This window comes from Lissotriton vulgaris, chromosome 2_1 (assembly GCF_964263255.1).
Source record: "Lissotriton vulgaris chromosome 2_1, aLisVul1.2, whole genome shotgun sequence".
NCBI classification, from domain to species: domain Eukaryota; kingdom Metazoa; phylum Chordata; class Amphibia; order Caudata; family Salamandridae; genus Lissotriton; species Lissotriton vulgaris.
Genome location: NC_141687.1, coordinates 1,105,057,501 through 1,105,201,679, shown reverse-complemented (window position 1 = coordinate 1,105,201,679; position 144,179 = coordinate 1,105,057,501). Strand labels below are relative to the sequence as shown.

Here is a 144,179-nt window from a genome sequence, read left to right as displayed (position 1 = left end):
GTAAAAGTAGGCCCAAATACCCCCTTACCCACCGTGGATTGTATTCAAACTACTTGCAAGCAAGCAAAAGTATCCATAGCCGGCATCGCTCCAAGACTCGAAAACCCCCCCACCCAAACACATGCAATAGAAATACTGCTAACCCTAACGAGCCCTAAGTTAAGAATAGTGGCAGAGGCTTTCTTTAACTATGCCAAATCCCCCCTTTCCTACCATGGATTTTCTTCAAATGACTTGCAACCAAAATTACACATTCTCACGAGTGCTCTAAGACCCCAGAACTCAGTTGCAAAAATATAGAACACCCCAAAACACATGCAATCCTGCTGCTAGTGCTAACCCTAACGAACCCTAAGTTACAAAAAGTGCCAAAAGGCTTTTCCTTATGGATTTTGTCCCAACCACCTCTATCCGGTATTAGACCTTCCCAGGAATGCCCCAAGACCCGCCAACCCACCCGCCAAAAAGCACAACACCCCCAAACAGCCCAAAAGCAAAATCTCATACTTACAATATTTCTCGGCCTTCGGTCCAAACGCGCTGTGTAGCTAGGCCATAACTCCAGTTTACCACCACGGATTTCCTGAAAACCAAATGCAATCAAGATTAGAGTGTCCCAGCAGTGCTCCCAGACCCTGAAACCCACCCACAAACACCAGGAAACCCCCCAAACAGGCCCCCGAAAACGCTACATTGAGCAAAATGTCAGTAATAGCAAAAAAAAAACAGCATGGATTTTGTCCCAACCACTTCTATCCGGTATTAGACCTTCCCAGGAATGCCCCAAGACCCGCCAACCAACCCGCCAAAAAGCACAACACCCCTAAACAGCCCAAAAGCAAAATCTCATACTTACAATATTTCTCGGCCTTCGGTCAAAACGCGCTGTGTAGCTAGGCCATAACTCCGGTTTACCACCACGGATTTCCTGAAAAGCAAATGCAATCAAGATTAGAGTGTCCCAGCAGTGCTCCCAAACCCCGAAACTCACCCACAAACAGCCAGAACCCCCCCAAAGAGCTCCTCAAAGGCAAGCAAGTCAGCAAAAACACAAAATAATTTCCGCCTCCGATTTGGTCCAAACCACTTTTATCCGGTATTAGAGCTTCCCAGCAATGGCCCCAGAGCCGTCAACCCAGGAGAAAACGAGTAGAAGACCCCCAAACAGCCAAAGAGCAAAAGTACAAAAATCGGGACTTAGTCATTTTTTTGCCAATTTCCCAAATTACTCCTCGCGCGCTCTGCAGCTAGGCCCTAACTCACCTCTGCCACCAAGGATTTGCTTCAAACCTCTTGCAAAGTAAAGTATCCATAGCCAGCAGTGCTCCCAGACCCCGAAACCCACCCACAAACACCAGGAAGCCCCCAAACAGGCCCCCGAAAACGCTACATTGAGCAAAATGTCAGAAATAGCAACAAAAAAAATCCTCGTGGATTTTGTCCCAACCACTTCTATCCGGTATTAGACCTTCCCAGGAATGCCGCAAGACCCGCCAACCCACCCGCCAAAAAGCACAACACCCCCAAACAGCCCAAAAGCAAAATCTCATACTTACAATATTTCTCGGCCTTCGGTCCAAACGCGCTGTGTAGCTAGGCCATAACTCTGGTTTACCACAACGGATTTCCTGAAAAGCAAATGTAATCAAGATTAGACTGTCCCAGCAGTGCTCCCAGACCCAGAAACTCACCCACAAACAGCCGGAACCCCCCCAAAGAGCACGTCAAAGGCAAGCAAGTCAGCAAAAACACACAAAAAATTCCGCCTCCGATTTGGTCCAAACCACTTTTATCCGGTATTGGAGCTTCCCAGCAATGGCCTCAGAGCCGTCAACTCACCCGCAAAGAAGTAGAACACCCCCACAAGTGCTGAGTCTTTCTTCATTGGGCGTAATCCAGCCCTCTGCTTTGATGGAAATAGGAGTCTGGAGGGGGAGGATAGAGGAGCATGTTCTTATGAACTTGTGAACCTGAGGAATGCAGACTGCGGCACCTTCAAATCAATAAGCAAACAAGTGAAGACAGTTCTGCTGATGGGCTTGTTTTTGTGATTAGGTGATTAAAGTTTGAATTATATTAACTGTGTACAACAAAGAAAGACAGACACACAGGAATGAAAGTGAATGAGGACAAAAGGAAAGTTATTGATTCATTGTCTAATTTTCAGGCCTCGGTGTTAAGGTCCAGGAATAAGAATAAGGCTTCGTCATCATACTCTGCGAATTCAGGCAGGGTGAGCTCAGAGTCACCTGACAGAGTAGAAATTCCCTCATCTACGTTGCTGTCCACCTCGTCTTCATCCGTCGCGCTTTCACGTACTCTGTAATCTGGTGGTATGAGGTGCTGATTCATCTTGATCATTGTTAACCTCTCCACATTTTTGGGCGAGAGGCGGCTCCGTTTGGGAGTTACAATGGCACCAGCAGCACTGAAAACACGTTCAGAAGACACGCTTGCGAGTGGGCAAGACAAGTAGTTTAAAGCCAGGTTGGAGAGCTGTGGCCACAATTCTTTTTTCCCATGCCAATACGCCAATGGGTCAGCATTAACATAGACCTCTGTTGAGTCATTCAGATAGTCCTTCACCATCGACTCAAGGTCCTCCTCCAAGGTTCCTCCACTTTGCTTAGCTGTTGCTGTGACCTTTTGAGAACCAAACCCAAGCCGAGCTAGCCAATCCTCTTCAGCCTCCAATGTTTCTGTTGTGTCTGGTGCAGATGATCCGGTTTCCGGTGTCTTTAACGGCTGAGAGGTCACTTGTGCCACAGCCACAGGTGCAGAAGTGGATTGTTTTGACTGGGGATGGCCTGCTGATGCTGATGTACTGCCTTTTCCTTCAATTTTCTGCCGTTCTCTTTCAAACCTCTTGGCTGACAAGGCTAGCCAACGTTTGTACTTTGGAACATGTTCATCATCAAAAGGAAAGAATACTCGGCCTGCCAGCGCCTTTTTGTAGCGTGGATCCAGAATAGTAGCACAAATGTAATGCTGGTTTGAGTGGATCATTTTAAGACGTTCATCACCTTGTAGACGCTCTAATAATTTCTCCGCCAAAACAAAAGGGTCTTTGTTTTTTTCATCTTTTTGAAACACAGAACACACCTCTTTCAGTTGGTACTCCAGCATGTACAAAAATGGGATAGCTTTTCCCAAATTACAGTCCTCCTTGCTGACTGCACGCGTGAAGACCTCAAAAGGATGAAGCATGCGTGTCAGGCTTTTAACTATGTCCCATTGCGCCGCACCCATCCTCAGGTCCTTCTGAGCTGTACCCTGTGTTAAGAAATAGTGATTGAGTACTGTATACTGCTCATACAGACGCTCAAGCATGTAGAAGGTTGAGTTCCAACGTGTTGCCACCTCCTGGATGAGTGCTTTCACTGGCATTCGACGTTGATGTAGCAGGCTCCTCAGATGCTTCCGGGCCTTAAAAGAATGGCTGAAATGGTTGCGCATTTTTAGGCAGGTCTCCACTACCTCCTACGCTGGACTGTCTTTATCACTCAAGAATTTTTTGACAACCAGGTTTATACAGTGCGCCAAACACGGCACTCTGAAATACTGACCCAGCTCCATGGCCTTAACTACATTGGCGCCATTATCCGTGGAAACATAACCAATCTGGCGTTTTTTTGGGGACAGCCAGTCAAGGACCTTTGTGTTAAACTCATCCAAAATGTTTTGTGCTGTGTGACGTTTCTCCAAACCAAACATGGCTAGTGTTGCATGATTCCGAGCAGCTTCAAAAACTTGGTCCGGGTCAACACCTGCGTTTAGCTTTACTTTAACCCCTGAAAAAGAGACCCAGTGTGCAGTGATGCACATGTAATGAGCGCCTGCGCCACTGGTCCACATGTCTGTTGTCAGATGTATAGTGTGAACAGCACTCTTCTGCAAAGCTGCCCCAATCACCTCCAGAACATTTTCATGTAGTGCTGGAACCGCAACTCGGGCTAAATAGAACCGGCTAGGAACCTTCCATTTAGGGCAGAGCGCTGCCACTAATTCTAGAAAACCAACCCCTTCTACAAAAGAAAAAGGGAGAAGGCCCAGAGCTAGCATTTTAGCCAGCTTAGTGTTATACAGACGCGTCAGTGGGTGGTTGCGTTCATATTGCGCTTCTGTAAAAAACATCTTTTTAACGTTGCCCTGGACCAAGCATTTACGGGATAATGATGATGATGATATCTTCGACCCAGTTACGCTCGCTGATGAACTTTTTCGCATTGGTGTCTCACTCTCTCCCACACTCTTAGTGTGGCTCACATGGGGTGTGCTGCTGACAGGGGTACTGGGTGTAAGTGAAGTGTTTGACACGTCTTCTTCCTCCTCGTCATCATCAAATGAAACATCAATGTTTTCTTGACTTGCAATTCGGGCTTCCTTGATCTCCTTTAGGTGCGCAAACCATTGGACAGCGTGCTGTCTCTCAAGATGACCTCTCTGGCCTCCGGTACCATAGTTGGTACCAAACTTACCACGACTAACTGCAACCTTACAAATGCTACAAATGGCAAAGTTTTCCCTTTTTGGGCAAACACTAAAGAAGTCCCAAGCTGGGGACTTGAATTGTCAGTGGGGGCCGGAGGAGGCGGCGATACTGGTGGTGGTGGTCTTGCTGCTAATGCCAGATGAAGTGGAGGATGTGGATTGCCGAACTTTAGTACGTTGTGCACTTTCACCACCACTAATTGAGGTCGAGGTGGATGGAGGTCCCTTCTTGCGAGGAAGAAATATGGAAGCGGTAGGTGTTGGTGTACTAGTTAACTCCAATGATTGTTGTGTTTCCATTGCCTCCTCGTCGACATCATCATCACGCTCAGCAGCTTCTCGGGCTAGGGTCAAAATGTCTCTTTGCTGCATGCCCGCTGGGGCTGCAGTAACCTTTATGATGACTGGCTCGTCGTCGTGAGAGGCTTCATCAGCAGCAGTATCCGCCACTTCTTGTTGAGCCTTATCACACTCCATAACTATGAGTTTTTCGACGACCTTCCTTTTACGCTTAAGTACCTTTGTCAGATCATGGTGTGCCTCACTCTCAGACGGCCGTGATGGTTCCCAATCTTCATCCAGATCATCAGAAGGAGGTGGGCTTGAAGAAGATGTAGACACCCCCCTTGATCTTTTCCTTGCTAGGGATGTGGAAGACAATGAATGATCATCAGGAGGAGTGGCTTCCTCAAATGATACCTCGGCTTGATTGTCGATTTCCTGATGTGCCCCTACGTTGGGAGGAACAACTATTGTGGGCACTTGTGACCCTCCATGCACCTCTGCTTGCGCATCTCCTTGCGCTGCCTCTCCTTCCACATGTACTTGGGCTTGTACTTGCACATGTGGTTGTTGTTGCGGCTGTGGTTGTTCAAAACTTGTCAGATGAGTTACAACAACCTGTGTTGATTCAGGGACATTGCTGCTACTTTCTTGCGATGAGCCAACATCACTGGTCGATGGTGATTGAAGAAGTAAACTGACTGCCTCTGCAGCACTCAAGGGCTTGGACTTAAGTTGGCGTGGTGGTGGTGGTGGAGGCACTGAGCCCAATGGAGCGGGGGTGCTGCTCCCAGCTTGGTCCTCAGCAGATCCCGCTGCTGCTGCAGGCGTACTTTTTTTTTTACTCCCAAAAAACGTGGCGGCCGGGACACCAGCCTCCTTGGTAACTTGCTTCTTCTGCTCCTTACTGGCAACTTTCTTGCTACAGGAGCTACGGAGAACTTTTTTTGGGGCCATCTTCTTCAGAGCAGGTCAGAACAGCAGGGCGCAGTTGCACGAGTTGCAGAGTTGTCTGTGGCCAGACGTGACGTCGCGTGACGTTATGCTGCACACACACACCGCTGCAGGACTTCTTCCTGACACTGGTGGTTCTCTTGAGTCTTGTGCACCTAAAAGCAATGGAAGACAGAGGAACATCAGTTCAGTTATACACCCCCAAAAAATCGAAAAAAACCAGAAAAATCAGCACAATCCCATGCCCTCCATGATGTTTAAATTCAAGACACCCCACAGAAAGACTAGGCCCATGCAACACTCACTAGTCACTACCCCTGGTGAAAAGGCCACAACAACAGGCCAAAAAAATGAAAAACACAGAAAAATCAGCACAATCCCAAGCCATCCAGCCCCTCCATGATGTTTCAATTCAAGACAACCCACAGAAAGACTAGGCCCATGCACCACTCACTACCCCTGGTGAAAAGGCCACAACAGGCCAAAAAAACGAAAATCACAGAAAAATCAGCACAATCCAAAGCCATCCAGCCCCTCCATGATGTTTAAATTCAAGACAACCCACAGAAAGACTAGGCCCATGCACCACTCACTACCCCTGGGCATAAAGGTTGAAAACTAGGCAAAATGGTTGCAGGCCTAACAACACTGCCTGCATTCAAAATGGCCCCCTCCCTCCCAGCACATGGCCAGGGCCTGTAGCAGCACTCAAAATGGCCCCCACCCACATGGCCTGTCCCCATGAACACCCCAAAAAATCGAAAATCACAGAAAAATCAGCACAATCCCAAGCCATCCAGCCCCTCCATGATGTTTAAATTCAAGACAACCCACAGAAAGACTAGGCCCATGAACCACTCACTACCCCTGGTGAAAAGGCCACAACAGGCCAAAAAAAACGAAAATCACAGAAAAATCAGCACAATCCCAAGCCATCCAGCCCCTCCATGATGTTTAAATTCAAGACAACCCACAGAAAGATTAGGCCCGTGTACCACTCACTACCCCTGGGCATAATGGATGAAAGCTAGGCAAAATGGGTGCAGGCCTGAGATCACTGCCTGCATTCAAAATGGCCCCCTCCCTCCCAGCACATGGCCAGGGCCTGTAGCAGCACTCAAAATGCCCCCCACCCACATGGCCTGTCCCCATGAACACCCAAAAAATCGAAAAACACAGAAAGATCAGCACAATCCCAAGACATCCAGCCCCTCCATGATGTTTAAATTCAATACAACCCACAGAAAGACTAGGCCCATGCACCACTCACTACCCCTGGTGAAAAGGCCACAACAGGCCAAAAAAACGAAAATCACAGAAAAATCAGCACAATCCCAAGCCATCCAGCCCCTCCATGATGTTTAAATTCAAGACAACCCACAGAAAGACTAGGCCCATGCACCACTCACTACCCCTGGGCATAATGGATGAAAGCTAGGCAAAATGGGTGCAGGCCTGAGAACACTGTCTGCATTCAAAATGGCCCCCTCCCTCCCAGCACATGGCCAGGGCCTGAAGCAGCACTCAAAATGGCCCCCACCCACATGGCCTGTCCACATGAACACCCCAAAAAATCGAAAAACACAGAAAAATCTGCACAATCCCAAGCCATCCAGCCCCTCCATAATGTTTAAATTCAAGAACACCCACAGAAAGACTAGGCCCATGCAAAACTAACTACCCCTGGTGAAAAGGCCACAACAGGCCAAAAAAACGAAAATCACATAAAAATCTGCACAATCCCAAGCAATCCAGCCCCTCCATGATGTTTAAATTCAAGAAAACGCACAGAAAGACTAGGCCCATGCAACACTCACTACCCCTGGTGAAAAGGCCACAACAGGCCAAAAAAACGAAAATCACAGAAAAATCAGCACAATCCCAAGACATCCAGCCCCTCCATGATGTTTAAATTCAAAACACCCCACAGAAAGACTCAGTGCACCCACCACTGAGTACCCCTGGGCAAAAGGCCCCAAAACAGCCCAAAAATCGAAAATTCCAAAATTGTAGTTGCAGCAACTGTAATGCCCCAAACAAACTTACTTGTGAAATTTCTAATCCAAAGTGATCCAAAGAAAGTCAAAAAGGCCTCAAATCCAAATATCCAGCAGCATCCACAAAAAGTAATCCTTCCAGCTCCAGATCCAAATGAAAAGTGACCAGGAGATGGACAAAGCACTGGGAGGAGCCTGCTGGACAGGAACAGGAAGTTGAAGACTGTGGGGCACTTCCTTCCAACCCACCCACCGTCCCCCCCTCCCCAAAATGGACTCCTCGCAAAAAAAGTGCAGGCAAATGTCAACCTGAGGAGTTATTCAGATAAAAATCATCATTTCCAGAAGGTTTATGCTGCTTGCTGGTGGATTTCTTGTGCAGAATTGCAAATTATGTATTTTCGCGAGTGCGAGATTGTTGCTGCTCGCCGCATCTACAAGCTCGCAATTGCGAAGTACCGCGATACGTGATCACGCCGTACTCGCGTTGACAAACTCTCGCTGTGCAAGTTGGCAAGCCGCGATTATGTAATCGCGCTCGCCAAATTCCCGCGGGATCCCGCAGCAAGATCCAAAATGGCGCAGCACTCGCAAAATATCAAGAAAAACAACTCGGCAAACGCTGAATGACGGTAAGTAAACGCCGTGCGCCGCAAAATTGTATCACCAAGAAAAAAAAATCCGCTGCGTGCGAATTTGCGGATTTTCGGTAAATTCGCGAGCGTTCGCGGATTGTGAATTTACCGAAAATCCGCAAAATCCGCAAGCGTAACGGATTTTCCGCGTGTGCACCAGTTTGATCCGGGTCAAGATAATTGTTTCGCATTTAGAAACTTTTCTGATTCTTTATCTCGTCCATGGTGAGGCTGGTAGGGTCCTCTGCAGCTGGAATCTGGCCTTGAGAGCAACGAGGATGGATCGGCTCTGTGCAGGGGTCCAGTGAAAGCCTGTTTCTCAACAGCATTCAAGGCTACCCACAGGCTGGAAAAATGAAGTAGTCTTTGAGATTCAGACTCTGTGTTCAAATATCGATATCTTTGGTTTTGGCTCACAAGTTAAAGTTCTGTGGTAAGAGAAGTAGACATTAGCACTAGCCCAGGGTCCAGGACCTGAGAGGGACATCGTAGGGCCCTAGGCTCGGCTGACTACACTAGCAGGTCAAGTCCAGTGGCTTCTGGTCAGCTGGGCACTTTGTAGGTGCAGAGCTTCATTAGCTTTGGTGTCCCCCAAGCTTAACAGGAGGCTAGCCAACTAGCCCTCGGAGTCCACTCAATGGTCGCTGGCATGACTGGAGCAGGTTTAGTCTTTGGGTTCTCAGCAGAAGTAGCCCTTCACTATCTGAAGTCCTGTGTTGGTCTAGTAGGTGCCGCAGGTGCAGTCTTGTCTTCCTTGTTGCAGCCATTCTTTCTGGGGTTTAAAGGTTCAGCAGGTGCGGTCCTTCTTCTGTTTTTTATGAGTCCAGCAGTATTCTGAGGCTAGACGCCAGGGGTTCCACTTTTATGTCATTTTAAAGTTTGTGGATGGGTATTAATCACTAGCCAATGGGGCTAAAAATCCTACAGGGAAACCCAACCCACTTTTACATAATTCTCGGTAGGGTTGGCGCTGTGCAATTCCATGCTGCATCTCTCTGCCCAAATCAAAGGTGTTGGATCTCTTCTTCCCTGGGACAGAGCCATAGCAACACCCATGAGGTTTGTCTAGCATAATGAGCCACCCTTCCTGCAAAATCGGTTTTGCAATGGTTTGTTTCTCCTCTGTAGGAGATGCCCGTCTGTCTACCTGCAGAATGGAGTGGACAAGCGTATGTGTGATTCAAATTTGTTTCTCAGAGGTGTGGTCCCTTTGAAGATGGGCCCTCTGTGGCTACTGCCACCTGACCATCCTGGCTCTATGTGACAATAGTCACCGAAGAGGCCCAATATGATGGCTCTGGGCCAAGTAGGTGCCTAGTTTTCTACCTGGCGCTCAACTGACTCCCCTTCTCAGTATATTTCAGCAGTCAAAACATCCCCTGATTTACAACTCTCATCTTGTCTCAGGTGGTCTACCTGAAATATCCCCCTGGGTGCTGCACTTTGCACTCTTTGTTTCAGACCTGTCAGTGGAATGTGCAACCCTGTCTGGCCGGTACACTGAGGTGATTCAGGGTCCATAAAGCCCGGAAGAATGCAATCCACTATGGTGATACTGTTTACTGTAAGCACCTCCTCTGAGCCATCTTGATTGTTCTCCAGTGGACCAGCGCCAAACTCCTCACAGGTTCAGGCCAAAGATTGCAGAATCTATTTGAAATACATTCTTTACCCATACCACTCCTTTTTTCTGGATGTGAACTCACCCTCAGCTGGGTAACCAAAGGTCAACTTCTCCAATTTTCTTCCAACTGTGGAGCATTGTGAGAGACTCAGGGAATGCTTCCATCGGGACTCGGAGTTAGTCCCTCCTCTAGACATACTAATTTAGATTCAGTCTAACCAATGTATATTTGTACCCAAAGAGTACATTTGAACCTATAAATGTACAATTATAGTAACAAATGTACATTTTTTACCAGTGAATCGATAACCACACACACACATTTAGAGACCTAAGTATACAAATTATTACAATGCATATTTGCTCTGCTGCTAAAAACCATAGAAATGACACATCTTCAAACAGGACAACTCCTTATGCAGCACCACATAACACTACTTGGAATTTAAAGGTACAATGGGTGCACACAGGAACGGTGCAAAGATCATCAGCCCAACAGTCAAAACAAGTGTTTTTGCATGTGATGTCCTCCATCTCATATCCCGGGGAAAAGTGCAGCTCCCAAGTGCAGTATGCCTTTCTATAGTGCCCACAACTGATGATGCAGTCAGGCAGGTCTATGGTAGGCAAGGTACTTTTTCATCATCATCATCCGAAACTTTATTTCGGCCAAAAATGGCCATAAAAGCGCAAATAAAAAGACATTACATTTAGTTAAAAAGAAGGTTAAAAAGTAACATTTCATTCATAGCGTTTTCATAACAAAAACACTTGAATTATGATCAAAATCCATTGTCATCTCTTTAGGCCTTCTAGCTCACACCACAGCCCCACATTATTGTTTAGGAGAGACGATAATAAAGTCCTTATGCATCATGTGGCCACAAGGTGATCATAGCTCCATTTTCCTTCTGCGGCAACCCCTCGTCTTTGTTGAATTAGAACAGTCATAAATCGCTTATACATAATATAGAAAAACTACCAAATATTAAAGTGTTTGTACATACTACGGCCAATCTTGAAGATTAATTCATTATCTGAATATTACATTCATAAAGGGCCCATATGTAGGTGGAGTGTGGCCATAATCTAACCTAACAACAATAAACAATCTTGGAAAACATCAATGGTCAATATCTATTTTGAGCAACATAGTACAATAAAATCTTAAAAGAAATAGTTGCTTACAATTTACAATGATACCAATAAGGAACTGGGAACTGGGCCCCTTGTTGAAAGTATGATACAGTGTGTTGGCTCACGCTAGGGAGATGACTTTAAAATGGCAATACGAGCACACCACATCGAGAATAAAAAACGTGAGACACAGAACACAATAGGTGGGTGTGTATCATATTTCAAAAACCTGTATGCCTCTCTACAGTGACTTACTCCCAGATTCTGCATATCTGGCGGAGCCAGCACGTCCTTGCCTTTTATAACCTTGGAAAATAAAAAAAACATGAATGTCTGTCTCTTCTATATTACTACAAACTGGGCAACCCCGATCAGATGTGTCCGCCCATTTACTAGTAAATGCACACAGTGGGAGCACACCGTTTCCAAAAATGCTTTTTCAGATGCATCATTATTTTGTGATGGAAATCGCTAATTTTGGGACTTTCCAGAATGCGATTGCATTTAAGGAATCGCAAATTTGCGATTCTTTAAATACAATGCATCATTCTTTAAAAAATTGCGATTATGGAGATTGCAAGTGCAAATTACCACGAGGTTGAACCTCATGGTAAATTGCGAAAAATGTTTAAAATGTTCTAATTTACATTTTAAACAATGTCATGTTACAGACACACATGTCCTTAGGACATGTGTGTGTGAAACATCCATTTAAAAAAACATTTCAGGGGTGCAGGGGGGGGGGTCCTTTGGACCCCCCCCTGCACCCATGGAATGCATCAACATTATGCGAATTCAAAATTGCGAATTCGCAATTTCCATTGATTCCTATGGGCCTTTTGGCCCATAGGAATCAATGGGAATAGCGAATTCGCAATTTTGAATTTGCATAATATTTGCGATTCGGTAAAAATTGCGATTTTTACCGAATCGGAAATATTATGCACTTTCTATGATGCATCCCGTTTTGCGAATCCATATTTGCGATTCGGTATAAATCGCAAATTTGGAAACGCAAAACGGGAGTTTGATGCATGTGGGGGTATATTTTTTGGCCATGAATGGCTGAATATCAACCAAGACTGGTTCTAAACTGTATTAATCTTTTACTTGTAGAAACTCAAGTGTTAAACAACCAAGTGAGGAATTCCCTGTAGCCTGAATTCGTTTGTATTCCCTGTAGCTCTCCACTAGGGTATTGCTGGGTGTGGCAAGGCAGGTGTCTTCTGCGTTGGCCCACAGATTACCTCTCCCCATTGCAGCGCAGGTATTCCTAATGTGTACCAGCCAGGCAAGTTTGCCCGCTCCCTGGAGCCTCAGCACTTCACTCAACTCTTCTCTATCAGCTGATAGTTCAGGAGAGCGCCACAGATGACGCCAGAATAAAAGAGGGTTAAGGGCGGCTTCATCAGATATTGGTCTAATCCCCAGGTCCATTCTGAGTGGTATAAGAGAAGAGCTGGGGAGAAGACCAAGGAGTTGCCAAGTGAAAGAGTTCTCAGCATTTACCAAGGAGCCCAGAAGGCAATGGCCCCAGATTTTGGCACCATACAGATCAGCACCCCTGGCCTGTACTTTATAGATTTCAACTGCCGGGCTAGGGTTTTTTTGGGAGCAGCTCCTATATACCTTACTTAGCCCCCGTGGATTGTGCTAGCTTTAGGCTTGTCCTCTGAATTTGCACTCCCCAGGCTAGTTTTTCTGTGAGCGTAATGCCAAGATACTCAAAGATGGAGACCCTCTCTAGAGGTTTTCCGTCTAAGCAGGGATTAGGACGAGTACTAGTACTAGCATTGAAGACCATATATTTAGTTTTTTGTAAGTTGATCTCCAAGCCTCGATTTCTACAGAAAGAACTAACATTTTTGAGGGCCTTCTGGATTCCCATGGGTGATTTAGATGGAAGGAGGGTATCATCTGCGAACACCATCGCTGGAATTTTGCGGTTCGCGAGTTTGGGGGCATCAATGTTTAGCTCTACAGTTAGTGACTCAACTAGGCCAATAATATATAGCGAGAAGAGTGTCAGGGCCAGGACGCATCCTTGGCGTACACCTCTTTCTACCAGCAATGGAGCAGATAGGTTGCCATTTTTTCCATACCTAACTTGGGCATAATTCCCTTGATATAGGCATTCCAGCAAATGACAAAGATAGGGTGGAACGCCCAAATCCAACAGGAGTGGCCACAATTTCCTCTTTGGGACCAGATCAAATGCGTACTTAAGGTCCACAAAAATCAAGTAGAGGCTTTCTCCCTCTAGAAGTACAGACTTCCAATATAAAAATTGGAGCCTAAAATGTGATCAATTGTTGTAATCTTGCCTCTAAACCCAGCTTGGAGGGGGCTGAGTACCTTCTGCTCATCCATTAAGCTCTGTAGCTGTCCAAGATGGACGAAGGCAAATAGTTTTCGACTTACATCAATTAAACTAATTGGGCAGTAATTAGCAGATAGAAGTGACGATCCCTTTTTGAAAATGGGTATGATTTCAGCCCCAGCCCAGGTGGTAGGTATCGCCATTTTAGCATGGCTTGAACAAGGAGCACAGGTAAGGGACCCAAATGGCAGGTTCGGAGCGAAAAAAATCACCTGCAATCTTGTCCAGCCCTGGGGCCTTGGATGGTAGAATCTTATTTACTGCCTCTGATGTCTCTTTTAGGGTAATGGGTGGGGCATTTATCTTGTGTGACATTGAAATGGTGCCCAACTAGAGCGTCTGTGTACACTTCCCTCACATATACCTATTGGAAATGTAACCTCCAAACGCTTTCAGCTATGTTGGGTTCTGTTGCGCTTTTGGATTCCTGTGATCCCGTGTTCACTATGCTCCAGAAAGTTCTCATGTCATGTGCACTTAGGGTGTTGTTCAGGGTGTCCCATTTCACATTTTTCCATTTTTTTTGCGTGTAGAATGACTTTACTATGCAGCACCCTTTTCTCTCTGATCAAGGGCCTATCATTTTTTTATTGCAGCAATAAGATCTGACTTGCCCTTGCGCCAGCTTGCATTGTACCACGGATGTCTTAAATTTCCACCCCTTTTCATTCTTTTGATTGAGTTGAATATATTGGCCAGACTATTTACTAAGTTTTGATGGTTATTAGATATTTTGAAAAGGGAGTTTGGAACACCATCAGTCCCAGTTAAATGTTCAGTTTTAAAAGAAAGGGAATAGATGTTTGATAAACTTGAGCCATCTTTGCATCAGATTGGCAAAAATCGGCCCAGCACACTCTCCTCCTGCAATTGCTCAGTTTTAGCCTTTGATATACAGGTGTTGATACTACCGATACATTCTTGTCACAAGGTGAGATTACCTCTAATATTAGAGCATTGTGGTCACTGTGGATATGAGGCTCAATATTAAAGTATAGCACCCTGTGCCATGATATACAGCCTGATTCATCATACTCCCGTTTTGCGAGCCCCTAATAGCGATTCATAGCGAATCGCTATTAAGGACTCGCAAAACGGGATTCATGTAGGAATATGCAAAAAAATATGCGATTCCTACTAATTCCTTATTTGCGATTAGCAAATTGCTAATCTCAAATAAGGAATAACTCCCCATTCATTCCTATGGACCAAAAGGCCAATAGGAATGAATGGGGAGTATTCCTTATTTGCGATTAGCAATTAGCTAATCGCAAATAAGATAGCGATTGAAAGGGTGCCAGGGGTGTCCAAAGGACACCCTGTAGCACCCCTTAAATTCCAATATGAACAGGGGTTGCGCACACACATGTCCAAAGGACATGTGTGTGTGCAACATGCAACTCAGAAAAATGCTTTTAAAAGCATTTTTCTGAGTTATCGCTATTTACCTCGAGGTTTGACCTCGCGGTAAATAGTGCCCGAAATTGCGATCTCGCAATTTTTAAATGGATGATGAATTGCATTTAAGGAATCTCAAATAGAGATTCCTTAAATGTAATCCATCGCAAATTTGCGAAAACGCAATTACCGATTTTTGCATTTGGGATGATGAATCCCAAATGCAAAAATCTCACTCGCAAAGAATCTGGCCCTTTGCGAGCCGAATCGGGCTTCATGAATTAGGCTGTTAGAGTCTACCAAGATGTAATCAATGATAGATGTTTGCCCTGGTCTATTAAAGGTATGATGCCCTCGTATATCTGATTTAGTGTGTCCATTGCAAGCTCTCAAAGAATGTTTAAGTGTAAGAATATTCATTTGCAACACTAGAGAGGACCATGCACGTACTGGGGGGAGGTCTGGCACCGGGATAGCCCAGTAAAGGTCTTCACCACTTAGATTTTCAGTAGTCCATCCATTCAGTGGTTCATACTGACAATTAAAATCCCCACCCATTATAACCCAACATTTTTCAGGAATTGAAGGAAGAAAGAGTGTTAGTTGTTCAAGGGTTGGTGACTCTAAGCCATAGTGCACTGGACGGGAATAGGCATTAATCAAAGCGACTCTGAACTTCGTGGGGAAGGTTAAGAAAATGCTAAGAATATTCTGGGATGATGTCTCTATATGTTTGGTGACACATCCCAAGTGCACACCAACCCAGGTACATAATCCCTCTGATGGCCTTCCCCTGCCCTTACTGGATGCTTTTATGCTAAATGTAGCATAGCTCTCCCTGTGGTGTTCCGTCCTAGCCCAGGTTTCCTGTAACATGCAGAACTCATGTTGGTCAATGAATGAACCCCATTCTGGATTGTCCAGTTTGGGGGCGAGACCTGCTCTGTTCCAAGAAAGGCATTTTAACCAGGGTGGACCCTTGCAAGCTGCAGGGTTTAGAAGACGATTGCCCTGTTTAGCTATTATGGTTTGCGGTGCTGAGCTTATTGCCTGCAGCCTAGATAGAAATGGGCAGTTACTATTGGCGGGGGGTCATCAGTATCTCTATGTTGTTTCTACTCACACACTGTTGTACTATAGATGAACATTGGGTCTCCAAGGCGTGATCAGATGGTAATTTGTGTATTAGGAGGCACCTTCCATCCTTTGTTAGCTGCTCCTCTCTCTACCCCCTACTGTTCTCCTGGCCCCTGCCCTAGTGTCATCAGTCCCTGACAAAGTGTGCCCCTCCAGTTTTCCCCTATTTTGATGGAATTCCTGTGTGGGAACCCCCTACATACGGATCAAGCAAACATCTCCAGTGAATCAAATCTGTTTGAGAGTGACAGATTATAGAAAAGTGGGCTAGGGTGGTGTGTACCCCTAATGGGACGACACTTTATCTTTTCCCACACCCCCTTCTCAGGACCCTCCTGGCTTGTAAATACCAGTCTAGTGCTGGGTGGATAAAAATAACCCTGTCGGAAAGATCCAGTAAACCACCCCCCATTGTATGGTTCCCCTCTAAGATTGTTTGGACTATGTTTGGCGACCTAAAATTGATCACAACGCAGTCCCTTGCAGCATTTAACGGCCTCAAGCCTACCCATCCCACCCTTCAGGGTCATGAGTATATTGTTGTAAATGAAGACTCCACATCTGGTAAGTTGATATGGCAGGTTTAATACAGAACGAAGCAGAGAACAGCAGTACATGAACTCGACGCCTGCTGACCAGTCACCAACTGTTCAAGCAGAACCTTGAATCACATGAAACAAGATAGTGTTCTAGAACAGAGATAGGGCATAGAGAGGGAAGGGAATCATAGAGAGGGAAAAGAAAATAAGAACAGCATAAATCGACAACACATCTCCCTTCTTTGCAAAACAAGGAAAATATGCATCAATTGCAAATGTTGTCATTTAAATATCCTGGAGGTTTAAGATACCTTAAAGACCTAGGGGCCAGAGGAGTAGGGGATTCTTGAGAAGAAGTAGTATCAGTGAGGGTGCCACGAAAGCTGGTAAGACCAGAGTCCGAGACATCACCAGCACCGTCATGCATCCTGTCAGAGGGAGAAGAGAATGAAGCAGGTGCCACAGATTCCTCTAGCAAAGAAGCCAACATGTAACCGCTACCCCTCTCTTCATATAAATCAACATTTTGATTGTCAGTAACAGTGCGAGAAAGTGAAGAAGTTTTTTTCTCATACAAAGCAACCCTCCTCAAGTTCCACTTTTCTCCATTTTCAAGCACAACATAAAGTGGAAATACAGCTTTCACACGAAAAGGACCCCTGAACTTCGTCAAACCCCTAGAAACACCTCCAGGTTTGACTTTCGCTAGATCCCCTTTTGAAATCTTGCCCCTGACATGAGTGAGTTGTGGATCTTGAGAGTCACCAAATAGATTTTTAATCCAAGAGGGGACCAATTTAGTACCAGGAACCCTTCCACGCATGAGCACAAATGGAGACTTGGACATGCCTCCATGAACCGTGCTCCGATAAGCACACAACATCTCTTGAAAAAGTTCCAAAACATTCCCTTTGTCCGACAATGCAAGTTGGATAGTTGCCCTAACCAACCAATTAATCCTCTCATAGAGGCATTGCCCTGGGGATTGTAAAGAGCCGTTCTGTGATGTGACACACCACATAGGGACAAGAAGGTACGCATGTTATGGGAAGTCAATTGCGTCCATTATCCATGACCAAAACACTGGGATACCCTTCCACTTGAAAAATAAACCTCAAAAACTCAATTGTGGTGTCCGTAGTGATGTCCTTAACAAATTTGACCACCACCCACTTAGTGTGGACATCAACACACACAATTCCAAAACGTAGGTTCTCATTAAGCTCAACCATAGGTCCAATAAAGTCCAAACAGACTGTATGCCACGGTTCACTAGGAGAAGAAATGCTCCCTAAGGTTGACCCCACCACAACCTTTAGCCTTTTTTCTCCTTCTTTAAGTTACACATTGCTCAACCCACGTTGTAACCTGAGCATCTAACCCAGGCCACCAAATGTTTACTTTTAGCCTCTGTTGTATCATGGTTTGCCCAAGGTGCCCCTGATGCACAATAGCAATCAACCTGTTTCTTATTTCAAAAGGAGGGACAAATTTATAATTTCGCCATAGGATATCTTTGCCGTAAACTGATAGCTCTTCAAACACTTTAACAAAAGGGCGGGCTTGGACTTGCAAACAACTCTCCCTCCTAGCCCCATTTTTTACCATGTCAATAACAACTTTTAAAACAGAGTAATTCTCCATGGCCGCAGACCATTATTCCTCTCTTGAAAAAGCACCTTCGCTAATTGAAATCACCTCATTGACCCACTCAACACTCTCATCCAAGAAATCCTTGTTTATTTCTACCTGACTGATTTTACTAGGCAACCTTGAGAAACAATCAGCCTGGATATTTCTCCAACCAGAAACATGCTGAACCTCAAAGTGAAACTCTTGCAGTTTGGCTGCCAGTCTAGCTAGCCTAGGTGAACCTTGAACAGCACCACCAGGGGACAATATCCGAATCAAAGGCTTGTGGTCTGTCTTCAAAATGAAATTAACACCCCACAAATAACTCCAAAAATAGTGTGCCCCCCCCATGCTGCCGCTAAAGCCTCTTTCTCAATCACACTATAGTTTAACTCAGACTCTGACAAAGTCCTGGAGGCAAATGAAATGGGACGCTCTGACCCTTGATGCTTTTGAAGAAGAACAGCCCCCAACCCAAAAGCGCTAATGTCAACCATGAGAATCGGGACAAGCTGAGTTTCAAAAGGTGCCAAAATGCCTGCAGAACAAATTTCACTCTTTATATGATAAAAAGCCAAATCCTGCTCAGGTCCCCACACAAATTTGCACCCTTTCTTAAGGAGAGATCTCAAGTAAATGGTCTTTTCTGAGAAACCCTTAACAAATTTCGAATAGTATTCAATGGCCCCCATAAACGACCTGAGCTGGTCTTTATCTACGGGATGCGGAGCTGACTTATGGCCACAAGTAAATCCTTCTTATGGCTAATACCAGAGGCAGAGATCGTATGTCCCAGGTATTCAATTTGTTCCACAAGGAAAACACACTTTTCCCTACGCAAGGTAAGACCTGCATCTAAAATTCTGTCTAACACTCTTCTAAGTATCTGATTATGCTCCACAACAGAACTCCCAAACACTAAAATGTCGTCTTGAAAATAAACTACTTTATTCAAGCCCTTGAAAATCTCACCCACCATTCTTTGGAAGATGCTAGCAGCGGAGATGAGTCCGAATGGTAGTCTAGTGAACTGAAATATACCCTCTGAGGTGATAAACGAAGTCAAGTGTTTACAACTCTCGTGTAGTTTTACCTGGTGGTATGCGCTCTTCAGATCAAGTTTTGAGAAATATTTTGCACCATCAAGAGTAGAGACTAACTCCCCACTGTTAGGAAGAGGGAAAGTGTCAGCAATTACACACTTATTTAATTACCTGAGGTCGACACAGAATCTCAGATTGCCATCCGATTTTTTAGAAATGACAACAGGAGAAACCCATTGAGATCCTTCAGCTTGCTCAATAACTCCACTTTGCAACATTTCTTCTAGTAGTAACTTGACTTCACCCCTTATAGCCAAAGGAATCCTCCTCAACTTATGCTGGACAGGGACAGAGTAATCTTTCAACTTTATCAAATGGGAGTATCCCTTGAGTTCACCCAGTTCACCACTAAACACAGAGTGAAATTCCTTCAAGGTGGATTCAATAGAATCATCTTCCAAGACCATGATTTGCTCTGGTGCCCTCGGATTAATGATGATGTATAAATCAAATTGATGTACCCAGCCTAAGATCGGTGGGCCAGCAAGAGATACATAGATTTTACCTTGTGTGGATCTATTCTTAAACATTATGTCAGAGTCCAAATAGCCAAGGATTTCTATATTCTCTCCCTGATACCCCTTTGGAGAAATGTCACTCTGCCAAAAAAAATTCTCACACCACAGCACTTTAAAAGTTGAATTAGGGATTATTGTATATCGTGAACCAGTGTCCACCATAAGAGACACTATGCGCCCATCAATAACAAAGTCAGCCTTGGGTCTGTTTTGTCTTTTGTCTTCTATATTCACAACGACGGTGTCATTGACAACAAGTAATCTGTCTCTAAGAGGAGAGAATTCAGTGCTATAATCTTCAACAACAGCTACTTTCTGTTTTCCTTTTGCTCTACACATCTTCGAGAAATGGCCAACGACCACATTTTAAACATTCTTTATTAGCTGCAAAGCAAAACCTGGCTTCCGAAGTGTGAGAAGTACTTCCGTATCTTGAACAAAGTTTACTTGAGGACGAGTATTTTTTGGTGTTGTTCTTAAATTTACTCTTAACAACTGCAACAGACTCATCCGTGGCACAATCCACTGCAGGATTTTAATTCTTTTCTGACACTTCAGAAATTCCTTGTTCCAAACTATTTATTTTTGAGTTCTCAATAACTTTTATGCACTTTTCAGATTCTTCTACTACTTGAGCAAGATCTATGGCAACTTTCAGCATGGGGTTCTTTGCTGCCCAAAGTCTTTCTTGAATCTTGCGATTGTTGCACTGCACAATTAACTGGTCTCGTATGAGCTCGTCACACATAGCTCCAAACTTACACTTAATGGAGAGTTCCCTCAAGCGTGTGAAAAAGTCATCTATGGACTCTTCCGGTTTCTGTTAGAACTTATAGCGATGCATTACAAGATTCTCTTCTTTAGCAAACCTGACTTCTAACCTTGAGACAGCTTCTTTAAACTCGTTAGGGATGGCCTGGCCATTAGCTTGGAGAGCAATAGGCAAAAATCTGAAGACTCTTTGACCTTCCTTTCCCAAAGTGCTCAGCAAAATGGCCTTCTTTCTTTTAGAAGAGAATTCCTGCCCATCAAGTGCCTCCAAATAGTTATCGAACATTATATAACAGTCCTCCCATTGAATAGTCGGAGTGCCTGGTTCAGATAAGAATGGAGGAGGAAGTGTAACCAGCACTTGTTGTGCCATAATTGTGTTAAGCAGCCAAAGAAAAAATAACAGTTATTGTTTAACACAGTATTGTGAAGCCAGTTGTGCTTAAAACACAAAGAAATGAACAAGTACGCTTCAAAAACGTTAATTGGCACAATGAAATAATATTGTTTTTTTTTTGTTATGTGGAAAAAGTCACTTTCTCAGCACAAGATAGTAAATAGTAAGGGTCCATACCTTTAAAAACGGACCGCTACACAAATTAGTTTCCTTTCACTCGAAATTGTAGCTCTCCGTACGTAACGAAGCTCCTCGGTGTTTTCAAAGAAATTGAAAATGGCTGTCAGATCCAAAACGAGGCTTGAAACGCAGCGCTGAGGTCAAATGCGTTGCGTCTCATCAGCTGTCTGACAAAATGGCCGCCAGACGAAATCGAGGCTTGGAACAAGGTGCTGAGCTGAGGCGTGTTGCGTCCCATCCTCTAGGAACACAGCACTGAGTAACTAAGCAACCAGCTCAATACAGTCTCGCGAACCAGACAAGCTCCAATTCGATTTTAAATACCTCCAAAAGGTCGATTTACACCGAAGTTTCGAGTCGGACTTTATCACCATCGATAATCTTCACGATGATGTGTCCACAGGTTCGTATCACCGTCGAGCAGTACCACTGGAATAGATCTGCTTTAAACCTGCTTCTCCTGAAGTCGACTTCACGCACTGGACAGCAGGAACAAGTCGCCAGATTGTTGTAAATGAAGACTCCACATCTGGTAAGTTGATGTGTCAGGTTTAATACAGAACGAAGTAGAGAACAGCAGTACATGAACTCGACGCCTGCTGACCAGTCACCAACTGTTCAAGCAGAACCCTGAATCACATGAAACAAGATAGTGTTCTAGAACAGAGATAAGGCATAGAGAGGGAAGGGAATCATAGAGAGGGAAAAGAGAATAAGAACAGCATAAATCTACAACATATATCATCTGAGTTTTTGTATGAAAAATTTGGATGCATGGCCAACCAAAAAATACATTTGTTTTTAAGTGCTGAATGAGATTTCCTAGACTCCTTGTTCAACCCTGGAATCCCAGTTAGGATTATTACATATGGAGTTGAGGGCAGTGGGAGGTTAATAGATGGAAAGTCTGGGCCAGCTTCAACACTTCCCAAACATTGAGTGGAATTTACTCCAGCTTTAGATCTTATCCCATGTCAGAGATGTTCATGTACCTTGGACCTTGCTGTGTGGGACCTACTATCTCTTCTTGTCTTTTGGTGCTGTGTTTGTCCCTGTCTGTCAGGTGAATCATTAACCCTTGGCCTAGCTAGATGATTCAGCCGTTAGTTCCCTCCCTCCTGGCTAATATGGTTTTGTGTAGTGTTAAGAGGCATAGCACTTGGTATTAGACACTCTATCGTGGTTACCGGAGGGTTTTGGAGTGCACCTAGATGTCTAGGAGGCTCATTCCACCTTGCAAGGGCCTCAGTCTTACTCGCCCAAGTTTCCACCAAAGACACAAGCTTATCTACCCTTTCCAGGAGGAAGTTCAGTTTGTCCTTTACAATGTCCCTTATTTGGGCCTTCATGTCCTTGACCAGGATATAAACCCAGGGGGTCTGTGTCATGCATTCCTGCAGAGCGGGCCCCATCTCCATTGCTCCCAGATCGTCAGGCACCAGGAGTTTTGTGGGGGCTTCTTGCGTCTAGACCCAGTGTTTTCCATAGTCTTGCGTTTACTTGTTCATGGTAGAACAGGACGAGTTTGTTCCATGGTCATTTTGGGGCCAAGTGACTTGCAAAGTTTAGTACATGGGTTTGGGTGATGAGTAGGCGGGCTTATGTCCAGAGCTGGTAAAACAGGTGGGTCATTCCGGTCGGAGCAAGGTACAACAAATTCAGTGCCCAACGATAAACGCCTTTCTGTCAATTCGATTTCTGTTGGCAGTACACCAATTGCCCTTTGGAGCATCCTGTCAATGGAAGTTTGCTGGTGGGGCTATGCTTTTTGGGGGGATTCGATTTAACTTCACCAGTACACTTTCCTAAGATTTTTAATGCGCCTTTACGAAGGACTTATAGCAGATATTTAGCCCCGCCTACCCTTGGCCCAACCTTCAATTCAAAACTGTTGCAAAGAGGAACCGGTCTCAGGTGGCCTTAGGTGGGCAATTTAGTCAGAAGCCCCCAATACACTAAGGCGATCCTGAGTGAAAGTCAGTACAATCCGGATTCAATGAAATTAAGAAATAGAACAAGCAATACTGACCTTAGCTCCAGTAGTCCGGGAGTCCAGTCTTACAGAAAATGCCCAGCCTAGCCTCTTCCGGCTCTGACAGGCGCAGACTGGCCTGCCCTTTGCCCCTGGCATGACTTAGCACGTCCCGTGCTGCAGGAGCCCTCTGTGGCTTTTAAAAGCTCCTCGGGGCACATGGGAGCAGCATCGGTGGCAGCTGGTTGCCACGAGGGAGCCTGGGACGTGTGGATCTGTTCCATTCCCCTCGGTATCCCGGCAGTATGGTGATGCTGGTGCTGGTGCTGGAGCAAAGGTAAAGGCTGCCTGTGCTGCTGGAGCCCTCTGTGACGTTTAAAAGCACCTCTGGGCATGTGTGAGAAGCGTCAGTGGTGGCTGGTTGACGCAAGGGAGCCTGGGACGTTTGGTCCCGTCCAACTCCCCTCCGTATCCCGGCAGTATGGTGGTGCTGGTGCTGGAGCAAAGGTAAGGGCTTCCTGCACTGTGGGAGCACTCTGTGGCATTTAAAAGTGCCTCTGGGCGTGTATGAGCATCATCGGTGCTGGCTGGTTGCCGCAAGGGAGCCTGGGATGTGTGGTCCTGTCCCACTGCCCTCCGTATCACTGAAGTATAGTGGTGCTGGAGCACAGGTAAGGGCTTCCCACACTGCGTCGGGAGCCCTCTGTGGCTTTTAAAAGTTCCTCCGGGTGTGAGTGAACTGCGTCGGTGGTGGCTGGTTGTCGTGAGGGAGCCTGGGACGTGTGGTCCTGTCCCCCTCCCCTCTGTATCTCAGCAGTATGGTGGTGCTGGGGCAAAGGTAAGGGCTTCCCACGCTGCAGGGGCCCTCTGTGGCTTTTAAAAGCGCCTCCAGGCGCGTGTGAGAGTGTTGGTGGTGGTTGGTTCCGCGAGGGAGCCTGGGAGGAGTGGTCCTGTCCCGCTCCCCTCCGTATCCCAGTAGTATGGAGGTGCTGGTGCTGGAGGAAGGTACTTTTGAATAAATCTCAATATGCTATTGTATAAAAATGTTATCTAATTTAATATGATCACCAAAACACCATAGATGCATTTTTCACAAGAAATTAGGACATTTGTTTTAATCTATAAAGAATTATATTAAAAGCACTTTGCCTGATATTTTTCAATACTTTTGAGGCTGTCTCTTTTTCTAGATGTGGCACTCTTTCTTCATTATAACATTAATTTTTTTTATTCAAAATATATTTATTATCTTATGTTTTAAGTAGCACTTACTATAGCAGATTTAGCACCATTGTAATTACCAAAATCCCAATTCTAGGAAATACAGAAGGATGAAAGGCTGCGATGCCCTTTCTGTATATATATGTCCTCGGACTGTTTGTTTTATATATACATATATATATATATATATATATATAGATTCCAACCGGAGGTTGATGTGGCGCTTCCACAACACACCCAGGACGCAGACACAGATGGATAAATCCACAGCCAGACTTTTTTGAAGGTATTCTTTTTTCCTTTTTATTTCATATAGCGTGCAGGAGGTGCAACACTGCCAAACAGACGCGTTTCGGGCGTGAACGCCCTTGCTCACTGTCAGCGGGAAAGCGGTATACACATAGTTTAAATACATTGGTTAATTGTACAAAACGCGCCAAAACGGGTCCCATTCAGTGACATTGAAACAAAGAACGGACTGAGGCTGTAACCTATATGCATTATATAAACAATATGGTTCGGCCATGACACAGTGGAGCCAGGATATTTGTTTCGATATCTGGACATTAATAATAGTGCAATGACAAATTAACCTGTAATTCTGGGAGTTGTGCTAAAAATACTGGCTATGTGAGCAGGGAATTATATACATAAAGTGTAAATTAATAGTTGTATGCATATAAACATATTATTTGTGCAAATACGCAAAGATCATAACTGTGCAAATACGTCACATATCGACTGTACAAATACAGAAATTTACACAATACAGTAAAAAAATGCATATACGATGTAAAGTGCAAATGCTTAGCAGCTTCATCAAATGTCAACAATGACCGTGCAAATACGCAAAATTTATAAAACTGTACAAATACACAATAAGTTAATTATGCATTTCATATATATACACCTCAAAATAATATGCACAAATCCCTGCATTGAAATAATGCCAAGCACAAACTTTCCTCATTAAATAGAAAAATTGAATTGACGATTCTATTGCACATTCCCATTTTATATGTCTTGCAATTTCTTGGCACAATTAACACTGTTACATTCTTTAGTAAAAACTCCAGCGCGTGTGATGATAAACCCAATAAACGCAATGTATAGTTCTACCGCTTACAAAGATGTACAAAAACTATAACAAAAACGGTGAAGGAGTGCTCAAATGTCCTATATATATCTCACAGAGAGGACATTGGGGTGTGAGGGAAAAAAATTCTAAAACAAAACTGTTTCAGTGGGTTAAAATATGTAAATACATAATAATACCTCTTTGCCCACATGACAATCAAAGTGACAAATTCCCTGGTGGTTTATCATAAAGCTCAAGGTGACTGGGACATGTCAGTAAATGTGCCAAATACAGATGATATTGGTGGGGCAATGATCAGGAGATGTGGGTTGACCGCAGAATTTACAGACTATGCAAGGAGTCCACAGGTTATAAAATGGACTGCCCACAATTACAGAAAAGTGCTGAGATCCTCCCCCATGTTCAAACCTCCCGGGATCTTGGTATTGAGGCGAACTATATAGAGGGACTCCAACTGCCGTAACCTTTTTTCATAATCGCCTCCCTTCTTACTCGTCTTGACTGCATCAATAACAAAGTAACTTAGATGGGAAAGGTTGCGACCATGAAATTGGTCAAAATGGCGAGCTACTGGGTAATTTTTGTCGCAGTTCACTATCGCTCTCAGGTGCTGTAGGATACGTTGGTGAACCGGTAATTTTGTGCTCCCAACGTATCTGAGATTACATGAGCACGTGAGAACATAAACAGCTAACTCTGTTTTACAGTTAAAATAGGATCTTATGTTGATGGGTTTGTCGTTAAAGGGCGTTGTATATGATTTGGTATTGATACCAAATTTACATGCCCTACAGGAGATGCAACGGAAGAAACCCTTCCGTGACGACAACCAATCTGCCTTGCTAGCTGTTTCAGGGGAACTGGACACCAGAGCATTCCTCATGCTAAATGCTCGCCTATAGGTGACTTCAGGCTTGTTGGGCATTATCTGTTTCAAAATTGGGTCTGTAAGGATCACTGGCCACTGTTTCCTGACTATTTTGGAAATTTGGTTAGCCTGACGACTAAACCCTGTGATCAATCTAATGGGATCACTGTTGCCAACTGTATTCTCAGCAACAGTTATAGACTTGCTAGAGGCCTGCAAAAGTTCAGATCTTTCCACTTTGTTACAGGGGCCCTCTGTGGCTTTTAAAAGCGCCTCCAGGCGCGTGTGAGAGTGTTGGTGGTGGTTGGTTCCGCGAGGGAGCCTGGGAGGAGTGGTCCTGTCCCGCTCCCCTCCGTATCCCAGTAGTATGGAGGTGCTGGTGCTGGAGGAAGGTACTTTTGAATAAATCTCAATATGCTATTGTATAAAAATGTTATCTAATTTAATATGATCACCAAAACACCATAGATGCATTTTTCACAAGAAATTAGGACATTTGTTTTAATCTATAAAGAATTATATTAAAAGCACTTTGCCTGATATTTTTCAATACTTTTGAGGCTGTCTCTTTTTCTAGATGTGGCACTCTTTCTTCATTATAACATTAATTTTTTTTATTCAAAATATATTTATTATCTTATGTTTTAAGTAGCACTTACTATAGCAGATTTAGCACCATTGTAATTACCAAAATCCCAATTCTAGGAAATACAGAAGGATGAAAGGCTGCGATGCCCTTTCTGTATATATATGTCCTCGGACTGTTTGTTTTATATATACATATATATATATATATATATATATATATATATATATATATATATATATATATATATATATATATATATATATATATATATATATATATATTACCACCAAAGTTTTAGCTGGTCCCAAGCCACAAATCCGACGGGCTCACGGCTAGGGTAGCCATCCCCTTTAATATTCCACACACTGTTACCAATGTTAGAACTCCTCACGTCCACGACGAGTCAAAAACAAAGGAGCCGCGGCCAAAAGTATTATAGTGCAAGTGTATTCAGGCACGATGTCCTATGCGTTTCGGAGTTGCAGTCACTCCTTCATCACGGGCAGTAAACAATGTTAACGTGAAAACTAATAAAGTGAAAATCACGTGCTCATGGACATAGACAACATACTCCCTCGCAGGGGATTGTCTGTGTGTTCATCTCAATAAAGATTTAAAACGTGAGCATCAAGAGCATGATAATTCGACAATTTTATGCGGATGAATAATTACATAAGCTGCACACTCAGAAATGAACAGAAATGTTGGTTCACCCCCCCACCCTGCAGTGGTCCCTGGCTAAGCGTTTGTTTGCGGTATGGGCTGACATTTCCGATTCCCTAGCAGTACTGGGGGGAGATTGGAATGACGTGATGGATATGTATGAGGACCGTCGGAGGATGCAGGGGACGCTTGCTGCTGCCGTCCCTACTAGGCTACGCGCCATGGTGGAGGGGCTTGGCTGGGCGGATGTTTGGCGACACATGCATGTCAGGGCCCGCGAATACACAAATGTCTCTGCTGTCCATGGTTTCTTCTCCCGGCTGGATTATATATTTGTGCCTTGTGGATTCCTGGATAGAGTGTGGGAGGCTGCTATCCTGCCTAGGGGACTGTCCGACCACTCCCCTGTGGCCGTGGTGGTTGACCTGCGTAGGACGAGGCAGCCATTCCGGTGGAGGATGTCCTCATGGCACCTTCAGCAAACCGACTATGTGCAACACATGCGTGGTGCGATTGCTAACTACTGGCGAGAAAATCTGGTGGAAGTCACAGATCTCATGGTCGTCTGGGAAGCCATGAAACCTACCCTGAGGGGAATTAAAATTGCGTGGTGTGCGGCAGCCCGTCACAGGCGTTGGGAAGCTATAGTGGAGGCGGCGGCTCAGGTGGAGGCTCTGGAGCAACATTGTCGGGCGGAGGAAGACGCAGTGGCGGTGCGGCGGCTCCTGCAGGCGCAGCAGTCTTATGCGTCGGTGTTACTGGACGAGGCTCGAGAGGTGTGGTTGGCCACGCGGAGTAGGGTATATCAATGGGGAGACAAGTCTTGTACTATGCTTCACAAACTGTGCCAGTGTACTCTGCAGCCGCTTGCCCTGCCCGGGATTATGGATGGAAACGGTGTCACCGTTACGGACCCGGCGGCGCTGGCGGTTGGCTTTGCCAGTTATTTTGCGGAGCAGTATGCACCAAAGGATTGCCTTTCGGCTGAGGCGATTGACAAATTTATCGCCGACCTGCCCCGAGGGCAGTCTCCACTGAGACCCGAGCGGCGTTGCACCTTCCCCTCACGGCAGAGGAACTGAGTGATGCACTGGGGCAGCTCAACGCAGGGAAGGCACCCGGGCCGAGCGGTTTCCCGTGTGAGTTCTATAACAAGTTCCATCTCCAATTGGGGTCCCATTATAGGACCGCACTAGAGGCAGCGCGAGAAGTGGGTAGACTGCCAGCTGACTGGCGCCATGCTGAGGTGGTGATGTTTCAGAAACCTTGTAGGCCCCCTGATCGTCACGACTCGTACTGCCCCATATCATTGCTTAACATCGAGGCTAAACTGTTGGCTAAGGCGTTGGCGAACCGTCTCCTCCCGTATGTAGCCGATCTGGTCCACCCGGATCAGGCGGGCTTTATGCCACGTAGAGCGACGCGACACAATATTCGCAGGGCGCAGACTGCCGTAGACGCGATGAGGGCCACGGGAGAGCAGGCGGCCCTGCTCTTGGCAGATATAGATAGGGCCTTCGACTCGGTGACTTGGACCTACCTATTCGCGCTTCTGCCTCATCTTAATTTGGGCCTGGTGTTTATATCCTATATCAAACTTCTATATACTGACATCACGGCGTCTGTGCGTATCACTGGAGCGATCTCGGAGAGGTTTGCCATCGGCCGGGGGACCCGTCAGGGTTGCCCGCTGTCCCCATATTTATTTGCATTGATCATGGAGCCTCTCGCCTCTTGGGTGCGCATTGATGCGCAGCTGGGGGTTTTGTATGGGAAGGGGGCCTTACCGATCGAATCGCCCTCTATGCGGACAACGTCCTCTTTTTCCTCACTGACCTGAATAGATCTGGGCCCGAGTGCTGGAGATAATGCGTATCTTTGGTGAGGTATCGGGCCTCTACCTTAACCCGAGTAAGTCCACCTTGTGGGTGCTGGGTGACGGGGCGGACACAGGCTCGTGGGCGTCAGCCTTGCGAGCTGCGGCCGGGGGCATATTGTATCTGGGAGTGTTCTTGTCCGAGTCCGCGACGGTCTCATGGGAGCGCAACGTGCTGCCGGTATGGGAGAGGGTTCAAACGGACATTAAAACTTGGTCTCGAATGCCCCTTACCATCTATGGCAGGTCGGCGATTTTTAAAATGGTCGCCCTTCCGCGCCTCTTATATCAATTACAGAACCATCCACACCCAATCGCACCACGGTGGTTCCGGCAGGTCAATTCCTCCCTGGGTCGCTTCTTGTGGGCAGGGGGAGCTGCTAGAGTGGGGCTACGCACGTGCTTTCTATCCACGTATTGTGGTGGCCTGGCCACGTCGGACATCCTCTCATATTACCAAGCCTCCCATCTGTTGGTCTTAAACGACTGGTGGTATGGGGATGGAGGTGACCCGGCATATGCGCTGGAGCGCTCACTGATGGGGAATAACACGTTGCATACCATCCCATACTCGGCTGGGCTTAGGAGGCGGCTGCCGTCGGCCACGCAAGTGGTCTTTGCAGTCTGGAGACAGACGCTGCGTCGGATGGGTTGGTGGGGAAAGTTGACGGCAGAGACCCCATTGTGGCAGAATGGACGACTCCCTGCGCTGGCCTCGCCTACGGGGTTTGACAGATGGGACTCTATAGGGATTTCCTCGCTTGGAGACGTTATGTCCGGTGTGACTCTTGAGTAATTTCAAGACCTGCGGGACAAGTTCCATATGCCTAAAACTCAATTCTTCAGATATTTACAATTTCGTCACGCATTGGCACCTAGACTCATTGGGTTGGAGTCGCTACCGGAGTTAAGCCCCGTGGAAGCGAAGGTTTTCATGGGCGATCTTGGGGATAAAAAGGTGTCCCGCATATATCAGACGCTGGTCACGCATTGTTCCTCCTCCCTGCTCCCACTGAAAGATGCTTGGGAAAAAGACGTAGGGACCCTGGATGAGGATGACTGGAGGGAGGCACTGGAGTCCCCACGTGGGAAGGCTATTGCGGTACGACTCCGACTAATCCAATTTAAATACTTGCACAGGGCCTACTATACACGAGAGCGACTGTGGAAGGCGGGCCTGATTGGGTCCCCGGAGTGCCTGCGTTGTGGAGCTGACATTGGTACCCTAATCCATACTGTGTGGTCGTGTGCTGGCTTGACTAGGTTCTGGAATGGTGTTTGGAGTTGTTTGTCGGAAGTGCTGGGCTGGGATCTCCCCCGCACCCATCGTCTGGGTTTCCTTCATGTGTTGGAGGGGGTAGGTGGAAATATTTACAAACGTCATCTCTTGCTGTTGGGCCTGGTGGTGGCCAAGCAGGACTTGGCTCGAGCGTGGAAGAATGAGCGAGCCCCCCCCTTGAGTGCGTGGAAGGCTGAACTGGATTATTTTATGGGATTGGAGCGCCCAGTGTTAGAGGCCAGAGGTTGCCCCAAGAAGCATTATAAAATCTGGAAACGGTGGGCAGATTACAGGGGTTTGAATCTTGATCCCCCAGCAGAGCCTGACAACGATCTAGATTTGGGTGATGGACGCCAGGCCTAGTGTGCGCATGGCGCCGGACTTACAGGGCTAGGGAGGGATAAGGGGCTGGTAGTGGGGTTCTTGGGTGGCTGTGGGAGTTGGGGGGGTTAGGGCAAAACGTTTCTTTTTATTGATTGGGATACAATGATATCTATGTGTTGATAATTTACAGTGACCTCCTGATTGTGGAGAACTGTATTCCTGCTTTTACCTGATCAATCAATAAAATCTGTTGTGAAAAAAAAAAGAAATGTTGATTCAAATGCAAATTAACAATTCAGATCATGCCGCGAGCATTTACGGTAATAATTAATGCCATGCATTGACAGAATACATTAAAGTAAAGTAAATATTGGTTCGGAATGCAAAAAGAAATTTTATACAAATTAGCCACAGTAATGCTAGCTTATAAAAAAATAGAGGAGGCGCGAACCCACTCAGGGTAAAATTACTTAGCGCTCGTGAAGCTGCTTAACCAATCGAGCTACCGGCTCGTGGATTTGATTCTGGTATAAGGAGCCACAGGTGCATTTGTATCCCAATGAACAGTCATTTATGACATAATCACAACTCTTGAATGCAAAAATATATTTAGACATTCCATCAAAATCAGGTTTCTGCAGCCCAAGTGGGCTTAAATCAATTGTATTCTGGTAATGAAAATTCAGTATCCACATCATTATGACGCCCCAGTGGGCAAGCTTAACCAACAGATCAAGTACTTTCAAAAGGTATGCAGAATATCCGCTACATGCATCACTTTTAAGGAATAGTTAGTATTCATGTATCTGTAAAAAATCAGAGATGAAAACGTGAGTTAAAACCATGTACAGTGACTAAGTGCATAAAGTGATAATGAAAAATAACATGTTTAAAAAACAACATCAATACGGATGGTTCAATTTACAATACAGCTACACTACAACTACATATATAAATGAGCAGACAACTCTTCATCCTTCTTAAGTCCATTAGGCACCATAGTATTGAATCTAATAATAAGCTTGGATTCTAAACATCTCAGTTCAGCTAGTCTGTTGCCCCCTCTAATATTAGGGAGGATGCAATCAATCACTGCAAATTTAATGAGATTAGGATTGCTTTTGTGGAACTCATAAAAGTGTCTAGCCACTGGGTAATTTTTGTCATTCTTATTGATGGCTCGCAAGTGTTCAAGCACTCTTTTCTTGCCATGTGAATAGTACTACCAATGTAGTATTTGCCGCAAGGGCACTTGAGTGTATATATAGCAAACTTAGTATTGCAGTTAGTGTGTTTCTCTATATTAAATGGCAATTCTTGATTATTGAACTTTATGGATTTCAAATTGCAGCTGTATTTACAGGCTTTGCACTGATTGCAAATATAAAATCCTTTCACATCATTCAATCTTTTGTGACTCTGAATCATATTGCTGCAAAGATGGTCAAGTAAAGATCTAGGTTTGCGAAATGTTAGAGAGGGATTTTCTCCCACATGACCCTCGAGATCTTCATCAGTTTTTAACACCTCCCAGAATTTCTTTAGACTTTTTCTGACTTGCCAAGCATGGGTATTATACTTGGTAATGAATCTGATCGGTACGCTGTTTTCAGGCACTTGAGGTGTGTTTTTAAGACTCATGATTTCATTACGTCTTAAAGTGTTGATTTTAATACAAGAATCCTTAACAAGTTTCGCATTGTACCCTCTTGCTAAGAATCTTTCTGTCATGATACATTTTTCAGATTCATATTTCTCATCTGTGCTGCAGTTCCTGCGCGCCCTCAGAAATTCCCCATAAGGGATACTGCGTATTAAGCTTTTAGGATGGCAACTGTTTGCGTGCAGCAAACTGTTGCCTGATGTCAATTTCCGGTACAAAGAACTGCAGAGTTTATTATTTATGATCTCAAGTTTGAGGTCTAGAAATTCAAGGGAAGATTTGTTAAGTTGATATGTAAACTTAGGATTTAAGTTATTGGAATTAAGGGTTGCTAGAAATTCATGTGCCTCTTTTTCTGTGCCTTTCCATACACAGAAAATATCATCTATGTACCTGAGCCAGTTATATCTAATTAAGTGTGCCTAAGACTTAGTGATTGTATGAGTCACTATATGGATAACTGTATACTTGTAATAGTGAATATTCACTGCATATAACACTGAATCTATGGGTAAGTGATTAGATGTGTGTATAGCTCTATGAATACCTGAGTGGGTGTTTAGAAATTTCTATTGGCACTTTCTATTTTACAGTGAGTGATGAAAGATTATAGTAGTGTGTGATGAGGTGTATTTGATTGTCACATGGATGATGTAATCAGTGATGTCATCAGTGATGTCATTTGAGATGTCATCAGTGATGCCATCAGTGATGTCACTGACCATGCCATGAATGATGCACTTTTTGTGACGTTCCGGTGGCGCAGAAGACTGATTGATATTTATCAGGCAGGACTAAGCCACTTTTTGTGGCGTAATCCTGCCTGATAAATATCAGTCCCTTTAGCGCAGTGTCCTGCGTTAAAGGTGTGTGCAATGGGTGTTGCTGGGGGCGTTCCCAGCAGCATCCATGGACTTGAGTAATTTATAGCATCCTCAAAGTCAGTCTTTCAAAAATTCCAAAGTATAGGACATGATAATCCAAATCCAATTGTTTCTCAAGAAAAGTCATAAACCAAGTCCGTGGGTCATATCTGCCCAAACGCCGATATTCCGAACGATTGAAAATGACTTTTCTTGAGAAACATTTGGATTTGGATTATCATGTCCTATACTTTGGAATTTTTGAAAGACTGACTTTGAGTATGCTATAAATTACTCAAGTCTGCCCGCATTGTGTGGGTAAAATTGATACCTAGTCACTTTGAATAAGAATGTACTTACATCTCGTCTAACATTTGGAAGAAATATCTAGTTATATGACAACAGGATACCGACATAACTTGAAGGAAATAAGAACGCCCTGAAGAAGTTCTGTTGTACAGAACGAAACGCGTCAGCTGGCTGTGGTACATAAACTTAAGGAAAATAAAAGCATTTGAATATACACCAAGATTCAGCGCTTCAATAAGTGATATGATTTGATTGGACTTGTGCAAGTGGTGCTGTGCCAAACTTTGGAATATTCTCCACTACTCTCTACTACTCACTCTCTACTACTCCACTACTCTCTAATACTCACTCTCTACTTCTTATTCTCTACTACTCTAGTACACTCTACTACTCTCTCTCTACTACTCACCACCTACTACTCACTATCTACTACTCTCTACTACTCACTCTCTACTACTCTCTTCTCCTCACTCTCTACTACTCTCTCTCTACTACTCTCTCTCTACTACTCACTCTCTACTACTCTCTACAACTCACTCTACTACTCACTCTCTACTACTCTCGCTCTACTACTCTCTACTACTCACCCTCTACTACTCTCTACTACTCACTCTCTACTACTCTCTACTATTCTCTCTCTCTGCTACTCACTCTATACTACTCACTCTCTACTACTCTCTACAACTCACTCTACTACTCACTCTCTACTACTCTCGCTCTACTACTCTCTACTACTCACTCTCTACTACTCACTCTACTACTCACTCTCTACTACTCTATGCTACTCACTCTCTACTTCTCTCTACTACTCATTCTACTAACTCTCTACTACTCTCTACTATTCTCTCTCTCTGCTACTCACTCTCTACTACCCACTCTCTACTACTCTCTACAACTCACTCTACTACTCACTCTCTACTACTCTCTACTATTCACTCTCTACTACTCTCTCTCTACTACTCTCTACTACTCACTCTACTACTCACGCTCTACTACTCTCTACTATTCTCTCTCTCTGCTACTCACTCTCTACTACTCACTCTCTACTACTCTCTACAACTCACTCTCTACTACTCACTCTCTGCTACTATCTACTACTCACTCTTTACTACTCTCTACTACTCACTCTCTACTGCTCTCTACTACTCACTCTACTACTTACTCTCTACTGCTCCCTACTACTCACTCTCTACTACTCACTCTCTACTACTCTCTACTACTCACTCTACTACTCTCTACTACTCACTCTCTGCTACTCTCTCTACTGCTCTCTACTACTCTCTACTACTCACTCTCTACTCTCTATTACTCACTCTTTACTCTCTACCTCTCTACCTCTCTCTACTAGTCTCTACCTCTCTACCTCTACCTCTCTAGCTCTACCTCTCTACCTCTCTCTACACGCACACATATACACATATACACATATATATGCATATATATGCATATGCATTTATATATATGTATGTGTGTATAAATATATACATACATATATAAACATATATAATCTGCATATCTATATAAATACAAATATAAATGCATGCATACATATACATATATGCATACATATGCATGTTATTTACATGAAAGTTTGAAAAACACTAATAAAAGCAAAGCTAAAAAGCCACCTCATTACAAACAGAATGGCTTTAACTTAAACGAGGGCGAGATCTATTGCATTTTCAATGCTTGTTTACTTTGGTTCCATCAAGAAGGCATTCAGATGTGTCACACACTTGCCGTAAATTCTGAATGTTAGCACTCTAGTTGCTCATTAGATCACTGTAGTAAAGCTACTGCTCACCAGGGAAGTCTGCTGCTGGTATTCAAAGTGCATGTTTCAGTCTGCATGTCAGAATTTCTTTAATGAAATAGAAGAGGATTTGAGAAGTCAATCAAAATGTGCCCTAATTTTTCTTTCTGAAGCACTAATCATACTTTCTATGGCAAAATGAACCCCCTCATTTTGTTCCTTTTTAAATTAAATGTTTTCAGACTTACCACTTCATTCCAATCAAGATGGCTTCTGGTGTGCCATACTTTTGTCATAAGTAAGACTGTTAGCGCTCTAGTTGTTCTTTAGAACACTCTAGGACATTCTTTCATTGGGCTATACTTGGGCTACATCTGGGTGATATTTGGGCTACATTTGGGCTCTTTTGTCTCTGGTAGCCATCTTGGGAGTCTGCATGTCAGAATGTTTTAATGAAAGAGAAGAGTATTTGAGAAGTCACTCAAAATGTGCCCTAATTTTTCTTTCTGCAGCACTAATTATACTTTCTACGGCAAAATGTACCCCTCATTTTGTTCCTTTTTAAATTAAATGTTTTAAGAGTTACCACTTTATTCCAATCAAGATGGCTTCATGTGTGCCATACCTTTGTAATAAGTAGGACGTTTAGCGCTCTAGTTGTTCTTTAGAACACTCTAGGAGGCTGCAGTAGAACACAAAGGAATCAACTGACCGTCTATGTCATTGTTGGATGTACATGTTTTACTGAGAATGTCAGACTTCATTCTCACATGACTGAGAAAGATAATGTGAATTTACAGAAAATATGCTTTCAGTTTAGCTTATAGATCCCATTCCAAACCACTGTGGGAAAAGCATTAGATAATAGTTTTCTTTCAAACATGATTCATGATATCCCAGCAGAAGGCTTTTTCACATGGTATAATCACCTTAGAACACATCACAATTCCTAAAATGAGTATGGTACCATCAACAAATGATTTATAATGTAACTAAAGTCTTAAAACCTTCTATTAACTGCAATGCTTTTTAATGAGGTGCTATCATGTACTCGTACCCCGCGATTGGGCCTGGGGGGTCCTTGTGGGAACCCCTGAGCAGGCCTAGGGAGTCAGGGTGCTTCTACCCTGCTCCCTTGTTGTGTTTTGCACCTTTGTTTTTCTGCTTTCCTGTGCCTCAGTCTACTGAGGAACAAGATGGCTGCCAACACTTTCTGGTTTGGAGTGTTGACAGACATTGGCAGCCAATCAGCATGCAGCTCGTGCTCGGAATGGTACAGAGTACAGTAAGCTTACAGTAAGCTGCTATAGATATATATATTTTTTCCCTTTTGATTTTCTCAGGAACTACTGGAGGGATTTACACCATTTAAACAAAAGGCACTTCTGCGTACCAGTCCCTACAATTTTGCCAAGTTTGGTGTAATTCCGTTCAGTGGTTCAGGCTGTAGCCGTGTCTAAACGTCCTATGGAAATTAACATGGGGTAAACACGTTTTAGGACCCCCCTTTTTTCTCAGCCCCCGCTTGACAAATCCCCCCAAAGCTTTCAGGGAAGGAGCAGAACTGAGCTGGCCAAAATTTTGGAAAATTGCACGCAAATTCCTCAATCGACGCCAAAGTTATTCCAAATAGAATGTTGCGGATTTCCTAGGTTTTGTTTTGACTTAATACTGGGTGCTCCCTTGTGTCTGGACAAAGCTATACCTCTCTGAAGAGCTCTAATTAGAGCGAAACACTGTGTCAGGGGTTGCTTTTACTCATTTCAGGTTGGCTTGAGTTGGTATTTCACTAATTCAAAGCGGTAATATTGTGCCTGGAGTGATAAATGGCTTTTGTAATTTTACAGCTCAGTAAGGACAGCACTGTACTAGTCCTATGCTTAAAGACTTTGCTGTATAAATTGCAAAAGACTTTGTCATTTTCTATCTCGGCTTGGATAGCACTGTTCTAATCCTATGCTTAAAAACTTTGATATAAAAACAGACATTTGAGGTGAGCACATCTAGAGTGTCGCTGGTGTTGAGAGTGCTCTAACAGGGGCTGCTTTCCACCTAAACTTGAGAACTACCCATAGTTATCTCCTTCTTTTTTGCATAATTTATGCGTCACTCTATGCCTGAAAGGGTTTTGTTTTGACTTAATACTGGGTGCTCCCTTGTGTCTGGACAAAACTATACCTCTCTGAAGAGCTCTAATTAGAGCGAAACACTGTGTCAGGGGTTGCTTTTACTCATTTCAGGTTGGCTTGAGTTGGTATTTCACTAATTCAAAGCTGTAATATTGTGCCTGGAGTGATAAATGGCTTTTGTAATTTTACAGCTCGGCAAGGACAGCACTGTACTAGTCCTATGCTTAAAGACTTTGCTGTATAAATTGCAAAAGACTTTGTCATTTTCTATCTCGGCTTGGATAGCACTGTGCTAATCCTATGCTTAAAAACTTTGATAGAAAAACAGACATTTGAGGTGAGCAGATCTAGAGTGTCGCTGGTGTTGAGAGTGCTCTAACAGGGGCTGCTTTCCACCTAAACCTGAGAACTACCCAGAGTTCTCTCCTTCTTTTTTGCATATATATTTATATATATATATATATATGTATATGTATATATGTATGTATGTTACACCAAACAAGCGACCCGTTTTCTGAACTCCAGGGCCCGTTGACAGATGGCGAGCAAGAACCGAGCGGATCACTCGGCAATTCATTTTCCACAGCCTTTTCCTTCACAGAAAAGCTCGCACTCGGGATGAGTTTAACCACAGTTTATTCAAGCAAAGTAACGCGTTTCGACAGCAAAGGCTGTCTTGATCACACAATTGCATATTGGAACAGGAAGTCCATACATATGTATACAACACTAAGGAAGGACTAAAAGTTAGATAACTTGTGTCCAAATCCTCATATGGCGGCCATCTTGTAATGGTGTATATACACAAGTGGGATCACAGTCCTACCATGTTTCGTTTCCCACTCGAAGTTGTATTATGTACATAATCATTGTATATACAGAAATTTCATATATATACACACTTTGCAAAGTTGCAAACAAGGATAACACATTCTTTCGACATAGTGTCGATTATCGACTTGTGTACAAAACTACAAACAAAATTTTGCAGACAGGGATGACGCATTCTTTCAACATAGTGTCTTAATGCTATCTTGAATGATATTCCCAGCTTATGTACAAAGACTACAAAGGTATACTATGTACAGTCTACTTTAGCTTTAAAAACAGCTGTACTATATACATACAGTTCATATATACACTATTTTCATGAATACAGTATGACAGTCGAGCAGCTCGTATCTTTGGTATCATGTCTATTTACATGACTGCCCTGTCGAACATAAATAGTATTGACTATATTCGGCATAGTGCCCTAGTTCATCCAGAACCATACCATTGTAGTCTATACAATCAAATCAGACCTGTCCCACAAATTATATAGTATATATTCAACAAAAGACCGCTACGTATGCAAAAAATACCTATAAACACTTCCTGTATCAATAGGGCACTATGCCGAATATAAATCAGAGACAGCAACAATCAAGAGTCGTATCCTTCTATGTGATTCTCAAAGAAGGAAAAAACAATACATGTGATTGAATAGGAAGGATATTGGGGTATCATTAGTATGCAGTGCAAAAGGAGAAGTGAAAATAGTGAATTAAAAAGGATAAACTATAGAGACGGTATGTTATCCTATAATTCTATGTCTCTTAATTCCTCCTTCTAAAATATGTATAAGAAAGGTGAAAACAAATACAAAAATACAGCACTTAGGAATTAATCACTGCTTTCCTGGTCGACATGTTTTGGTCTTGTGGAGAAAAAATCCTCTGTGGCTTTCTTCAGGACCTACAAATATTTGTTGTCACTGCAATAAACCTATTCAGATAGGACAATATACATACGATATTGTGATTTGTGCTAATATTCTTCTCTTGATGGTAGCATGATGGATATGCCGCATCTATGGATAAAATATATACATACAAAAATACTTTTTAGGGATCCTATGCCTTCTTAAAAAATGACACAACATATAGGCTGGCTTCACGAGATAGCTCACACCAATAGCAAAAAAACATAATTTTGCAATCAATAGAGGGCTTACCGTTGCCACTCAAGAGGCAAGTCTCACCTCATTGGACACCAGCCCGTGTGGATGAAAGGCCCACCCTGTGGAAATGATTCAAAAGCATGCATTTACCATAAATCCAAATGCTGATGTCACACAAACACGAGACGCTTTGAATAAAAAACGCTGTGTTTGATTAAAACTGAGTGTGTCACTCTGCATGAAGGCCACCCAACCAAGCCAAAAATGATCTAGCATTCATACATATACTCATATATTGAGTATAGTTTTCTATTTTTTAGAACTAAACCCAAGCATTCCACTAATGTGGAGTATAAATCATTCATTTCTATTTAGTACTCTTGCTGTTCAAATTATTGCCCCTTTGTCTCGAAGTGTTTTTTGAAATGCTTTCCACAATACTCCGAAAAGTCATATATTCGGGCTGCTGATAATAGAGTAGAAAAAACAACTGCTTCGTGCAGGTGAGTATCCTCTCTTTTATGCCCGGCTAATATGTCACACTGCAAGATAGTCTATGCGAGAAAAATGGCAGCGTTCTAGCCTAGTTTGGACCAGACTCCGTTCATCGCTAAATACATGCATGTAACATCCACTGAGAACGGTACTCATTTGGCAACCCGCATATAGCATCTACTAATCACAGTACGATCAACAGTCACTCACCTATCCGTCGGTGCCTCTTTGCCGGTCACTGAGCTGGACTGGAGGTACCTACAGTATGTGAGGTCGACATTTTTATCGGAAAGCTAGCTTGTCAAACGTCACGTACCACGGCGTGAAATCACGTGGTACTCCGTTGTGGTTCTTTTGGCCAATCATAATCGTCACTTTATTTCCTGAGGGGCGATACCGCTGGTGTGTGAGTAGTGTGCGACCCCACCCCCATTTGTCACTTTATTTCCCGATTGATGACAAAACATGAGTTCCTCTGAAAGGCGTGAAACCACATGATACTCTTCTGTTTTTTTTACTAATTACGACTCTGTCTCTTGATTGAAGACGGAACGTTAGTTCGTCTAAACAGCATACGTCTCCTACAGATTGTGATTCTCCTGCGTTTTATAAATAAAGTTTTATACAAAAAAAGATTTATACAAAAAGAGATTTATACATAAAAAGGGGGGGAGAAATGTAGAAGGAAAAAGGGTTAATTCAAATGAAAAATGCTTGTTATGCTTTTTCATCAACTCAAGCTGATGCCTCTTTATCATTGGTTGTTTTTGTGCTCTATTAGTTTGATATTTATGATTTCACAGTGGTACAATAATCGAACCGTATTTCTTGAGCATGTCAGGCTCGATCTCGAAACATTGCGCAATAAACTATTGCTGTGCAGGATTATACCCACATAGTATCGCAGAAGATCAGGTCAATGTTTTTAGTTGCACTTCAAAGGGCCCACCTTTTTTTATAAACGGGGGGTTGGCAAAAAAACAATCATTATTTCGGTTGGGCTGTGAATGGCTTATTATATTATACAGCCCAGTTACTATCCTAAGCCACCATTTCTTTTTAATGTCAATTTCAGAGATAATCTCCAGCGTGTATTAGAGTCATAGTCGGTATATTTGTAATTTTACATTTTTAAATCACAAGGGAACTATCTCCTATTAAAAGCCTACTGACTAATGTTTGTGTGAAATGTTTCTACTGTAATTGCAAACCCATTGCCTACTGTGTTATCAAGTATTGGCTAATGCCATCCATGGAATGGAGTCATTCAAACCCCTCACATCGCTTTTGAGTTTGAAGACCCATCGTTCTTTTTGGAACAGTAGACTTGCCACATCTTTGCAGTGTGATGAAATGATTGGCTTTTCTAGCACAGTCCAAACAAAATCTTCAGGTTTATGATTTTGTTCCACAAAATGTCTAGTCAGTTTTGTCATTGTCTTCAGACATCTGAAAATACTCTTATGCTCCATCATGTGTAATTTTACTTTTCGTGTTGTCATCCCAACATACTTGTTGTCGCAGGGACATGAGATAAGATTATCACTATTACAGTTACTGAAGAATCTTTTTTCCCAGGGTTTTGAGCTACCTATCTCTACGAACTTGGACTGCTTTGTCTGAGCACATACTTCACATGAGCCACAAGGGAAATGACCTTGTACCTTCGGAAGGTTCCATAGGGTAGCATTGGAGTCATGTTTGCTATCTCGTGGCCTAGTGTGTACAAGCCTGCCTTTTAAATTAGTGCTTCTTTTCAGAGAAAACAAAGGCATAGGAATCTTGTCAGCGCAGCTATTCAATATTCGCCAATGTTTTCTGATGCTTTTTTGAACTCTATTCGTTAGAGTACTGTAAGTGTGCACAAAGGTCGGCCGACCTAAGGGAGCTTTTTGTATTGGTACTTCAATTAGTGCCTCCCTGTTATTATTCTGTGCACTTTTTTTTGCTTTTTTGATCAGACTACTGGGGTATCTTTTTTCTTCCAATTGGGTTTTTAGAATCTCCGAATGTTCCTCATATTTAACCAGTGTTGAACAATTCCTCCGCACTCGTAGGAATTGCCCATATGGCAAATTTTCTTTCAATGATTTTGGATGCTGGCTGTCAAAAGCAAGTAGCGAATTACGGGCCATGGGTTTCCGATATATTTCACTGTGTAGTCGACCATGTGTGTGAAAAATTGATAGATCTAGAAAGGCTATCTTCTCTTTGCTCATTTCTACTGTAAACCTTAGGAAGTTATTCCTACAGTTCAACCATTCTTTAAAAGCCACAATAGGTTCAAGAGTACCTCTCCAGATGACTAAAATATCATCGATGTAGCGCTTCCACAAGCGTATCGATGAGAAAAAGGGATTCGACTCAGTGAGGACATGATGTTGCTCAAAAGAGTGGACATATAAATTCTCTAAACTAGGAGCAAAAATACTGCCCATGCTGGTCCCGGATGTTTGTAAGAAGATTGTTTCTTCGTACTTGAAAAAAATTATTTTTCATAGCTATCTGTGCTAGAGACATTATAAAGGAAACAGGTGTCCTGGATTTCAAATCCACATTACTCAATAGTTGGAATATGGTATCTAAAGTTTCATCCTCTGGAATTGATGTGTAGAGCGATTCGACGTCAAATGACACCAAAAAATCAAGCTCTACGTCAAAGTCAATGTCTGGTAGCAGACGAAGCACATCTTTTGTGTCAAGTAGAAATGTGGGCATGGTCCTCACTAAGGGACGCAAGAAGAAATCCACAAATGTGGATAGTGGCTCAAACAAAGAGCCAATGCCCGAAATAATGGGCCTACCAGGAGGTGGTCTCTGGCACTTGTGGATATTCGGAAGACAGTAGAAATAGGGCATTATCGGAAGTGTAGCCTGTAAAAAAGAAGCTTCCTGCTCTGTAATCCAATCATGTTGGAGACCTTCTTCAACCAAGACTTTAATGGTTGTTTGTTATCGTTTCGTAGGATCTTCTTTTAAAGATTTGTAAGATCGAATATCTGAGAGTTGGCGTAGATATTCCTCACGGTATGATGCTGTATCTTGAATTACTACGCGCCACCCTTGTCCGCCGGTTTGATAGTTATCGAACCTCTTGAGTGGCAACGGTAAGCCCTCTATTGATTGCACAATTATGTTTTTTTGCTATTGGTGTGAGCTATCTCATGAAGCCAGCCTATATGTTGTGTCATTTTTTAAGAAAGCATAGGATCACTAAAAATGTGTTTTGTATGTATATATTTTCTCCATACATGCGGCATATCTATCATGCTACCATCAAGAGAAGAATATCAGCACAAATCACAATATCGTATGTATATTGTCCTATCTGAATAGGTTTATTGCAGTGACAACAAATATTTGTATGTCCTGAAGAAAGCCACAGAGGATTTTTTCTCCACAAGGCTGAAACATGTCGACCAGGAAAGCAGTGATTAATTCCTAACTGCTGTATTTTTTGTATTTGTTTTCACCTTTCTTATACATATTTTAGAAGGAAGGCTTAGGAGACATAGAATTATAGGATAACATACCATCTCTATAGTTTACCCTTTTTAATTCACTATTTTCACTTCTCCTTTTGCACTGCATACTAATGATGCCCCAATAACTTTCCTATTCAATCACATGTATTGTTTTTTCCTTCTTTGAGAATCACATAGAAGGCTATGACTCTTGATTGTTGCTGTCTCTGATTGATAAGAGAAGCACTGAAGAGTTGTATATGGAACCCAGATGATGACACTGGGCACAAGATTGTGTATTGATGGGGTACCATTTAACCTCAAGTGGTTCTGAGCACTTTTCCTTTTCCTTTGCTTTCTGAAATTATGACATATGCACAGCATCTGTATGAGCTGTAGTAACCTGGAGAAAATAATCTAGAGGTTTCTTGAGTCTAGTAGGTTCCTATTGTTGTTTATATGTATGAGTGGATATGTCAGTGGCTGTATTGGTGAGTGAGTGGGTGTAAGAGTGGCTCTATGGGTGAGTGAGTGGATGTGTGTGCTGATCTATGAATCAGTGAGTGGCTGTGTAATGACTGGTATGGGTGTGTAAATGGGTTTGAGAATGGTAGTGTGAAAGTAGGAGTGGGTGAATGACAGGTTATTTAGGGGTGTGAGTGGGTGCATCTGAGATTCTATGGATAATGTCATCAGTGATTACATAAGTGACATGGACCATATCATGAGTAACGAAAAATGTGAGGTCATAAGCAGTGCATTATCGGTGCATGAGTTATAGTTAGCTCACTAACTATAACAGCTGAATTTCTCTGGTTTTGCATGAGAGAAACATCGGCCTAACTATACCGTCCTTGTAAACTTAGATTTTTTTAGTGAATTTCTATGTTTTTTTCCAGTAGGTCTTGCATTTACAGAGTGGTTGAGAAAGGGGACGGTGTCTCTGACTAACTCTCAGGGATTCTGCGGTGTAGTACTTGCAGGAGGTACCAGGAGGGCTTCTTGGCCCCCAGGTCTCTCAAGAGTCAAGTGGACTTCACCCCCCAACCAGTATTGCCACTGGAGATGCATTTGCAGAGTGGTGGAGAAAGGGGATGTGGCCTCCTATGAGGTTTCAGCAATCCGGCTGTGTGGGACTTACTGGAGGTAACAGGAGGGGTAGTTGGCCCAGGGATGTCCTTGGGGGTCAACTACCCCTCCTGTTACCTACACACACACATAGACACACACAAACACACACACACACATATATACACCCACATATATATGCGTGGTCTTCATTTGCATTTTGTACAATTATTGATATAACAGTGAAATGCTCACTGCTGAAAAGTATTTATATGTTACAAGTCTGAACTTCTACAAGATCATTTTGCATAATAGTACCATATATTAGACAAGATACGCTTTGAAGAAAGAGGGGAACAGTGCTTAATCCTGCATGGATGCTCATATTGTGGTGCTGAGCCCTATTAAGCAATGGGTGCTGTCTGTTTGGTGACTGCGGAGAGGGGGGGGATGTGGTTTGTTGTTTTTGATTGCAAAATACGATTGGTGGAGTTTGCATCCAGATTGTTATATTATTTACTTATTGTCTCCTACCACATTACTCTCAAAACAAAAACATATAAAAATAAATTGCAACATATTGTTGTCAGCACTTAGTAAAGGTGGAGGTGAAATATGAAGCTCCAAATAAAAAAAAAGGCAAAAAGACACATGTATTTAACCCCAATGTCAAAATGTAACATTTTGTTTATTTAGTTTACCTTTGTTGTAAGTTTAACCCGTTAACCGCGGCGGTAATTCCGCCGCGGTGCGGTCGTTTCTGTGCGCGGGTGGGGCCGCGTCGGCCATTGGCCGACGGCAGCACTGGGGAGGTAGTGCATTGGCCGACGGCAGCAAGCAAAGGGTTAAAAAGGCTTCACATATGAAAACAACCTGCTACTGTGATTCATGCCTAAATGTCATGGCTACCTTTATTTACATTTCTTTTGGAAGACAAACTCCTTGGCACTTGGGGCCCGATTCACAGAATGAACTTAAGACTAAATCCTAAACTTACTACTATTTGGTATTCATAGAATGCACTTACTACTTTAGGGATTCACAGATTAAACTTACTACTTTCGGGATTCACAGAATAAACTTACTACTTTCGGTATTCACAGAATAGATTTAAGACTACTAACTTTACGTCCGCACTCGGGCCGTAAATTCCGGCCCGGAGGCGGAGTTTCCGGCTTGGGGGCGGAGCTTACGGCCCGGAGGCGGAGCTTCCGGGCCAGAGGCGGAGCTTGCGGCCGGAGGCGGAGCTTGCGGCTTGGAGGCAGAGCTTCCGGCCCAGAGGTGGAGATTTCAGCCATGGCTAAATACCCACCTCCGAGCCGGAAGCTCTGCCTCCAAGCCGCAAGCTCCGCCTCCGGCCCGCAAGCTCCGCCTCCGGCCCGGAAGCTCCGCCTCCGGGCCGTAAGCTCCGCCCCCAAGCCGGAAACTCCGCCTCCGGGCCGGAATTTACGGCCCGAGTGCGGACGTAAAGTTAGTAGTCTTAAATCTATTCTGTGAATACCGAAAGTAGTAAGTTCATTCTGTGAATCCCGAAAGTAGTAAGTTCACTTTGTGAATCCCGAAAGTAGTAAGTGCATTCTGTGAATACCAAATAGTAGTAAGTTTAGGATTTAGTCTTAAGTTCATTCTGTGAATCGGGCCCATAGTTTCTTCCATAGCACTATCTCAGTCTCTTGCTTTCATAATGCTGGGGCCAGCATTCTGTCTTTTGTTGTTGATACCATGTATGGCGATGCTCCTACTGTTTCGTTGTGTGAATTAGAAGAGCAGTGAAAACTAAAGTTTTCACACCTAACCTTAGGCACTCAGCTTTGACAAAGAGGGAACGAGTAGGAAGGAAACGATTTAAAAAATGTAGTGCATGGTCTAACGGGACGAGGGCACATGCAGCACAGACAGTCTTGCTAATAATTAAGCCCCAGCAAGATGCTTTGCTCAGCTTTCTGGCCTGCAGCATCAGTCCACTGCAAGAGGGAGGTCGTAGCCCTCTAAAACTGAACAACGTTACAGACCTCTTACTCATGCACTTTGCTTCGTAGTTTATTGACTTTCACATGCCCAGTAGGTGCAGTAGCGTCGTTTATTGTCATGTTAATGATGGTTTTCTTATTCTTAGTATGGGGCACCAGGCAGCTGTTATTGGTCTGGTAGGTAGCTCAGGTTCAGAGACTGGAGAGATTCAGGAGTTTAGGAACAAGGGTATTGATGGGAACTGGTGGATATTCTGTCTCCATTTTCAGTGCTCATATTGTATCCTAGTAATTTCGAGTCATTAGTTTCTCAGTTGTCTTTTGGCATGTGTATGCTGCTGGATTGCAAGGGTTTTTTTTGTGTCTGTGGAGAAGTAAATGCGAATTCCACTTGCTGGCCTTTTGTCAATGTAAAAGTCGATTCCAGGAGTGGAGGTGTTGCTGAATATTTAATAAAAAGGTGAAGATGTTCAAAGACATCATAGCAAACTGTCTTGCAGCAAAGAACGAGAATCTAAAGTCTACCATAGTTATGAATATTTCTGTGACTTTATTCTGGCTTTAAGCCGCAGATATTCAGAGTCCCACTCAACTGTAGAAATTATTGTGAAGGAGGACAACATTAATTGAAAAGATATAAAGAAAATTGACTTATTCTTGACATTTCTAAAACAGAAAGGACCAAAAAATAAAAAAAGGCGTCCATGCTTAGCCCCAGGACTGTGGAACTATTTTCCAAAACACATACGGGTAAATCCAAGCCTTCTTTCCAAGAAAGACTTATAAACAAATGTATTCAAACTAAACCTCTCAGACTGAACTTAACTTGCATCCCCTCCTTGGTCCAAAACTTTTTCACACAAACGAAAAAGGGACAGGGTCAACTACTCAACTACCCCAAACCCTCTTATACAACCTAAACACACCAAGATGGGTAGAGAGGAAAAAGAGACTGAACAACGCACACAGGGGCACAAACAGTGTTAGTAAAACTGCCCTCACTAACACACAAGTCTGTGTGTGACATGCTTCATCATCGGGTCTGCTTACAAAACACCCTGGCGTAGCCACGCACAGGATAGAACATAGGGGAGGGTTAAACAAACAGCATAAACACCATACATATATGGGTGAGTATAAAGCGCTACCACCCCTGACGGGGAACAGTGATAGAAATAAGTGCAGTGAAAAGTGAACCTAAAACTGTCTTGTGGGTACTCTATCGATTTTTTACTCCAGAGTCCCACAGACAGGATTAAAATTGGAAAGGATGGGGTTATTTGTGAGAATATTAGGAACTCACATCAACCCTCCCAAGACTGCCAAAATTAAGATGTTTTGGACCAAGCTTGATGTGCCCACACCTACGGGTCACACCGGTCTTCTTCAGGACTCCTATCAGTAACCAGTCAAGCAACCCTGTTACCCTACTCTGGTTAGTACCCAGGGTTCATACGTACAGCAATCCTGGTCTGTGGAGGTAATTCCCCTGACACGGGATACATGTACTGTAAAACAAAACACATTTATCCACAGGTGTAAAAAAGGTTTCTATTTGGACCCATCAATCTCATTCAAAACCCCAGGTCCAGCCACAGAAAAGAACAGACATCCATCTCCTGAGCAAAATAGTAATATGTTCAAACGCCTCCTCCAAAATAGCTGGGCAAAAATCGGAGACATCCAAATTAATCATCAAGTCTCCAGATTTAAAAAATTGTACATAACCATCCATCTATAATAATCAAAATAGCCCTTGTCACACACAGAAAAATCCTCCAGTCCCACAGGTCATTGACTATTCGAATCTTCTATTTAAGGTGTCATCATGACCGCTTAAAAACGGCATTCAATACTTTCCCCAAACTGCCAAACTCACAGAGGTTGCTGAGGTCAAGAGCCTGAAATGGCGGCAGGCAAGGAGAACCCCTCAGGTCACACCCTGAAGTGTAGGGAAAAAGGAGAAAAGCATGATCCAAAGTCTCCTTAAATGCCTGACATGCTCCAATCGTACAAAGGCAATCCCATACACGGCAATCGTTGAGCGAGAGAAACCGGAGGTAAACAGTAGTCCCACAAAACTACTGCCTCAACTATAAATAGCACACTTACTGCCCTGCTGGTGGTTCACGTCCAGTCGGCCTGCCGCGGTCCCGCCGTATAGTCTGCTGGCAAACCGCCAAAGCCAGAGTTAAATCCATTGCTTCTGCATCCGCCCATCAATCACGTGAGGGTGTGTATGTGTCAGGATAGCCTAAATGTGTGACCTCATCAGCGGCACGCCCCCACTCACGGCTTAGAGGAAAGCTATCGGGGGCCCACCAAATGATTGCAAAGGCGACATGCATGTAAGTGATCACACATGCCCATGTCTAAAAAACGAGAAAAAGTCCCTCAAATGCAAGCATTCCAATTAGTCGCCGAGGCCATGGAGAATTCTCATCCCACATATTTAGTTAAAATCGGGTGCAGACCACAACGACTTTGGTTCCAAACCAAACCAACTGGACATTAGAAAGGGGAACAAGGAAACAAAATCCACCCAGGACAGTCCATCTATAAGTATCAGAGCACGGGATCCATCACAAAAAAACACAAGACAAGAAAACATTCTGTACTTCTTAACTTCTCAAGTCCGCCACAGTGAGGCCAGGTATTATCTTATAACAACAGTAACATGCAGATTAACACAATGGACCCAAAGACAGTCAAGTTGTTAATCAAGAAACGCTAGGTTCAATGCTCGCCAGGGAATTTCATCATTAAGTCCCTCCCCTATGCTCCATCCTGTGCGTAGCTATGTCAGGGTGTTTTGTAAGCAGACCTGATGATGAAGCGTGTCACACACAGGCTTGTGTGTGAGTGAGGGCAGTTTTACTAACACTGTTTGTGTCACTGTATGCGTTGTAAATGTCCATAACTGCCTTGCTACTTATAAAGCACTCTGTTCCCTGGTGTACAGGTCATACTATATACACATACCAGTTTTCAGGTGGATGTCTGGTTTGCACGTCTCAGGGACATAATTCAACCTTGGTCCCCTCACACAATCACAATAATTTTATTTAGCACACACACTGCACATTTTTCATGCAGCACAGTACAGCTGTGAAAATTAAGCTGTTTGGGTGCACATCAGTGCATCCTTGTGCCCAACGAAAGGCCACAAAGATTAGCATGAGTGGGGTCCCAAGCAGTGTCACAGTTTCTGATAGGCCTAAAGCCCTTAGCTGTGCCTCACGCCTCACACCTTGTTTCCAGCACAGGAATTGTATATTGCTGGCTTCTGTATGCAGTGATAGGTTCCTGTTCTATATGTGCCTTGAAGGAGTCCCTGCAGCCTTGGAGGAGTCCCTGCCGGGGAAGTACGGTAACTAAAAAAAAAGTGGAGCTGCTCTGTTTACATGAAAGAGAGTGTAACTAAGTGAGTGGGTGTAGTGTGCGAGTGAGTCAGTGAGTTTGATCATGAGGTTCTGAGTGAGTCAGTGAGTTTGAGTGTGTTAGTGTATGAGTGGGCAAGAATTACTGAGTGTCAGTGAGCATGAGTGAGACAGAAAGATTGAGGGAAAGTGAGCCACTATGAGTATAAGTGAGAGTGAGAGTCAGTGAGTGCCAACACGTGAGTGTAAGCGTGTGTGTGTGAGTATGTGAGTGAGAATTACAAAGTGAGAGTGAGTAGAAGGAATTTGGGCTTGTGAGTGTGTAAGAATAAATAAGGGTAGAACAAGTAATTGAGTATGAGTGACAATTATTGAAAGTGAGTGAGAAAATGTAAGCGAGTTAGAAAGAGGGAATCAGGGGGTGAGCGAGAGTGTATGTATGAGTATTTAACCTGTTTAGAGCGTCGAACCTTCAGCGCCCAGTGCTGAATGTTCGAATAACGGGTGGGGCCGCGTCGGCCAACGGATGTGCGCAGCACTACCAAGGTAGTGTACGCGACGACCGTTGGCCGACGACCGTTGGCCGACGGCAGCGCTTAAGGGGTTAAGGTACATCTTGGCTTAGGTGGCACACATGGCAATTTTGTGGGGCACTTGCATATTGTAGTTAATACTTGGCATAGTGGTGAGCACCTGTGGCAAATGAGAGGTGCTGGCATACTAGAGGCAATCCGTGGTACATGGGCTACCTCTGGAGAAATACTAATGCTGGCATATTGGAGGTAAAGGATGGCCTCAAAGAGGGTATTCATGGCATAGTGGGGTGGGGAGGAAAACCATGAGAAAATACTGGCTCTAGCATACTAGGTGGTAATTTTGGACATATGGGTCACCAATGGGGTGAGGCAGCATCAATAGCAATATTGTGGAATTGGTATATTGTAAATATGGATTTCATTAGGGGGCACTCATAACTTATGTGTTGCACCCATGCTAAAATGCTGACAATGACGCACTGAAGGTAAATCTTAGTATATTGGGAGGGGATCTTTGAGCTTCATTGGCACACCATGTAAGGACTGAAAACTTTAATATGTGCCCTCTGGATTTTTTGCATATTTATGTGAAAATTGTGGATCAAAATTAACTATTTAACAACATTTTTATAAGGTGTTTTTTAGGTGGATCCCGCCAAACTCTCTAGAAGACTGAGGCACATTTCTGTTGCTCATTGGACTTTGAAGCGAGTATTATCACCCACCACTTTCAAAGACGCCCAGCTGCCACTACTCTGGGACACAGTCCAACTCAAGGCTGGACTTCTCTCACTGAAGCTGTACCAAGGCTGATTTGCTTATGGTAGGATCCGGTCGGAAGTGACATAATGGGCATACAACGATAGTCTTGATTGCGGACAGAGTAGTTACCAGTGGCTGAGATTAATTCAAACAATCCATCAATTTTTTTGTTTTCCATATGATTCTAGGCAGCACGTATAGATCAGAGGTTTGACTATCTGCAGCACTTACTCAACCTTTTATCCTTGTGTGCTGGATAAAACGAGTGACAATTATTTGAGAAATGGTAGCATCTTTGATAAAGATTTAACATCGCAAGAACGAAGTCCGCCTGCGAGCCATGAAATACGGAGAGAAATAGTCCTTTCCTGATATTACTGCTTCACTTCTGCATTAATTTTTTTAAGTGTCTGACTGTTTCCGTGTTCCATGCACAATGTTATTCCATCACTTTACAACGGAAGAGCCTATCTCAATCCTTTCCCCCTTCACTTCACTGTCAGTCTGACTCGCTCGCTCCTTACTAAGAAATCTAATTTGAGAAAATCTATTTTGACACAGCTGCATATAACAGAGAAATTATATTTTGAAAATGTGTCATCTCTAGTTTTTGTCAGAATGGGATTTAAATTGGAAAAGGAGACGTGTTTCTTTTACTTATTTTTTTCCGCTCTTTTTCGCTCTTATTCGCTCTTTCTACTCTCTCCCATACACCTGTCACTCCTTCCTCTGTCGCTTGATTTCTTCTTCTCTTCCTTTCTGACTTTTCTCCACCTCTGTCTCACTCTCTCACCCTTTCTCTGGTCTTTCCGTCTCTCTACCATTTCTCTTAGTGCTATACAAATATCCTACTGTAATACACTAACTCCACTAACAGCATCATAGCATGTACCGCTGACACCAGAACCAGCCCTACTAACTCCTATGCACCTACACCGTCTCACATAATATCAGTGCTCCCACCTCTGAAACCACAGCTACTAACACCCGTAACAGTAAAACTAACTCCACTACTCACACTAGTACCAGCAGCACTGGCAGCAGAATATAAAGCAGCAGTGCTTCGAACATTAGCAACACTACGGGGCTTATTTACAAGCCCCTTGTGCCGCCGGTGAGTCACGTTGCGTGATGCATACATACAACATGATATTTACAAGAACACATAAAGCCACCATGCGTGGCTTTATGTGTGCTTGTAAATATCACCCCTTTTCATGCAACACTTCATATGTTAGGGGAGTGACATGGGTGCTGCTGTGGGTCACACAACACCTGTGTCCACTGATGCATTTCCAGATTTACGAGCAATCTTAACCCCTTCGCTGCGGGGGTTAATCCCCCGCTGTGCGGGGGGGAAGGGGGGCGCGCACAGCGCCCGCATGCTCATGACGAGCTGAGCTCGTCATGAGCTACGACGCTCCTGTGCTCATGACGAGCTCAGCTCGTCACAGGTGTATTGCCTCCCGTGGAACGCTCAGCACAGCGGGGAATTCTCCCCGCACCTGAGCGTTCCAGGGGCCATGACGAGCTGAGCTCGTCATGAGCACCGGAGCGCCGTGACTCATGACGAGCTCAGCTCGTCATGAGCATCCAAGAGGTTAAACCGGGAAATGCGTCAGAATGCTACGTCGCCCCAGGGGTGGCGTAGCGAAACGCAACGAGGATAAATGTTTTCGTTTCTCCTCGTTTTATTTCCTCTTTTAATGTGTGCTACATTCTGCAGCACGCATTGGAAGAAGAAATCACCTCAATTGTTTGCTTTTGTGCAGCCTGCACAAAAACAAACTCCCAACGATGCAGGCATCCTTGTACCATAGTGCAAGGGAGTCTGTGCCAGCGCATGGCAGCAGTTTGTGCTCCAGGGCAGGGAAGAGCACAGAGATGCAACATGTTTTTGTAAATATGTTGCATCCCTGTGCCTCGAAACTAACGCAGCGTAGCATAGTAAAATGACTTGCAGCACCACGCTTCATTAGTTTCTCGTAAGTAGGACCCTAAAATGGGTTCTAGCAGCAGCACCATGACTGGCACTAGCAGCAGCAAAACCACGCCCATCTCTAGTAAATCCAGCAGCGACACAATCCACCATATCCAGCATAACCACCAGCAATAGTATGTTAAGCACCACTATCCCCACCGCTACCAGCACTTTTAATACTCACACCACCACCTGCCACCAAATCAGCTCCATAGGCATCAGCAGCACACAAGCAGAACAGAAAAAAGCACAGAAATATTACTCATGTTATCACTACGATCATCAGCAACACCGGCAGTGCCACCGCCAGCATCTCCGCATCACAGCAGCACACCAGTAACCATCAGCACCACAACTGCCAACACAAGCAGCAGGCCAACACTTACTCCAACTCTACCACCACTAGCAGAAAGAGCAACAACAGGAGGCAGTCAAACGACAGACAGAGGCGCTCAACCTTGTTTTTTCACAAATGAAAAGCTTGAAAACCCTTTCTGTTGATTAACACCAGAGGTTGAACTAGGCGGGAACATCTGCAATCAGCGTCCCCATACTTTTTAATTACTAAAGCAAATCCATTCCTATACTTTCAAAAACAAAAAAAAGGTGATCACGAAGGGCACCAGAGTGCAGCAGGGGCAGGTCTTGAAACCCACGTGAAGCCTGGGCTCACCTGGGAACAAGGTGCCAGCACGTGGATCATGCCTTTTTAAACACGCTCTGCATCTTTTGCAGATTGATAAAAGAAGTGGTGGCAGTGCTTAATTTGTAAATTTTTAGGTCCAGGTGCTCAATTATTTTAGGAGGCCACACCCACTTCCTATGGCTCCACCCACTTCCCCCAGCTACACACACTTCCTCCACTGGCACCACCCACTTACTCTATTGAATCCACCCAAATCCTCAAATGGCACTTCTGAAAGTCAGATGTAATACCCAATCTGCATTTCAGCAAGGGAGTCTTCCTCAGGTAAGATTTTGATAGGAGGTTCCCCCTGTCCCTGAAAACATTTTGAAAAAAAAGAATGCAAAAGAGCATGTAAAGCACTATTTTGGAATAAATTGTCTAAAACGACTAATGCAGCTTCTGCAGCGCCACACAATGGTTAGGATTGACTTTACTAATTACCCAAATAAACCCTTTTGAATAAAATTAGGATAGTCAAAGACTGGGGAAAAACATAACTTTCAAACCTGTACCATACTGGTTGCATGTAGTGCTTTGATGGCAGTTCATAGCTCACTGTGCTGGGTTATAACTTATGAACTTGACAATAATAAAAGGATATATGTGAAAAAAACAGCATCCCACAGAGCAGTGTTAGTGGCTGTTGATAAACTCTACCGTGAACCTTATGCTTGATAGGAGTGTCTTCCAGGCTCTGGTGTGAAGGCTGTTTGGACTTTCTGAAGTCACTCATCTCGAACAGTCTCATTAGCAATTTCTCTACAGGTGAGGTTCATTCTCAGGTGTGGTATATACATTTTGCCTGATGCAAAGAATGTGTACTATGCAGGTTACAGAACAGTATTTCGTGTGCAATACCCTGGAGAGTTAGATCAGAATTTAGCACTATTGCAGATTGACTTGTGTTAAGAGGACAGGACACGCAATCTAGATTCCTGCCTCACTGCAAGGAGAGTAATTGTGCTGACATGCCAAGTATATCAAGGTGCTGTTAAAATAAAGACTACTTTAATAGAGAATGTGTGGTTTCCTTGCAAGGAGTGGATGGGGGAGAAGGCCATGTGGAGCTGCTGGCCAGTTAACTAATGTTGCGGAGCAACCAGCCCCAGCTCACCGAAGAACCATGTAACATACTTAGCTGCCATACATAGCTGCCAAGGTGTGAAATTTTCATAATTTCAGTGCAATTATTAGTGACATTTTAACGACTAAGAGTAACACTTTCTTGTGAGCAAAATCAAGCAAAGACGATGAGGGAAACATATCAGAAAGTACACCCATTTGAGCAATGACATGGCCTTTAGACCCTTGTGTTCAAACACACGCAGTTAAGCTAAACTAACCACATTATAACAAATATAAGCCCGTGTCAAACTTGTATGGCAAAAAGGGATGAGGCGGACAAGATATCACAAGGACCATGGCACGGTTAACATCTCAATGTAGAAATTCATGAGAGTGAGCAGGATTTCTTTACATAGGAAGAAGGACTCCTATGACACAAGATGTAAACAAATAATGCTGAATCGGTAGTAAGCAACATCTTAAAAATGACCATAGTTCTTTTACGCTCTAGGTACAGGACTGTAACAATCGTTTTTTATGAGTAGTACGTGGCTTCATGAGTCATTGAGCATAGTACTCTCCAGTACCGTTATGCACATTTCATGACATCTATTTAGACAGTCAACAAAAAGTAACATTATCACCAGAAGCCAGTATTTCCTTACAATAATCTGTACACACTTTAAATGTAAATATAAGAAAATAAAAAATATATATGTTTGAGCTGAATTAATGATCCTTGACTGATAAAGTACACAAAGACAGAAAAGCCATACTTAAAATAAATTCAGATGATTCATGCATTTCAATAGATCTGATTCAGACGGGAGACACCTGATTTTTTAAGCGAGAATTGCTTTATTTTGTCTGGCTCCCCCCTGAAATGTGGAAACGGTAATCTCAAATTACCATACACTAGATATGGATGCAGCCCACTGCTACTTTAATAGCATTCTGACATGGAACCCAAATCATCAGTACATCAAAACAGCTCCTCTTGCATGTATATTTTGCCAAGAGGCCAAATGCCAAAAGAAAACGAACAGCAATTGAGGAACAGCTGCTATACATACTTACAAGTGTCAGCTCCAGCCTGTGTCCCGCATGCTGGTGTTTAACGGTATTTGCATGCTGTAGATGGTCGAGAAGACGCTCTCTTTGAGCTCTGCAGCACTGCTGTAAATCCTTAGACCTGGATCCGGAGCTTCGTATCATTTCTCGAAGGGTCTGAGGCCAAGGAGGGAGGTGGTCAATCTGCGTGTATCCCGAGGGTCTGAGAGGAGCAGGGCTGCTATCCAGGCTCCTCTGAAACTGGCCAGGTGAATATTACCACTCAATCTGGCCAGGGTGCTGAAGAACGGCAATTTGCCTGGGAGGAAAAGGGTGCTGAGGCAGGCAGGCGGTTAAGGGCCTGCAGGAGTTTCCAAAACTCCGTGCCAGGGAGCATGACCTCTATTTCCAGATACCATGGACCAAAATAAGGGCCAACTTCCAAAACAAGTGCCAAAGCGCACTTCCTACCTTGGTTTAGCCAGGAGTCTGTGCGCTACTCAGGAGCCGGATATTGCGCTATTTCACAAACACGTGACATCGGGTGTGATCTGTAATTAAACAGCGGCCGTAGTCAGGACGGGGCCGTAACTCCTGAAGTCTCACGAGATGTTGCTGCGTATGATCCAAGGGGGTATTGTATTCTTTGTTTCCTGCATCAAGCTCTCCAAAATACAATGCGCAAAATAAGTTTGCCTGGAAGTGTTTGTGATAAACCTGTAATATATGTTTTTTTACGAATGTTACGTTCTAGCTGGGGATGACCTAACACTGCATGAAGAAAGCTGTATTACCGGTCCCGGAAAATAAGTGCCGGTGCTGAGCACTGGAAAGCTCCGGCACAAATTAAGCACTGAGTGGGTCTGCGTGGGGCTCTTATCACAGGGCCCATATCCATGGGAGCTCGCACTGTACTGGCTAGTAGAGTTTGTTTGCAAGCCCCTTAGTTCTAGATGAGGGTACATGTTTGACCATTGGCACTTTGATGCATCCAATTGGGCATGAAAGAGCATTGGTGCTATCCACCTCTACTTTACTCTATCTTTAATTTCCTTGAAGAACACGGTGTCTAAATTTATTCCAAAAACAGTGACTGCTTGTTTTCATGGGAAACCAGCTTAGACTGCCAGAAGTTCCCATTTCATACACTTTTCATTCAGGGATTTGCCGTTTTAATTTAGCTATTGGTTGGTGAACATTGAGTTTAGGCTCATGGCTCTTTCTAGCCTCATCACCCACTCTGACCTTGTCGCCCCCATTGTCTTCACCGTCCCTCCCACAACAACTAACTACAGTGTGCCTTACATCACAGTTTTCATACAGTTTTTTTCTTCACTTAAAACACTAAATGATACTGAATAGTCTGTGAGTTTCACATCTCAGTCATCAATTCTCTGATCCAATACAGACTTTACTAAACCAACTCAAGCTATCTGGCTGCAGACAGAAGAACCTGAAACTACTTTCATTAGTACAGATCACTACCACCCGGTTGATTATGAGGCTTTAAAGAGGAGTACTGATTTGAACAGTAGTGGATGATTAATTCAACAGTACTTAAGTCTTTGTATTGTTACCCTGTTAATAGAACATAATGTTCTGGGTTTTAAGTAATCTGACACAAAATCCTAACTTCACGTCTCACAAAAGGCATTTAGTAGTAGTACTAAAGTTAGGATTTTGTCTCAGATTACTTTTGTGAATCAGGCCCATAGTGTTTCTGGACACTACAGAGGTTTTGGAAACAAAAATACCACTAACTGTGACTATAGTCTTCAACCCAACGTCTATTGATGGTTCCAAAATTGAACTCAGTAACCTGCATGTAAAATATGGTAGTAGCAGGTATATCTCTGTCACTGCAGGTAAACTGTATGGGTACATACCAATTGCTTTAAGAGTTTAGACTAACCTCAGGAATTTTAAGGGTCTAGCTTTTTAACCAATATTTTATGTAAATTGCCATGTCTGATTCTTAGAGATCCACACTTGTTTTTGTGTGTTTGTCAGCTATCTCAATGTACCTAGCGTACCAAGCTCTGTGAACATGTGTGCTATATAAATATACAAGCAGGACACAACTGCCTAGAGTATCACCAAATACACCATCACTAGCAACACAGTAACAACACCCCAACCACCACTGCTAGTTGTAGCGACAGCCCCAATAATACCTTGAGCACCTCTAAAAGCAGTAACTTGATCATCACAAGTACTTCTGCCACCAACTTTAGCACCAACACCACTACTGCCACTAACAGCAACACAAAACTCTTTGGCATTACCACTATTAACAATTCAACAAACCCCACCACCATGTTCATTCACAAAAACACCACTACCAGCAGTACAACAACTTCTAGCATTATCACTAACAACACATCAACCACCAGCATCACCAGTGTTATCAACTCCAGGAACATTATCACCAACACCACAACTGCCATTAGCAGCAACACAAATACAAACTAAAAGAGAAACTTCCAAACTGTTTTTGTTACAAGATCACATATTTCTTGTAGGAGATTATTTTTTAATTGTGTACAGCAACAATTGGGGCTGACTTCAAATGTCCATGTTTTCTCACTAAGAGCTAGTTTAGAGGGTGAAGATAGTCAGTCACATTTTTTACAATTAAAAAATGGCTCCGAGAAAGGCATTTTGAAGTTTTTGTAAGGGTCCAATGACTTATGATGGAAACCCATAGACTAAGCTTCCCCAGTCGAATTGCTGTTGAACAAACACTTTTATAATCATTACCTTGTGAGAAGAAGAGAGCCAAGTCATAATGCATCGCAAAGTGAGGATCTGGAGAAAACATGCTTTTGTAGCATAGTTACCTCTTTTTCTAGGCTCTATTGTGTGTCAATCTGGACACAAATGTTTTGCCCGCTCTTTCGGAATTGGGACACATGCCCAGGTTTACAGGCCGTAATGAAAGATTCCCAAAGATTGATTTTGTTAAATACAGGTAAAATTTCTGGCTCTGTTGGATTTGTAGTGAATACGGCTGATAATCCTGCAATGGTGTCTGAGGGATTGTCTCTTGGATTGCTGACAATCTGAGGGCCATCTGCTTAAAAACAGACTTTACATTAAATAGTTTAAGTAATGAAGCCAGAGGTTGGATGTATAGGTTAAATAATAAAGGGGAGAGGTTGAACCTTGGGGCACACCTCAGTTTAGCGGAATTAAGGTGGAACTAAACTTATTTAACCACATTAGTTTAAATCTGTCAGAGACAAAGGATCCTAACCAGGAGTAGGCTTTATTTTTAATATGCAAAGTTCTGAGACAATGTAAGCGAACTTGATGGTCGACAGCATTTAAAGCATTGAATAAGTACAGGAGTATAACCACTCCTGAACAATCGCTGTTGACTATCATTCTCAGGTCGCTAATAGCACATATCATGACATGCTCCATAATGAAGCCATAATGGAAGCGAGCATTTGTTGCATATTAAATGAGTTTATGTTCAACAAAGATTGCAGTTGTTTGGTGGCAACTCTTTCCATTACCTTAGCCACATAAGAGAGATGGGCCTGTAATTCTTCAGGTCCTTAGGGTTTATATTTGTTTTCTTTACAATAGGTCTTATGACCGACTTTTTTAATGATAAGGAGCTAAACCCTTGACAAAAGAAGTATCTTAAGGGCACTAGAGTAGGCAACATTTTAAAGCTGGTTATTGGTTGCTGCGTCTATGTGCAGCTCATCACTAGTTTTCTTTATTTTATCTAAGAAACACTTTGAGAGGGAGTCAACTAATTCTTCTGTTGGCTTGATAACATTGGTAGCCAACCCATTATTGATAAGAGTATCAGCAATTTAGAAAAATCTTGCAAGTTGTTTTGGGTATGAAGAACCTAATTTCAATAAAATATTCTTTTTGTTTTCCTAACTTATTGGTGTATTTACACATTTGTTCGATGCACATGTCTTATACATTTTTGCCAATTTTTTCCAGGTTTTTAAATATTTTCTATCCCTCCTTAAGTGCTTCAGTGCACCAAATGTTGGCGAGGTATTTTGTTTTACCATTTAATTCTCTAGTCAAGCATGGCGTTTGGTTGACTCGTTTTGAGCCACGCAAAAAGATTGAAGAGTACCATTGTCATCCTGAACATCTTCTATTGAGGTAAATTACAATTTGTGACTATTTCTTTAGATGCTTTATCAAATTTCACAGGTGTTACAACTTTCCAATTGCAATGAATTATTACAGCCTGCTGATAAGCGTGGCTCAAATCCACTGGAGTGACTTACAGCACTCACCTATAATTACCTTATAGGAAGTCAGCCGGACAGTGGAGAAGTAAAAACAAAAGTCTTTATTAGGCCAAACAACACTCATATGAGAGGGCCCTGTCCGACCTCACTCCTAGGAGTGCGAACGAGAGGACTGACTCTCTGCATCACAGCAATACATTATAATGCAACACAGTAAATGGGGTACGCCCCTAATGGAAAACTACTGAGCCCCAGACCAGTGAACAATGCTCTCATACAGCAGGCATCTGCACCTGCGAGGGATACATTATTATCTCTGCTCAAGGCCAGGGAGCCAGCCTTCGGCGTCTCTGGGCATGAGAACATTGCAGATAACACGAGTTGTTAGTTTCGGCCACAGTGAGCCGAGAAACGAAAACTGCTGTCTTAGTATATTTCTGTATTCCTGCGGGAGGGGCATGAGCGAGCAGAGCCCGCAGGCACAGAGAGTTACACAAAATGGTGGCACACAGGCTAAGCTAAGAAATTAATATGGTCACACGTACATCCAAATATAAGTAATAGGTGAGTATATGAATTCAGCATAAGTGCGTTTACGTAAATGCATTAGTTAGTCATATGATGCTAACTCACACGTCATCATGGGGTAATTAGAGCATCGAAAAGTGAATTCTATCAGACCCTCCTTTTAGCATCATTGGCTAACTATAGCCTCATTTAATTGCCAAAGGTAGTGCCGACATACATTCTAGGGGCAGGCCTACATTACTTCATTCGAGAACATCTTCTGCAATAAACATTAACCAACTTGCATCAGCAGGAATTTCAGTAATCATAGAAGTGGTATATTGACCATGCAACTTCTTTTTCGGACGTATATTTGCAGCACACATTGAACAACATGGAGGGAGGCAATATATGCAAAGGCAGCACGAAAGAATTACACTCACTACTCCAACCAATCCCATCAGTATTTTCCAGCCCCAGGAAGAAAAGGCACCCCAGAGCCACCCTTGGAGAGACCATGTTCCATTATCTTGGTGCAGTTCAGTCGCTAATCTATGCAATTTTTGCACTGCCAAGTTAACAGTCGGGGCAGAGTCAGGGATATAAACGCAGCAAGATGTCCCGATGACGCGACAGGCCCCGCCCCTATCGGCTAGTATGACGTCAAGGACCATCCTATTCTGGATCGTAAATAATCTCATAGCCTGAACCTCAACAGAGATGTTGGTCGTAATGTCAGCCTCAACCAGAACCACCTTTTCCATTACCCTAGAAAGTCGTCTAATAGCTCTACTATTGAATATAGGACCCCAGAAAGGAAGCAGACCCTTAGAAAAATCAGTCCATTGCTGATACGAGGTATCTGTCTGATCAACGTCCTCTACTTGAAGTTCCCTCCTTTTACGCTGCTCTTGCGGCTGCTCTTGAGGACTGGGGAATCGTCGATGAGTTCTATGATAATCAGAGGGGGCCACATATACAGGAGGAATCAGATAAGCCAGGTAGCACACCCCACCCCAACCCTCTGGCAACCATAAGTATCCATTTTCACCGCATACAAAATATATACTGGGTGGGGCAATCAAAGAGGGGCTAACTGGCAGGCGCATTGCTGCAGTCACATTACAAGAGCTATTTCCAACCTTGATGGGACCCCTTCCCTCTATACAGAAAAACGGAGGGGGACCCACCACAGCAAGGGGTATCAAAGACTTGGAGCTGCTGTTATTCTTAGGGGGGTGCCTATAAGACAAAGTGGCATTCAATTTCATGAAACTATCCCTAAGTCTATCAGTATCATTAGGTGTCAAGAATCGGCCCAACTTTTTCTCACATGTCTCTATAAAAGTCTGGTCAAAACGTCCGTCAGTGTATATTCGTCCAAGGGAAGCTGAAGGCAAAGGGCGTACTCGCATCGTCATTGTCCACCCCCTATTTGGTAGTCGGGGTGTTAGGGAATCTGGCTGTTGGAAATATTTAACTAGACCTATAAGGGTGTACCATCCCACACAACTATTTACCGGAGTCAAAGGAAGAGCAAGGAATCTATCTTTCTTATAAGCAGCAGAGGGCAAGAGCCCACAAACCCAGCAATCTGTCATGTTGGTAGTGGCATGTGCATGATGCAAAGTCTTAATAAAAACATTATCTTTATAATTGGTACGTATCATTCGTTCGCCATATTCGACAGTTAACATATTGTGTTCCGGAACAGCAGTAGGTGTGGGTGCAAATGTATGAACGGGATAATGTTTATCTAGGAAAAACAATATTCCAAGAGTCACCAGAAGGGCAATTAAAAATATGACAACCACCACAATTTTTCCCTTTCGGGAAAGGGCCAACCAGGGGGAATCAGGCTCACGTCTCGGGGAAGCTGCAAAGGGCTGCTCCTCATCAGGAATTGGCCGCCCAAAGGGATACATTCTGTATACTTTTTCAACACCAAAAATCAAAAAAAATCAAACTATAAGTAATAAAAAAAATAGTCCCAGACAATCCTCAACCGGCCGGAGGAGTTCTTCAACCCTTAAAAAGGGATCTTCTTCCCTGTGTCCTTCAAAGCCTCACAGGCAGGCTTTTACCGTTCATACCTATTCCCACGTCGTTGGTCAGCACTTTGAAATAAGGGAAGCACTTAATTCGGGCCCCGCACCACTCTTTAGTCTCAAAGAACACAATCTTCGGCTAAACACCAGGGCTCTTACAAGTCCATCCCTACCACTAAATCTTCTTTTTCAGAATGTCCACTAAGCCCTTCTTCCAGTATTTAGTCCATCATTTTCCAGCACTGTACTTATTTTCTCCGGGGCCGGAAATTGTAGCGGGTGCTCCCTGGCACTTCGGGATCAGAAAACAAAGCAGGTGTATCAGTGGCAGATGCTGAACTTTCCGATATCTCTTTGCTAGCAACAAAAGGAGTGGTAGAGCTCACTGTATTTTCAATTCCGCTGTGCTCTTCTCCAATCAGTGAAGCATCCGAGAAAGGAACATATCTTGGAATACTTTCACACTCCTGGTCAGCGATGCCATCTTGTACCCATTGATCATAGGGCAACGGGAGCGGGACCCTCTTCACATGAGAGGCATGGGTCCACGCCTTTCTGCCGTCAATCCGCAGTGCTGTGCGCGTGGTGAGAAGCACTTGACGAGGCTCTGACCATCTCGGCTCCAAACAGGACTTCCGCTGGTATCGTCGCACCACGACCCAATCCCCTGGGTGGATGGTGTGTCCAGGCCCCTCCAGCAACGGCTTCAGAGTGTCTGCTACCTGCTGATGAATAGAACGAAGATCTTTAGTCAAAGCATACAGATAGTCTGTCAACAGAGGGTAAGGAACTTCTGAAAAGCATTTGGGTCGGGGCACTCCCCAGATATTGGCCGGGCGGCCAAATACCACCTCGTGCGGGGAGACGCCCATTTTTGCATTTACAGTGACTCTTGTGGAAAGCAAAGCTAAGGGAAGTGCATCTGGCCAACGGAGACCTGTACTTTCACATATTTTGGCCATTTTTAACTTGAGTGTGCCGTTAAACCGTTCCACCAGTCCTGCTGCCTGAGGATGCAAGGCTGAGTGGAACTTCTGGGTGATGTGTAGGCCCTTGCATATATTCTTCACTAATTCAGCATTAAAGGACGTGCCATTATCACTCCAGATCACCCTAGGTAATCCGAAGCGGGAGAAATACTCCTTTATCAACATTTTTGCAGTAGACATAGCCGTGCAGTCTTTCGTTGGGAACGCCTCCACCCACCTACTAAAGGCGCATACGACTACAAGGACGTACTTCAAGTTGTTGACTCTTTCCATTTCGATGTAATCCATCTGAATCACCTCGAAAGGGAAAGAGGGGGGTGCAAAATTTCCAGTTGGGACGGGGGTACCCTTTCCAGGATTGTGTCTCAAACACACCATACACTGACGAACCAAATTGGTGGCCATCTTAGAGATATTCTTATTGCTCCATACCGGGTCTAATAGCTTGCAAATGCCCTTCGCACTCACATGGGCAGGACCGTGTGCCATCGTCACTACTGGAAGGACATACGCATTCGGTAACATCCATCGTCTCTTATCTGTCACATCTGTCCAGCATTCATCCGCATCCAGTCGTCCCTGCCCATCCTTCCATGCTCTCAATTCCTCATCCGTCGCCTTGCCCTGTATGTTCTTGACACTCTGTACCGTGTCTGCGAACATGTGAATATCTGGGACCCATCGTGCTGGCCCTGCCACAAACATTCGTGGTAATTTTTCTCTAGCAGTCTCTTTTGCTGTCTCGTCGGCAAAAGCGTTGCCTCGCCCGACATCGTCCACTATTGTCTTGTGTGCGCTACATTTTATCACAGCCAATCTTTTGGGTAAAGTCAGTGCCGTTAGTAGTCGTAATATCAGTGGACCATGTTGGATGCGTTGTCCATGGGAGGTCAAGAATCCCCGTTCTGCCCAAAGTCGCCCATAATTATGAACCACGCCAAAGGCGTATTGGCTATCGGTGTAAATGTTAACATCCAACCCCTCACTCAACTCACATGCTCTCATTAAGGCGATAATCTCGGCAGCCTGGGCAGAATTGTAAGGTATTCTAGAAGTCTCTACCACCGTCTGTAATGTCGTTATTGCATATGCTGCTGTCGATGTCCCGTCTGGTAATTTAAAACAGGATCCATCAACATACAGTTCCCCGTCTGGTTCTTCCATGGGTCTGTCTGTCAGATCCACCCTCCCCTTTGTCTCCTCCTCAGTCCTATACAAGCAGTCATGTATGTCGTCATCATTTGTGTCAGTATCTGTGGGGATAGGTAACAAGGTGGCGGGGTTCAATGTGGCACACCTTTTAATTGTCACATGGGGTGCAAAAAGGGTCATCTCATAACCCGTCAGACGAGCGCTTGTTAAATGCTGCGTCTGTGTCCTGTTCAATAAAATGTCCACAGCATGCGGTACCATTACTGTGAGATCTGATCCCAGCACGAGCCCTGCCGATTGTCTTATAGAGACCGCAGCAGCCGCCGTGGCTCTCAGACAACTCGGCAGCGCTCTTGCCACATTGTCAAGCATTGCAGAGAAGTACGCACACGGTCTCTGCTTCCCCCCGAAACACTGAGTTAGGACAGACAACGCGCAACCTTCCGCCTCGTGCACGTAAAGAACAAAAGGCTTCTGGTAATCAGGTGTTCCAAGAACTGGCGCCGAACACAAAGACGTCTTTAGTAACTCAAAAGATTCCTGACATGCGGGGGTCCAGGGTAGGGGTTCGCGCACTTCTTTGGTAGTCAGATACAATAGGGGTTTTGTTAGTAATGCATAGTTAGGTATCCACTGACGACAATACGATGTTATGCCTAGGAACGCGCGCACCTCTCGCTGCGTGTTAGGTACCTGCATGTTAGTGATCGCTTTTATGCGCTCCGGCGTCAATCTCCTCCCCACTTTCGAAAGGAGGTGACCGAGGTAGGTGACCTCCGTTCGACAGTATTGAAATTTCGGAAGGGACACCTTATGCCCCCTCTTAGCCAAGTGGTGTAACAATTTTACAGTAGCATCCCGACAACCCTGCTCGTTGTCCGAAGCTATTAGGATATCATCCACGTACTGCAACATTACGTTGCCCGGTGGAAGTTCCAGATCATCCAATTGTGCCTTCAGGGCCTGACTGTATATACTAGGACTCTCAGTGTACACCTGAGGAATTCTCTTGAAGCGGAAGCTACGGCCAGCCAATGAGAATCCGAAAAGATACCTGCTATCCTCATGTACTGGAATACTGAAGAAAGCATTTTTCAAATCTAGGACAGAGAAATATTTGGCCGAAGGTGGAATCATTGTCAATATCGTAGTGATGTCCGAGACCACCGGGTACTGTGGCTCCACTACTCTGTTCACCTGGCGCAAATCAATCACGAATCTATAAACATCAGGAGTATTATCTGTTGCATCAGGTGACCGTCTTTTAAGTATAGGCAAAATAGGACTGTGACATATATTCGAATCAGTCTCTTCCACTACTCCAGACTGTATTAAATCTTGAATTATTTGTAACAAGGCCTTCTCACCCTCTCTAGGTATTTTGTATTGTGGAATTCTGGGCAATTTGGCTCCCACCTTCACTCTTATTGACACCGGGGCAATGTCCATTTCCCCACATCATTATCACTGACAGCCCACAAGCTGTCGGGTATGCCTCGAAACTCAGGTGGCAGCGGGTCGTCTTTTGAAAAGCACTGTAGTGGGCGGGCAACATTGGGGCCTAGAGTAAGGTACACGCCATCCGGAGAACAATAGATAGTGGCATGCAATCTTTTCAATAAATCTAAACCCAACAAATTTTCCCCACAATTTGATGTCAATAAGAACGGCGAGTCAACAGTAAAAGGACCAATCGTTAACGTGAGAGGTTTAGAAATGGGGCTAATTACCGGAGTTCCCGCGAAACCCACGGATATGTTATTCTTGCCAGACAGAGCCGCCCCTGGGACCCGAGAACGAGCCACTGAACTTTTCATTGCACCCGTATCCACTAGAAATTTCTGTTGAGACCCTAGTAAGTCGGCTTCGACATAAGGTCCCCTCTGATCAACTTCCATAAGTACTGGTCCCATGCTCTGTCCTACGCTGTCCTAGTTGTGGGAAAATCCTGTCAAATCATCAACTGAGTAATCATCGTTATAGTACTGGGCACCATCGCTCTGTAACTGCTGCCTATTGGTATTATTGTCAAAATAATTGCCACCCGGCCTTCTGGCTCCTTCCGATCGTGCCACCTGTCTTCCATTATCACCACCACCTCTTCCTCGTCCGCGCCCTACACCAGCGCTCGCCTGAAGCAGCGGGCAATCCCTCCACCAGTGCCCCTCCTGCTTGCACTTCGCGCACTGATTCGGTCCCAGCCTGTCTCTGTTCTCACCTCTGCCAAATCCACCTCCGCGGCTCAACCCCGCACCCCTTCCTCTGCCTCTCGCCACTTGCTGCAACAAAACCCTCGTCTTCAAATCTTTAGCCTTCTTCTCCTGCTTATCCTTGTTCTCATTTTCCCTGTGTTCGTAATATTGTGCCATGCTTAGTATTCCCGAAGGAGAGGACGTCGTCCACGTGCTCTCCGACGCTTGCAGCCTAGCTGATATTTCAGGCAATAAGTTTGTGACAAACCTGTTGACGAAGAGCCGTAACCCCCCATCCTGTGACACATCCTGCCCACTAAAATCCATAAACGTTTCCTCAAACCTCGTAAAGAAATCAGAGACCGCCTCATCTTTCTTCTGCTTGCAAGCCGTCAGCTTGTCCCAGTCTACCTTTTTCGGGGGAATGAGAGAGTGCATATATTTTATAATACGCCCTGGCAAAGCTAATATTTCAGCCTTCGGCTTCTCTCCTGGCTTACGCTCCTTGTCCCAATCCTGCAACTCCTGCCATGTACCACCCAGCTCCTCCGTATGATCCGTACCTTTCACCTGTCGCCACACATCAACCGGGACCAAAAGCCCGAAAAACAATTCAACATCAGCCAACGTCATCACAGTAGAAGACGCCGCTTCCGTAAGCTCTTTGTAGTAGGCGGTCGGATTCTTTCTAGAATCCGGCAGCTGAGCCTTCAATGACAACACCTCACTTCTCTTCCATGGCGTGTACACCCATTGCTCCTGAAAATGCGCATCAATCCTGTTCCTTGTAACAGCCTTCGTGACTGGGTCTAACAACTCGGGGACCTCAGGATGAAAAATAGGGTGCACCTCTCGCATTGGGTGGAGACCCGGGAAATGGGGTGTACCGGCAGAGGGTAATTCATTCCTGTATTGCAAAAGCGCGCGCAGACTACCCATCACTTCCTTGACCCCCGTGTTTGTTCTGTACGCTCCAGCCTGTATATCCCGCAAAACCGCCGGGGCCACACCTCCATATCCCTGCTCCCACACGGCATCTTTACTTTATCTCGAATCACAACTCAAATTCATTCACACACAAACATATAGACGAACCACGTACACATATACAAGATCTCCAAAACACGTGTTACCAACTGGGACAAGGCCCGTCGACCAAGTCCTGGGGAACCTGGACTCTACCGCAGACCGAACAGTACGCTAACTGTTCTGAGGACGGGGACCGGATCCGCCACCCGTGCGGCACTATGGATCGCTGCGCACTTTACCGCGGGAAACCCGGATCACACCTCCACTGAATCACCACAGTAGGAGTTCAGAGTAAGCGCGCCAGAGTCTACCCACAATGAGCCACGCCTTCACCACAGTACCATGCGGTCGGATCGCCACAAACAATTACCTCGAAATACGTCCCCAACCCCGTCAAGTCTGTCAGAGCACCAACTCGTACTCTGAGTTCCCCGGAGCACACTAGCCCCAGGAGCACACCGGCCCCTCAAACCATCGGAGACATTCTAGTCTCCCGGAACACTCCCGTTCCTGCAGCAATCACAGGTGGACCACTCACCTTCCGTATGCGGCACCGACCTCTACCGTTCTCCACCTCCGGCTGCCAGGACCAACACGGTCAGCTTCAAGTTCCGCCTTCTGGACCCCGGCGTAAGATCCGAACCGGGACCTCTCCCGATCAGCAGGGTGGGGCAGCGCTGCGAGAACCAAGCTCGGCATCAAATGGGATCCCGGGCCCACCGTGCCGACCAGCGGGTCCCCGGTCTTCTGCTACCCACTTACGGGTGAGAAAGATCCTTATCGCGGGGTCCCTATTCGGGCGCCATCTGATAAGCGTGGCTCAAATCCACTGGAGTGACTTACAGCACTCACCTATAATTACCTTATAGGAAGTCAGCCGGACAGTGGAGAAGTAAAAACAAAAGTCTTTATTAGGCCAAACAACACTCATATGAGAGGGCCCTGTCCGACCTCACTCCTAGGAGTGCGAACGAGAGGACTGACTCTCTGCATCACAGCAATACATTATAATGCAACACAGTAAATGGGGTACGCCCCTAATGGAAAACTACTGAGCCCCAGACCAGTGAACAATGCTCTCATACAGCAGGCATCTGCACCTGCGAGGGATACATTATTATCTCTGCTCAAGGCCAGGGAGCCAGCCTTCGGCGTCTCTGGGCATGAGAACATTGCAGATAACACGAGTTGTTAGTTTCGGCCACAGTGAGCCGAGAAACGAAAACTGCTGTCTTAGTATATTTCTGTATTCCTGCGGGAGGGGCATGAGCGAGCAGAGCCCGCAGGCACAGAGAGTTACACAAAATGGTGGCACACAGGCTAAGCTAAGAAATTAATATGGTCACACGTACATCCAAATATAAGTAATAGGTGAGTATATGAATTCAGCATAAGTGCGTTTACGTAAATGCATTAGTTAGTCATATGATGCTAACTCACACGTCATCATGGGGTAATTAGAGCATCGAAAAGTGAATTCTATCACTGCCACGCTTTAGTAGAGGCATTGTGCTCGTTGAAATATCAAACGTTCTCAAAGTTTATCGATTTAGCTCTGAAGAGGAGTGAAATTTAATCAGTTTTAACATAGTGAGCAGGAGGTCTAGTGGGTCACCAACCTAAAAAGTGTGGGTTTTTACTAATTAGGTTGTGCCTAAGAAAGTGCATTCAGACATGTGTAGCTGAAGGTACTAGTCAGGGTGTCAGCCTAGAGGGTAAAGCCCATAAAACGCGAATTTTTGGAAAACAGATGCAGCATGCTATGGCCTCTCTTCTTGCCTTTGGAGGTTATTAACTTCAGATTGTGAGGGGTAACAGCATAGAATGCAACCAAGACGAGAATAGTGTTTTAAATCAATGAAAATTATAAGCACCTTGTGCTCTGGTATTGGGAAAAGGTCAATTTTAATGAGTTGTGATAGATTACGCGTACTCTGCCTCCTTGTTTGTGCGGTCGCATCTAATGATCTTTTAATTAGCTGGTATTACTTCATCTAGAATCGGGTTGCAATTAGAAGAGAGGCACGTTTCAGTTAAAAAGCATATCAAGCTGTTCAATTGTAATTAGCGCCATGAATCAATATGCAGTTTTTATTAGCTGTGCATGTATTATGAAGACCTTCTTTCAATTTATTTTCGTGTGTAGCAGACAATCATTTAGGATTTAGGGAGGTAAAATATTTAGGGGCAGATTTACAAGAAAGTGACGCATATGTGTAGATGTGTCACTTTCCATGTGCCACCCTTAGAAACTCTTGCGCCACCATGGATGCGCCATATTTACGTTGCAGTACAAAAGAGGGTGGGCGCCATAAGTGTGGCAGGGTATGCTCAGACGTGAGTCCCTTGCTCACTTTGCCACGGGATTCAAGCAAGCCGGGCTGAAGACGGCTGGAATGCCAGAAAACGGTCCTCGGAAGCTTGTTTCCGGTCCAGGGAAGACATGGCTTGGCAGTTTGGGCTGGACTGTTCCCATGAGGCACAGGGTCAGACTGATTTGCATATAGCCATGTCTGAACTGGGGTGGCAGAGTGGGCTAAAGAACGGTGATGGATTAAACCCAGATCTTTTGACTGGGTGTGAGTGTTTGATTGATTCAGATGCTCCGTCCATCACCATCCCCTTTTGTACCGCTTTTTGCCGCCATAAGTGTGGCAGGGTATGCTCAGACGTGAGTCCCTTGCCCACTTTGCCACTGGAATCAAGCAAGCCGGGCTGAAGACGGCTGGAATGCCAGAAACCGGTCCTCGGAAGCTTGTTCCGGTCCAGGGAAGACATGGCTGACATTTGACATGGCTTGGCAGTTCGGGCTGGACTGTTCCCATGAGGCACAGGGTCAGACTGATTTGCATATAGCCATGTCTGAACTGGGGTGGCAGAGTGGGCTAAAGAACGGTGATGGATTAAACCCAGATCTTTTGACTGGGTGTGAGTGTTTGATTGATTCAGATGCTCCGTCCATCACCACCCCCTTTTGTACCGCTTTTGGCCGCCATAAGTGTGGCAGGGTATGCTCAGACGTGAGTCCCTTGCTCACTTTGCCACTGGATTCAAGCAAGCCGGGCTGAAGACGGCTGGAATGCTAGAAACCGGTCCTCGGAAGCTTGTTTCCGGTCCAGGGAAGACATGGCTTGGCAGTTCGGGCTGGACTGTTCCCATGAGGCACAGGGTCAGACTGATTTGCATATAGCCATATCTGAACTGGGGTGGCAGAGTGGGCTAAAGAACGGTGATGGATTAAACCCAGATCTTTTGACTGGGTGTGAGTGTTTGATTGATTCAGATGCTCCGTCCATCACCACCCCCTTTTGTACCGTATTTACGTTGCAGCACACCATAGCGCAAGGATTGACAGATGCGTCAGAAATTCTGACGCATCTGTTGGGGCAAAAGTCACACATTGCTGGAGTCGTGTCGCAAGCACGACACAATTGCAGCAATGCCAGGGGAGGCCTATTCCCAATACACTGTGCCACTCCTTACACCTGCTCCAAGCAGGCGTAGGGTTTTGACGCAGTGGCATCCTCAAAGTGGCACAGTTAAATCTTGTAGATTTCACTGCATCACTTCTACGAGACATGCATGTGTGGGAAAGCCCCGTCCCTGCATACATTATAACTGACACAGGGCTTTACAACGTGACTCATCTCCCTAGATGCATCACATTGTAAATTGGCTGCATTTTTTACGCCGCAGATGCGTCCTAAAAGGGACGCAACGGAGGCGCAAAAGTGTAGTTAGGGGCTTGTAAATCTGCCCCACAGAATCATATGGCACTTTGGGAGGTTGGAGCTCGGTTTTTTGGAATATCTGTTGGGCTAGGGCGAGAGATTGATATGTCATCCAGTTTATTTTTTAGTTTAGAGGGGTGTTTGTAAGGTGAATATCTTGATTAGTGAGCGTTTGCTTGGAGGTTTCGTTTAAATGGTAATGAGGAGACAAATTAAGAATTGCACAACAGTTTTTATTCTTACCTGAATCTAAATTGCAGAACTTCCATTATATATTATAAGGAAAGAGGGAGAGAACAGACAGAGACACCTGGCTCTGCCCAGCACCAGGCGTAAGTCAGGCAAAGATATATGAAAATTAATAATATTGTGAACTGGAATAAGCAGGCCCTTAAATAGAAATATAGAAGAGCATGTACTCACTATCCACAGACCCCACAGCTTTTCACGATTTTGCGATTCGCAACTTTATCACAATATTGGCCGACATGCATAAAAACTGCAATTACAGAATCTCCATGAAAATTACCCATTCTGTTACGTTATGTTCTGTGTTTTTTTATAAATGCTGCCTGAAAATTGGCTCTACACAATGCACATCATAAGTCATAACCTGCCTCTGCCTTCCCTTAATCCTGTTGCAGGACATCAATGTATTGTATGCCCTTGCTGTGCTAACTTATTTAGTTGCCATCCACCTGAAGACAAGCTCGGATCAAGGCAGGTTTTTTGGGCACAGAGACATGGCCTTTCCCCACCTCTGTCTCGCTTCTGGAGGAGTTGCTCCACGGAAGTCAGGATACCAAGCCCATCTCATTTTTGTTTTCTTGGCAGTCTGTCCCAGTGACACACCATGATGGCTGTGCAGCAAAAAACACAAACACCTATTTGGACTTATGTTCTATTTCTGGTCACCAAATGATGTGCTCTGAAAACGAACATTGCACCTGGTGGGCTTTAGGGGGACTCTTTACGAGCCAATGTGCATTGCGTTTGCACCACGCAACGCAATGGGGTTCATGCGTGACGCAAACATTAAGTGAGATTTATGAAAACACGCAAGGCCACTTTGTGTGGCCCTGAGTGGCTCTATAAATCTGAAGTAAAGCAACTCAGCACAAATCGCTGTGTTGGCTTATTCTGCACAAGGGAGTTGTTCCATCGGCATTTCATGGGTGTTACCACGCAACTCCCATGGTTTTTGATGCATTCCAGACATACCAGAACTGGAAAACCCGAGAATGTGTAAAAAAGATACACTTTCCCAGGAGAGGTGTAACAAGGAGAAATATCTTTATTTCCCCTAATTATTTCCTCTTTCTGCAGCACCCAGAAAGAGGAATATGCCTCTCAGTATTGTTTTTGGGCACAAGCAATCATGCATGCAACGCATCCACCCTTACATCATGGTGCAAGGATGGTGTTTGTGTTAGGCTGCCAAAACAGCACCAGTGCAGGGGGAGGGGCAGGAATGCACCGCATTCCCTTAAATACAGTGCATTCCTGCCCTATCCCTGTCTTGTAGTGCAGCGTGACTTGCTATACTGTACTTCATGACAAGTTCATAAATCTACCCCTAGGTTTTTATGTGAGGCATTGGATTGGCAGCACAACCAAGTACTGAACACAGAGTACCACCAGTGTATGTGGGTAAAAAAGACAAAGATCACCATGAAGTGCATTTTTTATGAACCCAATGTCAAATGTGTTAAGTTGCATCCCAGCACTTTTCTAGGCACACAAATGCAGATCCAAAGTTTCTACAGGGCCTAAACTAATATGTGACAAAGTCAGCTACTCATGGCTTTTAAAAAAATGATGATTTCAGGGTGTTACAATTGGCATCTTTTGGCATGCATTCTGACTTTCTCAGGCCTGCCAAGTATCATGCATCAGGAGTGACTCTAACGAATTTCAGTGTGGTGTTCCGCATCACCGCACTGAAATGCATTGTCACACATTTTTAAAGCCAGTCTGAAACTGGCTACGTGGCGATGCCAGCATGTGCCGCCGGCACTTGTGCATCTGTGCACCGGCTCTGCTGCTCCCACCACAGACTTGCCTGTAGCCTGCCAGCACTGCTGGCTCAGTAAGTAAATAGTTAAAGATCTTACAGTCTGGCCAGCTCTGGAGTCAGAGTGCTAGCTACAATGTAACAATCTGGTTCCCCTGCTGCCTGGCTGCATTTAATTTCCTGCCTGCAGTGCCGCCCGGTTTTCAGACACCACTGTGACTCACACTCTCAGACCCAGGACCTGCCCTCAGAGTGGTTGCTACTGACAGCTGTGGCACCATGGGGGGCCCCGGATTGGATGTGACCTCGTGCCTCGTCACGACCTGGAGAAAGAGAACGTGAGGTAAGGTCAGGTGGTAGGCATAGAAGCGGGGGGACTCAAGAGACGAGGAGTCCTTGTGGCAGTGCGCTGCCTGCCTGCTGTCTGCACAATAATTAAACCTGCGTTGGACCGACAAGAGGCGGCCAGCATAGAGTGACTTGACTAGTCACCTTGACTCTCTCATTGCCGCTGCAGCAATTTATCAGAGGCATGATCACCATCAACATCGTGGTGATCGCCGCGGCGGGCGCAAACTCAGTGCAGCCGGCCCGCCGGGTGGGGGACGAGCCAGTCAGCTGTGCTGTGCGGCCGCGGGTCCCAGTGCAGCTTACACCATGGCCGCCGGGCCGACCGGGATGCAGAGACACACAGCAGCAGTCTGTGAAGTTCATTAATAAAGTAATTGAACTTGCGAGAAGAATGTCTCCTGTGGGCATCAAGGATAGTCTGATCTGAAACGCCATATTATCGTTAAAGTTCATACATCTCTTCAAGGCACAAAATTTAAAATAAAGCCCATCTCTGGCTACATGTCAATGAAGAGTTCCAGCGAAGACTCCCTTGCCAGAGAGGCAGAAATAAAATTCACAGGATTTTTAGCAGAGCATAATGTACCCTTTGCTGCTGCTGATCATTTGGGCAATCTCATAAGAACATGTTTTGTTTCCCAGACTCTAAAATTGAGCAGGGTTATGATTGTGCGAGAACAAAAGCAACCTGTTTATTAAATGATGCCATTGCACCAGAGTTGTTGACTCACTTAGTGACTGGTATGACATCCTCATCTTTTAGTCTTTGTGTTGATGGTAGGAATGATCAAGGCATTGAAAAAATGAACCCCATAACTGTACGTATTTTTGATACGAAGCAGGGTTTGGTTTGCTGCAACTTTCTTGACATTTAAGCAAGGAAAGTGTAGCTAAAGGTATATTTACTGCAGTATCTAATGTTATGACAAACCATTCCGTTCCTTGGGGAAATTGTATTGGCTTTGGTGGGATGTATGTCGTTACAATGCATACTTTTACAACGCATACCTTTACAGCGCATTTTTTACACCGCAACATCCATTACAACGCATTCCATTACAACGCATGCCATTACAACGAATTCTTTGAAACTACCTTTACAACGCATTCCACTACAACGCATACTACATTTACAACGCATACCATTACAACGCATACCATTACATTGCATGTATGGTAAGTATTGGATAGTGTAGGGGTAAAAATTACTATTCTAACTCTAAGGGGTGTAACAGTAGGGTAAGTGTTGGATAGTGTAGGGGTAAAAATTACTATTCTAACTCCAGGGGGTGCAACAGTAGGGTAAGTGTTGGATAGTGTAGGTATGCATTGTAATGGTATGCGTTGTAATGACTGCGTTGTAATGACATGCATTGTAGTGGTATGTGTTGTAGTGACATGCGTTGTAATGGTTGCATTGTAATGGCATGCGTTGTAATGGATGTTGCTTTGTAAAAGTTTTGTTGTAAAGGTAGTGTGTTGTAAAAGTTGCGTTGTAAGTGTTGTTTCCCCTTTGGTGTAGATAGTGCCTCAGTGAATGTGGGAAGGCATAATTATGTCAAAAGTAGAGTACTCTCTTTGAATTCTAATGTGTATTTTATGGCCTGTTCGTGCCAAATAGCTGAAAATGCTGCATCCCATGCTTCTTCTGTCTTCTGTTCTAGCTTGAAACATTTTGATATAGAGGTATTGCTTGTAGATGTCTACTTCTGGTTTGACCAATCTTCAAAACATAAGAATGTGTATGTTGAATTCTGCCAATTTGTTGATTCTGATTACCGCTGGATGCTGAAATTTATTTCTGTGAGGTGGTTAGGAATGTCTGCATGTTTGGATAGACTGATTCTTCAGTTTACTGCTCTGCGTTCGTACTTCCTATCAATACCAGACAGTGGCAGAACTACCAAAGTCAGGTTAAGGAGACTTGTTCACAGTTTTGAGAACCCTATGACTGAGGTCTACTGTCTATTTCTTCAGGCTGTGTTACCTGTTTATGTTAATTTCAAACTTTTGCTTCAAAGGGAAGACCCAGTCATTCACCTCCTGTATGATGCTATGATCGAATTAATTGTTGTGCTCTTAAGAAGAGTGTTTCGTGTAGATGTCATTCAGTTGTTCAAGGGGAGCCCAGATGCCAGTTTGCCTGATTTAACATCAGAAGAATGCCAGATCCCAGATACAAGTCTGTATGTTGGCATCATTGCGCTGAGAAAGTTGGGAAACATGCTGAAAAGTGGGAACATTGAGCCAGGAACCCAGAAAGCATTCTATGAAGCAGGATGCAGCTTTCACCAGAATGGTGTAAAGTATGCTTTAAAAGTCCTTCCAGTTAATAACAATGTGCGTAAGCATGCACGGGTCTTTAACTTTTTCAAGAAACACAAACACAGTTTTGATAGTGTGCTGTTCTTAGTAGAACGGTTTGCAACCTACCTCAAGTTTGCAGAGCAGGACCTAGTTTGCTTAGAGCAAGAATTTGCAAAATACCAGGTCACTGACTTTCAGGACCTATCAAAAATGCAAGAGAAAGGGCTGCTATGAAAGTAAACTGTGGTACTGGTGAGGTTGTAGCTTACAGGGTGGATATCATTCCCTTGTCACAGAATTTACTATTGTTGGCACTCAGAGAAGCAAGTTTTCCCTTCTATCTAAAGTAGCCCAACGTATCTTTACATTGCCCCACAGCAATGCGGATGAAGAAAGGATGTTCTCAATGATAACCAAAAATAAAACCGAATTCCACCCCAGTTTATCACTTGATAGAACATTGTCTTCTATATTAATGTTTCAAATGAACAGGCCTCAAGGTGAAACATGTTACAAATATTCTCCATCTGAAAAAATAAAAAAGAAGGCAAAAACTGTGAGATGGGAGTACAACAAGTTGCATGGAAGCACATGTCAAAATATCAACTTATGTGTTATATTGGTTTCCGATATAAGTGCCCATGACCCTGATACAGGTTAGGGTGAGTAATGGGTTACTGTCAACCTCTGATACTTGACACTGATAATGATCTGACTGGACTGCTTGTGCTGGTCTTAGTGTTTTCTCTTATTTAGGTTTGTCAAGTTGTGCAGGTGGTGTGCTTGGTCTAGATATTATGTACATATGGACCTTAAAAGAATATTATTTATTTTATGCAAATGCAATCTGTTGCATCCAGTAAGTATTTTTGTATTAAACTGTGCATGTGTACACAGAACTTTAATAAAGTACTGCTACTGAAAGACTTGTTTAATATCATGATTATGCATTCATTTACAGTACAATCAGGTTACAGGAGGCAGCACTAGGGTTAGTGTCCTTCCATTTCTGGTGCTCTGCAGCAGTTTCAAGAAGTTCTTGGAGTTTCTTGTAGCTCAATGGCTGTAATTTCTGATATTTGGAGGTTTACCTCGTCTTCATTGCATGATTTCTGCTCCCGAGAAAGTGTCACTCATAGTCGTTGAAATGTCACTCATAATATCACTGAAATTATAAAAATGTCGCACATGGCACTCTGACACCTTGGCAGCTATGCACGTAGGCCCCACTTTCATGTGCCAAGGCCTCCGCTACACTGGTGATGAGGGTCCCCAAGGATCAGCATACCTTTGTGTCCCTGCCTGCCATGCTGGGTAGTGTGGACCTTTGCAGGATACTGCTGATCTATGCGGTGTCTCCCACTGTGACCAACCTGTGAACGGCTGTGGTCTGCTCCAGGTCTCACGGGGCATGCTTCCAACACGTCACGCTGAGGAGTTTTGGTGAATCATTGCCTGCCACCCTGGAGGGTGCTGCGTGTATCACAACTGGTGTTCCCGGTCTGGCCTGTCTGTTTGCCTGCATCCGGTGGCCTGTCTGCTTTGCCTTGCTGCCATGGGCCACCTGCCCCCTCCCTGTTTGGCAGGCCTTCCTCTATCTGTCAACACTCCGGTCCTCTTCCTCCAGGACGTGACGAGGCACGAGGTCAAATCCAATCCAGGACCCCCCACGGTGCCACAGCTGCCAGTAGCAACCACTCTGAGGGCAGGCCCAGCTCCCGGTTCTGAGAGTGTGAGTCACAGTGTTGTCTGAAAGCCGCGCGGCACCGTAGGCAGGAAATTAAATGCAGCCAGGCAGCAGGGAAGGCAGATTGTACATTGTAGCTAGCACTCAGACTGCAGAGCTGAGCACACTGTAAGATCTATAACTATTTACTTAATGAGCCAGCAATGCTGGAAGGCTCCAGACTGCTGGCAAGTCTGTGATGGGAGCAGCAGAGGCGGCGCACAGATGCACAGGTGCCGGCTGCGCGCGCTGGCACCGCCGCGTAGCCAGTTTCAGACTGGCATTAAAAATGCATGACAATGCATTTCAGTGCGGTGATGCGGAACACCACACTGAAATGCGTTAGAGTCACACCTGATGCGTAATATTTAGCAGGCCTGCATTTGGTGAGGCCTAAACAGTGCCTAGCACAAATAAAGCACACACACAGGATACTTGGTATGGACTGGAAGACCATGAGTGGTCCCCGCCCATTTCTTATATAGCCTCTCGCCACGACGGGCCAGAGGATGTATGTGGTATGGTTCCTGGGCAGCCGGACAACGTGTGGGAGGGGTTAGGTGGTCATAACAGAGGGGGCAGAAAGTGTAACTGGCAAGCACTTCTCATCAAACCTGAGCTCTGCTATGTGGTGCAAGTGGAGGGGCTGACCTTCCTCTGCAGCACTGAGTGTAATGACTACATGACTCTTACCCTGAGGAAGGGGAAATAAATGGAGAAATAAAGATAGAGCACCAACGAGTGCGAGACACAGACTGATGAGAGAGAGAGAAAGAACAACAGAGATGGACATGATAAGTGTGAAGGGTTTCACCGCTAGTCAGTCACCTTTGGAGGTTATGAGTGAAGGCCCCTGCCTCCAGTGTATTTTCTGTACGATCCGTCCTTGGCGTAGTCGCATCTCTCAGCACCTGTTCTCTCTCTGCTGCTCGGAGCAGCAGAATACTTTGTTTTTTGGATATCTCACTGAAGGATAAGTGGGGAGTGAGATAAGAGCTGTGAGGACACCAGCTGGTGTGAGATTCCCTAATGAATTCTGAATGTCACCGCTATATTTGTTGCTGTTCTGAACGACATCTGATCTTCCACACACCTGAAGGTGTAAACACAAACTCTTCATGTGCACCACTAAACCTTGAGTCCAGAGCCTCAAATGAAAAGTGTTGATCTTCTTTGCAGACAGCCCTGATGCTAACATCAATCTTTCCCTTTCCTCCCCTATGTGTTCTCATCGCCCCCACCGCCTAGCGCTATGTTTCCATCTTAAAATAATGCTAGTTCTCCAAATTACCCATGGATTGTAACAACTCCGAAGTCAGTATACTAAATTGCCTGTCAGGTCTTTAAAAACTTAGCATAATTCTGGCATTTAATAAAGGGATCTATGAATAAATTGGAATTGAGCCTGATGTTCTAATGAAATGTATTTGAACGTGTCTGCGCTTAGATCAATGAATCAAGAGAAAACGTGACTATTTCCATATTATGTCATGAGACTTGCTGCAAGCTATCCATACATCACCTTTCTCAAAGTACCACTAGGCCTGGAGCCAGAGGCGGGTTGTTTCCTGCTGCTCGCACATCATCATCCATCAAGAATTACTCTATTCCTCCGTTATTGTACTCCAGTATTATATAAACAACACTTCATTTATTGACCCCCACATAAATAACTAAGGGCCCGATGTAGGTAATCCTCATTTACCGACTCTAAAATACCGAATTTTACCGATTCGGTATTCTAGATTCGGTAAATGAGATGTAGCTAAAAATTCGGTATTTTTTACCGAATCAGTAGGATTCAGTAATTACCGATTCGGTAATTGCCATTGATTCCTATGGGCCTTGAGGCCCATAGGAATCAATGTCAATTACCGAATCGGTAAATACCGATTCAGTAAAAATACAGAATTGTCAAGGGGAACAGGGTGTCACTTTGACACCCTGTTGCACCCCTGATTTTGGCTTGTGTGCCATGTGGCACACATGTTATGTTATGTTATGTTATAATATTGGTAGAGCGCAACAGCTGCCCCAGCAAAGAGGCGTCCCGGCGCTAAGGAACCACAGACACTATACTGAGGAAGAAAGGAGTGGGATAGACAGGAGTCCTAAGGAGAGGGGAACAGGTGGGTCCTGATGGCCTTAATTTAACATTAGTGCACGTTTACCCCCGGCGCTGTGCTCTGCCCTCCCCTCCGCTGCCATTTTGTTTATTTTAGCTTGTTGTTGTCCTCGTGAGCCCGCCCCGCCTCCCAGCCGAGCCGCCCTCGCCCCTCCCCCTTTCCACTTTCCAGTTATGACCTATGACCCAACGCGCAGCGGTCGCGCAGCGGTCGCGCCCCAGTCGCGCCGAAGGTGCACCAAAGGTAAGCCCGTCTACGCCCGTCCGCGCCTGGACCGCGCCCAGCGCGATACCTCCTGGTCATCGCATTGCCCACCCCTCCCGCATTACTTACAATGCCACCATCCTCCTAGCCCTGAACCCCGGCCATTCCCCCAACTGCGTCCAAGCCACTCCTGGACACACCCATGGACCCTTCTCCTGCAACTCCTGCAAGTGGTGGCCAGAGGCCCTTGGAAAAGCACCCACCCCGACGGATCACGCACGTAACCTGGGCGTCATCCTGGATTCCTCACTCTCGATGAACAGACAAGTCAACGCCGTTTCTTCATCTTGCTTCAACATTCTTCGCATGCTCAAAAAAACATTTCGCTGGATCCCCACCGAAACTAGAAAAACGGTCACCCACGCACTGGTCACGAGCCGCCTGGACTACGGAAACACCCTCTACGCCGGCACTACCGCAAAACTCCAGAAAAAACTCCAACGCATCCAGAACGCTTCAGCCAGGCTCATATTAGACATCCCGGTCACCTGAAAAACCTCCACTGGCTCCCCGTCAATAAGAGGATTACTTTACGCCTCCTAACCCACGCACACAAAGCACTCTACGAAATCGGACCCGAAAGCCTCAACACACGACTGTCCTTCTACACCCCCTCCCACCAGCTACGATCCTCCAACCAAGCCCTGGCCACTGTACCTCGCATCAACAAAACCACCATGGGAGGTAGATCCTTCTCCTACCTGACAGCTAAACCTGGCATTCAGAAAGCAACTCAAAACATGGATATTCGACAAGTAATTCCCCACCCTTCTTCAAGCGCCTTGAGACCCTCTGGGTATGTAGCGCGCTATATAAATCTATTGACTTGACTTGACTTGACATGCCTTAAGGGCATGTATGTGTGTCACATGGCACAGGTGTACATGCACAGATGTGCATGTACACAGGTATTCGTTATTTACCACCAAATAGTATTTGGTGGTAAATAACTAATCTGTAATGGCCTGTGGAACTGTTTAAAGTGCCACCTACATCTGGATTTACTGAATCTGTAAAATTAAGGCCACCTACATGTCAAAACCCAAATACCGGTCGGTAACAGCCGAAATCGGCCGTTACCGACCGGTATTTGGTGACCTACATCTGGTCCTAAAGTAGCTTCTTACAGCACATTACAGTATCAATTCAACACACAATGTCTCTAATATAAACAAACTAAATCCAATGGACCTTATAATGGGTTTGCTTGAGAGAGGGTGACAAATTATTAATCACCTGTCAATCTTTATAATTTTACAAGTGGGCCACACTGGGAGGGCTATAAGACGGAGGTCATCATTGGGTAGGGTCGGTCTGGGACAGAAAGTAGGTTGGGGCATCAAAATAAAGCCCCCCCCCCAAATAGGAAGTCAATGAGTAAAAAAGGGGGCCGCATTCTCAGATCACAAGTGTTTTGAACTAGTAAAGACAAGTATATGTGTTTTGTAAGATATGGGAGATTGCATGCCTTTTGTGCATGCCGCAGGCAATGTTTGTGGTAACATCAGGGAAATTAACAATAAAAACTGGCCAAACAATCCATGAAACAGGCCCAGAAGCAGGCAAAAAAATGGCCCACGCACCACTGGGGTAACATTAGCCCATGGAGCCCCTGCGAAACGGGGGTCCCCGAGCTCCAAGGGGCCCCCTCAGCCCATGGCAGGGGCGGGTGTGAGAGCTCCTAACTAGGTCCGGAGCTTGGAGGGCCGTTTCGTTATGCCAGCATCCACTGGTCTGCTAGGGCTGCACTTGCAGCACTACTTGATTGCCCCATATGTCACTCTGGCCCAGTCAGTGGCTCTCCACACCTCCAAGGTTTATTATCTTGGCCAGTAAATTGAAATCAGTGTTCACCTCACCCGTATACGTAATAGTCAAATGCGTGAATACACTAAATTTACAACTCTGGCAATTTATTTTTTGAGGATCGGTCTAAGGTTACATTGTGCTAGTGTGGAGGGGGAAGTGTGAGATACAACGCCTGGCTTTTAAAGCCTGAAGAATTGGCACATTTGGCAAAGAAACTGATCAAACTAACAAGAAATGGAAATCAGGCAACAGAGTTGTGAACCACAGAGGCAGAGGAGGAAAGGTGCCCAAGTGTAACCTGGCAAGGTGAGCATGCCCACCTCCCAAGTGAGAGGACAACATCCTGCACAGTTGTAGTTGGGTTGAATGTGTAAGAAACACTTTTAACCTTTTTCTAGGTCGAGCCTAAGGTCAGCGCGCAAGCGCTGTCCTGGTGAAGATCTGCTGTAGTTCAGTATGTGAGGGAAGCCCCTCCCACTCCACTGCCCATATCTTTTATTGGTTTGTGTCATTGTCCTTCGTAAATGCTGCCTTCGGATCCGTTTATAGGCTTGTTAGTCCCTCCTTATTACAGCCATTTTATCATTTGTATCCTTCCATAGCCACTGGCCCTTTACCTCGAGTGTTACACGGTACGTGTTATTTAGACTGTGAGCACTATTTTCTTTAATGAGGTTCTCCTACTGCCTTCTCTACTCCTCTCTCCCTCCCATTGGCCATGCCTTCTCACTCCCTCCCCCCACACACTCCCATTGTCCGTGCCTCTTCCACCCCTTCTCCTCCCTTTCCAGTCCGCACTCCAGTTGTTCCTGCCTTCTCCCTCCCTCCCCTGCCCGCTCTTCTGTTGTATGTGCCTTCTCCCCATCACTCCCATTATCCGTACCTCCCCCCATCCTCCCTCCCGTTGTTTGTGATGACTACCGTTTGAAATGCAATAGGTCTTGCGTAAATGCGAGTCCTATTGCATTGCATATGTTTGTTGATGAATGCCATACTCCGGGGACTACATTACATTATCTTGAAATGTTTGTTGGTTTGCCACACCTAAGCCCTGCTATCATCGCACCCGGGTTGGCTGGGATAGAGATTACTGTAAGCCGGACTCCTCCTGAGTTTTGGATTAAAAGTTGTTTACTTTGAAAATGTCTTGAGACTGGAAATATAACGAATATGTAGCCTCATTTTTATTGAAATGAAGACATCTCAACTCCGGTTCTTTGGTGAATTATTGCTCCACTGCAGGAACCTTTCATTCAGGGATGCTGTGCATTTTTAAAAAACATATTTATTTTACATCCTTGTACGATGCAATGTCAAACAGGCTGTGGAACTGCAAGTCTCTGACTTTTTTATCCAGTCATGTGTGCCTCTGCCATGTCTTCTTTCTGCCTTTTCGTAGGATGGCAGGCCCCTTAGGAGGTCCGAGGGCCGCCGGGTGGCCCATCCCTCGGGGGGGGGGGGGTTTACAGGGCGGCGCCACACTAAGGGGGCTGGGCGAAGGGTGGGGCTAACGGGGGGTTCTTAAGGGTGGCCACTCCTTTCGCGCTCTCTTTGCTGCTGCCCCCCTTCGTACCTAGACGTCCTCTGGCTGCTCCCCGCAGCAGCCCCGGATTTAGGTAGCGCCTCTCTCCGCCAGATGCTAGACCCCCTTTCTTCTCCTTCTCGGATCGTCGAGCGTCGGTTTGAGGTAAGCGGACACTTGCTGGCCTCCCCCTGGGCCCTGTCCTTGGGCAAAACCCAAGTTGTACGGGGCCCCGTGACCACAATCACGGGGGGGGGGGCAAAAGGTCCGTGTGCGGATTTTATGTTGTGTCGGGGGTAAAGGGGGCAGCAATATTGGAGGTGGGGTTTACCGAGCTGGCTAGGCCGCGGCCAGGCCGTGCGGGTCTCGGCCACGTGGGTAGGCCCTGGGCAGGATTGTGAATCACAGGCTTGGCATGCAGGAGGCCGCCGGTGCAACGCACTGCAGCCCTCGCGCAGCACGGGTAACGCCAAGTGTAAAATCGGAACTGTTTCCCAGTATAAACACAGTCAGGAATAGTTGGGGAGATGCGGGGCTCAACGAGCGGCAGATGTTAGGCCGCGGTCAGGCCGTGCAGGCTTCGGCCACGTGGGTAGGCCCTGGACAGAATTTTGAATCGCGCTTGGCATGCAGGAGGCCGCAGGTGCAACGCAATACAGCCCACGCACAGCAAAGTTAAACGGCAGCTAGGCGAAAGTCAAGGTGACAAAGTCGGCCTTTACGCTCATGTAGACCTTTAAACGGGTGAAGCCAGGTGTAAATCGCAACGTTTCCCCGTTTAACCTAGCCAGGAATTGCAGTGCCTCGCGTCTTACATCTCTGCTATGTGAGTCTAAAGGAATCACCCACAGAGAGGGCGCTGAGTCTGGCACGTGAAATTATTTCAACACGCCAGATGACTGCTTCTCACCAGGACATCTTATTTAGGACCCGACGCTGTTAGTTAACAAAGAGTTACCTTGTTTGAAACCCAGCGCTTTTATTTAAGAAAGTAGTTACCTTGTTTAAACCCGGCGCGGTTAGTGGCCAGGGTAGCGTGGCCGAGCGGTCTAAGGCGCTGGATTACGGCTCCAGTCTCTTTGTAGGCGCGGGTTCGGATCCCGCCGCTGCCAGCGGGTTGCATGAATAATCTAGTAACATTAAGTAGTAACATTAAGTTTTCATAAAGTAGTTGGGAGGGACTGCGTGCTCATACCTCAGGTTTGCTGAGGTGAAAGTGAATATTACAGAAACTTCAATTTGGTCGTCATCAATATTGCATACACCATGTGGAAGCCATCAGGATTTGCGATAACAATGTCACGGGTGGGAAAGCCAGGGCGGTGGGGGGCAAGAGGCCCAGCAGAGTGAGCCTCTTCCTTTACAACTACAGCGGGAGCGGCTGGTAGAAATGCCGAGTGGCTAAAATGCCGTGCGGGTCCCTGCAATCCCCCCCCCGCCGCCCCGCCCTTTCCTCCAACTAAAACTTTGTGCAATAATACGGGTAAACGGAGGTTGCCGGTGAAAGGTTCGACACCAGCCGGATCGCTAATTTGACTGGCTTTATAATCAGCTTGGCCACAAATAATTTATAGCGCAGACCCTGCACGGGGATAGCAGCCTCTGTGCGCGGGTGATTCCTACCCGCATCAATATAGTTTTCATAGCCGTTAACATTAAATTAGCTTGTGTTGGCTTATCGGTTAGGGCGCACATCCTCGAACTGGGTGAACTGGGTGCGGGTCTCAGCAATGTCACTAAAACATCCTGTGATCCTGGGCAAAGCACTTAATTTCTCATTCCGAGCAAAACTGAATGTGTGTTTTTAAGGTGAAAAGGCCTATCTTATTCCGGCCCGACTTTCAGGGAACAATTAAATCAAGTTCCTCCTCGAACTGGGTGGACTGGGTTTGAGTCTCGGTAATGTCACTAAACATCCTGTGAGTCTGGGCAAATCACTTAATTTCTCATTCCTAACAAAACTGAATGTGTGTTCTTAATCTGATAAGGGCCTATCTTAGACCGGCCCGACCTTCAGTGAGCAATTAAATCAAGTCAAATAAGGGGGCACAACATTTTTTGAAGGGCAACACTTGAATACAGTAGTGCTAGAAGGTATCTGCAATGTCACCATTGGGTGTGTGGTCTAGAGAGGCACGTCAATTTTAATACGTTTAAGTGCGATAAGGTCTGCCTTTCTCCACTGTGTGTGATGCCTATGACTGACGATATTAGTAGATGTGTAACGCATGTTCCTTGTTACAGGCAGGGGTGGGCAGGCTCCACGGGACCGCAAGAGCACGGTGCAAAGGCACAGTAAGAAGGTAAGCGCGAGACAGGGGGGGGCGGTGTGTTGGTCAGCTGTTTGGCTTAATGTTAAATACACAAGCCTCCGGGGGACCGGCGCACTGCCTTGTTCCTCTGCTTCCACCTCAGGACGGCTGAGACAGGCTAGGACGTATTTTGAAACGATGCTTTTGTCGCAGGAATAAAGGTGCAAGACGCAAAGTCGGTAGCGATCGCATCATCACTTGAAGACCGGTCGACGTTCATTAGGCATCGCAGCGCGCAAGGGCACTAAGTAAGTACACAAAGCGCAAGGTATCGGCGAAAGCAAAGGGGGGGGGGGAGAGGTCTCCCAAACCGGCCGTGTTTTCAGATGGCGCTAGGTCAGTTGGTCACCGTCCATTTTTCTTACAGGAGTGAGAGACCACGCAGGATGTCCGGACAATGATCGGCACCCGGGTCGGCAGCAGACGGGCAAGCGGCGGCCTTTTTACAGCTTGTCAAGACCAATGGCCTGGCTTGGGCCACCGATCTGCTCAATGCCAGCACCCCTGACTCGTGTGGTCATAACAACATTATAGCCATTGAGGAGGATGACATGGTGGGGGCAGGACACTCTTGTGCGTCAAAGAGGGTGCGGGTTATTACCACCAACAAAGAATTCCCAGCCCTGTCAAAAAAGAAGGGCGGGCCCAAAACGACAATTGCAATGGTACATGATGCACCCGGCCCCTCGGCCATGCATAACGCTGCGCAACGTACGGCGGAATACACCACAAAGAGCGATCTTGGTAAGATCATGCCCACCTTACACATGTTTATGACAGAAATGAAAGAAAGTGTAGCAAACATTGGTAGGGGGGGTGCCCCAGCGAACGTATGGGGCTCAGGCCCCAGCCCCCCCCGCACCTGCCCGGCCAAGCGCTGGGACCTCCCCTCCGGGGGCCCCGGCGGCACCGCTACCAGATCCCAATGTGGCACCTGCACCAAGGGTAACTGAGCCAATCTCCTCCCCTGCTCCAACACCCCTGGGTCCTGACGCCCCGGTACCATTACCCTTGGCACCTGAGGCACCTGAGTTACCTGCACACGGACCTCCAACGATACCTACCGCACCAAGTACGGTGCCAACCCTCCCGGTAGCCCCGATTCCTCCCTCGCGATCCCGTGCCAGCTCCCTCCACGGCGACGCCACCGAGCGAGGAGGAGGAGGAGGTGGTGCTGGATGCTCCCTTGCTGTCAGGGCTCTCTTCCCTGGCATGGGAGGTTCCACTCGTGGCGAAAGAACTCATCTGGAAGAGGGAGTTCATCGATATATTCTCGCTACTAATGTTAGGGCAACAAGGTACGGACGTGCGCAGGGCAGGGCAAAAGGAGGATGAAAAGAAAGTTAAGTTCCAACCATGGCCGGAGAAAAATATTGACAATTGGTTGAAGCTTTCGCCATACTATCTTCCATAATTATGGAAACATTTTCAGATCAAGGCCCCGCCTTGGTACAGTATGGCAGACTTATCCATACTGAAGCAAAGAAATGGGGGGGCGTAGGTTGGTTGAACTACGACAGGGAGTTCAGAAAGAAGATGTCCAGATCTCCCAAGATGTGTTGGGATCATAAAGAGGTGCAACTATGGATGGATCACATGGGGTCCAGAGCACTGCAGGGGGTTGCAACAGACAGCAAAGTGCAGGTCACACAGGCGGCAACAACAGTACCAAGGCAACCCGCCCTTTCGGGGGGGCCAGAGAAGGGGAGGCGGGAGGCCCCAGGCCGGGTCTTGCAGGTTATTCAACAGCGGGCATTGCCACTGGGGGAAGTCCTGCAAGTTCACACACACACATGCAGTAATTGTGGAGGGCAACACCAGGCAGGTTCATGTAGGACGCACAAAGGGCAGAAGCAGGGAGGAAATTATGGGGGGAGAGGTGGAGCTTGGCAGAATAAGTAGCACAAATGCGAGCCGCCGTCCCCCCCACTGCGCATCTCCCCCCCTTAACACACAGTGTGCCGCCTCTGCTGTAGGCAGCATTCCCTTAAGCCTGCATTCATTCCCTCCCCATGCAGCCATCCATCCAGGCGATAGCAGTGAAAGATCCCTCTGCTGAATTAATACCCAACAAAGTAGACGGGAGACTGCTCCTGGGGGGCTTTGCAGAAGGCTTTGTGATACCTTATATAGGAACCCCGCAGGCGCGAGATGCTGAAAATTAAAAGTCAGCTAAGGACAATCCAGAGGTGGTAAGAGCGAAAGTTGGGAAGGAATTGGAGTTGGGGAGAGTTGCTGGTCCCTTCTTGTCCTCTCAAATTTCATAGTCTCTCCCCTGGGTATAGTCCCCAAAAAGACCCTGGCGCATTCAGACTAATACACCACCTGTCATACCCCGAGGGCGAGTCGGTCAACGACAACTTGGAAGAAGGAGTGTGCTCAGTGTCCTACTGCTCATTTGACGTGGCCATGGATTTGGTTAAGAAGGGCAGGTAAAGGGGCATGGCTAGCCAAAGCGGATATAGAAACAGCCTTCCGCCTGCTGCCGGTGCACCCCAGCAGCCAGCACCTACTGGGGTTCAGGTTGGGGCAAGAATACTACTATGACAAATGCATGCCCATGGGATGCTCTATTTCATGCACGTTTTTTGAGGCATTCAGCACCTTCCTCCAGTGGGTACTGCAAGCAACAGAGGGAGTTGAAAGTTTGACTCACTATTTGGATGAATTCCTGTTTGTAGGAAGAGAGGACTCGCAAGATTGCGCGGATGCGTTAGCGAAATTCCAGAAGGTTACTGAGCACTTAGGAGTGCCCCTGGCTCCAGGGAAAACAGTTGGGCTAGCGCAAGTACTAGTCTTCCTGGGCGTAGAGATTGACACCAAGGCAGGGGAAGCCAGGCTCCCGGCGGACAAAGTCAGCGAACTGGCCTCGCAGATCCAAACAGTGTTGGGTCAAGAAAAGGTATCCTTGGAGGACATATAGAGTTTCATTGGCAGGTTAAATTTCGCCACCAAAGTGATCCCCGCGGGTAGGGCGTTTGCGCGTAGACTAGCCAGGGCAGCTGCCAAGATTAAGCGGAGACACCATGAGGTGAGGCTGAGCGTGGGTGTGAAGGAGGATTTGAAGATATGGGGGGAGTTTCTGCAACAGTTTAATGGTTCTGTAATCTGGAGAGAACCCTGGACTAGCAGCCAGGAACTGACGCTGTTTACTGACGCGTCAGACAGGGAAGGATTTGGCGCAATCCTGGATAGGGAGTGTTGCGCGGAGAAGTGGCCGAATTCTTGGAGGAAGAAAAGAATAACAGCGACATAACTGTCTTAGAGCTATTCCCAATTGTGGTGGCATTTCACCTCTGGCCGGCCATGTTAACTGCAAAAAGGGTGGTCCTGTGGTCCGACAATCTAGCCGTGGTCCAAGCAATTAATACCCAATCAGCCAGCTGCACGCTCGTACTAAGCTTGCTCAGGGAATTAGTGAAGGTATGCCTGTACAACAACGTAGAATGTAGAGCCAGACACATTCCAGGAGCGCAAAACACGGCCACTGATGCTCTTTCACGTTTTCATTGGCAGCGTTTGCGGGAGGCGTGGCCGAGAGCGAGGGAAGAGATGACACCTTTCCCGGCGCGACTTTGGCACCTGCTGCGGTGGTGCAGCGCATTAGAGAACTCGGCGAGCTGTCCCTGGCACCACAGACCATGAGGAGATATCAGGCAGCCGTGGATACGTTTTGTGGAATCATGGGCCCCTGGGAGCAAGCATCTTACCCCAGGGTGGACAGGGTGCAGGTTTTTATGATTTGGGCCACAGATGGGGGGAAGAGCCACTCTTGGATGGCAGGGCACCTATCAGCCACCGGGCACCAGGCCAGACTGCTCGGCCAGGACGATCCTACCGCCCTATTCACTACCAGGGCGACTTAAAAGGCTGGGCCAGAGTGGTGCCCAAGCAGCTTGACCAGAGGGCCCACATTGACTATGAGACTTTACAGAGGATGGTGGAGGCCCTCCCCTCGGCCGCCCAGTCCACCTACGAGGCAACACTCTTTACCGCCACTTTCTGCTTAGCATTCTTTGGGGCCTTTAGAATAGGTGAACTGGTTGCACGCTTTAAGACAGAAAGCAACTCCAGGGCACTACAGATGAGGGATGTGCGCCTGACAGCTGAATCAGTCGAAATATTCCTACAGTACTCAAAAACGGACCAGGCGGGCAGGGGGAGGGGCATCTCCCTGCATCGCCTGGGTAACAACAGCTATTGCCCGGTGGCCCTGCTGGCCGCCTTCCTGTCCTGCCGCCCACACATGGATGGGCTATTACTGATACACAAGGACGGCTCCCCGGTCACGAAGTATCAAGTGGAGCACGTAATGCAGGGTTGCCTGTTTCTAGCAGGTTACACTAGGGGGGGGGGGGCAAGTACAGCTCCCATTCATTCCGGATTGGGGCGGCCACCACTGCTTTTAGGGAGGGTCTGCTGGCAGAGGCAATCAAAAGAGTGGGCCGATGGGATTCCAATTGCTGCAAAATATATGTGAGACCAGTAAGTGCAATACGTCCTTCTGTCAAAAATTACGCGGAGAAAATTAGGTAGGGAGAGTAAGAGTGTACATATGCCATGGTTAGTGGCTTTTCTGATTATATAAGGTTTAAAGTTTGAAGTGTGAAGTGTTTGGCCACACTTTTTGTGGCTTTTCTGTCTGTTCAGTGGTGAAGTGTGAATAAACTAAGACTTGAAAAACAATGTGTTTTATTGCAGGAACGAATGTGTGGGTGTTGGTGCATTCCTATGTCGCAAGAATTGCAAGATGGGTGGAGGCAGTCACCTGGAAGCATGGTTTGGCATCACCAGGATAGCTTGGTTCGGTTTTCCGGGAATGCATTGGGCAGACTTCCTAGGAACGCTGCGCAGGACTCTGAGGGAGAGTAGCCTCCTGCCAAACATCGTAGTGGTACACCTTGGGGGGAATGACTTGGCAGCTGAAGGCGCTCCGACCAGCTGGGGAAAGTGTGAGTTAACTCTCCCTTGTTCAGAAGGCGGAGTGGGTGGACGATAGGTCCAACGGTGGGAGGAGTAGATCCTCCTCCCAGGTACAACACCGGGCTATTGTGGCAGGTGTTCTCTTTGACTAAAACTTCAGGTACCCTGCAACGAGGGGCTGCGGGGCGGACGGGATTGCCTGTAAGATAACCCACCTTTTATTTGTACAACAAATAAACCTGCAGCTTCTTTTTCCATATTCCTGGTGTCTGTGTGTTATTTGGGATTGGGGGCTGTGGACAGCGGCGTACCGATGGAGATACTAAGTGTGTTGGCCAGCTGTGACAACGGGGAACCTTTCCTCTCCCTTAGTCAGTTTCTCTTAGTACCCAGGGTGGACGCTTTGGCAGCAAGTCCTTGAACCACTCTAGCTGTGACCATGTCTGCATAATCGGCTCATTTTGTGGCATTACAGCAGCTGTTTGAACAATGGCATTATCTTTTCCAAATGTCATTGGCAGTAGTGAACGTTTGGGTGTTGTGCATATGGTATTAACATTTGGAAGAGGTGAGGATCGTAAAATTTAAGGGCAGATCTTTATAGACCGACAAGGTGTTGCAGCCTTTGTATATACATAGTGGCCCACAGCGCACTTTTTTCTTCTTTTTTTTAAATAATTCCCCTCCTATCCCCAAGCTCATCCACTCCAAGCCCAATTACCTCAAACAAGCACAGAGCGTGATTCTCACACGTAACTAGCGTATCTTCTCTGCAGTATTGGCTTTGTTTCTTGGTAGCGACTGCTTCTTAGACACTTGCTCTTCAGTTCCAAATATCTCTCTTAGTTTTGGAAGAGCTCTGTTGGCGCTGCTTGGCTTTTGTCTCTCTAGAAGTCTATTTATGTGAAAGATGAATAACCAAGGAGCAGCGCCCTGCCAATTAATGCGAAATGTATGATCGTGGTGGCTTTACTGTATAGACCAGTGCTTAATTTTGTTTAAGGAAAAAAAGTGGCACAGCTTTTGTGAGGAGGCCACTATAGCTTGCACCACACATTTCCCCTGCCAGAGCTGCCAATGATATTAACAATACAACTACTAACTATCACTCTTACAAGTGTGGCAATTCAGACTATTCCAGGCCCCCAAAGCTTTAAGAATGGCGTGTGTGGCAGGTCAGTCATTTTAATGTATATTGAATTTGACCATTCTTGTGGGCCTCCAAATTAGCCAGACTCTCCACCTAATGACAGACTGTCACAAGTGCTGGTGTTGACGATGAAGTGCAGGTGTGAGCACCGGAAACCACCAGCTCAAAATATGCACTTACACTGTGCCCATTTTCTCATTAAAGACTGGATCCACAAGTTCCTGGTATGTCGCGGTCTGTTCATAATGCATTTTCATAATACCATTTAGAATGTTTTACTTTCCCAGCAATATTAGGTTTCTAGCAACGGTTTTTCTATCTGCCAAATTTGGGTAGGTTTCTTTGGGCTGTCTCTTGGCTGCAAACTAGTAATGGAATGCAGCTGTTTGTTACCTCTGTCTTCGTCTAGTCAAAAGACTATTTTAACCACTCACTTGTTCCTGGGTCAGCAAATAAACTCTGTGAGTTGAACATCTGCTGCAGAGATGTGTACCAGCAGATGGTCTTTGATACAAGTATCACTGACTGCCTTTTATCGTTATGAGGTCCTGTGAAAATGTTTTTTGTACCCATAATAAAAACAGCATTGCGGCAGGAATCCTGACTTTCTGTTCAAGGATTTTTATCTATACATATATATAAACGAAAGTATGTCTGTGTGTCCTTTATGCATTACTACACCATTCATCCGATCGGCTTGAAACTTTGGGAAGTTGTTGAGTACACTCCCGCGAAGGTTTCTGGCAAAAAGAAAAAATGTGTTAAAAGTTGTTGAGTACACTCCTGCGAAGGTTGCTGCCAAAAAAAAAAAAAGAAAAATTTGTTAAATATCGGCCCCCTGGCCCCCCAGGGCCCTCATAATCTTTCCAATACTGATCATTTACAGTTTCCGGTGCGACTCGCTTTGCAATGACCATCAACAAAGCACAAGGACAATCGCTGCAAGTGTGTGGACTAGATTTGGAGAATCCGTGCTTCTCACATGGACAACTGTATGTGGCCAGCTCACGCGTCGGAAAACCTTCTGATTTATTTGTGTACGCACCAGACGAAAAAACAAAAAATACTGTGTATCCACAAGTACTCGAATATATAAACAGAATTAAAACAACACTTTAAAATGTTTTCCATATTAAAATGAATAAGTTTCAATGAAATTGACACAATGTAAATTAAATGTTATCATAACAAGTTTCCTTTATTTTCCTTTCTTCTGAGATCGCAGCAACGCACAACGGGTAAGCTAGATGGCTATATTTTCAAGCAAGGAAAAAAATAAACGATGACGTACAACAAATATAACTAGAATGCTCAGCAATGTAATTGTATAAATCTGTAGCATTCGAAACAGTTTAACCGCAAGGTTTTTTGCCATTGCTGGTTATGTATTCTGTTGTGAAGACAGGGGAGAGAAAGGGGTCCGGGAGTAAGGGGGAGATAAGCCATAGCAGTGAGGGTGGGTAGCAACAGCCATCTTCTTAGAGGATAGTTGTAGTAATACAAGAGCCCATTAAACTGTAAGAGTTCACTTAGGTTTCCTATTTAGTTTTAATCATTAATTGAGGTTGTTTAAGAAGTGGGCTACCAAGTGGTTGGACAGTTAATATGTGCATGATAATATGCCGTTTTAAAATGAATTCGAGAGGATTTGGAATTTTACAGGTCAAAATAGTTTGTCCTAAAGTTTGCATGATTTATGTGGGTTAAAGTTCTTGTTAAATACGGTTTTGTCTGCACCTTTGTTAAAGCAAGCCACGCCCAAATATTGCCCTGGAATCAAGCTAATCATGCATGTTCAACCTACGAAGTCATGGACCTGTCCTGAGCCCTCATAAGTGGACAGCTGGCTTCTGTCCTTGTACGGGTAAACCACATAAAGCTGTGGTGTCTGCATATTGTGTTTTTGGGACTGTTAATGTGACCAGACGTTTTACGAGTTACTGTGTATAGCCTACAGGCTCCTGTTGTGTAAATTCTGCTGTTATAACTATGCCTGAAACCTTGCGTTGGAAACCTGTGTGTATGTCAAGTGTGCATGTGTAGTATGAGTAGCACATGTGCAGTCGCAGGGCTCTGTGTGTTAGACTAAGTACCTAAATCAGTTGGACTCTTTTGAGATGCCCCTTTTCCTGCCTTGACATGGCACAAGATAGAGTCTGATGTCTGCTGCCACAGACACTCGAGGTTGAGCTGAATCCCCTTCCCCCAAACCACTCTTTCAGGTCATTATAGATTTCTCCAGTCCTGTACTTGTCACCGACAAATCTGTTTTTGGTCTAAGGCTAAAAACTTCAGTGGAGTTTAACTGGGGCTTCAACACCAGTTATCACATGAAAGTCCAGAACTGGAAGTGCTGTTTGTAATGACATGAAGGGAAATGGTCAACCTACTGGGCGTTTAGGGTCTGCATTAATGTGGCATGAGGTATATTCCAGATATATGTTAAAGTACTCTAAGGACTGCTGTGACCAGGGCTGGTGTTGGACAGTCTCCCAGAGTTGTGGAATCCTCTTCTGAATTCTACACTTCCTGCTGGTGAAGCTGAGGGAGTGAGAGGCCTATGTACAAGCCCCTATCGCCACAGGAAAGTCGCTTTTGGTGACGTTCTTGTGGCGATCGGGGCCTTGCCTTCTATACAAGGCAGCGTTAAGCTACTTAACGTGGCTTAACGCTGCCTTGTACATAAGGCCCTCTTTCACGCTATGTTTAGCATGATAGAGGCGTGCAGTGCGTGTTGTGGTGGGCGTTCCACCACAACACCCTTTGTATTTGACGCTGCCCCCTAAGCACAAGGGAGGCATACATAGGCGGCAGCGCAAAAATTATGACCAGGAAAATCCTACTCTTAAATTGGCAAAACGAGGAGAAATGCATTTTTCTCCTCGTTTTTGCTTTTTCCATGTGTGCTGCCTTGTACAGCACTCATGGAAAAAGCCAAATGCCATGGTATGAAACTTCATCTCTGCGTTATTTCAGATGTCTGTCATTCAAAGGCATAGATCCCACCCTTTCGTCATAAGTGAGAGTGGATGCTAGCATGTCTGAGCTACTGACTTTTTCTCGGCAATGGTAAGTGTTGCAAGCTAATGTTGTGTTATGCATATTGTGCTGAGACCCCTCGTCTCGCTAACCTCCCTCACTCTGACAAACCAGGCCCTTGCTGCAGATTGCTGGCCCCTTTAGAAGTCAAGCTTTTGTATTTGTTCCCAAGCAAAATTAATCCAAATAATGAGACGGGTTCTTGTTCACTTGTAAAGTTGATCTAAATATTCAAAGCAAGAAATATGTGCTTACAGTGCACAGTTTTCTGATGTATGACATTAAAACTGGCCGCGTCTTCATGTCCCTAAGTTAACAATGATGCGTAAAAAATGGATTGACTTGCAAACAGTGAATGTTAAGTGTTGGAAAGTGTATTATTTGTAGGGCTAAATGTATATCTGCTGCTGGCAATAAGGCCATTAACACAGTTTAGGGCTCAGAATAGGTTTTAGAACATTATTCCCAAACTCAACCCTTGGTAGCTTGGCTGTGAGCAGTCAGGCTTTACTTCAAAGGCAAGTAGGTAAAGCATTTAAAAATACCATTTCCGTACATAATTAAGACACAATGCACTAAATAAAATTCAACACCAATTTATAAAAGTAGAATATATGTTATCTTTAAAATGACACCAAAAAATTAAAATCCAATGTCAGGAACCAGAGAAATTCATTTTTTTAAATTTGGCATTTAGCACATAGAAACCTATAGCACCTTATCAGGACATCTGGTTGCGATAGACCTGGTCAAAGTTTCAGGCCGACCATTATGGAGGCCTGCACGGCTACCCCTCGCCGTAGGTCTCCGTCAAAGTTTTTACCTTCTGACTTACAAACTTTTCTGGAGCTTTTCTTCCCGGGGTTTCTCGAAGGTTTCAGCCAGTCTGAATTCGGTGAGGGTTCGCCAGATTGCCTTGCGGTGAGCTCTTGGTCAAACCTATGGAGGTCCGACCTCTGGAGCGTTCCAGTCGCACGAACAAATGATCCAGGCCGACTCGTGGTTGAAGGTAGGCGGCTTGGCTGTCACGGTTGCTCCTGGTCACCTTTTCTTCGTTCGAACTTAGAGACTTCTAGTTTAATTCAGTTTCCTCCTCCACTCCCTCATCAGTGACCAGTAACTTGGTCATATCTGCCCTGTCATGGTGGGATTTAAATCTATTCACATGCAGGACCCTATGAGGGTTCCTGGGGGTCCAAAGGTCAACCAAACAGGTAACCTCACCCTTCTTTTCTAAGATTGGATAGGGCCCACTCCACCTGTCATGGAGGTCCCTGGGAGCCACAGGCTCCAACACCCACATAATTTGTCCTGGAGTATACTTAGGCATGATAGCCTTCTGATCATATCAATGCTTGATAAGATCCTGACTGGCCTCCAGTCTCCTGCTTGCCTTGTACACATTCTCTGCCATTCTAGCTCTCAGGCCTAGCACATAGTCAAGCACATTGTCCTTTGCTTCTTTAAGAGGCTTCTCTAAAGAGACTCTCAGCAGGCACAATGCCCCTCTCACAAGGTGTCCAAGCAACAACTCAAAGAGACTGAAACTAACCCCTTTCTGTGGCACCTCCCTGTAGGCAAACAATAGGCATGGGAGGAGAACCTCCAATCTCTTCCTGAGTTTCTCTGACAACCCATTTATCATGCCCTTCAGGATTTTGTTGAATCTCTCAACCAGACCATTTGCTTGTGCGTTATAGGGAGTGGTGAAGTTGTAGTTGACACTACACTCATCCCACATAGTAGTCAGATATCTGGATAGAATGTGTGTGCCCCTATCTGACGCCACCTCTTTCGGAAAACCCACTCTGGTGAACACACAAAGCAGTGCTCTAACCACTGCAGGAGCATCAATGCTTCTAAGAGGGATTGCTTCAGGGTACCTAGTGGCATTGTCCACTACCACTAAGAAATAACTATTCCCATGATGCAGTATGTGAGTCCAGAGGACAAACAATGTCCATCCTGACTCTTTCAAAAGGAACCCCAACCACTGGTAGTGGCATTAGGGGAGCATTTGTCTTGTCCTCTACCTTGCCACTGGCCTGACAGGTGGCACAGGAACTGCAAAACACTTTACCTTTTTAGACATATGGGATCAGTAGAAATGGTTCACAAACTGGTTCCATGTCTTTGTCTGTCCCAAATGTCCTGTCATGGGGATATCATGACCCAAAGTCAGGAGGAACTTTCTGTACGTCTGGGGTATCACCAACCTCTTCGTGGACCCCTCCTTGAGGTTTCTGGCTTCAGTATGAAGCAGTCCATCTTCCCTGTAGGTTTTGTGAAACCCACTGTCATCCCCCTCCTTTTGCTCAGAGGCCATCAGCCTCAAGCTCTTAAGGGAGGGACAGTCTCACTGTCCCTTACTGACATCCTATTTGGAGGGTCAACCTGCTCCTTTCATTTCTGTCAAATATAGACAGCTCTGGCAGGGCTTAGAGGCCAGAGCCTCCCCAAAGGGTTAGTTTCTGCCTGCACCTCTGGAGTTCCCTGGGCTGGCTTGCAAGGACAATCGGAGTGCTGGGGGACGTTACAGTGTCTGTTGCTGTAACGTTCCCCAGCACTCCGATTGTCCACGACAGTCTTATCTTGGCTTTTGGTTTCCTGCCAATTTGGTATTCTTTTCAACTTATGAGATATTTGCAATGGGTCTCTTCATCTACTCGGATGAACCATAGGTTTTGTGGAGACTGTTATTGTACAAGTTTACCCCTAATCAAGTGGAGTGACTGATCTTACCTTTAGGCCTTCATGTGCTATTTAGAAGAATAACTACTACAAGATTTGCTCTGAGCATTATCGCAATATAATATGAGCGTACTTGACATCCTTATTGTGGGATGCGCCCTTTAGCCATCATTTGCTCATGGTCTCGATACAGACGGCTCCATTTTTGGATATAATATGTTATGTTATGTTATGTTAGAGATTTGGTAAAGCGCAACAGCTGCCCCAGCAAAGAGGCGTCCCGGTGCTGCTAGATCGGAAAGAACACACGCTCAAGGACAGTCAGGCAAATACGGGAGCCTATGGCAGTGAGAACAAGATGGTCTTGATGGCTTTACGAAAAGCCAGCAGATTCTCAATACCACGGATGTGGGCCGGCAAGGTGTTCCATAGTTTGGCTGCTAACAACCGAAAGGAGCGACCATCCATGCGACAAAGTTTGGTACGTGGAACCTCCACCAAGTATTGTCCCAAAGAGCGCAGGCTCCGGGGTGGCCTGTACCAGGTCAGCAATGGGCATAGTAGAACCGGTCTCCCGGTTTTAAGGATTTTAAAAGCCATGATAAGGGCTTTAAATTTAATCCGCGACGCAATCGGGAGCCAGTGTAGTCTTCCAATTGTTGATCTAGCAGAGAATCTGCGAGGGAGCCCAATCAAAGTTCTTGATGCCAGATTCTGGACTCGTTGAAGTCACAAAATCTCAGCTTTGTTCGCCCCTAGGAGCAGCACGCTAGCATAGTCCAGACGAGAGATGATCTTGGCTTGAACTATGAGCTGGCGAGCTGTTGGCTCAAAGTACTTCAGGATAGGTTTTAGGCCTCTTAGCAAGCCCACACAAGTAGCTGCCAGATGGAGAACAGCCTATTAGTAAAGAATTCTATAACTCATCAACCTATGGATGTATTTGACTTTACCAACATCTAGTGCCCTGAAGAAGTCCTGCACTAGGACGTAATGTGTCGGCTGTACTGTGTGTAGAGTCATAAAAATTTGACTCTATGTTTTACATACTGGAAAAGAAAATGGATTAAAAGAAAAAATCGAAGAACATCTTTTCTGGATATTGACTCTATAACTGTCCTTCTTCATTAAGTTCTGTTGTGTGGTGCACCTGTGATTGTGTTCTGAAGCACACACAACAATGTTTATGTATTCCATTTGCAATTGAAATTCTGTGGATATGTGTGTGAAGGGGGTACACAGATGTCAAAATATTTGCAAAGCAAAAGTATGAGAAATTTAAGTGCTTCAATTTGAGGAAGTGCAATGCATGTTTGGAGGTTGTGAAGTGACAGAGATGCAAGGAAGTGCATTCAGGGAAGAGTGAAAAGGGGATGCTGAAGAGAAAAGATAGGTGGTTGAAGATGTGATGATGGGCAACATATGCAGAAAAAAAGAGGATACATATCTAACATAAAGCACACATAACTGAAGGCCAAACTCCTTCCACAGGCCACAATGCTATTTAATTCAAAGACTCACAGTTTCAGAATTGAAACATTTGCAACGTTAATTATTTATAACAAATTGCTGTTACTCATTTATCTTAAACAGCTAACACCCATTGACAAAGCCAAATGTACTGACAGGCATTAGGTGTATGTCAGTTGTTGTGTCATTTATCTGGATACAATTACTTCTCAGAGAGAAACCAAAATGGGACTATGGGAAGATGGGACACTATGGTATTCACAGAAATGTATTTGACATGTTTCTTTATAGAGAGCCCCCACTTTTTTCTTCCCACTTAAAGACCTCTCTGCACATATTTCTATATGACTGGTGGCAGCCAGCAGCTGTGGGTGCTCGTCAAAGTCTGGTTAGAGCATATTTTTCCAGAATTAATGCTGTATGCAGTGCAAGACACTGGGCCAGCATACATTTAGAAGGGCTAAAGTTGTCATGCTGTACAATTTACACATTACACTAACTGTTGAACATTTTAATGCAGGAATATATGGGGCAGTTTTTAATGTGTTTAATATTTCAAGACTGTACGTTCCCACAGCATTATAAGCCTTGTTTTATCTCTACATTCATTTGCTTAAAAATTCACAATTTGCCAAACATTTTTTCATTCCTTTCTTGGGATAGGGACTCTCCCTGGACCCCAGATTTGTCCACTGAACTTGTTCACAAAGCACACTATTCAAAAATGATGCCCAACGTTTATGCCCCACCACTTTCAAATGTTACCAGGCGCCATTGGTCAGGCCTATCTCATAGGCAATGTGTAAAACATTTGTACAAAATAGAAAGGTTGAAGGTGCACTCCTTTATGAATCACACAGTTGTCAACTTGTGGGTGTTAAATGATTGGTGCTGCGGTACTACATCCACTGTCCAATCGGATGTATAGGTGATTGAGACAATAAATATAGCAGGAAGACCTGCTAGTACCATGCACTATTCACTGGGTTTTTTCAGAAACCTTATTTTTAAATCAAAATAAACAAAGCTAAACGAGTATATGAACTGACATTGTATTCAGTTTGTTCAAAAAATAACCAGTCCATGTCAAATAATAACATTCATGATACAGGAACAATATTACTGTACTTAGAAATGCATAACATTAATGACTCTTAATGATGAAAAGAACTCAATAGACAATATTAGGTAGTCCAAGAACATAGTAATACAACTCTTCAACTGTGTTTAGCGTGCTGCCCGATGCATTTTGGGACAGAAGAGTCCCTTCGTCAGGGAAAACCATAGCACGAAATTTAGTCAGCACATAATATGCGGACCGCTGTATATGATGCACGCTGCGAGTAGATCATGAAAATGTTCATAAAAAGAATCCTTCACACCAGAACCTGGACTTCTATTGGAATTCTCTAGGGCATATTATCAAGCCCCTCATTGCCACTTTAGCAGCAGTTTCCTGCCGCTAAAGTTGCCATAATGTTATTGCCGTTCTTGATAATATGGCACCAAAACTTTATTTCATCCCAACTGAAAGTTGTACTTGTTAGATGTTACAAGGCAGTTCCAATGATAATCTATGGGAGAGATAGTCCTTGCAATAGCAAAAAAACGAAATTAGTTGTATTTTACTATCAGGATATGTAAAATACAGCAAAATATGTCCTAACTACACTGCCAAAGGTAGCCACTGGGGCTACCTTTGGCCTACCTCAGGGGTGTCTTACATGTAATAAAAGGGAAGGTTTGGGCCTGTCCAGTGGGTGTACTTACCAGGTCGACACTGCAGTTTAAACCAGCACTTGCAGACACTGCTGTGGCAGTCCTGAGACATATTTGAAGGTCTACTCGTGTGGATGGCACAATCAGTGCTGCAGACCCACTAGTAGCATTTGATTTACAGACCCTGGGCTCACACAGTGCACTTTACTAGGGACTTGCCAGTAAATCAAATATGCCAATCTTAGATATACTAATCACTGATACAATTTAGACAGAGAGCATATGTACTTTAGTGCTGGCAAAGTGCTCAGAGTCCCAAAGCCAGCAAATACAGGTCAATAAAAATAGGAGGAAGAAGGCAATCAGTTTGGGGATAACCCTGCAAAAAGGGCCAGGTCCAACACATACGCTGATGATACCTAGATTATCTTGTGGTTAGAGAATGACCAAACCACCCTCACACACACACACACCCATGCACACACAGACACACACATACACATGCAGCATTGCCACAGACCATGAGCTACATTTGGAGTTTGTGTGTGTAGTAACAATTTAAATCAATGTAGAGAAGACAAAGGTCCAATATTTGGCAAAATGATCTCAGGCTAGACTACTACTCGCCACTTGAAATGGTCCCTAAAGGCCTTATTACGAGTTTGGTGATCCATGAACTGCTGTAGTCTGGAATATGTGATGTTACAGAACATACTAATACCAAGCATGCCATTACAACACGGGTATAACTACGCCAATACTTTGACAACGACCTACCATCACAACAAAAACTTTGACCACGAATGTGCCTTTTTCCACATAAGCAATTACAAAGCAAAGGCATGTGTGGTATATATATATATATGCTGGCGGTAGCCAGTAGGTAGTTATAGTTAGAACCTAGTTTCCATAGGAAAAGTGTTTTTTGATTTGTCAATAACTTTGGCGTCGTTTGACGAATCTTCGCAAAATTTTCAAAACTAATGTGGTGCTCCGGTCTGCTCCTGTCTTGAAAGTTTCTGGGTGATTTATCAAGAGAAGGCCAAGAAAAATGGGGGGTCCTAAAATGCGTTTTCCCGATGTTAATTACCATAGGAACTTTAGACAAAGCTACAGCCCGACTGCTGAAGGGAATTACATTAAATTTGTCAATAAGGTAGGTTTTTTTTCAGAAAGCGCCCGTTTTTTTAAATGGTGTAAATCTGTTTAGTAGTGCCTGAGAAAGTAGAAAAAGAAAAGTTTTGATATCTGAGCAACTCCTCCCGAGCACAAGCTGACTTCTGATTGTCGCCAACACTCCAAACCAGGAAGTGTTGGCAGCCATCTTGTGACTCAGTAACAGAGTCACAAGAAAAAAGGCGGAAAAAAAATTTAAAACATGAAAAGGGGGCAGAGTAGAAACACCCTCACCCCTAGGCCTGCTGAGGGGGTCGCACAGGGACCACCAGGGCCAAAAAAAGCATTTTGTTTTAAAAAACCACAGAATTCGCACTGGGTGCCCAAATCCTGACAAGAAAATTAAAAAAAGACAAAGCACGGGCTCCTGAGCTTCGTTATTGTTAAGCCCCCGGGTGGGCCAGGTCCTGGGGGTAATCCCAAATTATATGGCTGACTGCCAAATCCCCCAGGCAGTACATTTTAAAAGTCGAGGGTCCGTTATGGACCCCTGACCCAGGAGACCACCACCTATCACGAGCATTAAAAATTAAGGGAGGGGGCCGCGTGGCCCCCTCCTGAAGCCCTTGATGGCCCTGGGGACTGCCAACCCCCAGGGCTGGCTCCTGCAATGTCCTGGGGTACCCACCCCCAGGACATTGCCGTTTGCTATGGCAGGGTGGAAGCACGGCTCCTGCCCTGCCGTAGCAAACTCTGATATGCTTGATTGAAGCGAGAGCAGATAAACCTGCTCTTGCTTCAATCAAGCAAAGCAGGGTTGCTTTTGCACAAGGGGAGCTGCATGTTTGCAGCTCCCCTTGTGCAAAAGCAATGCCGACTCCTGCAGGAGGTGGGGAGCCAGCGGGAGCAGCCCCGGGGGATGGGGTCCCCGGGGGCCATAAATGGCCTGAGAAGGGGGCTCACGCGGCCCCCCCTCCCAAAAAACAAAAACAAAAAAAATGCTGGCCAGGCCCCGGGAGATGGGTCCCCGGGGCAATAATGGGCCTCTGGAGGGCCACGCAGCCCCCCTCCTAAAATGTTAATAAGAAAAAAACAAGGATGCAGGCCCCGGTGGATGGGGGACCCATGGCCAAAAGTTGCTCAGGGCAGGGGGCCACACAGCCCCCTCCCATAAAAAAAAGAAAAATATAAAAAAGAAAACAGAAATCGGCAACTCACCAGAGGCCCACCCCCTCCCTGCAGCACTCTGCAAAGACGCGTCCAAAGTTGGGGAATTTAAGTCCCCACGAATACTGATGGTTCGTGGGGGCCAACTAGTCCACCAGGTACCTCCCGTAAGTGCCACATCGCTGGTTTTCAGAGAGGTGGTCAAAAACGCCATGCCCCTTTTTACACAACTCTGCAAATGCGCCTCTTGGTGCACTGCTGGTGGGGATATGTGATCCTCTTGTGTCCTGAGGATCTCGACGTGTTTGCAGATTGGTGTAAAAAGGGGTCGTGGCCTCAGACAACTCTCAGCAATCCAGGTGTGTGGCACTTACTGGAGGTACATGGTGGGCTAGTTGGCCCCCAGAGACCCTCAGGAATTAAGGGGACTTAATAGCCGAACTTAGAATGCGCGAGGAGGCACGTTTGCAGAGTGGTGGGGAAAGGGGGTGTGGCCTTTGTCCACCTTTCAGCAATTACACTGTGTGGGGCTTACTGGAGGTAAGACATAGACTAGTTGGCCCCTAAAGGACTTCAATCCCCATGCAAGAGCGCGCCAGGGAGCGCATTTGCAGAGTGGTGGGCAAAGGGGGTGTGGCCTGCTATGAGAACTTAGCAATCCTGCTGTGAGGGACTTACTGGTGGCAATAGGAGGGGTAATTGCCCCCCAAGGTTGTCGTTGGTGGCAACTACCCCTCTTGTTACCTGAAGTAAGTCCCACACAGTGGAATTGCTAAGACGTCTAAGAGGGACATGCCCTCCTTCCTCCATCACTCTGTAAAGGCACCTTCTGGCAGAGTTCAGAATGGGGGATGCAGTCCAATTTACTCCTGAGGGACTTTGGGGCCCAAGAAGCCCTCTTGGCACCTCTTCTAAGTCCAATCGAGCGGAATTCCTTTGCGCTGGTCGGTGGCCCTGGACCCTTTCTCCACCACTCTGCAAACTGACTCTGACTTGAATGTAGTTTTAATCCCCCTGCCCTATTATGTACTAGGTCCTTACAGAGGAGATTATGCCAATCACAAGGGTACCCCAAGGCATATTGTTCCCTAGTGTATGTACGTGTTTTCACTGTATTCTAACACAGGGCTGTGTTGCAGAGAGGTGGTCTGAGGCCACACCCTTTTTGACACCTCTCTGCAATACAGCTCTGTTGTGCTTACTGGAGGTACCTGGTGGGCTAGTTGGACTCAAGGGACCCTCAGGATTCAAAGGTACTTAATCCCCCAACTTTAAATGCTCCACGGGGTGCCTTTGCTCAGTGGTGAAGGGAGGGGGAAGGGCCTGATATGACAAGTGTGCAAACGAGCCCTGTGGTGCATTTTAAGGTGGGGGATTAAGTCCTGTTGAACCCGGAAGGTCTCTGGGGGCCAACTAACCCACCAGGTACCTCCAATAAGTTCCACAGAGGTGTGTTGCAGAGATGTGTAAAAAGGGGAGTGGCAACACAGCTATGTGGCGCTTACTTGAGATACCTGGTGGGCTAGTTGGCCTCCAGGGACCCCCAGGATTGAAGGGGAATTAATACCCCAACTTAAAATGTGCCATGGGGCGCGTTTGCACACTTGTCACGTCAGGCCCCACCCCTTCCCTGAACCACTGTCCAAATGCACCTGTGGCACATTTTTAGTTGGGGGATTAATTCCCCTTCAATCCTGAGGGTCCTTGGATGCCAACTAGCCCACCGGGTACCTCCAGTAAGCGCCACAGGTCTGTGTTGCAGAGAGGTGGTCCGAGGCCACGCCCCTTTTACACCTCTCTGCAACGCAGCTCTGTGGCACTTACTGGGGGTACCTGGTGGGCTAGTTGGACCCCAGGGACCATTGGGATTCAAGGGGACTTAATCCCCCAACTTACAACGAGCCAGGGGGCGCGTTTGCACATTGGTGCAGGAAGGGTGCAGGCCTGATATGGCAAGTGTGCAATCCTAGCTTGCTTCACCTATAATAGGTACAGTCTAGCAGTAGCAGTGCAAGCTTCCTGCATCTAGAACAGGTACAGTCTGGCAGGAGCAGTGCAAGCTTCTTTCACCTAGAACAGGTATAGCGTGGCAGCAGATGAGCAAGCTTCATTCATGTAGAACAGGAACAGCCTGGCAGCAGTAAGCTTCCTTCACCTAGAAGGGGTACAGCCCAGCAGCAGCAGTGGAAGCTTCCTTCACCTAGAACAGGTACAGCCTGGCTGCAACAGTGCAAGCTTCATTCACCTAGAACAGGTGCACCCTGGCAGCAGATGAGCAAGCTTCCTTCACCTACAACAGGTATGGTCCGGCAGAAGTGCAAGCTTCCTTCACCTAGAACAGGTATAGCCGGCAGCAGTGCAAGCGTCCTTCACCCAGAAAAAGAACATAGGTTTTTGGAGGCCACGCTCACCTTTCTCCACCACTCTCCAAATGTGACTGCTATGTTATAGTTAGAAATTAGCATTTAAAAAAGACTTTGAAATTCACTGAGAAAAACATAAGTTTCAGGGACGTTATAGTTAGAAATTAGCATTTAAGAAACCTTTGAAATTCACTGAGAAAAACATAGGTTTCAGGGACGTTATAGTTAGAAATTAGCATTTAAGAAACCTTTGAAATTCACTGAAAAAACCATAGGTTTCAGGGACATTATAGTTTGTTGGAGATTTCACACGTACAAAACCAATGAAATTCAGCTGTTATAGTTAGTAGAGCTAACTATAACTCGCGCCCCCGCAATGCACTGCTGATGACATTATATATATCACATCACTCATGACATGCTCAGTGACATTACTGATGATATCACTGATGACATCTCAAATGCCATCACTGATTACATCATCCATGTGATCATCTGATGCACCTTCTCACACACTAATAAAACCTTTCATACGCCCACTCTAAAATCCAGACCACCAATATCGAAACCATAGACAGACCAATAGCAGTTAGTACATAACTGCTCAGTGATTTATATGTCTACACACACATCCACCCACTAACCCATACAGTCACTCATACACACAGTCATTCATCAATACAGCCACTGATATATCCACTCAGACACCCATATAGACTCTCACACACTGCCACTCACCCACAGAGTTACTCACACACCTGGTCAGTCATGCAAAGAAAGTATCACACACCCCTTTACTTGCCTATACAGTCATACACATACCACTGGACTTATTTATACAGATACCAACACATACTTACTCTCTTAAACAATCACTCATAGACACACACACTTATCCATACAGCTACTCTTGCAATCACTCACTCTCATACATAGTCATTTATATACTCCAACACTCACATATACTCCTTTAAAATATATGTAGTTACTCACACATGCACCACTGAAAAATCCATTCAGTCACCAACACACCCATACACACACTCACAACCCAAACAGCTGTTTCGACATGCACTCTTGAACCCATACACTCAGTGAATCAACCACTCACATATCTATGTATAGAGTCACACACCTCCTACCCACCTACAAAGACACTCAGGCACCCATATAGATACTCAGACAAGCAATCTATAACCCAAGACAGTCATGTAGCTACTCACCAACTCATGCAGCCGCTAATACACCAATAGACAGACTGATACAGACATTTACACAGTTTAGTCACTAACTCATGCATTCAGAAAGATATGCTTAATTATACACTTATACAGTCAGTCACACACCTACTAAATCATCCATTGACACACTTATACACCCACTCATTCTTTGAGGTTCGTTTGGAAGTGAAACCCGTTATGGCGAATTTGCTGGGCACAACAAAAGCACTTTGATTGGCACCTGGAACCTTGGGTCCGCTCATCGTCATTTGTTTTTTTCTTTGGAAGGCAACTGTTGATGGCGAAGCTCCATATCTGGAGTCAAGCTATCCTGGCCGAAGACGGCTGATAGCCAGAAACCGGTCCTAGGATGCTTGATTCCGGTCCTGGAAAAACATGGCTTGGCAGTTCCGGCTGCACTGTTCCCATGAGACACAGGGTCAAGACTGATTTGCATATGGCCATGTCTGAACTGGGGTGGTGTGGAGAGCAAAAAAACGTTGGATTTAGGCCCAGATCTCTGTACTGGGGTGAATGGATGACATTGTTCTGCTTTCTGTCCATCAACTGTGGGTTTTGCATTTGAAGCTCCATATATATATATATATATATTATATATATATATATATATATATATATCAGCACAAATCTTCAAACCTCCACTGCACAGCGGCGAGAGAAGAGACAGACCCCACGCTTTCCAGGCAAGATGTTTTATTTAGTTCTTGTGCCTTCCAAAATGCAACGTTTCGACTACTGACGTAGTCTTGTTCACACACCACATTGCACAAGGTGGAAACTTTTTTTTATATCTTTTGCAGTGAAGACACACCCATCCGGGTCCCACCTCCAAACGTGAGTCACATGTTTAGACATTTAAAACAACAGGGCCTTGATTAAAGGCACAGTACATTGTAGCGCCATGTTAATGTGACAATGTTGCAATCCAGAGTAAAGACATTTGTGTCTATTAACATATTTACATAGGTCATTCTGTACAAATAATTCTATATACAGTAACTTTTTGACTGGATGTTTGAAATAACCGCATGAATGCGTAAATATTTCATTATGAAAGTTGACTGGAAAACATAATCTGCATTAATGCGTGTTATTAGTCGCATTAGTTACAGTATTGGTTTCATGCAGGTTGTTTGTGTAAACCGTATCATTTTATCTACGGATTCAGGAATAACCGCATGAGTGCGAAAAAAAACATTATTCTAGAGTTAACCAGAAAATAATAATGTGCATGAATGCAGTATGAATTATATACAACTTCATAAGAGAATGTATTATAGCAACATATAGCAATTCATTTAAATCACAGCAGTGCCCTACAGTATGTTGTCATAACCACCAAACATATTGACTTAAAACACCAAAACAGCACCTAGGTGTACTATACAATTATAAACATAATATAGTCCCAATTTCCTATATATGACAAAGTATATATACATCTATACATTATTCATGTGTCCAATATCATGATTATATAGGAACTATTTACATCAAAATGTTGTGTATCTAAAAAAAGTAAGAGTGCTTGAATAAATAACCAGTGTCACGAAAATCACCAAAAAAAAATAATTCTTAAGTGTTTGTTTAAAAAACTGTGCTGTCTTGAAAACTAAAACAGCCAGACCTTTAAAGAGACAGGACTACAGAATACCTAAAAATAGGTGCTGTTATACAGGATTTCATATATATACACGCTATATACAATTCTATTTATTGTGCTCACGTTCTGTCCACTATGTACATTATCATGCAGAGTGTCAGTGCAAAATATATGTTCCTACAGGAAGTTATGCAGGTCCTCCGTTGCATTCAACCCGTTTGGTTGTTTGCTGTCGAGTTTAATGATATATTGTGTTTCCAACCGGCGCAATAATTTGTCACGGTCACCTCCTCGTCTGAGGGGGGCCACGGCGTCAATGACATAATAGGTTAGACATGACAAATCCCTATTGTGTCTGCTGTTAAAATGACGCGCCACTGGATATGCTCCATCGTGGTTGACTATGGCTCTGAGGTGTTGCAGTATCCTGACATGCACCTGTGCACCGGTGCTGCCCACATAACGTAGGCCGCACGTGCAAGTTAGGACATATACCGCAAACTCCGTGCGGCAGTTGTAATTGCCTTGGATACAGAAATCAGTATCAGTAAACGGAGTGCGATAGTGAGTGGTATTTTGTCCAAACTTGCATGCTCGACAGGAGGAACATTTGTGAAAGCCCTTTCTCCCGAACCACTGATCCATTCTAGGTAGTTCTGGGCTGGATCGTGATAATTTGCTGCGCATACTACACACGCGCCTAAATGTAATGGTGGGCTTGTCGGGAGTTAAATCGCGTGACACTGCATCTGTTTTGAGGACTGCCCAATGTTTATTTACAATGGATTTGATTTTGCGGTGCTGTTGGCTATAGGTTGTTATAAGTCTGCTAGAATTTGAGGTTGTATCACTCTCAAGGGGTTTAGGTAATAACAAAGAGTCTCTAGTTCTTTCACCGCGTATATATATATGTGTGTGTATATATGTATATATATATATATATATATATACGCAAATCCAAATGGAACCTCAGTCTGCTCACCAACGTTGTGCACGCTGCTTTGAACACCAAAGGAACCACGAACCACAAACTTCAGGCAAGTAATTTATTTTTTGTTGTTTTTCCTCCTGATGTGTTTCGGGTACCACTCGCCCTTCTTCACATGCCCAGATCTATTTGTAGATATATCAATACAGAAAAAAGGGTCTTTCATACCTGATTTACCATCACTGCTTAAATGCACTTACATTCACATCTACAACAAGGACCTCACCACAATACACCTCTTACTCTGAATTTACCAGAGATAAGACCCATATTTAAAATGTATTTAAATGTGCAAATACGCAATATTCATAAAGTGCTGATACTAAAAAGTGTTCTACCTAACTCTTCCCTCATTGTTTTTAAAATGTTTGGGCAAAGAAATAAAGTCCAGGGACATGGTATACATCAAGGACTGAATAAAATCCATACCTGAATGCATCACACTGACCATAAGTCGCTGCTGATCTGATTATTTATATACAGAGGAACTGATGAAAATAAAACCCTACATTTCTCAAAAAGGTAAGGAAACCTCACTAGAGGTATTTGAGCGCCATTTTAAAGATAATTGTGCAGGTCTTCGTTATTATTAAGGCCATGCGGAAACTTAATGTCAAGCTCTAGAATTAATTTAGTCTCCAGTTGTTTCAGGGATTTTTCACGATCTCCTCCCCGACGCTTTTTAGGGATAGCTGCTACCACAAAGTAACTCAAGCAATTTAAGTCATTATTGTGTATTTGCTTGAAGTGGCGAGCTACTGGATATGAGGAGTCGCTGTTCACTATAGCACGTAGATGCTGCAAGATCCTGACATGCACCTGCAGCTTAGTACTACCCACATACCTCAAACCGCAGGTGCATGTCAGGATGTATAGAGCATACTCAGTCCTGCATGTAAAATTGCCCTGAATGGCGATTTCATTTGGGCTTAATGGTGACAAATAGTGTGTTGTGTTCTGCCCAAATTTACAAGCTCTACAAGTAGAGCATTTAGTAAAACCATTCTTAGGCTGTAGCCAAGTTTTGGCGACTGCCAACTCTGGGCATGCTTTTTCAATCTGTGTGCGCATAGATATGCCCTTCCTGTACGTGACAGTGGGTTGCGATGGTAATCGAGTGGACGACACCCCATCTGTTAACACAATTGGCCAGTGACGTTTAACAATTGCCCGCACCTTCCTTTATTGTTTACCAAAGGCGGTAATCAACCTCGGGGCAGAATTGTCATTTGTAGGTTTCTCATCTTTATCGGTAAGCAGTAATTCTCTAGATCTTTCATTTGTTTTATTAATGGCCCTTTTAAGAATATATGTAGATATATATATATAATAGCTCAAGGGGGACTGTTGGAGAAACCTGTCGAGTGCAAGGCAGGAACCCACCCACCTTTGGAGACTGCTGCCGGGCGCTGGGCTGCTGACACCGCTGTGAACTCCCGCTGATGGCGCCATTCACCATCTCGGCACCCGAGGGGAGGAACTACGGTTCCCAGCGTCCCTAGCGGCTGAACACCACCACTTCCTGTCCCGCGCACCAGGAGGTGCATAAAATCACGGAGCACACTCGGTGGAGCGGGGACTGTTGGAGAAACCTGTCGAGTGCAAGGCAGGAACCCACCCACCTTTGGAGACTGCTGCCGGGCGCTGGGCTGCTGACACCGCTGTGAACTCCCGCTGACGGCGCCATTCACCATCTCGGCACCCGAGGGGAGGAACTACGGTTCCCAGCGTCCCTAGCGGCTGAACACCACCACTTCCTGTCCCGCGCACCAGGAGGTGCATAAAATCACGGAGCTCCCTCGGTGGAGCGGGGACTGTTGGAGAAACCTGTCGAGTGCAAGGCAGGAACCCACCCACCTTTGGAGACTGCTGCCGGGCGCTGGGCTGCTGACACCGCTGTGAACTCCCGCTGACGGCGCCATTCACCATCTCGGCACCCGAGGGGAGGAACTACGGTTCCCAGCGTCCCTAGCGGCTGAACACCACCACTTCCTGTCCCGCGCACCAGGAGGTGCATAAAATCACGAAGCTTCCTCCACGTCGCGGACGCGCGCAGACGGCGCCGGGCGGAGCCCGGGCAGAGGGCGGGCCGTCTGTGGCCGTCAGTGGTCAGCAGTGGTCGGGCGGGCCACCCCTCTAACATTGCCATCTTGTCCGTGGTGAGTCTACTTTCTTCTACTAGCATGGAGCCTGCTGACACAGTTGTTACACAGGATGATTTCCCTTTCCCCCCCCTACATTCGAGTCCCTACTTGAAAACGCACTTACCTTGGTATCAAACGAAATAGCTGATACTGAAAGGAGAATGTCCATGAGTTGTACTAACAATATTACACAGCCGATATCACTGTCAAATAGCCCTGGCATTCCACTATCACCAGTTGTTGTCATTACAAAACCGGTACTGATATCAACACCCCCCGTATCCCTGTTAACTGAAACTGTTTCCACTATTACAATAGCCTCCCAGGATGGTGCCATTACCTCGGGAACCATGGAAACTAGTAATAAACAGGGAGGGGAAAAACGCAAAAGAGGCATCACCAAGCAAAGTGCCAACAAAAGGAAACAACCACCAACTAACAACCTCTAATACTATATGGACCCAAACAACACTAATGGGAGATAACTATAATCTCTCGAAACAAAATGGGAACCTTATAGAAACTATAGTTGACACTATTTTTAACTGACTAGAGAAGCAAATGATCAACCAGTTTAATAACGTTTTTAAAAGACTTGATAGATTAGATAACCTGGTCAAAAATGGAGAAACAAAAAGAAAGGGGTCTGCAATCTTGGACCAAATCAGAGCCGACCGTCTCTTAAAAGAACTGGAATCTGTAAGCAACACTCTGTCACTAAAGAAACAGGAAGCTTCCACCTTATCGGGTGGGGGCATGAGTAACCTTGGAACATTACCCCCGCCTATTGCACCACCCACAATTCAACCCCGATCCGTCAATGGAGGGAAGAATCCGACAAAATCCAATTTACCTACCAAACCGACCCCCACACCTGCACCTAGAAAAACTACCCCTCCCCGTTATTACCAACAACAATGCTTCCAATCACAATAACGGTCCTGCCCAACCTACAACAGCAACAAGATCAACTACTGCTAACAATAAGGGTATTGGGCAACCAGGGACAAGCAAGCCTTTTAAACATCAAGGGCCTGCCTTACATTTGCCACCGGATGCCTGTCCTTTTGTCCTGGTTCTTGCAGGAGTACCACCGTTGAGGGAGGACCAGGGGGAATCATGGGTGCAACTGCGAAACAAATGCATAGACTGGCTGACTAAGCACAAAGGTGTTGGATACGATATCTCAAGAGAGATTCTATCGGCTCGCAGGGTATCGTGGGTTGGGCCCTTACTCAAAGATAAGGAAGGCGATTGCATAGTTCTCAATTTTAAGAACCCTAGTACTGTAAGAAACCTTCTCAACAGAAATAGCAACTGTTCTGCCATCTCTACTGTTGCAACCATGTTACCTTTGAGCTATTTCTACAGACAACCTTCAATGCAATCTCGGCCACCCTTTATGCAATTTCAACCACCACCAATGCATTTTCAACCACCACCAATGCATTTTCAGCCACCCCCTATGCAATTCCAGCCGGCTCCATTTCCATTCAAGATGTTTAATAGATTTGCACCTTTGTCGGATTTGGATATGCAAGACTGACCACCTTTGACTAACCCAGTTGAATTACCTCTGGCACCAATTTCTGAATCCCAGGAAGTCCCACAACCTTTGCCACGGACTGCTGCGAGACAAATATCACCCAACCATAGACTGTTGCTCCAGGATTCCGAACTATCTCTTGTTAGTTGGAGCATAGCGGGTCTTAACTCCAAACTGAAAATTAAAGAATGGTCAGACTGGGTTAATAATAACTGTGACATATTGATGCTACAAGAGACTTGGTGCACAACTACACCCACAATGGAGGGTTTTTGTTGCTACAACTTAAAGGCTTCTCCCTCACCCATGGGTCGCCCCAGTGGGGGTCTATCTATCTGGTCCAAAATAAAACCCGGGGTGCAAACCAAACCGATCCCTACACCGGGTAATTGTTTTATGGCTATGAAGTACACTAACAGGATGAAACTATGTATAATTAATTTTTATAATAATGATTTCGTTACCCGTCCCAATGACAATTTTATGTTATTGTTTAATTTTATTGATGAAATTATGGAGGGGCAGAAGTATGGGCCCTTTGATGGCATCTGCATTGGAGGGGATTTTAATGCCCATATGTATCGCAATAGCCCACTATGCAAAAACGGTGAGGAGCTGAAAAACCATCTAGCCTCCCGTGACCTAGTAAATGTAATGGAAATTGCAGGTTCTAGTGCAAATAATATAATAACACCTACATATATAGATCAGGGATGTGCCTCCACGATAGATTACATATTTATCTGCCCAACAATAAGTGATATATTTCTAAAAGCAAAAGTCATCTGTTCCGCATATAGTGACCACTATCCGCTTAGAATATACTTACATAATCCACAGATCACAAAGGTTGCAGCGAGAATAGAGACTGGGGCACAAAACTTGGCATTATCTACTGATAGATTAAGACTAATATGGAAAGGAGTGGACAATAAAGATATTTTAGCCAGAGTAATTAAAAAACATCCTAAGACAGTAGAGACCTGTCTGTCATACACGAGGCCTGGCGGCGATGTGGTTGTTGCCTTTGGCAATCTCTGTGGGGCTATTAAAAGAGAATCCTCTAAACCAGCCAGGCATAATATAGATCATGGTCCTCGCTGGTTTGACTCTTCCTGCTCTAGGGCCAATAGGGACTTGAGGGCTGCCTTAAAAATTAATCCAAGGGATGCTCCACTCGTGAGAGAATTAAGATCAAAATATAAAACTGCGCTACGCATCAGATCTGAGGCCCTAGTGATTAACCACTGGTAATCTCTCACGCGTACTGCCACATTAAAGGACATGACAGGTTTTTGGAGAGAAGTTAAGTCCCTAAGATCCTTTGGTTCTAACATCAAACCAATCAACTGTAATATAACTGGTGAGGCGTGGGTAGAGCATTTTTCCAAAATGTATGCTATATCAGCCACTTCTCTAGATACTGTCCCTCTATCCAATACTGTTGAACCACTGAACTTCTCATTACTCGAGGTCGAGGATGCTATAATCGATAGCGCCAGTAATAAAGCTCCCGGCCCGGATGGTCTTTCCATTGACCAGATTAAATCCGAAATTAATTTTTGGGCCCCTTTATTATGCAACTTATTTAATAACTTGACTGTCAGCGCAGTTCCCGAATCCTGGTCGAACAGTGTCATCGTACCGATATTCAAAAAAGGTGACAGGTCGGACCCTGCCTGTTACCGTCCGATCTCACTGATCGATAACACGCTAAAGGTCCTTGGAAGGGTAATCTTTAAAAGGATAAGGAATTGGGCTGAGGATAATAACGTTCTACATTGTAGTCAACTGGGATTTAGAAGCCATGTAGGCACTGTAGAACAATGTCTTAATTTGAATTTGATTATGGCCAAATACACTATTGTTAAAAAATCCCCACTTTATTTAGGCTTCATGGATCTGAGTTCCGCATTTGATTTTGTTAATCGTTCTAGGTTGTGGTCACTTTTGCTTGATTATGGTTTGGATGACTCACTGGTGTATTTTCTTTCTTATTTACATAGGGATTTAAAAGCGAGAGTACGAATTAATAATGATGGCGAATTATCCAATGACGTTTTTATTAGCAGAGGAGTTAGACAGGGCTGCGTACTCGCCCCACTGCTTTTTATTCTATATATTAACGGGTTGAGTAGCACTTTGAGCAAGATCACTAAGGATGTACCAATTATAAATGATTCCCCCATTACTACTCTACTCTATGCGGATGACGCAGTATTAATGGGGCGCACCCCGAATGCTTTACGCACTTTAATCACTGGGTTTGTTGCCTTTATGTCCGACCTAGGTTTAAATACCAATTTTAAAAAATCTTTTATTATGAACTGTGGACCTTAAAAGTACAATATTACCTCAATTAAATAAGGCGACAATATTTTAAAATGCACTAGCACTTTCCCTTATTTAGGATTATTATTTTCTACCACAGGCTCATGGCAGCCACATGCTGCCTATGCAAGAAATAAAATTGGTAAGTCAATCAATTCAATTTTATCTCTCCGACAACCAAAACTGGCTGATGTCGTTACCCCCCTGCTCAATATTTATCGAACCCAATGCCAACCAACTGGGACATATTCAGCAGAAGTGTGGGGTTATTGTAACAGCACGTCTCTCCAGTTGGAGGAAAATAGATTTTGTAGGAGGGTGCTGGGGGGAGTTCTTTGTGCCCCTACATTTATTTGTCACAATGAACTGAGGTTGCCATACATTGTTGATATTATCAGGTCTAGGCCCGCGCTTTTCTGGATAAAAATATGGTCAAATCCAGCGGCATCCTTAACGCGCAGTATAATATCTGACTGCTTATTATGCGAAAGATCCCATCACATACCTTGGCTAAATGCTGTCAAGAATAGCCTGCTGAGCGTGGGACAGGGTTCTTTGTTCAGCTCTCCTAATACCATTGTACCCGCTCATAAGAACAGTGTCAAACGGGCATTGCTTGACTCATATAAAGAGGAACGAATGAGATCTGAATTTACCAAACCTGTTGTTATTAGATATTTGCCCCTTACTGATCTAGGCAACGATAACTTAAACAAGTTTTGCAGATACCTGTCAATCCCAATAGGAAGATGGAATCGGAGTCTTTTGTTCAGGTTCCGGGATGGAAGCATAGTCAATTTACTCAGCTTCCCCCTTGGCTATAACAAAAAACTAGAAGAGTTGGATTGTCCCTGCTCTGAAGGCGGAAAACAAAGTAAATGTAAATGTAAATGTACATGTATTTATATAGCGCAAATTGCCCACATTGCAGGCATCTATGCGCTTGCTTAGGGAACCCGTCCTGGTATTCCCCTGTGAGATAACCCCGGCAGGGTATCCACAAGGTGAAAGCCAGGCATCCCGCCGCGAGGGGCCGTTGTGGAGATTAAGCAAGCTATTGCCCAGAGTCGCAGAGTGTGAACCCGTGAGTCGAGTAGGCACCAGAGCGAGAATTATCGAGTCCATGAAATTATTGAGCCTAACCCCCGTCGAGGCGGGGAATTGAACCCTGGTCCAGGGCTGATCTCAGCTTCCGGGTCTGCCGTCTCTAACCCCTGAGCCACACTTCTCCGCTTCTCTCAAAGTCTGTTGCATTATTTTCTCTTCTGTGGCCATTATAAATTGTACACCCGCCAATATTTAATGCCGATTCTCCGCAAATACAACCTAAGGGATTTTAATCTGGCATTGAGATTTCTACAAATGCTGCTCACAGATGAAGTCATGTATACTGTAAGCTGTTTTATAAAAGTTTGTGTGAGATCGAGGGCAAGTATGGAACACGCATAACGGACAACAGTACTGTGCTATTTAACGCACTCTGCACTTTATTATTCTGTTATAATTTGATTACAGATTTAATTATATATGTGTCTGGATATGTACGATCATTTCAGGAGTGTATAAATTGAATCCTGTGACTAAATATATTAATAGATCAATGTTTCTCTCTTTATTATGTATTTCGCACTTTCTACTATGTATTTCGCACCTTATGCCATATATGCTGCTTAAACCCAACTGGAAAATTCTGTTTTTAATTTTTATACATGTTTTTAATGTGTTTTAAATGTATTTCATTCTGTATGTACTTTTATGGATGTACTAAATCCCGAATAAAGATCATTTGAACTTGAACTAATAGCTCAAGGGCTATTTGCTTAAACATACATACATGTATATATATATATATATATATATATATATATATATATATATATATATATATATATATATATATATATATATATATATATATATATATATATATATTTAAGCAAATGGCCCTTGAGCTTCAAGAAGTCACCCCACACTGTTTCGCCATCCGCCATCTGCTTGGCCTCGATGCAGCTCTCATGGCCTTTCTCCTTTGTAATTAATCAAGTTCATCCGATGCATTTCAAGGCCATCAACGCCTCTTCTTTTAGGGACTACACACAAAGAATGCCATTTTCACCTTCTAATTCGAATTTCTTTTTGTTCGAATTTCTTCTCCCTCAGTGGGCGTGGCTGTAGATATCACCCATCAGCATGCTGGTAGGTGTAGTTCCTGAAGGTGAAAGAAGTTTGTTTTAGTCCTTAAGTAGGTGCATAACTTCGTGTACTATTTAATGAACATTAAAACCTTAATTAAGTAGGCAGGAGAATAAGGATAGGGAGCTGCCGTTCAAATAAACAGTGTCCTGCAAAGCCAAGAATCTGTGCCTCGGCGCAGCTTTCCCACATGCTCAGCTTCTGTCTGCATGCGGAGAATGGTGCTCTTCCCCACGGCCAAGGACAGCCGTGTATGTAATGTGTTTAAGCAAATAGCCCTTGAGCTTCAAGTAGTCACCCCACACTGTTTCGCCATCCAGCCTGCTTGACCTCGATGCAGCTCTCATGGCCTTTCTCCTTTGTAATTAATCAAGTTCATCCGACGCGTTTCGAGGCCATCAACGCCTCTTCTTCTTGGGACTACACACAAAGAATGCCGTTTTCACCTTCTAATTCGAATTTCTTTTTGTTCGAATTTCTCCTCCCTCAGTGGGCGTGGCTGTAGATATCACCCATCAACATGCTGGTAGGTGCAGTTCCTGAAGGTGAAAGAAGTTTGTTTTAGTCCTTAAGTAGGTGCATAACTTTGTGTACTATTTAATCAAAATTAAAACCTTAAGTAGGCAGGAAAATAAGGATATAGAGCTGCCGTTCAAATAAAAGGTGTCCTGCAAAGCCAAGAATCTGTGCCTCGGCGCAGCTTCCCCGCATGCTCTGCTTCCTTCTGTATGCGGAGAATGGTGCTCTTCCCCACTGCCAAGGACAGCAGTGTATGTAATGTGTTTAAGCAAAGAGCCCTTGAGCTTCAAGAAGTCCCCCCACACTGTTTCGCCATCCGGCCTGCTTGGCCTCGATGCAGCTCTCATGGCCTTTCTCCTTTGTAATTAATCAAGTTCATCCGACGCGTTTCGAGGCCATCAACGCCTCTTCTTCTTGGGACTACACACAAAGAATGCCGTTTTCACCTTCACTTTCTCATTCGAATTTCTTTTTGTTCGAATTTCTCCTCCCTCAGTGGGCGTGGCTGTAGATATCACCCATCAGCATGCTGGTAGGTGTAGTTCCTGAAGGTGAAAGAAGTTTGTTTTAGCCCTTAAGTAGGTGCATCACTTCGTGTACTATTTAACCCTTTCGATGCTGATGACGAGCTCAGCTCGTCATCACCCAAAGGTGTTGTGTGCTGATGACGAGCTGAGCTCGTCATGGTGCCTCTAAAATGGCATTTTCCAGCACAGGGGGGAAAACGCCCAGCAGCCATGTGGCTAATCAACATTAAAACCTTAAGTAGGCAGGAGAATAAGGATATAGAGCTCTCATTCAAATAAACAGTGTCCTGCAAAGCCAAGAATCCGTGCCTCGGCGCAGCTTCCCCGCATGCTCTGCTTCCGTCTGCATGCGGAGAATGGTGCTCTTCCACACGGCCAAGGACAGCAGTGTATGTAATGTGTTTAAGCAAATAGCCCTTGAGTTTCAATAAGTCACCCCACACTGTTTCGCCATCCGGCCTGCTTGGCCTTGATGCAGCTCTCATGGCCTTTCTCCTTTGTAATTAAACAAGTTCATCCGACGCGTTTTGAGGCCATCAACGCCTCTTCTTCTTGGGACTACACACAATGAATGCTGTTTTCACCTTCTAATTCGAATTTCTTTTTTTTCGAATTTCTCCTCCCTCAGTGGGCATGGCTATAGATATCACCCATCAGCATGCTGGTAGGAGTAGTTCCTGAAACTTTAGAAGTTTTTCACTGCCAGGAGATGTCAACTTAACTACAAATGTCCTACTGTTTAAATACAATGCACTCTGCTCCATGAGCCTTTAGGGCCTACCTTAGGGTAGACATAGTATAAAAAAAAGTTTAGGCTTTGCAAAATGTATATTTTGACAGGTCAAAATGGGGGTTTAAAACTGAACTACAGGCTGCAGTGGCAAGGCAGAGACATTTTTTATAAAGGCTACTTCACTTGGCGGCACAATGAGTGCTGCAGGTCCAATAGTAGCATTTAACTTACAGGCACTGAGGTACATGTAGTACCATTTAATAGGGATGTACAAGTAAATTAAATGTGCCAATTAGGTGTATGCCAATCTTAGTTACCATGATGAGGAGACAGTATAAACACTTTAGCACTGATTAGCAGTTTCAGTACAGCTCCCTAAAAGTGTAAAAGGTAAGCTTAAAAGAAGACGTATTTTACATGTGAATTGTGAAAAATCCACATAAAAATCCACATCTTTTATGCAACATTGTGGCCTAACTGTATTTTTCCATCAACAAAAATTCTACTTTCTTCCAATTTGCAGCATTTAGATACAATCATATAAACGATAAAATATAAGAAAAGATTGAATTTTGATTACCTGCTTTGCTCAGTTATATTTTAAAAGTTATCATGTTGCCGTATTGTCAGTGTTAGCAAGAGCTTATCATGTTTATATTTGCGGCATCCCCTTTGATTTGCAGATAATTATCCCACTCCTTCTCTCATTTCCTTAGAGCACTGTGTCCAAGTACCACCTTCGAAGGCTAGTAGTCCTATGCACTACAGGAAGCCTTTCCACAACCCAGACAACATCTCCCTTTGGAAATGGGCCACAATGCCTTTTGACAGAAGAGGAGCCCTTCTTAGCATGGGTTGGTGCAGATGAGGCCTTAAGTCCTGTTCCTTTTTCTTTGATGCTTTGAAAGCGGGAGTGGACTTGTCTTGGGCAGAGTTTAATGGGAGCTGGAGATGAGTAAGTGCCATTCTTTTTTTCCTCGCTTATCTGACGTGTTTATGGTGTATGCGTAGCGGTTTCAGACGCGCTTATTGCAATAACTTGTGTTCTTGCTTGGTTTGTTTAGCGCAGTAGACTGTTGCCCGAGCGCTCTCCTTCCCGTTTTTCATGGACCTCGAATCTACGTACGCTGAGGGGATCCCGTGAGGCACATCATTGCCGCATGTGCTAGCTTGGTGACAGCGCTAACGCAGGCTTTGAAGTACGATTGGGAACGCGGGGGCTGAGCTGATTTCCCGCCCCGTCTCAACCAACCCTCTCCTTGACTCTGCTTTGGGTGATTTCTAGCCCCCATTACACGCTATTGCAGCGTCACATGGTGGTGTCTGTGTTAGTTTCTTGTCAGTTTCAAGGTGCACCGGAGAGGGGGCTGCCTGGTGGATTTCATAGGCGATTCTTGTGCTCTCACCCTCATTAATATGTCTTCTTCCGAACACCATTTTTACTCCTCCACACAGGAGGCAGAAATAGAATGGCCACCACTTAGTCTCCCTCCAGCAGTGGACCATGCCCTCTCGCAAGCCATCTCTAGGGCGCTGGCCCCCCTGCAGTAGAGGGTGGATCAGTTAGCTAAGAGCATTCCGGGGGTGTTCAATGACCCTAGTTTGGTGGCGGCGGGTCCTACTGTCTCCCAGGGGGAGAGTAGGAAGGCCATGAAGCATCACGCGGGGCACTTGGAAGGGTTTGACAGACTGAGGGAATCTTTCTTTAAAAGTGCACAAATGCTTAAACACGCACCGTGCCAGGAGGAGGAGGAGCCCGGGGAAACTGGTGATGCTGTCGCCCCAAATTCTGACCTCCAATGGCGGTCTTTCCCTGTAAGGGGGAGGGTGTATAGGAGAGTGATTTTTTCTCCGATGAGGACAACGACTCTGGTCATCCCTGGCACCCGGGTTCTCGGTCCTCTGAGTCCCAGGATGGGGACGGGGGACATTCCGACATGGTTGAAGCCACGCAGATCTACCATCCTAGGTTGTCCGAGTGGTTCCCTAATGCCAAAGTGGCGGACTATGTGACGTCTAAGATTTGCCAGCCTCTGGAGAGGGAGGTTAGAACTAGGATGATGGGCGAATGTTGCCGGCCTTCACTCAAAGGGAAGGTGGCGCACACTCCAGAGATTGTTGACAAACCTTGTACTTTTTTCGCAAAATATATGTGAGACCCTAAAAAAGGTATAGATAGATCCTGGAGAAATTTTCAGGATAAATTCCTTGAAGTAGTGGGGCCCTTGACTCAGATCATTCAACTGGCGGAGCGATCAAAAGAATCTTGAAACCATTTGTCTACGGACATAATCGCGGGTTGGGCACAGCGAGTAATATGCCTTCTCGGCAACGCAAATTGTGCCCTTGACGCAGAAAGGAAGAGATCCCTTCTTATAAAAATTGGGGGATACTTCTGAAGCGGGACCCGTGGCTCAGGGTAAACTTTATGGTGAACCGTTCGTCAAAGAGTTGAACAAATTTGTCACCACTTTTTTCGGCCCTAGACAAGGCTCAGGCCTCTATAAAATCGATTTTTCAGGGACGTGTTTTCGCCGGGGCCGGAAGAGGCAGGGGTCGCTCCTCTGGCCGCTCTCAGCAGCAAGCCCTCCAATAGAGGTCAGCAATGAAGGAACAATGGCTGGAACGACGGGCGCCAGGGAACCTTCTACCCCAGTAAAGGTTCCGGAAGAGGGAAAGGTCTGAACAACAGAGGAGGCGGGAACGCCCCTGGATGTCCCTCTGGTAAGGATTACCCTTTCTTCCCCTCAAGATCTGGGGGGGGGGGGTTCTCTCTTTACTCACAATTTGGGAAGGATAACTTCAGACCCTTGGGTATTGAAGACAGTAAGGGGCTTTCACATAGAGTTTTACGGCACCCCCGTTCAATCGGTGTGCCCAAGACTCTTACATTTCTCAGCAGAGGAGGAGAGTTTGATGGAGACTGAGATTTCCGATCTTCTACGGAAGGGAGCTGTTTGCAGGTCAGTACTTCACCCAAATGGTTTTCTCAGCAACCTCTTCCTAGTAGAGAAAAAAGACAAAGGCTTCAGGCCGGTTATCAATGTAAGAGAGTTCAACGAGTGGCTGGTTTACCGCCACTTCAAAATAAAGGGGAAATACACACTCTTCTTCGGGATATCCTCCTTCCAGGGAATTGGATGATACGAATTGACCTGAAGGATGCATACGTGACGGTTCCCATTTTTCCCCCTTACAGGCGATTTCTCCAGTTTGCTTGGAAGGGGCAGATTTTCGAATTTCGTGCACTGCCCTTCGCCTTTCATTTGCCCCATGGTGCTTCACGAAGCTGTTGCGCCCAGTGGTGGAGATCTTCCGTCAAAGGGGAGTGAGAATTATTATTTACCTGGATGATATCCTGATTTTGGATCAGTCTCTGTTACATCTCATCCGCAACGTGACCATGACTATTGCGTTACTCCAAGACCTGGGTTTTGTAATCAACGCTCAGAAGTCGGAACTACTTCCAGCACAGCAGATGGTCTTTCTGGGTTTTCTCATAAACTCGGTCTCGGCGTCCTGGAGTTTACCAGAACCAAAGGTGAACAAGATATGGAAGGAGCTATCACAGGTTCTACGGAGGGACAAGATTTAGCTGCGCACGCTCGCCAGAATAGTCGGATAACTCTCCTCGTCCATCCAAGCCATATTTCACGGCATGTTGCATTACAGGGCTCTTCAGAGATTGAATGCTCAGCATCCTCGGAGGGGTCTGACCTATTCATAGATCATCTCGTTATCAGAGGAGGCCAGGACCAAACTTCAGGGGTGGATCGACCACATGTCGGTCTGGAACGGTCGGGCTATTTTCTGGTCGGCCTTTGATTTGGTGATAGAGTCGGACGCCAGCAGATTGGGCTGGGGAGCCCGGTGCGGAAACATCTCAATGGGAGGCAGATGGTTGGAGGAGAAACTCTGGTTACACATCAGCTATCTGAAGCTGCTGGCGGGATCCTTTGTGGTGAAGTGCCTGACCAAGAACAGGATGTCTTGTTGCATCCTCTTGAGGATGGACAACATCTCGGTGGTGCAGTTCATCAATCGCCTAGGCGGTCCTCAATCACTGGCCTTATCCAACCTGGTGAAGGATTTCTGGCATTATTGTCTTCAGAAGCAGATCTCAGTCACGGCGGAGTACCTTCCCAGTCTGCAGAACATGGTGGCAGATTGGAACTCCAGAAATTTCTCAGATTTCAGTGACTGGAGACTCGATCATGCAGTCTTCCTGGCTTTGATGGCCAGATGGGGCCCTTGCAGTCCGGATCTTTTTGCCTCGCGGTTGAACCATCAACTTCCACGCTTTGTCAGCTGGAGATCCGGAGGCCATAGCGGGGGATGCTCTTCTTCAAGACTGTTCGACTGAATATTATTATGTGTTTCCACCTTTCATGATGATACCCAGAGTGGCAGCTCAGGTTCGTCGTCAGGCAGCATCCATTTTGTAGGTCACACCGGTCTGGAGGGCACAGGCCTGGTTCCCGACACTGTTGGAGTTGTCTTCGGATTGCCCAATTCTACTGCCCTCCTTCCCTTCAATTTCAAAGGATCCCCAAGGGGGCCTTCATCCTCTGGTGCTGCAGGGCCATGTGCAGCTCATGGCATGTAAGATTTCAGAGGACGTTGGAAAGACAACCAACTTTCTTCACACAGCGCACACCTCATCCAGCAGGCATGGGCATCAGGAACAATCAAGAGGTATCCCTCGGCTTGGCGAAGATGGAATTGTTGGTGTCCGGAGAGACACGTGGATTCCATGAGGGCACAAGTTACCCCTATTTTAAATTTTTGGGCAGAATCGTCCCAGGAGGGCATGGCTTATCGGACGGTTAACTTTTTCCGTTCAGCCATTTTCATGGACCACGGTGAGATTGATGGCAGGCCAACGGGGGAACACCCCTGGGTTTGTAAACTGATGCGTGGCATTCGGTTGTCCAAACCCCCTGAGCCTAGATATTCTGCCCTGTGTAGGATGTTAACCAGGTCCTGAGGCTGTTGTTGGGTTGGCAAGATAATCAATATCTCTCCCGCAAGGAATTGTCAGCTAAGTTAGCCATTTTCCTCTGTCTCAGTTCATGTAAACAAGTGTCAGATGTCAGAGTTCTGGACATTAGGGCTAGGGTTTTTCTCCGGAAGGAGTTACATTAACCATTGTTCAGAGGACAAAAACCAATACCAGGTCGATATCCTATCCTTCTTTTCCGGATCATCCTAAATTATGTGTGCTGAGGTGCATTAAGGCTTACGAGGAAATGACCTTGGAACTCCGCCCCCTGGGGAGAGGCAGATGCTTATTGCCCTGCAGAAACCTTTCAAAGCTGTTTCTTCCCCTTCCATGGCCAGGTGGGTACGATAGGTTATGTCTGAGGCAGGAGTGGATGTGAGTAGGTTTGGTGGACATTCCACGTGGGGGGCCATGGCATCTAAGGCTGCCCAGGTGGGTGGTAGGTTGGAAGACATTATGAATGCAGCCGATTGGTCTTCTGATTCTACCTTCAAGAGGTTTTACTTTAAACCTTTCTCTGAGGCGGCGTCGCTAGTCGTAAGTAAGCTTTGAACTTGCATAATCCTCGCCTCCGTCCTGCCATAGAATGAAAAATTTCCTCGCTTACGAGAAGGAAAGTTTCAATTCTATTAAGAAATAGGAGGCGAGGATTATCCCTCTGTGAGACTAATTTCATTATCTTCCCACCCTGGAAGTTTTGTCATTATTAGTAAGTAAATCCTTAAGTTTTTGTTGTTGATCAAAGTATTTACTTGTGTTGTTATTTGTATGCTGCCTATGTCATTGAATTTGGTGCTTTGCCATGTTATTTTCTGCATTAATTCTGTTCTCAGGCGTATTGTGATGGTTTCGGTATACAAGAGCTAGATAAAGGAATTGTTACTTTATTACAAGGAATGATCAAAAGTTCGAATGAGACAGTAATACCAGCTTAACATCCTCCAATGAAGAAGAGGAAAAGGAAGGGACGTCATCAGAATATATATTGTGGACTGTTTTGGGACTGTGATTACCATAGTGACTACTCCCCTGTGTTCATGGGATGTGCAGTCTATTGTGTTTTACTGTATTTTTGGTGTGTTTTTACGATGTTCTTTAAACCTGCTATGCATAATAAAGTAGACGAAGATATGAATAATCCTCGCCTCCTAGTCCTTAATAGAATTGAAACTTTCCGTCTCGTAAGCTAGGAAATTTTTCATTTGTGTAGTACAAAGGACTCTGGGCCAGCTATTCCAGTGAAGCTCTTTCTAAAACAGGTACTGTGTAACAATGTTGTAAGCATTCGGGGGGGGGGCAAACTCTGTGAAGTTTATTTTGAATTGCTTAGAGGTTGTTGCAACTTCTTTCAGGTCATGCTTGCCTTTAACAAAAACTGCTGCAATTATACTTTTAGGAAGGTGTCTGTGAAAGAAAAAAAAGATACTCCTAATAACTTCCAGAATAATTTCCATCTACCTTACAGAAGACCGTGGAGAGATTTGTGCCTCTAGTTTCTCTTGAATCTTTGGGACTGGAAAGTTGCTCCAAGGGATACAGAAAATAGCCTCTTGCTGATCCACAGGGAACGTGGCTCAAAGTGCTTTAGAGGGAGTCTGCTTGCCTTTTAGAAATACTCTCTCATATCTGGTCCTGGGGCAGAAGAAGTGTAATCTCTGTGAAGGGGCCTAGTAACATCTCAATGTTTCATAAGCAAGCCCATGTGCAAATTCATTGGTGTGTCTGAGGAGTGGAGAAAGACCTACAGACTCAGGGAGTTGGAGTTGCTGCAGAGAAAACCCGACACGAGCTGCAAGCAAACATTTTACTGTGAAAATGACTGGGAATTGTGTGGTGGCTTTCCAGAGCGCTAACTCATGGCCTGTTGTCGAAGAAGCTTTTCCAAAAGCAAGGCCTTAGCAAATGTTCACCTCTGGATGACCTGAACAAGATGCCAAGGCTACTCAAAAATGAAGCAATTTTACAGACTATATCTTGGCAGTTTGTCCCTCTCATGGCTTTGACTGTAAATTGCAAGACTCGATCTCTGATTGAGAAGAAATAACGTCTTTCTACAAAAACCTACGTCTATCACACCGTTGCTGGTCCTTCTCACAGGGAGCCTGTAGTAGGCCAACCTCACCCATTGGCTTGCAATGATTGATCAGTTCCAACTGTGTCTGATAGAACACATTTTTTTAATTACCCTCGATCCCTCCATTAGCTATTCTTGTTTTGGGTCTCATCCTAGTCAATATTTTCACTTTAATTAAACTGATCGATAAATAGCATTTATCTTATTTCTTCGTCATTGTTTAGTATCGCTGCACCCCCTCCACGTATTATTTTCTCAGAGGAAGGTCTTGCTGTTTGTACCAAGATACCAAAGGTGGCCCGTGGGCCCTCCACAGAATCCTGTTCAACAAATCATGAATGCCACGTTCTCTCTCCCCAAAGAGTAACAATCTGGTAGCTTAAAGATATGGAAAATTCTTTCTCAGTGCTTTCATTTTACATCTTTATTTCCCCCAACTTCTTCTCCTTTACTTCCCAGACCACACATAAGGGTTGTGTCTATCTTTCCATCATGTAACATTGAAGGCGGGCCCCAAAGGGAGTGCCTGCTTGGTCTGCGCGCCTCCATGGAGGGCTCTGGTAGTTCTGCCTGGATTTTTTTTCTGATGCCTTCTGTATTCACAACTTACTAGGATATGAAAACAAAACAAACAACCAGTTAACGATTAAATAATAAATGAACAGTGGAACATGATATCCATCATGTGTGTTTACTGCAATAATGTCCTGAGCTTGCTGAATAATTAATATAATAATTTACATCATTCTTTATTGCCGCAGCAATGGACCTGGATGCCACAAGCGGTCTGTGAAACGGAAAGCATCCCCCAAAGATGCGGAGACAGTTTAGGGCAGTTTAGTCTTCAGTATCTCATGCGTGTGAGGCAAGGGACAAAGCAAGTAAAACACTTCTTCCCACTGCTAAAAACCCTGCCTTGCCTTACTGCAGCATATGTGATGAGCCTCCAGAGTAAAAACACAGGGGCATATTTACAAGCCCCTATCGCTACAAGAACATCACTTTTAACAATGTTCCTGGGACGATTGTGGTTTAACATTGCTTTGTGAATAAGACCCCCTTTCACACTACACTTAGCATGAAAGGGGTGGACAATGGGTGTTACTGTGGGCATTTTGCAGTAAAACCAATTGATTTGGATGCTGCCCCCTATTCACAAGGTGGCATGAATAGGAGGTTGCGCCAAAATTAAGACCAGGGAAAGCCTGGTCTTAACATGGTGAAACGAGGAGAAATGCTTTATTCCTACTCCTTATTGCAGTTTCTATGTATGCTGCATTGTGCAGCCCACATAAAAACATCAATAGGCCATGAATGAATGTTTATGTGCAGGAAGGTGTCCCTTTCTGCACATAAACAATCATTCCCCCAATGCAGGCACTCTTGCACTGTGGTGCAAGGGTGCCTGCATTGGCACTATCCGGCTGATTTTAGTGCCAGCACAGAGAGAAACTCAGGGGTGAGCTGTATTATTGTAAATACAGCACAATTCCGCGTTTCTAAAGTTACGGAGGGCAGTGTTACCAATTTTGGAGGTGACCCCCGCTTCGCCACTTACTTGTGAATATGCCCGAAAGAGCCTTGCAGCTAAAAGGTAAAATGTCTCACAGATGACTAATGCAAGATGCCTTTCAGCTGGAAAATGCCCCATGACTTGCAGCTGTAAAATACAAAATGTCTTAATGTCAAATGCAACATACACTGTACCAATAAAATACTATATGCCTTGTGGATGGACTATAAAGCATCCCTCAAGGATGATGAATGCGTCATACTTTGCAGATGCAAAATGAAGCATGCTTTGCTGGTGACAAATGAAACCCATCTTGCAGCTAGAAAACACAACACAATTTCGGGCTGGCTGATGCAGCACATTTTCCAGATGACAAATACAACATGAAGCTGCCAAACAAAGTATGCTATGCAGCTGAAAATGCAATATGTAACATAAGTGACAAATATAGCACATCTTACAACTGCTTTATGCACAATAGCTTCAAAGTAACAATAATGTGATATGCCTTAAGACTCTGCACTACAACACAACTTACAGCTAAAGGTTTCAGATACTAAACAGTAGCCTTCTTAAGGCTGGACACGCCAACCAGTCAATTGGTCAAAATGGATAGTTTCAGACATGGCCTGACTTCCTCCAGTAGAATATTGTGTGACCAACAGATGGTTGTCATTCAGAATGCAACAAGGGGTGGAGTTTGGCCAGTGTCAATATGGTTGTTTTTGCTTAATGCTTCATGACAAAAAGCAACAGGGGGCTGGCTCTAATCAGTCAGGCTGAGCCAATTAACTAACCAACAAGACAGAGGTGCCAATACTGATATGCATGATTCCAAAAAACTAATAACCACCAGAGACCTGAATAATAAATCAGAAATGGGGATTACTACTTAATAGTATTTTATCCAAAGTGTTTGCAACAATTATCTCAGCTTTTGATTCTTGGTACACAAAATATTTACAAAAACACGTGGGACATGAGGGTATTAACCAAACATTCAACCATTCATTCAAGCTTCAGGCATATCACAGACAACAACAACATGTATGCATACTTGGGGAGGAAATAAAACAGTGAAACAACAACCATAGCCTACAAATATTTTCAAAACCATTTAGAAATGGTTTTGAAAATATTTGTAGGCTATGGTTGTTGTTTCACTGTTTTACCTACCTCACAGCAATCTTGGCTGAAGTGATCGCAGACATGTTCAGAAAACCATCCCTCTAGCGGTGGACTAGTAGTGCTCGTACATGCCTCTTCAGTTGCCCACCAGTGCCTCCAACCTAGATAGCAGCATGGGGAGCAGCTGTATACAGATGCTGGGAGCAAGGCACTGAACAAGAGAGTCGTGGGAAGCAAGCAGACCGACAGCACCCAGCCGCCACCTCTCAGGAGAGGATTGGTGCCTGGCTTTCTCCTGTGATTTCTTTAGAAATTAGTCATGGCAACGCTGCTCAATGGGCCATGCAATAAGATCAAAACTGTTATTAAAAACAGGGCTATGGGACCTTGACTACTAAGTTCTCTATGGAAAATGGTTCACTGACACAATATCAAAGACATAAATATCGTGGTACAGAAATATCGTCTCAAAAATGTCATTTGCAAAAGTATCATTTCCCTATACATATCATGGTAAGTAAAAAATATTGGACAAAAAATATCGTTTCACAGTAATTTTGTAAAAGAATGATAAAATATATATATATATATATATATATATATATATATATATATATATATATATATATATATATATATATATATATATTTATATATATAGGTAAAAATAGTAAATAATAAATATATTAGCATGCTACAGTAATATACAGTGCATTAACTATTTTGTAATAATATATATAACATAAATATATACCTATTTAAACAAACACTCACATGTATGTACCTTATATATATATATATAACAGTATGACGGAACAAGTGGGCCAGTATATAGACTTTTTTCTGCAAGAACTGGTCAAGAGTATGCCGTCATACATAAAGGACACAGGTGATTTTTTTAAACGGATTGAGAATATAACTTGGACTGATGATTTAATGTTATTGACTCTTGACATAGAGTCATTATACACCGGCATCAAACATGAACAAGGTCTGCTGGGTGTAGAACATTTTTTAAATACTCGACCAGCTGAATATGTACTACATAATAAGATGCTAATGTCATTAATTGCATGGTGTCTCAATAATAATTATTTCTTCTTTGGTAAGGAATTGTTCAGACAGAAGCGAGGAGTTGCTATGGGGGCATGCTTTTCCCCGAGCTATGCGTGCTTGCACGTGGGGCTCTGGGAGAAGCAGGTCCTCATGAGGCAGCACCAAGCTGAGGTGGAACAAAGAGTCTGTCTATGGCCGCGCTTTATAGACGATGTGTTCATCATTTGGAGGGGGGATAGTCAAAGCGCTAATGAATTTGTTGAGAAAACTGACATCAATGACTATAACCTGTATTTCACTTCTCAATGCAGCACTAGTTCAATTGAATTTCTAGATGTTCAGATACAGGTTGCAAACAACAAATTGGCTACCACTGCATATAAAAAACCTACTGCAGGCAATGCAACTCTCCATGCCTCAAGTGCACATCCAAAACATTTGATTTCCAGCATACCCACGGGGAAATACTGCGACTTAAGCGCATATGTAGTACCCCTGAAGAGTATGAAAAATGTAAAAATGAAAGCTTAGAGAGAATGCGAAACAGGGGCTACACAGAGGATATTCTAAGTAGGGCTACAGCCAAAGCCAGTGAAAGACCAAGATCTGAATTGCTGCCAATACACAGTGAGGTAGAAAATGAAATCATTAAGAAGGATGAGGCACCAAGATGAATTACCACATTCAGCAGGCAGGAGCGCAAAATAAGAGCTATAGTGAACAAAATTGGCCAATTGTTTTAACTGATAGCATTTTAAAAGAAAGCCTACCAGATGAACCTCAGGTAACTTTTAGAAAATGCAAAAATATGGCCGCATACGTGTCCAAACCACAAGTAGCAGGGGCTCCTGCATCTATGTGGTTGTCTGTAAAACAGGGATTTTTCAAGTGCGCAACCTGTCGGGCGTGCAAGTTTGGCGTAAATACAACTGAATACAGCACACCCTTTAACAAGCAAAAACAAAAAATCCAAGGCAACTATGACTGTCGCACAGAATTTGCTGTCTACATACTCATGTGCACCTGTGTACTTAGAAACGATGGAAGCACCAAAAACCCGGTGCACATGAGAATTTTACAACACATTAGAGCGATTATAAATTGTGATCCCACCTATCCGGTAGCGAGACATTTTAAAACGACACATGGAAAAGACATTAATTGTCTATCCTACTTTGTCATTGACTCGGTGCCGATGCCCAAAAGAGGTGGGGATAGGGAAAAGCTGTTAAGGCAGTTGGAGACAAAATATATTTTAAATCTTAACAGCAAGTCTCCTAATGGACTGAATAACACGGAAGACATTCACACATTCCTGTAGTATACCTCCAAAAAAATATAAAATGTAACTGCAAAATTTCTCTCGTTCCTGATTTTAAACTTCACTTTTTTTCATGTATTTTAGCACTAAGCACATTTGGCAGAGATAAAAATAGATCAAATGAGCCAGGATGGTTTGTTGTCCGGGCTCGGACACTAGACCATATGACCTAGAAATGGTCATGAGATATTTGTGATAGAGAGTAGACTATAAATAACTAAAAACAACAATAGTTATCGTTTTTTCCATATGAGCAGTCTATTTCTGCAACATTTGCACATAGATTATTTGCACTATTATTGCGTAATTTTGCACTAATTGATTTTAAAAGCATTGATGCTGTTATTGGTTTTAACGCTGACTGTGTATACCTTTTGGAGTTTGCACTACCAATGCGTAATTTTGCACAAGTGGGTTTTAAAAGCATTCAAGCTGACATTGAATTATAACTCTGAATTTTAATATCTTTAGAGTTTCCTTTCAATAAGGTTGAGATGGTGCCTGTAAATATTTAAGAAAAAGTGAAAGAATCTTTTTTTTAACGGCCCAGCTTCTTAGTTAAAAATGACGTGAAATATATGAATTGTATTATTTTACACATATTTAATAGTTATTTATTGCGATATGTTGCACAGTGCCATCAATGCATTTATGCTGAAATTAGCGAGTACTGCAAGCAAAAATGAAACCAATATCAATGAATGTTAAATGCATAGTTTAAAACTGCATACTCAAATATCCAGACACTTTGCCTTTAAAAGTATGTTTTCACTGTTTAGCACCACGTGGTGAGCAATGTTTGAAAAAAATAAGTATTTAAATGTGGAAGTGTATTGCATTGTCGCTATGTGATCAAGGTTACTTGTTAACCAAAACGCGTCATGCCGAAGTGAACCGTATGAAGAGATAATAAATCTTCCTGGAACACTTACCTGCTGCTTGGTGGTATATTATTCTGTGGTCCAAACGCCGTTTGCAGAAGCTGCGAGTATATATATATATATATATATATGTATGTATGTATGTATGTATGTATATTCCCGGTGTTAAAAATGGGAACGGTCAATGCTCCAACCATTACTTTTAAAAAAGCGGGCTCTATGCAGAATAGTTTGACTAGTAGCAGCCCTGAGATCTTAGCTAAGACAGACTGGTTGAATAGCCGGAAAGGGTTTGTTAAATGTACCAATTGCAAAGCCTGTCAGAATGGGGTGAATAAGAAAACTTATACCTCTCCTTTTTTCAAGAAAGAGATTTGCATTTCGAAATATTTAACCTGTAAAACTGAGTTTGCAATATATGTTCTTGAATGTCCTTGTGGGCTCAGATATGTTGGTAGTACGAGGCTTCCGGTCCATAAGAGAGTACTTCAACATTTAAGAGCCATCATACATTGTGATGAAAGTTATCCTGTTGCCAGACATTTTAAAGATTGTCATAAACAAAACTCCAGTCTATTGAAATATTATGCCATAGACGCAGTCATGCCCCTAAGGAGAGGCGGCGACAGGGATGGGGCTCTCCGCAAACTAGAAACCTATTACATTTTGAACTTAGATAGTAAGCATCCCAATGGATTGAATGCAGGGGAGGACCTCTATACATGTTTGTAATGGGGAAACAATCATGTTTATTCAAGTCATTGAAATCAAAGGTGCTATGCATTGATTACAGGTTATCCAATAGTATTTAATGTTTTTTGCAAAAACTCTTAATTACATGTAGGTTGTAGTAGCTATTTGAAATTTATTTTATATTTTTATTATAAATCTATTTTTCACTGGATTTTAACATTTTGCACTAAATAAAACTTTGCACCTTAAATTCCTGGGTTCGCTGTCGTCCTTCTACATGCTACAAGGTTGCGACGTCCTGAGTTATATATATATATACATACACACACACACACACACACACATATATATATATACGCTAAATGAAAAAATAGCAAATAAACTGGAAAATGTAAAGAAATTACTAATTTCATTATAAAAAAATATGCAAAACTGTCTTACGAAAAATGTATTATTAATTGCAAAAATTACTATATTTTAAAGTTATATTTTGAAATACCCGAAAAAATGATAAAACATAATTTTAAACAATAGTAACAAAACTATTACATTCTAGGAATAATAAATATACTATTCTGACTCCAGTTGGTGCAACAGTAGGGAAAGCATTGGATTTAAGATGGGCAGAATGTACCATTCCTATTTCAATCTGTGCAACAGTAGGGAAAGCATTGGACTCTGGAAACGTAACATTTACTATTCCCACTCCAGTCAGTGCAACAGTAAGAAAAGTGTTGGACTCAGGAGGGGTAAAATACACTGTTGCCAGTCCAGTTGTTGCAACAGTAGGAAAAGCGTTAGTTCAGGAGGGATAACATTTACTATTAACACTCAAGTCTATGCAACAGTAGAGAAGGCACTGGACTCAGGAGGAGCAAAATGTACTATTGCCACTCCAGTTGATACAACAGTAGGGAAAGTGCTGGACTCAAGAGGGGTACAATTTATGATTTCCACTCCAGTCGATGCAACAGTAGGGAAATCGTTTGACTATGCAGGGGCAAAATTTACTATTACCACTCCAGTCTGTACAAAAATAGGAAAGTACTTCACTTCAAGTACATGCCATAGTTTAATCCAAGTATTAATTTAATAAAACTATAAAAACTATTAAAATAAACCTAAATATATACATTATAAAAATCAAATAATTTAAATAATTATAATGTTTTTAAATAATTAATATTAAAATTATTATTGAGTAATTATTTCATTCAATTCCCACACTATACTCCCAAATACCTAGTAGCTCACATTTGAAATATATCAAAAATCAAAAATTATAACACAAGTAATATATTAAGTAATACAAAATATTTACTAACAAATTAATAATAAATTGTCAATTAATTAGTACATAAATAACTTTGCACCCTACCCCTAGCACCCCAACAAACCACTGCTAAAATATAACTTAAAAATATATTAACTACAGAAATTACATAATTAATTATCGGTTAAAATAATGATAAATGATTGCTAAATTAGATTCCCGACATATGCCCCACAAACCCAACAACTCATACCTAAAACATAACTTAAAAAATATAATAACTACACAATTTACATATTTATTTCTCAATTAAAAAATGAATAAATCAAAAATTAATCATAAATAAATTATGACTTAGTTAGCTTGCCACCCGATACCCCTACAAATCGACCAACAAGCACCTAAACTATAACTTAAAAATTATAATAGTTACACAATTTACATAACTAACAAATAGATAATCAATATTAATTAATTAAAAAATAGTTATTAACTAATTATGCTTAATTAACTTCCCTACAAACCAGCTATACTATAAATTACTATTTTAAAATTAAATTAAAAATATAAATAACTTAAAATTACAAACTACATTTAAAACATTACCAACAATTATACAAACAATGTAAAACATATACAATTAGATTATTATTTATTTCTTACCTTAAAAAAATCAACATTTTTGTCATCAATATTTCTACACACAATATTTCTGTATTATGTACTCGATATTTGTGTCGATATTTATAACTCAATATTTTGTCCATATACCATGGAAAACACTATCCTTGATGCACATGACAAAGATATCTCATATAAGCACATACATTAATTGCAACCCAACCCTTCAGTTGTAATCTTTTATTGATTAACCATGAAGGTAATAAACCATGGTTGAAAAATAGCTGAGGAAGACTGTCAGCCATGCATATTCATACGGCAGGCCTTGTTAGTGACCCCCCTATTGCAATATCCCTCTACAGGTTAGTCTTCAGGTGACAGATGCCCCGTGACACTACAGCGAATAACTATATATTTGGAGTCAGACAATCTGAAATTTATGAAATTAAACAGGGCACTACTGTATGTTCGGCAAGGGATTAGCAGAAATGGTTTTCATTCACATGTTGACCCCACAGCTTGTTCAGCATTTATTTACTTCGGTACTCACAGGGTAAGGAATTATCCCCATCTGGGCACACCCACCATGTCAGAGAACAACATGCATTCAGTCATGAAAGAATTCACCACCATTGGCCTATCAAAATTAGCTAAATTCAATATCACAATTTCAGAACTGTCCGCGGGGGTAAAATAGGTGTGCACAGATCTGTCATATATTAATTTGAGAATGGATGTCTTGGAGAGGATTCTGGAGTACACAGAGGGTATATAAACAAAAAAGGTTTGTTGGCCCTGGGCGAGGGAACAACCCACCCAGAAGGAAAGGAAAACCTTCTAGAAGCTAAGAAAGACTGTGATAGATTTTCCTGGAATGTGAACTTCTAAACAGATAAGGTATCCATTTGCCCATGCAGAAAGGTACACAGTAAAACTGCTGTATCCGGTGACTCAAACTACAAGGGAGAATCACTCTTCTTTTTATACAACCCTCACTCACTCTAGTAGTGACATGCTTCAACATTAGGTTCATCCTGGCTCCTAAGGACAAGGATGGGCTCCACCGTATTCTATGGAGCTCTATGAATAAATATATATATTTTTTGATGACCAGGGATTAATCTATAGCCTCTTCTATGCCCAGGTTTCCCTTTATTCATGGGGTGGATGAGCACAGTAAAAATAATAGTAATAATAATTATGGGGAGGGGCAATCAAGGAGTGCAAGGGTCCTATGACCTTTAGCCAATATGTTTCTTCCCTATTTTAGCGTCCAAACTTGCACTGCTGTGCACCCATTTAATTACCACGCTGTGACAGTATTTAAGCTTCTTTGTCTTTTTCTACAGGTACGATGTATTTGTTTGTAGTACCAGATTCCAGACAGGCAAGTAGCAACCCTGTCGCATGACATGATACGTGTATGCAATAATTGATCACACACTCATAGACTGACACCAGCAGTGATAGTTTTTTTCCTGAAGAATGGTCAGGACCAAGTTTGGCTGTGAGAATAAGGCAGAAACATGTTGAAAAGAGTTTTTTTTAAATTCATTTGATGAATCAATTACTACAGCAATACAGCCATTCATTTGATGAGTCAGTTATTACAGCAAAAATAGCCAACACGTGTTTCGCACACACTAGCTTAGTCATTAACCTTTATTCAATTTTTAAAAAAACATAAAAGATACAAGATAAAATATTTCATATATAGTAGTCAAACACAGTTACAGTAATCATGTCCTTGGAACATCCCTGGCAGTTGTAATTGTTTAAATTAGCCTTTACAATAAAACCGCTTACTCAATATGTCAATAAAATACAGTAGGATGCTAAACTTGCTATTCAGTACACTTAAAACACAGGAAATGTAAATTCCAGGCAATAAATTAATAAGGTGCAGATAGTACAGAAATATGTATTAAGATGTGAATTTTCTATTTAGATTCTGGTCTGAGAATAAAGTGCACGCAACCTGGGAATCATCCTGGACTCCGAGCTCAAAATGGACCGCCAGATCAACTCTGTCTCATCTTCCTGCTTCCACACTCTCCGCCTCCTTCATAAGACCTTCAAATGGATCCCCCTCGAACACCAAAAGACAGTCACTCACGCCCTGGTCACCAGCAGACTCGACTATGGCAACGCACTCTACGCCGGAATAAACAAAAACCTCATCCGCAAGCTACAGAACATCCAGAACTCCGCCGCAAGACTGGTCCTCAACCTGCCAAAACACTGCCACTTCTCCCAGCACCTGCGCACACTCCACTGGCTCCCCGTCGAGGCGAGAATCACCTTTAAGATGCTCACCCACGCACACAAGGCCCTCCACGGCACCGGACCAGCATACCTGAACAGCCGAATCAAATTCCACGCACCCCAAAGGACCCTACGATCAGCCCAGCTTTCCTACGCCGTGGTCCCCCGCACCAGAAAGACCAGATCAGGAGGCCGCTCCTTCTCCTTCCTCGCGGCCAAAGCATGGAACGCCCTTCCGCTCCACCTCAGACAGACAACATCGCTCCCCATCTTCGCAGGAAACCTCAAAACCTGGCTCTTCGACAGACCCCCTCCTTGTGGAATGGAACCTGCAGTCCCCCACCCCCCACCCCTAGCGCCTTGAGACCCTTACGGGTGAGTAGTCGCACTTTAACAAACTCCTGATTGATTGATTGATTGATTGAAAGTGCATATTAGAACTTTAAAACAGCACATTACATTTGCAAAAGTGCATAAATGTGTCTAAATTGTTCTTTGTAGATACTGGGCAAGGAATAAAGTACAAGTGCAGAAAATGTATATGAGTACTTAAAAAAGCACATATAGGTTATACTGTTTAAATTGTCATTCTTTTTTCTATCCTTAGTAAATTAACAGCAAATACATATTTGTTAACACTAAAAACAAGTGTATGTGAGGTATCTGTTTTTAAAATTCTCATCGCTTCTGAGCAAGACCTAATGCCCAAGTTCTGATAGATAGGTATAGTCCATTTTCGCCTTGGGATAACATATAGTGGAGAGAAAAATAGTATATAAGAATAATTTTCTGCTGCATTAGGTTAGCAGAAACATTAGACATTGTTACCTTCCTTATTTTTCCGTGCCCATTTACCTGTGTTTGCAGGAATTTGCAGAATGCCTTAACGGAACTTCATATACAGGGATTTTGCCAAGTGTGGTCGGACTTCGTCCAGATATTGTTCAAACAAAGGGAGTGGTTTCATGAGAAGAAACTGAGCTGTTATCCTACCAATATCTGAACTGTCGGAAATGCTATTTTTCATGTCTGACCAAAATAAATTTTTCCAGTATTTTTTTGAAGGTAATGATGTCAATGAGAGGCGCACTTCCCAGTAGTGGTTTAGTCCAATTTTGAAGTTTGTAAAAACATGTTCGCACATGTTTGACCCCCTGAAAGTTTGCACCCTGATCAAGCCTTAAAATCTCTTCTAATCCTTCTTTGTAGCTTGTTATTTCTGTGGTGGCCACAAACGCACCCAATACAACAGCGGTCTCAATATTGCATGATGATATGTATGCTTTAAGTTCCAATCTATGGTAATAGGGATCATGGGTGTGAGTATTGGTAGATGTAGTAGCAACCTAATAAATTAGTTTTCTTACCCCGCAAACGTGTTCCTGCAAGTAGCCCCCAAAGTTCTGCTCCATAAAAGGTTGGGGATTGTGCCCTATATTTATAAACTTCAAGAGTGGAAGACACTGCCTTATTTATGCTGTTCTGGTGTTTTTATAGTATTGGCAAAAATGTTTGAAGCAGGATGGTCTTGCTTTTTTGTAAGTCCGGATACCAAGTCATTTTAGTGTCTGGTGTGATACCTAAATAGTTAAAATCCTGTGCATATTCTAGTTTCTTTTTTTGAACAGTGATGTTCTTCCGAAAAGATTTATGCAGCTTTACTTCCATATATTTTGTTTTGCTAGATTTTATTTCAAGCCCCTTTGCATCGCAACATTCACTAAATGAATCTAAAAGATTTTTAAGTCCCTTTGAAGTTTGTGATAATAAAATAGTGTCGTCAGCAAATAAAAGAGCCGGCACTGGCACCCCTCGGAGCTTTGGAGAATCATGTCTGCACTCCAAAAGATGCTTTGGTGTGTCAATAACAAATAGTGAGAACAGGGTGGGTGCCAGGACACAGGCCTGCCTTACACCTCTCCTCATAGGAATGGCCTCAGTAAGTTCTTCCCTGGGTCCCCATCTGACTTTTGTATAGTTGTCTTCCTGCAGTCTCATTATCTGAACAAGAGGATCTTTGGGTACACCTTGGTTTTTTAGGGAACTCCAGAGCAAGTCTCTGGGGATAAGGTCAAAAGCGGACTTCAGGTCTATAAAAGCTATGGTCAGGTGGCCTTTTTTAAAATAGTATATTTCCAACCTATACAAAAAAGCCTGATGGCCTGATCAATTGTGCTGGTTGTGGCTCTAAACACACCCTGGTACTGAGATAAAAATGTTATTTTCCTCAATCCAATCATTTTGTTTTCATAAAATCTGCTTAGCATAAATCTTTTGGAGGGTATTGTTTAGACTTATTGGCCTATAATTGTCAGGGAATGATTTCCGCTCCTTTCCAAGTTTTAGGTATTGGGGCTCCTGCCACCACAGCATTACTGAGTAGATTTACGTACGGTCCCCATACAGTTTTGTAATGTTTCAGGAGGTCGCCTGGAATTTTGTCGGGCCTGGTGCTTTTCCCGGCTTAAATGCATCAATCACTGCCAAGGTTTCTACTAAACTAAAACAAGGGGTATTCATTTGTCCCCTTTTGGAGATTACTGAGGGTTTTATTATATATTTTGCTGAATATTTGTTGGTTCAGAGATAGTCTCTGAGTATAGCTTTGAGAAATGACTTATGCTAGAATCCAGAAAAAGATCTATACTACTTTTTCCTGTGTTTTTACCACTGGCTAACAATCTCCAGAAACCCACTTTGTTCTTAGTTTTGGCTGCAATAATCAGTTTGGTACAGACGTTTTCATCCCAAACTCTCTTTGTTTGTATAAGTAGTCTTTTGTACTTAGCCCTTTTGTCTCATAGCGTCTTAACGTCGTTAGAGTTCGCTACCACTATTAGCTTGCTTTTTGCTTTAAAGCATTCACTATTGCACCACTGATTAGCTGAGGGCTAGGTGACTATGTTCTCTATCTCATTTCTTCAAGTGGTTTTACTCAGAATCTGTTTTAAATGCTCTGTCATGATGTAGTGAACCTGCACTATAGGAATCTCAAGGATGGGCAATTCGTTATAAGGGGAGATTAGGTCAGAGAAGGTGTTGTATATCTTTCTCATAAGTTCGTCATTACCTACCATTAATGGCCATGTCAAGGCTCTACGATTAATGCTGATTAGAGGTTGGGTTGGGGTTAGGTTGCGGGTGTTATAACTCCTATTTATAGGATCAAAGATGGAACCTACTATTGTTAGGCACAACGGGTAATGATCGTTCTCGTCTGGAGTGTCAACTTTTTATATCATGTAAATTAGGCCAGAAGTTACCAGTCACCATTATATAATTAATACTGCTCTAAGTGAATCCTCTTTTTAATTGTGTGGGCACTCGGTCTATCTGAGGGCAGCCTACCATCGCAGGCCCTAAATCCCTGCCCAGAAACCAGTCGAATAAGTTGTGATGCTGCAATTGAACAGGGCACTGTAGATCCAGTCTCCGGAGAGGGAATGTTATTTTCCATATTCTCTTCTTCAAAAATAGTTTCCAGCCCCACCACCGTTTCAAATTTACAGTTAAAACCTCCCCCTACTATTACCATTGCTCTTGAGTTGATTGTTTTTAAGAATTTATCTAGTAGCTCTATCACTGGGTATTCCTTGCTGGTTGGGCCTGGTCTATTGCAGATATTTACTATATAGATTTCTGCTTTATCATGTGCTGTTACCTTTCTCCCCATTATATCTTGTGAAAGAAATTCGAGCCAAGAGGTTTCAACCATTAAGGTGATATTGACCCGTATTACAAGGCCACTATCGGTCTATCGCTTGATGAGGGAGTGGCGCTAACACTAAATATTTCATACCATAACTTATGAAGGGGTGTCCAGTCCCCAGATTTCTTGCAACAGACAGATTTCATGTTGCTCAATGTACTCATGCCATTCACAATTGTTAGAACTGGGGGTCTATACTTGGCAATGGTATTCACATTTGTCCAAATAGGGACCCTTACTTCTAAGTTAGGATAAGGGGATTAAACTCCTAGATAACCCCTGCTCACCCACTTGGTAGCTTGGCACGAGCAGACAGGCTTATCTCAGAGGCAGTGTATTAAGCATTTGTGAAGGCTGAATTCTTTCAAGTTAAACGCTCCACCTCCAGTAGATCTGAATGTATTACATGTAAACAGTTGTGCTTATGTCGGATCCAATGTCTTACTTTGTTTTTCAATGATTCTTCATCCTCCCTGTATGAAGAGAGACTAAGCTTGGGGATGTTCGTTATTAGCAATTGCTAGCCCATTTGTTTTTGAAGTACCTATGTTCCTATGAGTTCTGCCTGTTCTCTATATGGCTAATGGTTGGGTATCTCACATTTTGTGTTGCATGCTGGTCCTGTTCCCACGCTGGGTTTTTCCTGTCCCTACCATCCCAGTTTGCGTGTCCCTCCCAGTTTGTGTTATGTTGGATGTTTTTCTGAGTGCAGTCTCTTTGCGTTCCCCCTATCCATCCATTCCCACTCTCTGGTCTTACTCTTCCATTACTGTAGTTCATTATATTTTCCCATCCGTACCTGTCCTCAAGGTTTTTACATAGAGGACCTAACCTTGGGCCCACTAAACGTTTTTTATTACTCGTGTCCTCAAGTTTTTTGTCACCATTGTTTGAGTCTCGTGGTATTGGGCTAGTAGTTGAAGGAACTCGTAGGTCAATCTGACTCTGTTTACCGGATGTACAAGGTGCATATGATGCTGCTTCTTGAAACCATACCAGAATGGCTAGTTGGGTTACCTTTTGTAACTTTTAAATGGGCGACCTCGTTTGTTAAAGTTTCCATTTTCTAGAAAAGCTCTATTATCAGTTGCATGTTGTCAGTCTGCGCACTTTTGGCCTGTGCTGCTAGCCCTTTTAGCGGGATAAGTGTTTTGGTGTCCCTTCCTTCTGCATTACCATGTTGTTGCTTCTGTATATTCAGATTAGGTATCAGTGTGGGAGGGACAATATTTTTCTTTTCTGGGACTAATGCAGAGGCCAAAGGTGAATACGTATTTGAACAGACAATGGGTGAAGGGGAGTTTCTGCCTCTCTTGTTTCTGTTTGACAGGTCTGGGGACGGGTGCAGGTCATCAGCTCCTGGCGGGTGTCGTTTTCGCACAGTTTATGGAGCATGCGTTGAGGCGAGGGGATATCTAGAAAATGAAGCAGGGGCTCAATCGTTGCTTTTGTCTGGCCTGTCAATATTAAGCTCTCTACTTGTGATCCAGAGGGACGCTTGGAATAAAAGGCGGATATTTTCGCTTTGCTCTTACTAATTGATTTGCATTTGTGTCTGCTCGTTGATCTCACCTCTTCAATCAGGTTATCTATTTCATCAATAGAGCAATTCTCAGCTGCACTTTTTCTTATTTTTATGGATTTGCCTTTAGCTAGTCCCTCGGTGGCCTTCCGCCTTCCCATAGTAACAACAGGATTAATTTATTAAAAATAATACGAAGCTTCCCTTTCCCACTTGGTACACCCACACATGACGCCCTTACAATTTCCATATTTTGATTAATACGAGTACAGAGCAATTCCGTACAGAGAAGGAGCAATTTACAATAAAGCACAAAAAAATATCAAAAAGAGAAGAAAAAAAAGAGACCTAACAGCACCCTAGACCTTTTCTTTTCACCTAAGTTCCGTTAATTAGACTTCCAGCCAGGTGTCCCACGATACACAGTACACCACAAAAATCTAAATCTTATTATCTCTACTGCAGGTTTTTAAGATCGTTCGGGACCTCGCCCCAGTTGTTTGGATGTCAAGGTTTCCGATAAGTTCCCAGATCTTGGATGCAGAAAGGTATGCTAGTCTGTCTTTTAGTGTTATTGCAAAAGAAGCAGATACAATGTCTTACGCAAAGTTGGTAATAAACAGAGCTGCAAGCACTGAAGCAAAGGGGGATGGCCCAGCCCTGGTGCTGACTGGTGCAGATGGGCCCATCCCTGGCTTGGGTTTTAGGGCCGATTACGATGGCGGGCGGTCCGTCACCGCCGGGCCGGTGTGGACCTCCGCTGGCCTGGCGGGTGTAGTTTTGCCAATCACGGCCCCAAATCTCCGACCGCCACATTACGATGTGCAGACATAGCCCAATTTCCGTCCACCGTGGTAAATCCAGTTCCGCCAGTAGTTTGGTGCCGCGGCGAGGGCGGGCATAGCCAATAGCGAGAAACCACCAGGCGAAATGATGTTAGCGACCTACCTGACCTGCCCTGGTCAGTCTGGTTGCTCCTCCTGCCGCGTGGCCACCCCGAGTGTGCCGGTTCTCCTCCCGCTGCTGCCGCCGCCGATTCTCTCGTGTGCCCTGTAACTTTGCTAACTGTAAGCTGTCCCTGACTGTCCCTGTGCCTGCTTGTTGTCCCTGACTGTCCCGGTGCCTGCCTTTTCTTGTGCCTACCTTTCCGCCGTTTTTCCGCT

General features: G+C 44.4%; 1 pseudogene; it reads left to right on the top strand.

The window, feature by feature from the left end:
* Positions 1-29,049: 29,049 nt before the first annotated feature.
* On the top strand, positions 29,050-123,553 carry LOC147731677 (uncharacterized; annotated as a pseudogene).
* The last annotated feature ends 20,626 nt before the right edge of the window (positions 123,554-144,179 follow it).